Genomic DNA, 143,055 nt, shown 5'->3' with positions numbered 1-143,055 from the left:
TTGTTGTTTTTGGGCTCGTCGCAAGTTTTTGACGTTGCCCGTTTGACCTGCCAACTAAAAGTCCGGACAGACTGCAGTTCTTGTTTTTATAATTCTTTTCTCTTCTTTTTTTCTTATTTTTTTTTTTTTGGTTTTGTAGGCGCAACTCGTAAAAGTCTAGACGTGATTGTATCACGATTTCTATCGCCATTTTTGTTGTATTTTTCCCCATCTTCTGCCAGTTCGCAGTTTGCTTCGATTCTTGGCCGGATTTTTTGGCCATTTTCGCAAAAGACCTGCGCGCCTCTACACAGAAAGATTCCTGGGAATTCTGCTTTCGAGCGAGCCGAACACAAAATATATATATATAAATTTCTCATTAGCCAAACTTTAATCCAATGCGTGGGTCTTGTCGGCCAAGAAAGAAGCGAAGGAGCTCCAGATCTTAATGAGTTTGTATAAAATATTAGTATGCCAGGGAGCACAAGAAATTCGAACGGTAAAAATATTGGACTTTGGGAAAGCAAAAAAAATATATAAACGAATGATTAAAAGAGTCCAAGAAATTATGCTTTCAAAATATTGTTTTTTTAAAAAGTAATTTAATTAAATAAAATTTAATTGAATTTAATAATAAAGGTCCGCGATATATGTTACAGCAAATAAACCCTTATGCTTACTCTTATATAGAAATGGAATAGTAAAAACGAATATCTGATTATAGAATTCAAAGTTGAGTTTTTAATATTTATATAAAAATTATAAAATTAAATACAATGCATATTAAATTGCTTGATTAAATATTTACATTTTTAAGCTAATGTAAAAAATATTAAATTTAAAAAAGTTCCTATTTGATTTGAATGCATTTTATTTAAGTTTCAAATGCTTTAAGTTTGAATTTAATTTTTAATTATTTAAATCAATGCTCAAAATGGTGAAACACAAAATGATAATCAAAAAAAAAAACGGCAATGAAAAATGTTCAAATTAAGTACAAAATATTTGTTTTTTACAGTATATTAAAAAATGTTGTAAATTTTCCTTTATATTTATTTTCAAAAGGACTTTTAAAAGAAATTACTATTTTTTCGGTCACTACTATAATTGTAAGTATTGAAAGAAAAACTATGTTTCAATTAAATTTCCATAATAATAGTCACCCCACAGTAATCAAAGCAATCAAATGACATTTTCATTGCTGCAATCAAAATTGTGTATGGACTAAAAGGGGTCACCTTTTAAAACGTTTTTGATTTTCCATTTCATTAATTATTTATCCCAGAAAATACCCTCTTGAGAATGTATATAGAATATAGAACAAATTTAATTTACCCAGACTTTTTTTGGACTATTATTAAGCATACGCCAAGGGGGCCCAATTAGAGCAAAACCCTTTCGGAAAATATATATACAAGCAAGTTTCCCATAATTAAAGGCTTCGATAAAATGTAAATTTAGTGAAATCGACGAACCATTTTTGATTGAGTTGTCACGCCAATGGGAAGGTGTTTTTTTTATTTTTTTGAGGGGTTGCTAGGGGCCACAATATACCAAAATCATTAATCAATAAGCCGGCTGAACTTAACCCCTTGGCGGCCATCGCGGTAAAGCAAGGTGCTCGTACTATATACTTTAATTTATACAAATGACAATATAATTAAAATTACCTAGCTGTCCGTCTCGAGCGTCAACTAGGCCATATATCATTAGCTTAACAACAATTGTCCACACAGTTCATACAGAAATGAGGCACGAGCACGAAAACCCCCGCACCTGGAAAATATACATATACGAGTATGTCCCAACCCCTGGTGACAATTTCCATTATTGACAAATTAATTGTCACCTTTTAACAAAATGCAGCCAAAGTGGCCTCCTTCGAGGATCAACTTCAGTTTTCCGCCCTTGGGGGCTCGTTTCATTTCAATAAAAATTACACCACACAAAAAGAACACTTTCTTGGCCATTGTGGCCATGGAGTGGTAAAGAAATCACATAATTATGATTAGATCTGCCAGATAGAAGTTCGTAGGTCGTCTGGAAAGAAAAACGAAGCAAAGGAAACGAACTTTAGATACCTTTGGCTATGCTATTTTATATGATATACTATAGAAATAAATAAAAGATCACTTTAACAATTATGGTTACTTAATTCAATAATTTCATCAAGATCTAGGTATTATGATAATTTTTTTGATAGATTATTTCACCAAACAGGGTGAATTTATTGTCCTTTTAAAAATTAAACTAATAAAAAAAGCTTGTATATTTTTGAATGATATACAAATTTACTTCAATAGGAAATTTAAATAATTTTGTTTTGATAAATATGATTTCTAAATTTAACATTTTAACAAGCTCTATGGTTTTTCTTTAATTTCTAACTTACTACAGTTATTTTAGGTTTTAAAAGTACTTTTTTTAAGTTAAACGTTTTAAATTTAAAAATAAATTTTCAGATATTAAAGTAAATTGCAAAAATGGTTAATTAAATTTATAAAAATTTTGAATATTTTCATATTTAAAATAAATAAGATAAAATCAAAACAAAATCAAATCAAAATATTTTAATTAAGTATAAATTGCTTGGACTTACTACATTTTTTTTTCAGGCTACAATTTTAAACATATTTTTTGATGCGATTTTGAAAAAATAATAATGGGTATATTTGTAATTTATAGGTAATTTTTTTGGTTGAAAAAAACCCTAAATTACTTCCCAAGCCAAAACTCCCCTTTGAGATACCCTGCATTTGTCTTCCGCCTATTTTGTGGGCACAAAAAGCGTAAACGCCGAACACGTAAAACTTAGATTAGCGCCTTTTGTGGGCCCACAAGTGTCATTAGTTAGCGCAGGATACGCTACATGTATATATATATATAGATATATATATATATATATATATATATATATATATATGAGCAAAAGGCAGCCGGACTCGAGTTCTAATTAAATAGACACGACAATGGCACGAACCACAAAGTTAATCATATTTTAATGTTCCAAGCAACCCCAAAGACCTGCCTTTGTCTAATTACAATAACAAGGCCGTGGAACTACCGCCTACGAAGGATAGCATTGTCATTAGGAAAGGACTCCTTTCCGATAGCCATCGATGGCAATGGCTCCTTGCCGTTCCAATTTTCAACTCTGACCCCAAAGCGTTTTGCTCAGCGCCGTGTCACTCAATAATTGAACAGCAAACTGAAAACAGAAACGAAGCGCAACCGGAATGTATAGTAATCTATCTAATGCAGTCATTAATTTCGTATTAACAAGGTGTGGATGGTAAATTAAACTGGCAAAGGTATCTAATCTACATATAAGTAGAAAGAATAATGGAGTGGTGAAATGAAATGAGCGAAATGTTGGGGGCTAAGAAAAATTTACTTAGACAATTTCAGAATTTTATCATTAACTTAAACAGTTATCTTATTTTATAATTTTTTTTTTTAATAAAATAGGCGTTAAGTATAAACAGTAAAATCTGTTTACCTGTCTTTAGTTGTTTTATATTACATATTTTACATGATATATATATATATAAGTAAATTTATTTTATAATATAAGTAAATTTATTTTAAGTATAAACATTAAAACCCGATTTCTCGTGACTTTTTATAAATATAATTTCAGCAAGGAAAATGTTTGGAATTTTGACTTACTTAAATGGACAAAAAAACATTTTTTGGCATTTTATTTATTATATTTTCATAAATGAAAACCTTTTCTTCAAACCATACTTTATGTTCATCAAAAGTAATTTCTAAGGAACATATGGGAAAATTAGCTCATTAAAGGATAGGATTTTGGAGAGAGCTCATTTGGAACCCCCATTGAAAGGTCGGATTACTCGGTCTTTTATTCTTGGACTCTCTACTCTGCTTACAATCATTAAGGCCGAGCTGCTCTGGGTTTCAAGTTCAATTGTCCTTGGGTTGCACTGGCTGCGACCACACCCCCCAGTACCGCCCATTCACCACCCACATGACCACCCATCCAACCACCCATCTAACCACCCATCTAACCACCCATCTAACCATCCACCCACACATACACACTCCATACCCATCCATACCCATACCCATTTCACACACTTTCGATGAGAGTGCTGAGCTGAAAGATAAATCTACAAATGTCGCAAACGAATGCCACGTGACCTTTGACACATTAGTGTCAGTTGTGTGGGTGGGTGGCCATGGCTGTGGCTGTGGGCATGGGTGTGGGTGGATGGATTTTAAAAACAGAAAATCCAAGTCAAAGGACAAACAGCATGACGAGGCAATTTACACAATTGTTGTCAAATTAAAGTGCATCCGCTTCGTTGGTCATTTAAAGTTAAAGGCAAAGCCAAAGCCAAAGCCAAAGCCCAAGACAACCCCCGATCTAATGAGCCCGCCACTCTGCCATTATCATCATCATGTACGCTTCTCAAAAACAGTTTCAGCCTGATTTGGCCACCAAAAAAAAGCAAAAATAAATAAAGGGAGCCCCCGAGCAACAACAATGTTGACGTTAATAAATTATAAAATGAAACTAATGACAAAACACAATACATAAGTAAGAAAGAAGGGGCGGTGGGTGGTTTTGGGTTGTTGGTTTTTGCTTGGGGGGATTTTAAAATACATACTATAATATATCTTTTTGGGGTGGTTGAAATTTAGAGCAATTTCAACCGCGTAACGAGCGCAAATTGTTTGCCTCCTGGGAGGCTGTAAAGCTATCTGCGAAGGACACGTGCCCGGGCTGGAAAAACATATTCAATGCACAAAACCAGCTCCCCCCCACCCCCCTTCTCAGCACTATTTTTGAACCTTTTTCCGATTATTGTTTTTGAACTTTTCATTTAAACTAGCATTTTCTAGTGATTTTCAACAGAAAATGTCACAATAGCATTTATTTGTGGCATTAATGTGTATTTTGGGATTCATTGAATTATTTTATAAATTTAAACACCAGAGAAAGGTTTTTCAACTTCGGATATATATACCTAAAAAACATAAATCCTATAATCTTGTGGAAACTTGTAGTCCAAAAAAGTTGAAATGTAACAAGGATAAAAATTCCACATTTTCTGCAAACATGGTGCTATCATTCAGCCTTTTAATCTATAAAGCAACATGTATCCTGCTTCGTTTTGAGCACTGCACTTTTCCCATTGCCCCTCGCTTTTTTTCTCTCTTCTTTTTGTGGCCTGGTAAGCAATGATTTAATATTACTCATACGCCATGTAAGTTAATTAAAAATTCTTTCGAACATGAAATTAATTTTGTGGCGGCGCGTAGCGCATTGGCTCACCTGGCTGAAGCCAGTTGATCTTTCTAGTTGGCTGGCACACCTGCAAGTGTCAGGGCTGCAATGGAGCCCCAGTCTTTCGGTTTTTTTCAGTTTTTTACCAGTCTTTCGAAGAAGACGTCGCAACGTCGTCGAGATCCACACAATTCGATAGTGCAAAGTGTGCCGCCAACACACACACAACACTCGCAAAATCAAGAAATCAAGCAAAAATATTTTACAACGCAGCCAAGCTCAGGAACCAAAAGAAAAATTATTAAAAAATAATTTCCAGAAACTGCTTGTGTGCCTTCCCTCTCTTTCTCTCTCTCTCTCTCTCTCTCTCTTTCTTTTGGTTCTTCCGTCTTTCTCTGTTGCCGGCGCACTTTATTAGATTTTTATCGGGCCCATGTTTAAAATGACTTGAGGTCTTTGGTATGTGCCCAGCGCCTGTGAGGAGCCTGAAACACAACAAAAAACCGATAAAAAAAAAATAAAAAACTGAAAACAGAAACTTGCAAGCAAGTTGCAACTGCAGCGGAAAACATGGCCACAGCTTTGCCGAGGTGTGGCCAAAAAGTTATCACACAAAAATGCAACAATTTGGGGTCAGGAAATGTTAACACTTTCCACTAAACTTAATTCCTATACTTTAATAAAACACTTTAGAGAAATTTATCACTTGTGTTTTGAAGCTCAATGGCTTCGTTAATTATCCATGTTCAAGATAAAACGGTCAAAATATTTTCGGTTTTTAGACGTGTATATTTTAATAATTATTTTATGGTGTTTACTACTTTTACAAACGTTATCGAGCTTTAGCATCTATATTAGTAAACCTATCCTTATACCATGTATTAGAAAGTTGAACTCATATAGTTATATTTGTATTAAGTAAAACAAGCCTTCGATAACCCAAATCGGTTTAGCAGAACTGAAGATAAAAAATAAATGGTAATGAAAACAGGGAAAACACTTAAAAAAAAAATGGTGCCAAATCAAAAATTTTGAATGTCATTTTCTGAACAAAAACTGCATTTTACTACTTAATAATGTGCCATAAAACACAATTATAAATTCAATTATATGATAGGCACTGCTCCATTTTCCTCCGTTCTACAAGAACTTCTCTGAGGGATCAACCCCTTACTCCCACTCTCCGATCCGCTATTATCATCTGGTCAAAGTGCATTTATATACCATAAGGCAGCGCGAACGCTCGACAAATTGCATTTAAAATGCGAAGAAGCCCAGCGGCCTCATCGACTCGTCGTAATCTACGACTCATCCAATTTGCTGACACCCATCAATCAAAGCATCAAGCTCAAATCGCTGAGTGCTCGATGGGGGGAATGGGGGAGGAGGAAGGGGGCGAGGGGGCGGTCCTGGGGGAGGGCGCTGTACAAAATGATCGCCGGTTCATGCGCTCAATTGAGCATTCAATCAATGCGCACGCCCCAACGCCCAGAGAGAGTTTTTTTTCTTTGTATTTTTCTCGGTTGTTCGACTCTGTGGCTTTGGTTTTGTTTTTTTGGGCTATCCAGCAGCTGGCACAGTAGTCGAACATAGAGATGTGCACGTGACAGGCTTAGTTTTATTGAAATTAACCTTAAATATTTAATACACTACAAAAAGTATAGATAATGATATGCTGGAAATCATTTGGGTCTTAAGAAGAAATAATATAAGGTCCGACTATTCGACATCCTAACTAGCTTTCAGGTGTATTGATATTAAATTCCTATCCCCTTTTTAAAACGAAAGTTTGGCGCCCAACGTGGGGCCATGACAGAACTTGAAACCAACAATAGGCGCCCAACGTAAGGCCAATATAGAACTAAAGGAGCTTTCAGTTCTTCACCCACCCTTCGTGTCACGCGTGCACTGCCAACTGGTGGTTTGCTATGGTGGCACCACCGTCTGACATTCAATTAAGCCGCACGAAGAAAGCGACGGCTGCCTGCAATCTGAGAGATCTCCGGTGGGTGTTGCACTCCAGTGGTTCGATGGTGCGCCGCTTCGGTGGCTCAATGGATCGTTGGATCGGCGTTTTGTTCGATCGCCGACTGCTGCTGCACCGCACTGCACCTGTACGTAATTTGCCTATTCACGTATCGACGGCGTCGGCGGCTTTTGAAATCAAATTAACAGCCGCAATAACAACGGATTTTGTGGAGAAATCCCACCGTTTTCTGTCGGGTCATCTTTACATCAGCAGTTTCTGCTGCGCGAAACTTAAAAGCATTTTGAGTGCGTCTTTAACAGAAGCCCGGTTGCCGTTGCCCCGCACTGTTGTTGATTGATGTCAAGTTAAAAGTAGCAAAAGCTGTGTCCAGGCGGCACCTTATCATCGTCATCGTTCGGGATTTCTTCCCAAGCCATCTTCTTCATCTCTCCTGAGCTCCCGTCAAGGTCGCCAAGTATATACATATGGCTATGGTGAAGAACAGAGGAGCACTTAAGGGCTAGAGACTTATTTGTGATTTTTTTTAATAAGCATCAATCGGCTAGATCAAGAGTTACAAGGCAAAAGGGATTATTTTGGAATTTAAAGCGCACGACTTTTCATTAATAGCAATACCAACCAAAAAGAGAAGAACCATACTATATTTATCTACCCAATGTTTCATGTTCTCTATATGCTCAAATATGTATTAACCACATTTTTTAAAAAGTTTTTCAGCATATAGGCTTAAACAAATATAAGTTACACATTCTTTATATATGTTTGAATATGTATTTAATATTTATTTTATATATTTATGTTTATTATTATACCCTTGCAGAGGGTATTATAATTTCAGTCAGAAGTTTGCAACGCAGTGAAGGAGACGTTTCCGACCCTATAAAGTATATATATTCTTGATCAGCATCACTAGTAGAGTCGATCTAGCCATGTCCGTCTGTCCGTCCGTCTGTCCGTCTGTCCGTCTGTCCGTCCGTCTGTCCGTCTGTCCGTCTGTCCGTCTGTCCGTCCGTTTATATGCAAACTAGTCTCTCAGTTTTAAAGCTATCTGCATGAAACTTTCCCAAAAGTTGTCTTTCTATTGCAGGTAGTATATAAGTCGGAACGAGCCGGATCGGACGACTATAGCATATAGCTCCCATAGGAACAATCGGAAAAATGATTGAAAAAAAATTATAACTTTGCTGTTTTTTAATTTTTTGTTTAGTTCTTCGACATATAGCAATGGTTAAATAATTCAGAATTATGGTTTAAATTTCATCAAAATCGGACGACTATAGCATATAGCTCCCATAGGAACAATCGGAAAAATAATTGAAAAAAAATTATAACTTTGCTGTTTTTTAATTTTTTGTTTTGTTCTTCGACATAAAGCAATGGTTAAATATTTCAGAATTATGGTTAAAATTTCATCAAAATCGGACGACTATAGCATACAGCTCCCATAGGAACAATCGGAAAAATAATTGAAAAAAAAATATAACTTTGCTGTTTTTTAATTTTTTGTTTAGTTCTTCGACATATAGCAATGGTTAAATATTTCAGAATTATGGTTAAAATTTCATCAAAATCGGACGACTATAGCATATAGCTCCCATAGGAACAATCGGAAAAATAATTGAAAAAAATTATGACTTTGCTGTTTTTTAATTTTTTTTTTAGTTCTTCGACATATAGCAATGGTTAAATATTTCAGAGTTATGGTTTAAATTTCATCAAAATCAGACGACTATATCATATAGCTCCCATACAAATAATAAAAATATATAAAAGAACAATCAAATAATTATGCTGCAAATCGTCATAGCTTCAATGTTTTTAAACATATACGCAAGTAAATCATAATTTTAATGTTTTCAAAAATATTTAATTCTTGCGATAGCTGCAAGGGTATATGAACTTCGGCTTGCCGAAGTTTGCTTTCTTTCTTGTTTATTTTGTATTTACTTGTATATGCATTGTAGCTTTAAAATGTTGTACACATTGGTGTTCGTAGCTTGAACACTGGGACTTTCAATGAGAATATATTTTAGGACAGAATTTTAAGTAAATACTAAATATATTTTTTATAATTATATTTTTGTGTTATTAATTAAACAATGTATATCAATTACTTGTAAATAAGTATCCCAAAGCAAAAGCCTCACAGAATTGGCTTGATAATTCGCTTGTGGTCTACAGTGAACCCCTGCAAAGTGGCACAAAAACCCAAGTGGCTGGCTGACTGGCTGGCTGGCAAAGGAACAAGGGCCTCCTGTCCACCGCAGCTACTTATTTCTAAGAAATAAAAACCGCCTGGGCGTGTCGCCACCGCCTGAACCGCCAGAATCCAGAGTTCAGAATTCAGAATTCAGAATACAGAATTCAGAATCCAGCACGGGAATATTAAGGAATTGAGGAGTCGAGGGGTCTGAGTCAAGAAATCGGACCTGGACTCTCGGTTGGCTGGCATCGCTCAGCTCGGCTCAACTCAGCTCAGCTCAGCTCGTTTTGATAGGCCTTTTGTGGCCCTTTGGCACTCATGCGCGCCACTTTCAATAAAACACCCACTTTTCAGGGCCGTTCCCTCCCCCTTTATTTTCTTCGTTATTTTCTTTTTTTTTTGGCCCTCTCCAACGCCTCGTTTTTGGCAACTGCTCGCCAAAAATGTTCACCGCAAGTCATTGGGAAGAATACAACAACAAAAAAACATCCAAAATAAAATGGCACAGTGAGTGATCAACCCTTTTTAGATTAACTGTCTGCTTACGCACTTGGCCAAGATGTGGGCGTTGAGGCCTCAGCTTTCGCTTTCATTCCGCATCGAAAGCGAATCGGAAATACTCTGGTTAAAAAAAAGATGTTATTCAGAATTACAACTACACTTTTGTTACTTGAAACCTATATTTTGCAGTACCTAAAGGCTGAAATTATACTGCCACGAACTTAAATATTTATTTAATACCACATAAAACTATCAAGACTTGTGTTTTAAAATATACAATATTTCTTAGATTTAAAAAAGCATTTTTCGAACTGCTTTTGATTTGATTTTCTGTTGCTTAAAATCTCTATTTCGTATTACAGCGTTAAATAATACTGCCTGTGATGACAACGAACTTTAATATTTATTTTATGCCATACATAACTATTACGACTGTATTTCAAAATATAAAATATTTGAAAAAATTAGAAAACATTTTTTGTAACTGTTTTTAATGAGGATACTTAAACTTATATTTTGCGTTATCCGAATGCTTATGATGAACCTATATTTCGCCTTAAGGATACAATTTTACTGCCTAATGACCTTTTACTGCAATAAATATATTATTTTATTTATTTTTATTGTTATTTTTTTTATTTTAAATATTTATTTTATGTTATGTTTAACAAGGTGTTTTTTTGCTAAACATATTTATTTTAAAATTTTGTAAAAATTTGTAAATATGTTTTGCTGAATTGAAAAATGATGCTTTAAGTTTTCGAAGATATTTGGAAAAGATTTCGAAATTTCAAGATATTTCATAATTTGATTATGTATTAGCTAAAAATAAGTTTCTGGTTTATTATTATTTTTATCAATTTTGTTTGTATTGATTTTAGTTAAATGGAACAAAATGCGATTTTTGCAAGTACAACGAAGGCATTGTTATGTGTCAAACTTAAACTTAGGCCGCACTATTTCCGCCGCACGTTTCAAACTTTGTAGTGTCCATATTGGCTCGAGTCCCTTAGAAATTCAGGCGACCCTTTTGAGCTCCCACTTTTTTTTGGACCATATTACCAGTGTGTGAGGGATCCTTTTGAATTCACGATGTGAAGCGTGTGTGTGTGTGCCAAGCGAGTTGAAAAATGGGTGTCAACGCATGAAACGCAACAAACAGTCATTTTGTGTGCGGAGGCAGGATTAAAAAAAATGATGGAACGGGGGACTGAGGGGAGGTGGGATCAAGACTTCAAAGAGTTGGCAAACTCAAATAACCCATCGCAGGACCAAAAAAGGGTTCACGAAATTGCCGGGCGAACGGCGGCGTCCATTCATTTGAATGCACAGACGTTCGACTACTGATTTTGCGTTTTGTGTTCCAGGATGTGCGTGAGCAAAAAGGATTCAATGGATGGGGCCGGGCAAGGACTTTTTCTGCCAACCCCCTCTCTCTGCCTCTAATGCTAATGCGAGAATGCAGGCAATTGGAAAATTTATTCAATTGCTGGCAATTCAACTAAATCACTCATTGGCTTTATTATGTGCGCCTAATTTAAATACACGCGCTGTGCGCTTCGTGACTTTGTCGCAGTTGCCAGAAACCACCCAAAATTCAACCCAAATATGCCACCCAAATGCCACCCACACATTAGCATTGGGAACTTCAGCTTTTCAGCTTTGCTGGAAATAATTCGAAAATTGAAATTACTTTGTCTTCGGCGGCTTGATTAAAGGCATATTGCGCCATCGTCAGTCCAAAGGAGTCTTCTGAGTCTGCTGAGTCAGCCAAAAGCCATTCAGGCATATCACAAAATAACTTCGAGGACGGGGAGAAGCATTCAAATGGTTAATTTGGGCATAAAGAACTGAATGAAATCGTTTACTTCAGGTAGAAAAATATATATATGCAAATATGTAAAAATTGCCTCAAACTTTAATAAAGCCATTTACTTTAAGCAACATTATTTTAACAAATATTTCTAAAATTATTAGGCACTTTAAAAATAATGTTTCTTAAAAATTATAAACTTTTCTAAATGGTAGTTCCTATAAATAGGTCTCTTTAGAATTTGTTATTGTCTAATGGAATTTCTTTATTGACAAAACACTAATTTTGTTTCCTTATTTGTTAATTAAAAACCTGTCCTTAATAGTTAATTCTTTATACTGGTATATCCTTTAATAATTTCTTGTTGTCTAATGAAATTTTTACACTAACAAAAGTTAGCATTTACCAAGACTGGTTTAAGTGCTTGAAGCTTTATTTTGTCCTTTTTTTATGTTAAAAAACTGATTTTAATGGTAAATTCGTTAAGTTGGCAAGACCTTTTATAATTTGTTGTTGGCTAATGGTTAGAGTTAAAGTTAAAGTTAGCATTTGCGTACACTGTTTGCCAGGCTTGTTGCTTCACTTTGATCCTTTTCTTTTTTTTGCTTGGCCCTGCCCTGCTCACATTTCATTGTCCGAACGGCAGCCCAAGGAAGACACATGAGAACCCGAGAACCCGACTCCGAAAAAACGGAGTGGGAACCCTTTTCCACATGTCGGTTATAATTCTTGGGCTCTGACTAATGCTGGACACCGAAGTAAAGACGCTTACGAATGAGAGCAGGAGCAGGAGCAATGCTAAAAATATTTCAAATACGATAAATCAGTTGCCATTACACACGCGGCCGGTCAAGTAATCAGCCCAGGGGCATGAAATATTTCAACTTAATATTTTCTTTTCCTTGCCTACATTCTGTTGCTCCTCGATAATTATAGACTACAGTTAAGAGGCCAGCATAAAGCATAAAATGGCATTTGGCATTTGGCATTTCATATGGCAGACGTTCGGGCAGCTGGGCTGAAACTTCTTCTTTCCTTCGCCATGTCAATTGATATGAAATATATAGTGATAGAATAACAAAAAAAAATTAAGAAAGGTATGGTCCTGAGATTTGGGTTTTGGAGTACCTGTGAAAACCGAGAAGACTTCCCGTCAGGTGTCGTTGGATTTCGATTGAAATTCGATCGTTCGGCTGGATGGCTGGCTAATCAATGCCCAAAAACGATGCCAGATTGCAATCGCAATCGCATTTGCAATCGCATCAAATGTATCTCATTCCGCAAGTGCTCACAATGCGACATTGCGCACACAGGATGTGTCAAGGATATCCGCTGCCGCATAAGTCTCTCAAATTCCACGCTGTTTTTCTCTGTGTGTTGTGTGTTGTGTTTAATTTTTCCGCTCCGGCAAGATGATAAATGCGATCCGCCAAATCGCATACAATATTCATTGCAGAAGGGGGGAGGTGTCGCCGTACAGGAAGCCCAAGCTTGACACATGAAACGTCCTGTTCAATGAGGGGAAAAGGACGAAACAGAAACAATTTTTGCCAACGAAGTTTGTATGCCCTTCGAAAAACCCCTAAGTAAAAATATAGATGGGTTTTTTCTAAAGACTTTGTCAGTTGATCTTTTTGTTTTGTACACAAACTTAAGTAATACAATTAGCTTCTATAAAATACCAAGTTTGACAATAATAGCTCAGTTGTAACTCGAGTTCGCTGGGTTATTATTCTGTTTGCCATTATGGTTTAAGCCTTTTTTTCTCTCTATTACACATAAAATTGCCTAAAAACCCCACATACCAAATTTCATAACCCTTACTAGTTTCTATCCCAAGTTCTAGTTGGCTAGGACCAACTTCTCAAGTTTATACCATTTTAAATATATGTTTTAAACCTTTTTTTGTCTTGATTACACAAAATACGAACTAAAAACCCCACATACCAAATTTCATAACCCTAACTAAGTTTAGCCCAAGTTCTAGTAGGTTGGGACCAACTTTTCAAGATTATACCATTATGAATTTACTGTTAAAATCTTTATTTGAGCATTATATTATCGCATACCAATTTCGGTTAAGACATACCAAATCCTCGCTGAGTTCACTCAGTTAGATTTGCTTAATTTTGCTGCAAAAGTAGTCAGAAAATTGGCAAACTCTGCGGCAGCAACGAAGCGATGAAGCTCAATGATGTATACTGGTCCTTATCCGATTTCCCCCATTGTTTACCAATTGTTTGGCGCTGCGATTCTCATTTTTATGCATTTTTTATGTATATCGAGTACATGATTGTGTTGCTGTTCGACAAGTTCATAAAAAATGCAAACACGCTGCTTCAACTGGAATGTTTGTCCGTCCGTCTGTCCGTCCGTGATTTATGCCTTCGCGTAGTGGGCTTTTTTTACCCATTTTATCCATTTTATCCATTGTTGTTGTCCGGCGATTGGCGCCAAGTTCGGAGTTCAGGATGCCTGATTTCTGCTTCCCAGTTCCCGAGTTTATCGAACACTCTACTGACCGTGCGGCATCCATTTCCATTTCCATTTCCATTCCATTTCCGCTTCCGCTGGCCATGTTTTAACTGTCTTTTTTTTTTTGCAGCAAGCGCATATAAAAAAGTTTATGCAAATTTGTTTGTTGTTTACTCAGCCAGCTTTTTGTGGTCGTTGTTCAAGTGTCGATTTCAAGTGGCAAACAAATAACTGGAATGGGTAGCATAAGTACTTCGAGAGCCGCTTACGTATATTACACATATAAATCTATATGTCGGGGTGGGAAAACCAAAAATAGATTTTTGTTTTCAACCAAAAAAAGAGAAAAAGCTTTCCATGAGCTCATCATTGGGCTCATTAGTGTATTTAAAGAGCAATCAAAAGTTTCAAAGTGGAGAAAAATAACATTTTGCAAGCTAAGTCTTTAAAAAACCCATTGAAAATATTAATTTTTTTTATTTATTTATTATTACTTTGAAACTATTTACAAAACATGGTGTAAAATATTTTTCTGTAGAATTTATCAATTACAATGTGTTCAATTTTAGTGGTCAATAAAATAATATCTTAAAGCACTTTGAAGTGGAGAAAACTTACATTTTGCCAGATAAGCTTAACAAAAAAATTCTAAAAAAAACTCATTAATAATATAACTTATTTTTATTTTTTTATTTTATTTATTATTTTTATGAATCTACTTATAGTTATATTAAATAATATGATGAAGTACTTTCATGGAATTTAAAATTTGTTTAACTTTAGTGGTCAATATTATCAAATGATTTAGCAAACAACTAAAATACTAAAATGTGTCCAATTTTAAGGCATTGAAATAAATAATTTATAAGTAACAATTTCTACTTTACGACTTGAAATAAAAATGCTATAAATTATACAAAAATATTTAACTTTAAATTGCATATATAGAAAAATCTGACATTTCTAAATTTATTTAAAATTTAAGTTTGCAATTAGCTACAAAAATAGAACGATTGCGTTGCCTTATCTCGTAACTTAGTGAAATTGTAAGAAAAGTTTATTTATTGTGTGCTATAAATAATAGAAATTGCCCACTAGAAGTCCATTGTTTGGGATCGTCGTTTGGTTGTATTTTATTATATTTTCACACATTGTTGTTAGGTCGGTAGGAGAACTGAGAACTGAGAACTGGGAACTGAGAACTGAGGTTCCCGGACCTCTCAGAACCAAAACCAAAATACCAAAACCAAAAACCAAACCGGACTTCATGGGGCCACACACTTTGTAAGTGTTTTGCGGTCGTAAATAACCTCGAATAGTTCGCAGTCGTTGCTGAAGTTTGTTACATGGCATAAATCAAATTCTTGATTTATAATAATTGCAAAAACGCTCACTCAAAACCTGGGGGACTTGGAGCTTGAAGCTTTGCAGCCCGGAGCTGTCCGACACATGTCAACCGAGTTGATTTCCAGGAGGTGTTTTTCGGGGTATGCGATATATAAGCGTAATTGTTGGCACACACGTCAGCGCCAGACGCCGACAGTCCACAAAACAAACGGCATCAGAAATGGAATGTTATAAGCCAGCTAAAAAGTTGTAACCCTGAAAAATCCGGACACGAATTGTAACAATTCAAATGAGTCCTTAGATAAACATTGTAAGCTTATACTACATGTATATAAATATTTTTAACATATATTATAAAACATTTTTAATGGTTTCTATATTTGAATATATAAAATTATAATTCTTATAATAATTATTATTAGGTAGGTAACTACTACTTTTTTTTATTGTCTAATTGTCAATAGTTTTCAAAAAATTGTTTGACAATTTTCTATAGATTGTATTGTATATAAATGGTTTTATGAATATTTGTTTAAAAAAAGTATTATAATGAAGTTCAATAAACTTATATGTTTTATTGAATTTATATTTTAATTTTTAAAATATTTGAATTGTATGGTTTTTTACAGAGCTTATTACATATTATTAACTTTATAAGTTAATAGGGAAATTCGAATAAAATTTGTTGTATTGAGAGCACACTTTTAAAAACCGAATAAAATGCAACCAAAACAAAAAGAGTAAGTAAAGTGAATATAAAACCAGTGGAAGAGATATCCAGCTAATAACGCCCACATTTCCCCTGCGGAAATCACACTGAAAAGCAGGCGCAGCAAATCGATTTATACCCCACTCCAAAAAGGGGGAAAATTCGGTAAAGAGGGAAAATGGGAAAAAGGGAAAAAGGGAAAACCTAATCAATTCGCAACGCTTTTTCGTGGTCATAATGCGGCATTCATATATATAGTGCACACTATATACTCCATATTACTGCCTTCTTTTTGCGGCCAAGAGTGGGCGTGACAGGTTGGTGGTTGGGGGGCGCTACACGGTGCAGACATTTAAATGCATTTTAATAGATTTTCCACTTATTCTTTTTATGTGTGCTCTAATATTCAGCAGGAAACGGCAAACAAAACACACACGCGTGTGTGTGTGTTTTTGTGTGGTTGGAAATAAGTGGGCGGTGTGTCGGGAGTGGGCGCTGCCCATATATCGATAAACCGCAGCAAATCGAAAGAAACAGCCTTTGACACAAAACAAATAAGCGAAGCGCGAACAATAAAATCAAATTAAATGCAGCAGAAAAGCAGCAATTTACTCGAGTCCTTTATATTTTTTTTTTTTTTTTTTTGTGGGTCCTTGCGCCTGTGAATTAAATGCGCCTGGTCATTGTGGAGCCATTAGCGGCCCTGTATTTTTTTTTCTGTGCTGTCAGCATGAAAAGTGGAAAATTTATTGACTGCACATATGTCGCACTTTTTCCACATTGGCTCCTGCCACAGCCACAATTTTGTGTTGTGTGTCCTTAATGCACACATAAATATTTTAATTTGTATGCCACAGATGCCGCCTCGATTGAGTTGTCCGGCTGTCCAGGCCTCACTGTACACATATCCTTTATCCTTCTGGCCACTTTACTGGTCGATTCGTAGCCTCAATCCTTCATATCCTTAACGATTGTCACGGTTTGATGTGCTCGACAGTGATTGGGTCACGTGCCGCAATCGACAATGGGTTTCGGGCTTACATCGATATTCGGCAGGTTCTCGATGGGGTAATTACTTAATATTCAAATGAGTGGAGAACACTAAAATTCACTAAGATTTGCATTATATTCTATTCAAATCAGCCATTTATTTGGGTATTTTAATGTTCTTCCCTGTTGTTTTATAGACTATATGTTTAATTAAAAATTTCCTACGACCTGTGATATTTTCGTATTTTATATATTAAATGTATTTGTATTGTATTCAAATTAGGTATTTACTTTATTATTTTAATGCATTTCCACTTGTTGTTCTGGAGAATATATGATTCAAAAGTTTCCAAATAGTTTGTATTTTTTTCATACAATTTTAAATATTTACTTGGATATTTAAATGCCAAATACTTATATACAAAAATATATAAATTAAACCTTATATAAAAATGTAAAACAGTTTACTATTAGCTACCAAAATGTTTTACTGAATTATAAAATATTTAAAAATACTTCCGCTCGATTAGGACTCTTAATAGGTGGCATAAATTAAGATATTACATTCTGGGGCTCACAATTCATAAACATTTTTTAATCCTCTGGGCCAAGTCAAGCCATCGTTGAGCTGTTTATCTCGGTCGTATTGCCAATCGAGATTGCGATCTTGTTGTTGCGCGATTATCCTTTAAACACATGTCATCTTAACTATTTCTTTTTTCCTTTTTACTTTTTGTTTTTCACCCGCATCGAGCTAAAATACAGGCCATATGCTGCAATGATCGGTGGCCAAAGGACAATAGAGAATAAGCAAAAAGAACCCACACAGGACTCGCAGTTCGACCGCAGGACACGACCGAAATTTATAATCACCGATGACCATGTCAAACACGCCCATCGCCAACGCCCCCCGAAAAAAAATGTGAAAAAGTGAAAAGTAAAAACTAATAAATACCAAGTGCCGATGAAACATAAAACATTTTCCATTTCTAGTTAAGTCATGTTCGATCATTTCGGCCGCAGGACCTTTTTTAGACACGCTTGCTTAGCGTAGGTAATCTCAACTCAATTTGCTGTCCTCTCTCTCGAAGACCGAAAACCGGGGTTCCTAAGGATCTTAAGAACACCGAGCGCCGAACATCAAAACATCGATTCTGTGGAAAATGTCAAACGAAAGAGAGAAAGTCAAGTGCGCCAGCAGCCCGATTATTTATAGCCCCGATCAAAATTAGAGCGATATCTGGTTACCCCAAGGAAAGGACCAAGGATCAAGGATCCGAAGCGTGCCCAGAAGTCGAAGTTACTCGAGTCTCGAATCTCGCATCTCGAGTATGTGTTATGTGCCACTTGGATTTTAGCTCGGCCTGCGGAATTTTTCGAGTGGCCATAGGTGTGGTGTCAGTTAGCCACAAATTCTGGGAACTTCACTCCACGGCTGCTGATCTAATTTTCCAAGTGGTTACTTGTGTCCTGGCAATTGTCGCAACTTCATTTTGTGATGTGATTTCATAATTTGTTTAATTTGTGTTTTCTAACAGGTCGCAGGGCAAGTACTTTACATAAAACACAAAAAAAGGGGGCCCCTAAGGGAAACATTTATTTAAGCAAATCTATTAAATCTCACACGATTGATATGAAACTTTATATAAAGTTGTATTATAATGAAATACATCATTGTAGAGAAGAATATCCCCATATTCCTTGGGTATTTCATATTATTTCAGTTTTATTGAGTGTAAATTTAGTTTTTGATTTTAGAACTTTTATGAGAGGCAATAATTCCGCAATAAAAATTTAAATTAAATTAAAATAAAATAATGAAAACCTACTAAATCTAACACGATTGATCAGAAACAGTATTTATGGTTGTATTTGTATTGTTGTATTGTTATATTTTCATATTGTTTTAACTTGAATTTTTAGAACTTTATTTCTTTTTAAAGAATTCCCCTTAAAAACTTTAATCCGTATAACAATTTACTTTAATATTAATATAAATACAAATATTTTTAATATATAACCATGTTTTACAACAAAAATTCTATAAAGTCTTTATAAAATATATGTTAAATAACTAGATCATTATTAAATAAAGCATTGTGAGGAAGAACACTTGTATATTCCTAGCAAAACTCACATTTCATTTTCGTTAATAATTTTTTAGGCGTTTGGGGAAAATCTATAAACAAAAACTATTTAAAAAGGCACCGGCCAACTAACATTGCCATTGATTCTGCAACCCATACTTAAAATTACACTTTCGCCCGAACAAGACTTGATGGAGAGCACTTTTCGAGCCATTAAACCGACCAAAACAAAAAAAGACGAATCCCTCATGTTCGGGTTAACTCCTCTACGCAATAAAAAAAATACAAAAAATTACAAAAAAAAAAAAACACAAAAACAAAACAGACGAAGAGACGCAAAGAAAAATTAACAAATCATAACATCATCATTTATCATCATTAAGCTGCAAGATTTTATTTTGTATTTCTTGTTGAACATACATTTTTTTTGTTTTTCTTATTTCGGACTTTTCCCTTTTGGTTATGTTTTATTTTCCTTTGCTGACCGCAGACTTCAGTTATAAATCAATCAGATTTTGTTTGCCATTTAGTGGAGCGCCCCAAAAAAAGGTGGAGGTTTGGAAGGCTTAAGCGGCCAACGCGGCGTATGATTAACGTGCGTGTGAAGTTGTTGGGCTGCCCATGCATCACACCCTCTTCTTTACACCCAAAAAAAAATAGTCATCGAAACTGAACTATTGTTACCAGAGTTTTTAAACAATTGTGTATGAAAAAATTTCCCAATAAGATGAATTTTAAATACCAAAATAAAACTAATTATATAAATAAATATCAGATAATACAATCGATTCCAAAAATAGTCAAAAGAAAGAATTTTGTTACAATGTTATATTTGACGATAATACAACTATATATAAGGTTTCATACCAATCGCTTGAGATTCAATAGATTTGCATAACAAAATGTTTTGTTTTTTTTTTGGGTGTAGAAACTCTTCAGTTTTCTTCGGATCTCCATGGCTAACCAATCCAAAAGCGGGGTTGTCAACCCAACCGCTTGCACAACAGGCAAATCCCACAGGCAAATGTGCATTGGGTGATGCCCCAGTGGGCGTGGCACTTTCGGGGGCTTGGCGCTCACTCAACTTGAAAATTGATTGATGCCCGGCCAGGGCAGCATAAATCAATATTTTATATTGGCCGCCGCAATCGATCTGAGCCTATGCGGCCACATCGGATTCGGATTTTGGATCTTGTATCTGCGGCCAGATTGGCAATCTTCACGCCATCATCTTTTTCTGCCAGGACAAAATCACCCGTTTAATTATAAACCCTGTTGGGGCAATTCATTTCGGGCTGCCAGCGAAAAAAGCGAAAAGTGGGATAGTCGGGCCATCTAAATGGACTCTTATTGGTTGATTGCCTCAGATTGAATATACTATGTATGCCCAAGTTCTGAGTTACGATCGACTAGCTGAGATTAAATTAAATGCAAAGCTGGAAAGGTGGAAAGAATCTTGTGGCTCGTATCTTGTTCTATAGATCTATACCACATTTTGGTTGAAGAAAAAACTAGACTTGGTTGGGGTTATTATGAAAACATTTAACAAAAATTTGTGCTTTGAAACAATTCCATATAATTGCCAAAATGCAATTAATTAGAAATTATATTATATATTTACTATATAATATAATTTAATATTAATAAGCAAGCCTAAGGCGATGTAAATTTTCTTTCTGATTTTTGCCACTCAAAAAAACATATTTCTGGATATATGGAATATTTCAATAAAATATATTTGTGGCTCTTCAAAAGGCTTAATAAATTTACTTAAGTTATTTCCAAATAAGAAATATAACTGATCAATTAATGGAAGCAATTATTCCTAAGGAAAATCTGGAATTTAAACAATTAATTTTTATTACGTAGACATTAGAAACGATATTGAAAAGATTTAATCATCAAGAGTTTTTATATCAACAAAATGAATTCAATAATGATATTCTATAATGAAGACCTCTTCGAGTTAACCATGTTATTACACTTTTTTAAGTGATGGCAGACATTGATGAAAATAAATCTGTGAATGGTTCATTAGGTAAACCTTCTGAGTGTCTTAGAAAAAGTTTCCATTATCCATTATCCAAGTGCCGCCAAAGATCAGCACCCAAAGCAGATCAAGTTCGCCGGAAGTTGGGAAGCTTCCTGGGTTCTGGATTCCCTCTTTATGTGTATTATAATAAACCACCCTTTCTTGAGATCAAACAACCCTAAAACACAAAAATAAAACCCATCATAAGGGTGCGTCGGGATCGTATAATAATAAAAACTGGATTCGCTTTGTTTTCCGATATAATTTTGTTCGTTTTTTATTGTTAGGATTTTCTGTGTGGGGATTTTGTCGCCTTGTTATTTTTTTCGCTTTTTGCTGTTGTATATAATTTATCTTAAAGACAATTAACAATTATTATGGTACACAACTAGATGGTTTCTCTCATTCTATATGTTATGGCTTAAAAGTCGCTTTATATATATATTGTATATGTACAGACATGCAAAAAAAAATGCCTTAACCTTAAGGTTGGAAAAAAAATGTGGGGAAAAAAATTCAAGTTCTAGAGCTAGCTATATGTTTAGTTAATATACTCTATATATAATAATATCTTATGTTTTAGTTTTTTTTATTTTTTGCTTTAATTTTCACATACATTTTTATGTCAACAATAAACACTGAAAAAAAAACACACACACACACACTATGTTATATTTATGTTCTACACTTGCTTTGTTATGGGGACTTTATGGCATTTGTCTTATCAACGTTTTAGCTATAACAATTTGGGAATTATTAGGCAGTGGCATGTGGATGATAGGCCGCTGCCCAGGCATTGTGATGATGATGCGGATGCGCATGTGGATGCGGATGCGGATAGCCATAGCTGGCCGTGCCCGTTCCAAAGTCAGCTGGATAGCTGGCCGCATATTCCGATTTCATGTGACAACTGGAGCTGGAATCCTGGCTAGCTCCGCTGGCCAATCCGCTCATGGTCAGGCCATATTCCGCCGCCAATTGCGACTCACTTTGCATGGCCAGTGCGGCATAGTGATGTTGGGCCAGGGCTGTGGCGGAAGCGGTGGCGGTGGCAGAAGCAGCCGGCGAGGATGCCGCTGCGGAGGCAGTTGCTCCACCAGTCGTCGATGCCAGTGCCACGGGTGAACTGCCGCTGGAGGATGAGGCCGAGGACGATGAACTCGCTGAGGTAGTGGCTGGTTGTGTTTGACTGCGACTGCTCCAGGGCTCCACGGAGTAGCTGGTGGCCCCCATTTGCTGCCCGTTCTGCGTCTGCTGCTGGAAGAGTGGCGGCGGTGGTGCTGGCAGGGCACTGCTACCCTGGTAGATGCTAGCATAGGGTGCATAGTTCACCAACGGAGTCTCCAACTGCTCCTGCTTAAACTCCACGGGTGGGGTCAAGGGTTTGCCCTGAGACTTCTTCTCACGCTTCTCCTGCTTTATCGCCGACGCAGCCTGCTCCTTGGCCTCCGCGGCCAGTGCCTTCTTGCTCTTCTTGTCCTTGAAATGCGTCTTCTTGTGCTTGCTCAGATGATCGCTGCGCGAGAATTTCTTGGAGCAGATGGGGCAGGCATAGGGTCGATAGTTGGTGTGCGTCCTGCCGTGGCGCTGCAGCTCATCGGATCGCGAGAACCGCTTGCCACAGGTGAGGCACAGAAACGGACGCTCGCCCGTGTGCCAACGCAGGTGGGTCTTCAGATGTGAGGCCTTACCGTACAGGCGCTCGCAGCCGGGAATGTGGCAAATGTGCTGCTTGCGTCCGCGCTCATCCGGACCCACAATCGGCGGCAGGCCGCTCATCTCGTTTGTGCAATTGGGGCACGTGCAGCGCACGGATCGCCGCTGCAGTTGCGTCTGGAAGGCAATGTCGTCGAAGTTGAAGCCCGGATAGCTCTGCGAGCTCCACGGCTGGTACAGACGCTCCTGGTGCGAAAACCAGGCGGCGGATGAGGACATGCCCACCGGATTGCCGTAGTAATCGGAGGCGTACTGTGCATACGGGAACTGACTTCTGGAAGGAGCAAAATAAAGCGGGGGAAAAACATGATTAGTTAACTATTCTGATATATGTATATGGTATAGTATATAGACAATATCCCATTTACAAAAAAATAAAAATATAAACTAACACGGAATGTTTTAAATTAAGAATATAATACTTTGAATATTGTATTCGATATGTAATAGTATATATAATACAATATTTTGAATATATCCATCAACACTCTATTTATAGAACAATGTAAATATTGCATTGAATAAAATAAATAAATTAAAGCTCGAATATAAACCATTTTAAATGTTTTTTTCTTCTGTGTACGCAAAGATTTTAATCCAACTATCATTAGCAGTTTAAAATGTTTTAATTAATTGCTTTAATCACCGCGTTTTCCCTATCATTAGAAGCTGAAACCTTTCGTTTGATTAGAAAGTAATAACAAAGTTTGCAATAAACGTTATACTATTTAAATCAACCCGGGTATTAATGCCATAAATTGTACTGTATTCAAATTAATCTATAATTTAATTAACAGCCTGAATGTGGGATCTATATTTATGATGAAGTACTTAATCTTTAATCAATCTTCAATCTACGTCTAATCCTATAGATGATCCTATAATCCCGTCTTTATCTTTGTATATTATGAATAATTCTATTTAACGATTTTAGCTGTGACCCTTTGTTTAATGATTTTATATATTTGATATACTATTCCCGCCTTAATATTTGTTTTCTATGGCCGATTTCATCTTAAAGTTTGAACTGTAACCGATTTTGATATACGTTTGTGATCCGATCTTCATAGTATTCATATTTTGACTTTTAATTTGATAATTTTAATAAATACTTTTTATTTATGATCCTTTGATTCGTTCTTTAAGTTTATATTCTTTGGATGATCCTTATTTAGTTTGATTTTAAATATTTTAGATTATATTCACATCTTAATGTTGGATGGTTTGAATCTTGAAGTTTGAACTATGACCTGTAGTTTGAATGATCCTAAGATCCCCTCCTAAAGTCTGAAGACTATTATATGGATATGGATATTTACCTTGGTGGCCCCAAACCGGAGTAGGCGGTATTCCAGCCGTAGGCGGCACTGGCGACCGCTGCGGCTCCAAGGTCCGCTGCTGCCGCTGCCGCTGCTGCCGCCGCTGCTGCCGCCGATGCGGCCGTGGAAGTGGGCGATGAGGCGGATGAGGATGTGGATCCCGATAGCGATCCCGCTGCTCCTGCTCCCGTGCCTGCCGCCGCCGCCGCCGCCAAGGTCGTCGAGGTGGGCGTGGAGGGACTGGCCGAAATGGAGGCAAAGGATTGGGCGGGCGAGGGGAAGATGCTGGGCGAAACGGAGGCGGATGAGGGCGCCGACTGGATGCTGGAGTTGGGCGAGGCGGTGCCCGTGGAGGAGGGATGCGGATATGGCAGTTCCAGCTTCATGGCCGGCTTGCCGGAACCGGAACCGGATCCGTACATGGGCGAACTGCCGGAGCTGGAGCCGGAACTGGAGCCGGAGAGGGAGTGGGCGTGGGCGTGGGAAAGGGCGGCGGCACTGAGAAAATCATGGTGTTGCTGCTGCGATTGCTGCTGCTGCTGTTGCTGCTGCGGCAAGTGTTGCTGCATGTGTTGCTGCTGTTGCGTCTGTTGCTGCGGCATGTGGAGGTGATGTTGCGCCTGCTGCATGTGCAGATGATGTTGCTGATGCTGCTGCTGTTGCGCCTGCTGCGTCTGCTGCGCCTGATGCTGTTGCGCATAGGGATTCAAGTAATTGCAGGCCGCATCGATCATGTTGAAAGGCTCGTCGTAAATGTGCTGTGGTTTAATTTTTTGGCTGCTGCTGCTGCTGCTGCTTTTGCTGCTTCTTGTTGCTACTGCTACTGCGTTCGTTAGCAATTTTCGCACATTGCTCTCGCACTTATTATGGCACGCTTTTCACTTTAGTTTTATAATTATAGTCTTTTGTGGCCGGCACACACACGTAATTGCATATGCACGCGGTGAACACGGAAAAAACACAAACAAATTAAAGGCCACCGAAAATTCGCCAATGTATATTCCCTATATATATTTATATCAATATATATACATAGATGTGCGTATATATGGAATTGAAAAACGAGCGGGCTTCTCTGCTGCGTCTTTTCGGTCTGCTGCTGCTGCTTCTGCTGCTGCTGCTGCGCGGGATGTGATACAACCACCGGTAATTATCGTCGACGATTGCCGACTGAATTCCAAAACGCGGCGAGAGAGTCTAACAACGTACAAAACGAATCACTGGCTGCGGGCAGCGGCGCGGGCAGAGGGCAGCGGCAGAGCAGCAGAAATGCTGCTATCTCGCCCTCACGCCTGTGTAGCCAGCTTGGAGTGCGTGTGCCGCTGCTTACTCGCTCTCGCTCTCTCTCTCTCTCTCCCACTCTCTTTTGCTCTCGGGCAGACATGGTGGTTGTTTTGGGCCACAAAACGGTGCCTTCGGGGCAACTAGCTTGATCTTACTCGCACTCTATGGCCGGCAATGGGAGCTCCTCTGTTCCACCACCATCCTGCTCTCCCGCTCTCTCCTGAGAGTTATGCTCTCTTTACCTATTGTTGCTTTTGCTTCTGCTGCCGCAGGCGTTTTGTTTTAATTTCTATGTGTGGGTTTGTGTGTCAAAGCAATTGGGTGAGCATGCCTTTAGTGTTTGTTGTTGTTGTTGTTATCCTTTGGTGTTTTTCTTCTAAGCTGTTGTTGTTGGAGCTCATATTGCTCCATGTCGCTGTTTTTGTACTTGTTGTTGTACCTGTGGTCAAACTTAAACTTTAATTCAAAAATCTGGTTTACCTTTAACCAACATTTATTCAGCATGAAATCCTCAAGATCATTTGTCTTAAAGTAACTATTATTTCCAGTTTTTTTTCCATTTTAATGCCAAAAATTATAAATTTTCAATTCTTAAAATTAAAAAAAAAATGTTAATACCAGGAAAAAAAATGTTTTTAACAGTTATTGAAAATTTAATTTCCCAAAATTGGCAACCTTAAAATCTTCGGGCATTACCATTTATTTAAGATTGTTTAATTACGTAATGGACTATCTTATTCAATCAGTCTTTATACACAATTCACATTTTCACATATTACAATTTACTTTCCCATTTTTGCCCCCTCAATTCTGGATGGCCAAAAATTACTCCACTTCTTACACATTTCTAGTACCTACCTTCATTATAAAGAGGAATATCTGCTTAAATTCCCATTATCCATTATCCCTTAACCCATTTCGGCCCCCACCATTGCACGTACTTCAATTGGTTTCGACAAAAGTAAGCAGACAGAAAAAAGCATGGCTCATCATTTTAATTAAATTAAAATTTCTGTTTAATGGCATTTAATTTTTCATTATACTCCCGGGAACCCAGAAGAAGAAGAAAACGAAGAAGAAGAAGGGGAGCGGGCATAATTCAAATATCAATACAATAACAATAAAAACTAATAAATTTGTGGTCGCGGCCCAATGAAATAACTGTATTTAAAGGGGCGTTGACCAAACACCACCACAAAAGAGGGAGACAGCAGCTCTCTCTCTCTCTTTCGCTCTCTCGCTCGCACAAGATAGCGTGTGTGTGTGTGTATGATTGTGTGCCGCATATTAATCACAATTGTTGTTGTTGTTGTCGCTCCCTTTTTATTATGCGGCGTCTTTTTTATTACGCATACGCAACGTGGGCCCGGGCCACAAATTTTACGATTTGCTGCTGCTGTGAAAAGATAATGATGACTCCCAAAACGAATCGAGCCCTTTAAAAAGGCATATCGACCTTCTAGTTACCCTCTGAAATTTCAAGTGGACTTCAATTGAGGTGTTCTTTAGATAATACCCACTGAAAAGCTTATGTTTTTACTATGAAAGTTGGTACGCCAATAGGCAATGTTAAGATCCTCTTATAAACTAATATAAAATGCCTTAACATCATTTTATTTACTTTTGAATATTTCTTTAAAACAGAACAACAGCGAAAAATGGCATTGTACAAAAGAAATATAGCATAATCAGTAGAATTATCATGGATTCTCTAGATAACACCAGTTTTTTACAAATTGATACCAATTTTGGTAAACTATAAAATAATGATTAGATGGTATTGTTTGGTTTTATAGGTTTTTCAGGCATTGCTTTCTTCTCTTAACTATCAAAAGTCCTCTAAAAATGATTCGATTTTTATAAAAATCTCTTTTAAAATAAATATCAAGGAAATAAGGGGTTTTACAAGATAAAGATGTGCTATATTCAGTAAAATTTGAGTGGGCTCTCAAGGTAATAATAATTATTATTATTAGTAAGTATAAGTTTATTAATCGCTACTTTTTTGCTTTAGAAAAAAACCAAATATGTTCGAACCTTATATACCCGAACTTGGGATGTTCTGTGTAGGCGACTGGGACTTCTGGGCAACATGTAATGAAACGGAAGATACAATTATATTGAGGCAAACCGGAGCAACAACAAGGAGCCAGCAGTCTCCTTCTTACCCCGCCATTCTTCCTGCCCGCCGAAGATTTATGACAATGCTGAAGTCAACTAGACTTGAAGAGACCGTATGCCCAGCCCCTCCACCCTTTTCCACCCCCGGCCCACCTCCTTTCGGGAATTATATTCATATACTCCCCTCTGCCCTTTTCTCTGAGTCCTTGTCCTTGCTTTTGTTCTTATTCTTGTTCTTGTTTCTGTTCTTGTCCTTGGGCCACAACGTCGCCGCATAATCAATTAGCAAAAAGTCGGCAGCAAACCGGGCATGGAAAGTTCCTACTGTCCCTATCTACTTGCCGCCGCCCACCAGCCAGCACGCCCACTTTTTTGTACCACTAGGTCAAGTGAGGTAGGAAAATCGCTTTGGGAGGAATGGCGAGCTGTGAAAAGGCGTTATGATTTGGGTGGAGAATAAATAATTACAGACTTTCAGAACTTTGGGCATACTTTAAAGATGTGTATTGTATTTTTGATAAATTATTTAAAATAACACTAGTACTCTACAAAAAAGAACACATTTCATGGGATCTCAAGTCAAGCGTACTTGAAAAACTTCTAAAAAAGAATCGTTTTTAATGAAATTATTGTCAATAATATACTCACTTAATCAGATTTAAGATTGCTATTTGTATCTGTTAATCTGTCTTATATTGTACAATATACTTATACCATTATGATCTCAAATATATTTAAAAAAAAAAACTTTTTAATGAACAATATATAAAAGCACTTAAACAAATTTAACATTGCTACGAAATTAAAAGAAGTGATCTAAAAATCTTCTCAAAATACTGTGCAAAATGAATAGTTTTATATTTTCCATTATGATCTCAATCCTAGTGAAATATAAAAAATTTATTTCTAAAAAAAAAACACTTTCTAATGAAGTGATTTTCAAGATATATTAAAAATCACATTTAAGATTGCTTTGAAATGGGAAAAAGTGATCTGTAAATCTCCTGGATATCTGTAAATCTGTCAAAATATTGTGCAAAATGGATAATAATCTATTTTCGGGAAGTGACTTCAGATAGCACTTCAATCCTGCTTTCAAGCCTTCAGTCCCCAAAAATAGATCGAAATAGATCCGATCCGTTTAGATCCGTTGAGATAATCAATTGATTAGCCGCGACGAGCCCACCAAACAAGGCGGATTTCAGGTAGAAAAATGGAAATCGCAGGATGGCTAAGCTGGGGTTAAGCTGGAAAAGTTTTGACTTCGTCGCATCAAAGCTCCTCATCCGCGGGATTTCTCGCTGGATCGACTCTAATCCTGGATGTGGACGAACCCAAAGTGTGGATTACCCCGTTTTGTTTTGCTACCTAGCCCCCGACTTGGTTACGCCTGAATCGTAATTATTGATTCTTAATCCTGATCGCTTTCCCCCTGGCAGATTAATGCGACATCTTCTGGACTTCTACACTCAGCAAAAAAACAATGTTGATATATAGAAAATATAAACTAACAAGCTAAATCTAATATTATAGACTAATTTGTATGGCCACAACCTTTTTTTTTGGGATTCCATAAACCGAATTAAGATAATCGAAGTTGACTTATAAAACTAAGAAGCTAAATGCTATGTTATAGACTTATTTGTAAAGCCATAACTTAAAGGCACTCCCAGCGTTGCTTTCCATACAATTTTGACACTATAATTCTCAACCTTTTTTTTTAGGATTCCATAATTTAAATTTTTATGCCTGATGAAACTAACAAGCTAAATGCAATATTCTAAAACCAATATGTCTGTTCATAATTAAAAAGTAGATTTGAGAAAATGCTCCTATTTTTTCGAGTGCATCTATATGGCTCTCCCATAGGTTTTTGGTGGTCTCGGATTAAACCGCACCCTTTTGGTTGAGAAGGCGAGTGGGTGGCTGCGCGGGGTGCCATAAATGCATAATCCACGTTTTACGATCGCTTAGCAGGAAAAGTCAAGGGATCGTCTGCGGTAATCCGAGCGAGAGGCCAGATATCGGTGTATATATGTTATAGGCTATATATCCAGGTAGTGCCAAAGAAACTTCAATTGAAATTTTCGGGTGCGCAGTGGACCCATAATCCTTTAACCCTAGAGCCCTGGCCTGGCAACCTTAACCCGTTATGCAGATTTGTGTTAATTGGATTTATGGGGATTTTCGCATCTAAATCCTTTCACTGTCTGCAAATATTTTGGCCTTTCTAGCCTCTTCGCTTCGTTCTACGCCGGAGATTAGATTAATCTCCGGGGTTTTCTCGCCAATTGACTTTGTATATCTTTGCTTGTTGCTGAACATCTACCCATCAACCCATCTAACATACCTATCGCTAACTATCTTTGACTTTTGAACAATCTCTGACTTTCGCAAAAGTCGTTTTTCTTTTGATGCTGTTGCTATTGTTACTAAGTTTTGTAATTTCTTTTTGTACTTCTTTAGTAAGAGATTGACTAAATGCCTTCCTAAGGTTTTTTTAAAACAAACAAACAAAAAACTCAACTTTATTTGCATTTATACACCTTTTTTTAAGGAACTACACATTTAAACTTTATTTTTATTTGAGTACCCAAAACCGTTTGGCAATTGTGCTTATATATATATATATATTACTTTAGATCTTTTAATTAGGTACATGTTTTATATTATTTATATTTTTTTTATAACGCAAGTGCATTTTCTTACTCCTGTTTTTCTATTTTCGTTTTAAGATATGTCATTGCCAAAAGTTTTAAAACAATATTAAGTGGAATTTATGGAGTTAAGACTGCTGCTGCTGGTTTTTGCTGCTTATTATCCACGAGATGCAACAGCTGGCAAAGGAATTCATCTCAGTAGATCCAGATAACGCCCCCCCATTTTTCTTCACCCTTCTTGCTAGGCATACAGTTGCGGTCAAAATAATAGTAGCTATTCAGCTTACGGAAATAGCGATCACATATAGTTTTGACGCTACTTTTGCAAATGTTGTTATATTTTCATTAGGCTAATACTGTAAACTAAAGGTTTAAATAAAAAGTTCCACTTTTTTTTTTGTAAAAATAAAAAAAAATGTTTAAATTTGTATTGAAGAAAAAACATTTTTGCACCAATACAAAATATAAGAGAACATTATTGGTTTAAAAACAATATTTTGTTAATTGGTAAGTAAACATTATGAAAAATTAAAAGAATATTTTTTCTATGCCTTAGATATATGTTTTTTTTAGCACGTTATATTGTAATACTACTATTTTTTTAACCGCAGGTGTATAATCATATAAAGTACATACGCATTTCAACTCGATTTAGCCAACTTGCTCGGCTGTTTGACGACAGATTGCGCAATCCGCAGGCCGCATCGCAAGGTCATGCCACACCCCCTTTGACCTTTTCGTGGGCGCACTTGTGGCCATCTCTCGAGATCGAGATCGGAATCGAATCGGAATCGGGATCTTTGGACTTCCAGGGAATTCTCTAATCAAGCGGCAACGATGCAAAAAAAAAACACACACACAGCAAAACAATAGCATAAAACAATAAATTTTAATTTCAATAATAAATACTACCCTTCCATATGTGTGTGTGTTATTTTCTTTTTTTTTTTTGTGTGTTTCTTTGGTTTTTTTCTTTTCCTTTATGACGAAGCGTGTGTCGAAGTTGGATGGGGGAACCGCGAACAAGATATTAGAGATCTCCTCGGGGACCGTTTTGCACTAAAAATGTCAACAGCATCAATTTACAGCCCCTAAATAGGGGTAGAAAGAGAAGGAGCGAAGCAGCGAGGGAGCGAGGGAGCGTAGAAAGAGTGCCGAAACAAGGGGATTCTAACACTTCCCGGGAATTCACTTGGCCCCGAGCACAACAAAAATCTCTGGATGTCCGAGCTCGAGGCACTTGTTTGCTACACTCATCAAAAAAATGGCTACCGAAAAGTTAATTTAAAAAATTAATGTGTTTTTAGATATGCAAAAGAATTGTCGATAATGTACATCAAAGATACCTTCTAAAATAAGATTAATGATAAGATAATCAGATAAGATTTGAAATGAAATCTAACATTATTTTTATAATATAATATAATAACACAACCAAAAAAATAATTCAAAATAAAGGGTTCTTTTACTATTTGAATTGTTTAAATAATATTTAATGGCCCAAAATAAATAGTAAACTTTCAATACTATGATGTTGGTTTAACATTTCATTTTTTTTAAGTGTATTTTGTTTAATTGAAAATAATGTATTGTATTAAAGTTTAATTTGTATTCTTTGCTTTAGTTTCGATTGAAAATACGCTCTATAGTTTCTCAAACATTTCTCGCAGTGCATTGAGAACAAGAGCTGGCTGAAGAGTGGAGAGGAGAGAAGAGGAGAAGAGAAGAGAAGAAACCGCCGGGCAGCCGCTCAAATGGGGTGTCGAAATGATCATCAGTTGAGGGCGCCCCGCGGCGGTCCGCTCCTCTGATCTTCGCACCGCACGCCCCGCTGCGCTCCTTCCCTGGCCCACAAAAAAAAAAAAAACGAAAAAAAGTAAAACAAGAAAGGATCCTCGACCCCGAAACAGGACTCCTTGGCCCCTGAAACAGTGGCAATAACTGAGCAAAGGCCATGGGTTATGGGTTATGGGCCATGGGAAAAATCGATGTGATTTCGCTGTGTGTTTGCGAAATGCAGGCGACAAAGGTGCCAGGACAAAGGACAACTAATTGGTCCGCTTCCAAATTGCGAGTCGCTGTTCTTTTGAGTCCTTAGAACCTGCCGCTGCTCCTTTGTCCTTTTGCTCCTTCGGCTTTTTGTTTCAGTCGGTGACACAACAGGTTCAAAGGGAAAAATGAAGACGACCCGTGCAAGTGGAAATCAAAAATGTTCATTTATTCTCCAATAAAACGGAGTCTTAATATGAATGTTAAAAAATAAAAGTTAACATATGTACAACGAAAACACAAAGGAGATTTAAAGCAAAAAAGTGAGCCAATAAAACGCAGTCGGTAACAATTCAATTTATATTGTATTTGATATTAATATTATGAAATAATGGTATACATATTTAAAACGAAAAAAAATATGAGATTTGAAAGGATTTCAAATCAAAAATATTTATTTAGTCTTCAATAAGCGGAGTCTTTAGCCGGAAATTTGATTTTCTTTAATATTTATGTCACGAAATAATAGTAAGCATATTTAAAATGAAAATAAACTGAGAGGATTTAAACGGAACATACGACCTGTGCAGGTGAAAATTAAAAATCAAAATAAAATTCGACAATTTAAGTCTATATTTATTAAAAAAAATAGTGTCATGAAATTTTGCAATAATTTGAGTTTTTTCCCATGAAGATTTGAAATATTTTAACAAATTTATTTATAATTTTTTATTTAAAGTAAAGCACAATATTATTTAAGCGAATTGGGTTTTTAAAATTTATCAAACCCTATTGATGAACAATTTTGGTTCTCTTTTATTTTTCAGTTTAGAAATATATAAGTGCAACAATAAATTTGTATTAAAATGTAATTTTGAGTATTTCTTTATAAATACAGTTTAAAATTGAATAAAAAGCAAATGGAGAATTCTTTAATTTCTTTCAATTTAATTAAATAAGTAAGTCTACATTTTTCATAATTATATATTTTCATATAATATATGTTTATACTTAATAAACAACTTTACCTTTTTAAAATTTTTAAAAGCGACATCTAGCCACTAATTTTGGTCATACTATTTTCATAAAAAGCCAAAAGGAGGCGCCACTTTTCAACTTTTACATGAATTTTACATACACTGTAAAAGCGCCATTGTGGTTAAAAACGTTGCTAGATCGTTAGTTGAATTCCAAACCATTGTGTCTTTAGTTATTCGGTTAAAATCGATTTTCAGAAATGAATTATTATTTATTTTGTTTCAACTAAAAACAGGTATAGTTTTTTAACGAGGCTTACTGCATTCCTTGCTTAACAAAATCTTCATTTGATTTATCTCATAAACTAAACAACTTTTGTTGGTTAACGGCCCAAAAATCTGTCTTGTATAGTTAACAGAAAGTTTTCGTAGAACTTGAAAATAAATTTAAAATTAGTAACAATTTGTTTTAGAAACAAAATATAAACATATTTAATTCTTCGGCCTTATTCTCACGATAAAATTAAAAACTTTTATGTTGTATTAAAAATTTTAGTTTATTTATTGATAAATTGACTTTAAATTATACAAATTGTTTCCTTATGAAGGAAACTTTCTTAACCTATGGTCAGTTTCAACCGCAATTATTGGAACATTTTGAAACATTTCATTACGATAGCAAAACTTGGAATATCGTAACTTTATATAGCACTGCAATATGGGATATTTCTAACTAAATAATTGAGCTTACAATAAAAACAAAAATTATAGCTATATTAATGCCTCACTCCGCCATCTAGCTAACAATTAGTTAGAGCGGCAGCGCTGCGTCGCAGACGAATGCTTGGAAGAAGAAGAGGAAGAGAGGGCTGGAAAAAAAGAGAGAAAAGGGGGGAAATTGGCGCAAATTGTACACGCGAGGCGCAGAAGTGACATCGTCGGATCAATCGGTTTGTATGGCGTGTTTTGAGGCAAACTAAATGCAGTCGATTGCCAATGTCCCGGAAAAAATAGCATAATTAAATAATAACCAGCACATCTAGTGTAAAAAGTCGAGCATTTATTCCCAATCGCAAAAGAGGCACTCGCTGACCCGTCTCGTTCGAGTCCCAGTCGTGCCATCCTACTTGCACCCACGCTTCGATCGCTGTATAACCAAACTGCCATCTCGCTCGTTTCGGTGACAACGTGTCGGTGTGAGTTCGTCAGTGTGCCAGAGTTCAAGCGTTTGTGTGTGTGCTGTGTATGTGCAACAAACAACGGCGGCTGCTAACAAAAAAAAAAATTGTAAATAAATACGCTCCAATGGACAGCGCGCGAAAATCGAAAAAGTGCTCTAAAGTTTACGGAAGGGCAACCACAAAACAACGAAATTCTGGGGAAAAATAGGCAGCTAGTGGGGCATTTATTGAACAATTTGAAAATTAATTTGTTCTGTGCGTTGTTTGCATGGCCACCGGTTCGTCGGACAAGGACGACGATAGTGTTATCCTGCGGCGGTTGATTTTTCGGCTTTCTCTCTCTCGCTCTCATTGTCTCTCGCGGCGACACGCTCACACTGAACCCACCAGATATGCGCAAGTCCAGTGACTCGATTATTTGCCTCCTTTGAATGTCGTTACTTTATTTTATCTTTTGAGAATATAAAACTAGAAAAGAATGGACATAAATCTTGCTTTCTTGGAGGATGTATAGATATATTTTTGGAAAAGAAAATGTTTTGCTCACTTCATGTTCACATCACTGATTGTGGGTGTCTGTATTGCATATGATTTGGTTTGTAAATTGGAATTTATTGTTTAAGTTAATCGTTTAAAAACATCAATAGGAATTAAAAATCACAAATAAACAATACATTTACCAATATAGAAAATTTTTAACTATCCATATACGACAATATACATAGGTGGCCCCAATCCACAATTTTACTAGAGGTAGGGGAAATTATTTTTTTTTGAAATTTAAAATTTAGTTTCTGAAAGACATTGCGGAAAATAAATCAACACCACTTAATTAAAAAACATATATATTTTGAAAAACATTTAATTTATGTCAGTTAAAATTGGAAAAAAGCAAGAACATAAAACACATTCTTTCCATTTTACGAACATATTAATTTTGGAAAGTAAAGGAGAATTGTAAAATCCATTCTCCAAAAACTTGAGTTTTTAGCCTTTTTTTTGTAACTTGTGCAACTTTTTGTTTGTTTTCTCCTTTGTCTTGTGTCCAATATTTTCGTGACCCAATCTGTGATTGCCGCCACATAAAAATATCTGCGAGCTTGTCACCGGTGAGTAGTGCTCATCTCTGGACTCGCTGCTTCGTTATCTGGCGCGCCATATGTGTGCCTGTGTGTGCGAGTCGGCTCTCACAAGGGCGCGTGGCGTGAGCGGCTAACAGCTGTTACGGCGACAACAGCTCGGTAACAGCGGCATTTGTATGGCATTTTCAGCCGTAACAGCGGGCTAACAGGTCGCGAGAGCAACGAGAGCGACAAATGAACGAACGAACTAAACAAAACGACAAACGGCGATTTGAGGCCTTTGCCGTTTGTTCGACGGTTTCAAAACGGTCACACTGAAGCAAAAACATTTGGGCTCGGAGAACGATTAACACAAGCGGACTGAAATTTTTTTGTTTTAGTGTTGCGAAAAAGTTTGTGGGATTTTTCTAAAATCGCCGGAAAATGTGAAAAATATTTGGTACGAAATCAAAAATCGGTAAAATTGCAAAGAATATTTAGAAATTTAGTGCGTGGCAATCGGAGGTGTTGTGAAAATTCGAAACCGGGCCGAAATTGGGCCGGAAATTTTTTCAAATTTTCTTCAGCATTTTCTCGAATTTCGGATTTGCATCATTGAATTTTGCGATTTTTGTGCGGGCCGGGAAAAATGAAAAACGCTGCGGCGGAGACAACACAAAAAATTTCTGCAATAGAAACTTTGAAACGACGTGAAGAAGAAAACGAAACGAAAACGACGAGCGAACACAGAAAAAAAATGGAATATATTTCTGTCGTCTGTTTTTCTTTCTTTTTCCAATGCTCCTCGCACTCGCTGCCGCTTACCCGTCGTGTGTGTATGCACACCAATGCGTTGCGCCGCTCGTCACCAATACCAACGCACGCTTTCTCTCTCTCTCTCGTGGTCGTGTGTTCGCTCTTCCACGGTCTCGTTGGTCTGCGTGCGTGTGTGTAACTGTGTGGTGAAAACGTTGGCGTCGCTGTGAGAATCTCTGTACGCGCGCCCCAAACTCTAAATGTGTGTGTGTGTGTGAAAGCTTTTGTGTCAGCCAACAGCCCCACTACTAGTGTCGTCCCGCTCGCTCCCCACTCGCCACTCGCCAGCCCCAACAAATTTAATTTCATATGATGGCCGCTCGAATGCGGAAGCAAAACCAAAATACGGCCACTTTTTCGGCCATTTAAATGTAAATTGAACGCTAAGCAATAGGCTTAACCGGCTGGCATTTCTGCATATTTTTTAAGGGCTCTTGCATTGTTTTGAGGTTCTTAAGGGACATTATCCCCCCTTTTAAGTTTCAGTGAGCTCCACGGCTCCCATCTTTTTTTTACCATAATTTAACCAGCAACGGCACTTGTTTCGGGGACAGGCGGCAAAATAAATTATTTTATTTTCATTTTCGTGGTGTGCGCCAAAAGAGCGAGAGACCAACACACACGTCCACACGTCGGCAGCGAGTACAGCGCGTAGAATTTGCCGAATAAAATTGCGAGACAAGAGCTGAGAGAGAGAAAAGTACATTCTCGTTTCCTTTTCGCCCCTTTCGTCTCGTTTCGTTTAGTTTAGTTTCCCGTTTCCCTTTTCCCCTTCGTTTTCGCTGGACACTCGCGCGCGACTCAAAAAATAAATAAATATTGGTTTCGATTCCTCCGTGTGTTCAATAAATCTAATAGGCAAGCATTTTATTTTGTGCGTTACAGTTTATGTGCAATGTTAGAGCGGCAAACGGCGGCAGTAGCAGCGGCAGCATCAACATCGACATCAGCAACAACAACAACAGCAGCAGCAGAGCCAGCAACAAAAACAACCGTAACACAACAAACCCAACAACAACAACAACAGCCAACAATGTGAATTGCTTTTTTTTTTAATTGTAATTGAAAACCGTATCAAGTGCATAAGAATAATAAATATTAATAACAAATAATATATAATAAAATATATATAGAAAAGAAAAGTGGAGCCGAAAAAAAGCCGCCAAAAAAAAAACAAATCACTGAAAAGATGTAAGATAGCGGAAAAAGGCGGATAGTAAAAGAGGAGAGAAGAAGAAGAAGAGAGTGCGAGAGGCGAAAAACAACCGTTAATTTTCGCTCAGTGGAGGCAGGCAGGCAACAACAAACAAACAAGCAAACAACAAACAGCAACAAACACAGCCCCCCGCCCAGCCAAGGTCAACTTTTGGTGTTTTTTGGGGCCCAACAACACAAAATGCACGCGTGTGTCTGCTGCTGTTCGACAAACAACAATTGCAACAACAACAACAAGAACAACGACGGCAGCAGCAGCAACAACAGCAGCAGCAGCAACAACAACAAAAGCAGCAGCAACAACAAATTGCAGCTAAAGAAGCACAAGGAAGAGGAAGCATTCGAACCGGAAGCGGTACAAGTCAAGGAGCAGGAGGAGGAGCAGCAGCAGCAGCAGCTGAGGAAGCGGGAGCGGGAGGAGTTGTCTGCTGGCCAAAGCGCCAGTGGCGGCGACAACGACAACGATCTCAACGGCGCCGCAACGAGGAGGCGGTGGTGGCTGCGCGGTCCTCCAGGATCAGCGGAAGCGGAAGGAGGAGAAGAAGGGGGTGCAGCAGGAGCAGGAGAAGAAGCAGGAGGATCCAAAGCCGGAGCGACAACGACGACGACGTGGTGTCCACCAGGCGTCGTTGCGGTGACGATAGCGCCGCCGACGTTGTTGCTGTCGTTGCAGCGGCAACCACTACTGATCAGTAACAGCAGCACCAGCAGCAGCAACAGCAGTAGCAACAGCACCAGCACAAGCAGAACAACAAAATCCTTAGTAACAACGACCACCTCAGCAACAACTGCAACAGCAACAGCCTCCATCAATATCCTTAACCAACACCAATACCAATACCAATACCAAATCCCAATCCTCGCCAGTCACGCCTTTTGAGTGCCTCATTTTTGTGTGTAGTGTTGTATGTGCGTGCGTGTGTTGCAAAAGTGTCCAAAACTGAAAAAGTATCGTAACTAAAAAACACTACCAAAAACTAAAACTGAAATCTTTTGGCAATCTGTGCAACAACTGTCAAAGAACAAATCAAGAAGCACAGCTCCGCTCCCTTGACAAAAATCAGAACTCTACCGAACTTCAACGTTGTCGGAGCTCCAACAAAAAAAAAAAAAAAAAAAAAAAAGAACACTGAAGACAGAAGAAAACTCTTACAAATAAAAAGAAAACGTGAAAAAAAACCAAAAAAACAGGAAGAACTACTGGCGAAGGGAGGAGCAAGCAACGCTTTTCCTCCAATTTCCTCTCGGTTTCCAAACAACGTTCTTTTCGTTTTCGTTTGCGTTTTCGTCTTTGAACGACGAACAATCCAACTAACTCTATATGATGGCCGATCACTTAGACGAACCGCCCCAGAAGCGGGTCAAAATGGATCCAAGTGAGTAGCCCCAGAATTTTCCATTTTCCGATGTCCATTTTTTTTTTTTTGCCATTCTGACAGATGGATTTATAAGCCAGCATGAATTGATGTTTTTTTTTTGGCAAGCCAGCCGACATTTTGTTTTTTTTTTCTTTTTTCGCTAAGGTGTCTAGGGCAACTCTTATTTTAATATACATAGGTATGTCATTAGAGACTATTAAGGAATGAATTCAATAAATATGTAAACCAAACCCAAGGACAATACAATTAAATAATATAATGTCCAGAAATTGATTTTATATTTAAATTATTTGCAAAACCCTATGCTAGGGTTTTAAGGCAGCTCTAATTATAATATGTCATTAGAAACATTTCTTGGGGGTAATTTAATAAATAAACAGGAAACTTAAAGGACTTGCAGGAATGTCCTTCAGAATGTCCAGCAATTGTTTATATATTTAAATGATTGGGCAAAACCCCAAAAAATGCTTAGTATAAAGAAAATTTCAATTAAAGCAGGTAAGTTTTATATTTCACCATTTTGTGTTTTAAATTTGTTTTTCTTTAAACGCAAGAGTTTAGGAAAAGGTTTTTAAATACTATAAATATTAATATACATTTTATTTGTATTATTTACAGACTATAAGTTTAAAGTTATAATTTTTTTAATTTTAATATTTAATAGGACTTAATAGGATTTTTTTTTAAATAAATCCATACTACTTTTGAGGTGTCCTTAGCTTTTCCAATTTTTAATTTAAATATTTAACCCCATGGGGTTAATAGTGCTTTGAATTGTTGACTTTATGCCATAATGTGTTTGAGATGTCCTAGCTTTTCCAATGTGGGGATTCCTTAAATCCCCTGCTACATATTTTTAAATTACTTGCTAATCGAACTTTCGTTGATCTCCCAGCAGCGGACATGTCCTACTTTCTGGAGGAGAATCTGCCCGATGAGCTGGTGTCCTCGAACAGCGGCTGGTCGGACCAGTTGACCGGTGGAGCAGGCGGCGGCGGCAATGGAGGCGGTGGCGCCTCCGGCGTGACCACAAACTCGACAAATTCCGGACCAAATCCTGGCGGCGGCGGACCCAACAAACCGGCTGCCCAAGGACCAGGACCTGGCGGAGTTGGCGTTGGCGTTGGCGTTGGAGTGAACGTTAACGTGGGCGTTGTCGGCGTTGTGCCTTCCCAGATGAACGGAGCCGGCGGCGGCGGCGGCGGTAACGGCGGCAACGGCGGCAACGGATCCGGCACAGGCGGCGACGATGGCAGTGGCAATGGCTCCGGCACGGGCAACGCCAACCGCATCCCCCAGATGCCGCATCCCCACCAGCTGCAGCATCTGCTCCAGCAGCAACAGCAGCAGGGCCAGAAGGGCGCCATGGTGGTGCCCGGAATGCAGCAGCTGGGCAGCAAGTCGCCCAACCTGCAATCGCCCAATCAGGGCGGCATGCAGCAGGTGGTGGGCACTCAGATGGGCATGGTCAACACGATGCCAATGTCTATATCGAATAATGGCAACAATGGCATGAACGCCATACCAGGTGAGACTTACATCTAAAGTGATGATCTTGATGCAGAGAGCTCTAGCAATTGCAATCAGTGTTGGAGCACCTTTCCTAGTTATAAACCAATAGGAATTTTTTTTAATTAAATATTTCTGATGCTACAGAGATTTCCTTATAAATTAGTGCGAAATATTTTGATTTACTTTATTTATTGCAATTATCCTTGAAAGTTGTGTACTTGTACTTGCCCAACACTGTTTGCAATTAAACTATAAATTTCCTAAAACATCACTGCAGGGGTAAATCTTAAAGAGCTTTTCTAAATATCCTCTTTTGCTTCAATCTCTCGCAGGCATGAACACCATTGCTCAGGGCAATCTGGGCAACATGGTGCTGACCAACAGCGTTGGCGGCGGCATGGGCGGCATGGTCAATCAGCTGAAACAGCAGCAGCAGCAGCCAGGCGGCGGCGGCGGCGGTGGTGGCATGATCAATGCCGTTTCCGTGCCAGGAGGACCAGGCGGCGGCGGCGGTCCAGGAGGAGCAGTTGGACCCGGCGGAGTGGGCGCTGGCGGCGGCGGAGGTGCCGCGACTCCGAACCAAGGCATGCACATGCAAAATGGTCCCATGATGGGACGCATGGTGGGGCAACAGCATATGCTACGTGGTCCGCATCTAATGGGCGCCGCTGGAGGAGCTGGTGGACCGGGCAATGGACCCGGGGGCGGAGGACCACGCATGCAGAATCCCAACATGCAAATGGGTGAGTCTCTGTTTGGTTTGGTTTGGTCTTTTTCAAAAATCCCTTGCTAACTATTGTAAATCCCTCAAATAGGCCAACTCAATAGTCTGCCCTATGGTGTGGGTCAGTATGGTGGTCCTGGCGGCGGCAACAATCCCCAGCAGCAACAGCAGCAGCAGCAGCAACAGCAACTCCTGGCCCAGCAGATGGCCCAAAGAGGCGGCGTTGTGCCGGGCATGCCGCAGGGCAATCGACCTGTGGGCACTGTGGTGCCCATGTCCACGCTCGGCGGCGATGGTTCCGTGCCTCTGGTCGGCGGCAATCCTCAACAGATGCTGGGCCAGCAGCAACAAACGGTGGCAATGGGTCCTCGACCACCGCAACCAAACCAGCTACTCGGTCATCCGGGTCAGCCGCAGCAGCAGCAACAGCAACAACCGGGAACCTCTCAACAGCAGCAGCAGCAGCAGCAGCAGCAGGGAGTCGGACTCGGCGGAGCAGGAGTAGTGGCCAATGCCGGCACCGTTGCTGTGCCCACTGTGGCTGGCGGTGCGGGCGCCGGGCAGGTGATCGGTCCTGGTGGCGGCGCCAATCGCGATGTGCCCGACGATCGCAAGCGACAGATCCAACAGCAATTGATGCTGCTGCTGCATGCGCACAAATGCAATCGAAGGGAGAACCTCAATCCCAACAGGGAGGTGTGCAACGTCAACTATTGCAAGGCCATGAAGACGGTGCTCGCCCATATGGGCACTTGCAAGCAGAGCAAGGACTGCACCATGCAGCACTGCGCCTCCTCGCGCCAGATACTCTTGCACTACAAGACGTGCATCAACAGTGGCTGCATCATTTGCTATCCCTTTCGGCAGAATCATTCGGTTTTTCAAAATGCCAATGTGCCACCTGGTGGCGGACCGTCGGGAAATGCAGGACCAGCGGCCATCACAGGCGGTTCGGCTGGCGTACCAGTTGGCGGAGCAGGCGGTAATCTGCAGCAGCAGCAGCAGCAACAGCAGCAGCAGCCCAATCTCACTGGCCTGGTGGGTGATGGCAGCAAGCAGGTGGCACCGGGCGGTGGTCAGAACACGGCCATAGTGCTGCCGCAACAGCAGGGAGCTGGCGGCACACCGGGTGCCCCCAAGACGCCAGCGGACATGGTGCAGCAGTTGACGCAACAGCAGCAACAGCAGCAGCAGGTGCACCAGCAGCAGGTGCAACAGCAGCAGGAGCTGCGACGCTTCGATGGCATGGGCCAGGTGGGACTTTCGCCCGTTCCAGCCGGCAACATGCAGCAGGGTTTGCCACCCGTGATCCGAATGCAGGGAGCACAGCAGCCGGCTGTTAGGGTGCTAGGACCCGGCGGTCCCGGCAGTGGGCCCAATGTCCTGCCCAACGATGTGAACAGCCTGCAGCAGCAACAACAACAGCAACAGCAGCAGCAGCAGCAGATGCTGCAGCAGCAGCAGCAGAACCGACGACGCGGTGGCCTGGCCAACATGGTGGAGCAACAGCAGCAACAACAGCAACCCAATCCCGCCCAGCTAGTTGGCAACATTCCGGCACCACTCTCCGTCAACGTTGGTGGCTTTGGCAATGCCAATTTCGGTAATGCCGCGGCCAGCGGAGGAGGAGGCGGCGGCGGCGGAAGCGGAGGCGTGCCCAATGACAAGCAGCAGTTGAAGGTGGCCCAAGTGCATCCACAGAGCCATGTGGTGGGCGGCGGTGCAGCGCCGGGCGGAGGAGCAGGAGCAGCAGGCGCCGGCGGAGCCAGTGGCCAGGTGGCAGCCGGATCCAGTGTCCTCATGCCAGCCGACACAACGGGTGGCGGTGGCGGTAGCGTTGGCGGCACCACTAACAATCCCAATCAGAATGCAGGCGCTGGAACGGTAACTGGCGGAGGCGCTGGTGGCGGCGCCGGTGGCGGTGGCAACTCTGGCACACCCGGCGACAATGAGAAGGACTGGCGGGAATCGGTGACCAGCGATCTGCGCAACCATCTCGTCCACAAGCTCGTGCAGGCCATCTTCCCCACCTCCGATCCCACCACCATGCAGGACAAGCGCATGCACAACCTGGTCTCGTATGCGGAAAAGGTCGAGAAGGATATGTACGAGATGGCCAAGTCCAGGTCGGAGTACTATCACCTGCTGGCCGAGAAGATCTACAAGATACAGAAGGAGCTGGAGGAGAAGCGGCTGAAGCGCAAGGAGCAGCACCAGCAGATGTTGCTGCATCAGCAGGGAGCTGCTGGCGGTGGAGGTGCAGGTGGTGGTGGTGGTGTAGCAGCTGGCGGAGCAGTCAGTGCAGCAGCAGGCGGAGTAGTCCTTCCCCAGCAGCAGCAGCAGCAGGGTCAGCAACCTCCACAGAGCTGCATCCATCCCAGCATCTCACCCATGGGCGGTGGAGTGATGCCGCCCCAGCAATTGCGTCCACAGGGTCCCGGATCCGGTCTGCTGGGTCAGCCAACGGCAGCAGCTCTGGGTGTGGGCGTGGGCGTTGGCGTTGGCGTCACCAACAACATGGTGGCCATGCGCAGTCACTCGCCCGGCGGCAATATGCTCACCCTGCAGCAGCAGCAACGCATGCAATTCCCCCAGCAGCAGCAGCAACAGCAGCAGCAGCAGCAGCCACCAAACTCGGGAGCTGGCAAAATGCTGGTTGGACCACCGGGACCCAGTCCCGGCGGCATGGTGGTCAACCCGGCACTCTCACCCTACCAGACAAGCAATGTGCTCACCAGTCCGGTGCCGGGACAACAGCAGCAGCAGCAGTTCATCAATGCAAATGGTGGCTCTGGAGCTAATCCCCAGCTGAGTGAGATCATGAAGCAGCGACATATACACCAGCAGCAACAGCAGCAGGCGCAACAACAGCAGCAGCAGCAGCAACAACAGCAACAGCAGCAACAACAACAGCAACAACAGGGCATGCTGTTGCCGCAATCGCCTTTCAGCAATGCAGCGCCCCTACAGCAACAGGCTACCAGCAACAGCTTTAGCTCGCCCATGCAGCAAGGGCAACAGCAACAGCAGCAGCAGCAGCAGCAGCAACAGCAACAGCAACAACAGAAGCCCGGCAGTGTGCTGAACAACATGCCGCCCACGCCCACAAGTTTGGAGGCTTTGAGTGCCGGAGCAAGTGCCTCCAATGTGACGGTGGCAGCGCCCAGTCCATCGCCTGGCTTCCTCTCCAATGGACCCTCCATAGGCACGCCCTCCAACAACAATAACAACAACAACAACAGCAGTAGCAGTGCCAACAACAACCCGCCCTCGGTGAGCAGTTTGATGCAACAGCCGTTAAGCAATCGTCCGGGTACACCGCCCTACATACCCGCCTCACCAGTACCAGCAACCAGTGCCTCGGCCTCCGGTCTGGCGGCCAGCAGTACGCCCGCCTCGGCCGCAGCCACATGTGCAAGTAGTGGCAGCGGTGGCAGTGGCAGCGGCAGCGGCAGCAATAGCAGCAACAGTGGAGGAGCTACTGCAGCGGGAGCCAGTTCCACATCCTCAACTTCCTCTGGAGGTTCGGGAACGCCACTGAGTTCAGTGTCCACGCCCACTTCAGCCACCATGGCCACGAGTAGTGGAGGAGGACCAGGAGCTGGAGGAGGAGCAGGAGGAGGATCATCTACAACGCCCGCCAGCAATCCATTGCTACTGATGTCAGGAGGAGGCGGAGGAGGAGCGGCGACCACCACCACCACCACCACATCCAGCTCCTCGAGCAGTCGCATGATGAGCAGCTCCAGCAGTCTCTCCTCGCAGATGGCCGCCCTGGAGGCTGCGGCGCGGGACAACGACGATGAGACGCCCTCGCCGTCGGGCGAGAATACCAATGGCAGTGGGGGCAGCGGCAACGCCGGCGGCATGGCCTCCAAGGGCAAGCTGGACTCCATCAAGCAGGATGACGACATCAAGAAGGAGTTCATGGACGACAGCTGTGGCGGCAACAACGATAGCTCGCAAATGGACTGCTCCACGGGCGGTGGCAAGGGCAAGAATGTGAACAACGATGGCACCAGCATGATCAAAATGGAGATCAAGACGGAGGATGGTCTGGATGGCGAGGTGAAGATCAAAACGGAGGCCATGGATGTGGACGAGGCTGGCGGTTCGACGGCGGGCGAGCATCATGCTGATGGTGGTCTCGGCGGTGGCAAGGATAACATCAACGGAGCGCATGATGGCGGAGCAGCTGGCAGTGCTGTGGACATCAAGCCCAAGACGGAAACGAAACCGCTCGTACCAGAGCCATTGGCACCCAATGCGGGTGATAAAAAGAAGAAATGCCGTAAGTGAAAGTCAACACTAAAGATTTTAAATGTATTTTGTTTAAATGTTTATATACCGTAAAAATAGACACATATGTGTACAAATTTTTAGATCAATACCTCATTTTCTCATCACAATAAACATGTCCTTCTTATAGAATTCAATCCCGAAGAGCTGCGCACCGCTTTGCTGCCCACGCTGGAGAAACTGTACCGGCAGGAGCCCGAATCGGTGCCCTTTCGCTATCCCGTCGATCCGCAGGCACTGGGCATTCCCGACTACTTTGAGATCGTGAAGAAGCCCATGGACCTGGGCACCATACGCACCAACATTCAGAACGGCAAGTACAGTGATCCCTGGGAGTATGTGGACGATGTGTGGCTGATGTTCGACAATGCCTGGCTCTATAATCGCAAGACATCGCGGGTGTATCGTTATTGCACCAAGGTACGATAAATCAGATTTGGTCCTTCGAGAATTGCATGCTAATGATCTTGACCTTTTAGCTTTCGGAAGTTTTTGAGGCAGAGATTGATCCTGTGATGCAGGCCTTGGGCTACTGCTGCGGCAGGAAGTACACATTCAATCCACAGGTGCTCTGCTGCTATGGCAAGCAGCTGTGCACGATTCCGCGGGATGCCAAGTACTACAGCTACCAGAACAGGTATGTTTCACACTGAAACCGATCGATTACGATCGATTACGATCCCCTACATATACTCCCAATCGCCCAAAAACACTTTGGCTCCGTTTCGTTTCTGTTTCTCTGTTTGATGTGAAATGTAATTTAGAGATTTCTTGAAAATGTTTGTGATCCAGAGCAGAGGCCTGTTTCGGTTTTCCAATACATATCTATACACACTTTTGATCAAAATGTGATAAATTCTGAAAAACAAAACGATAAAGCCAGAACAGGTCCTGTGTTTTAGTTATAAAAACCGCTTGCTCTCCTTATTACCAATACCAAATCAATGTTCAACGGCTGTTCAAAGCATCTTTAACATTTAAAATGTCCGTTTTGTGCACTAATTTGATGGCTTCTGCTCCCTTTGCTCCTTTCTGTGTTTTTTTGTGTGTGTGTGTTTTATCCCTAATGTTGCTGTGTAAATAAAATCATTAATGCATTGCACATTGCACAATGAAAGTAATATATAGGCCTATATATTTAACCAACAACTACGACACACACACAATCAAACATAAACAAACACACGCCTTCCTAGAAATGCTCCCTTCATAACCGCTTTTGCTGTTGCTACTGCTTGATGCATCCCCTGATCCATCATGGCCATTAACTATTTGTGGATTCAATCCAACACGATCCCAATCCAAGTCCAAGTCGAGGTTTTGAAACATTCCACATTTTTCGAGTAGTCAGAACCGAGCAAAACGAACCAAAATCAAATCCGTGGCTAATTACAAATGATCTGTATATAAAATTGAATTTAAAGGATAAACAGATCTTTTATAAGTGGTTAAATATCCCAGTTTATCTATCTTATAAGTATGGTGACATAGTATCAGATCTTAAAATAAAACTGAATTTGAAAGAGCAATAGATCTTGTAATGTTAAAAAAAATATATATCAAAAAAAATACTTGTACAATATATGCGCTTAAGTATGGTAATACTTCTGGGATATTTAATGATATTATGATTAACCCCTTAATTGTTGTATTTATGTGATACAAATTCTAATGCAAAACAAATCACTCTTTTTGTTTCTCTTCCTTTCTTTCTTTCTTTTTTTTTTTGTTTATTTTGATTCTTTTCTCCCCCGCAACTAAAAAAAAAAAAAAAAACCAATAATATGTGTCGCCTCATAACTGTATTATTGTGTGTCTTTATTAATATTTGTATCTGTGTGTGCCGTCTCTCTCTCGGTGTGTGTGTATGTGTGTGAAAATTGACAAAAACAAAAATCGAAAAACAAAAAACCAAAAACAACTATAATATAAAACACACTCACACACTTGCAACTGACCAAATGCATATAACCATCTCGCTTGCACGCACACCTGTACATCCGAACACCTGTACACCCATACACCTGTCTGTACACACGCCTGTGTTGTTGTGTTCCCCTTTTTTTGGCTGCCATCTTCAAATTTCGTCCATCAATCAACTAAAATCGAATAAAACAAAAAAACAAAATAAAAACAAAACGCATTGAAAACGAACTACCAAAAAAAAACCAACAAACAAAACATCAGTCTAAAGGAATACGGTGTCGCCTCAAATAGATACACCTACTGCCAAAAGTGCTTTAACGACATCCAGGGCGATACGGTCACACTGGGCGATGATCCACTGCAGTCGCAAACGTGAGTATCCAAACAAAAAAAAACATTTTAAATATTCAACTTTTAGTTAAGGAATGGTTTTTATCTTCAAAAAGAGATTTGAGAATTAGCAACAACATGCAGCTATCAGTTATCTGATGATCATATCTAAAATGTAGCGATCATAAGTTCATTTTGAGCATTGGTTTTGAAAACGAAAACAGCTAGTTTAATAGATCACAATATAATACATATCAAATCCTTAAACAATAATACTTTATTACCAGACCATATTAATCTTTGAAAAAGTTATCTAGTGATCGTTTCAGAGAAGTAGCTATACTTACGATCATTATAATTTTTGTTTCCTGATTTCTAAGCAGTTGGCGATTAATTGTATCAAATCCTTAATAATAGGACAGATTTAGTAAGAACTTAAAATGTTAAAACGATTCAATGGGACTTTTTAAAGCAATTCTTCATAATATAGACATTTTTGAACACATCCATATTAGTAGGTTACTTATGTACGTTAAAAACCATTCCATGAGCTTTTGTTTTTATATGGAAATTTGTGTAAATCTTGAAAACAAAAGACTTCCTTTAAGCTAGGGCTATCCAATTGTGTTTTTTTTCAAACTTTCAAAGAATCGCCTCGAAATCAGGCAAATCCAAAACCAAAACCAAATCCAAACCCATCATGTGTTCCCCTTTATCCAGCCAAATCAAAAAGGACCAGTTCAAGGAGATGAAGAACGATCATTTGGAGCTGGAGCCGTTCGTCGATTGCCAGGAATGTGGACGCAAGCAGCACCAGATCTGTGTGCTCTGGCTGGATTCGATTTGGCCCGGCGGCTTTGTGTGCGACAACTGTTTGAAAAAGAAGAACTCGAAGCGGAAGGAGAATAAGTTCAATGCGAAGCGTCTGCCATCCACCAAACTGGGCGTGTACATTGAGACGCGTGTGAACAACTTCCTCAAGAAGAAGGAGGCGGGCGCCGGTGAGGTGCACATCCGTGTGGTCAGCTCCTCCGACAAGTGCGTCGAGGTGAAACCCGGAATGCGTCGACGTTTCGTGGAGCAGGGCGAGATGATGAACGAGTTTCCGTACCGCGCCAAAGCTCTGTTCGCCTTCGAGGAGGTGGACGGCATCGACGTCTGCTTCTTTGGCATGCACGTGCAGGAGTACGGATCGGAGTGCCCGGCGCCGAATACGCGGCGTGTGTACATTGCCTATCTGGATTCAGTTCATTTCTTCCGGCCACGACAATACCGCACTGCGGTATACCACGAAATCCTGCTCGGCTACATGGACTATGTGAAGCAGCTGGGCTACACGATGGCCCACATCTGGGCATGTCCGCCCTCCGAGGGCGATGACTACATCTTCCACTGCCATCCCACGGACCAGAAGATACCCAAGCCCAAGCGGCTGCAGGAGTGGTACAAGAAGATGCTCGACAAGGGCATGATCGAGCGCATCATCCAGGACTACAAGGACATCCTCAAGCAGGCCATGGAGGACAAGCTGGGCTCCGCCGCCGAGCTGCCCTACTTCGAGGGCGACTTCTGGCCCAACGTCCTGGAGGAGAGCATCAAGGAGCTCGACCAGGAGGAGGAGGAGAAGCGCAAGCAGGCCGAGGCCGCCGAAGCAGCGGCTGCAGCGAATGTAAGTGTTTGAAGAGCAGTTGTTGCCTATTATTCTCTGTTTACTTGTTATATATTTTAAATGATTTCCTTTTTTGGTTATAGACAATGAATGATTTATTTTACATTGTCATACCCCCTTAGTGATGTATTTTAAACCTCTTAATTAAATCTCTTCCGAAATCTTGCAGCTTTTCTCCATCGAGGAGAACGAGGTGAGCGGCGATGGCAAGAAGAAGGGCCAGAAGAAGGCCAAGAAGTCGAACAAATCGAAGGCGGCGCAGCGGAAGAACAGCAAAAAGTCCAATGAGCATCAGTCGGGCAACGATCTCTCCGCCAAGATTTATGCGACCATGGAGAAGCACAAGGAGGTCTTCTTCGTTATCCGTTTGCATTCGGCGCAATCGGCAGCGAGTTTGGCGGTAAGTTAAGCAGAGCTTTCTTCAATGAAAAAACTCTATTTAATATGTGATTCTTTGTTGCCCATCTAACAGCCCATCCAGGATCCCGATCCGCTGCTCACCTGCGATCTGATGGACGGACGTGACGCCTTCCTCACCCTCGCCCGCGACAAGCACTTTGAGTTCTCATCGCTGCGGCGCGCCCAGTTCTCCACGCTGTCCATGCTGTACGAGCTACATAACCAGGGCCAGGACAAGTTCGTCTACACCTGCAACCACTGCAAGACGGCGGTGGAGACGCGCTACCATTGCACCGTCTGTGATGTGAGTACTGCCATGCTAATTGCTACCTTATCATTACGAAATTTCACTGAAAACCAATGTATAGCTTTTATATATGTGTAAAGTATACAAAAATGTAGATTAAGTGGAGCAATTTGGCTTGGGTTTTACTGACTCACTTAGTTTGAAGGTGAATTCTTTGGCAGACTGAAATGTATTTAAAGTCCATATATATAAACCAAGATTGAGAAATTTTGCTTAAGCTTGAGCTCCTTCAGTACTAGAATACTCTTTACTAACAAAGTACATCCTGATTTTTAAAGAAACTACAAGTGTTGAAGAAGTTTAGAAATAGAATTGTGAAGTTAGCAGTTCATTGTTAACTATAAATCAATAAATATTATTACATATGAGGTTAAATGTTGTGTGAATATTAAGTTCAGTAAGAGACAATTACATTATTTTTTCATCGCTAATCCAAAGACACTAAGAAAGTAAAATTCTTTGGTTTATCTGAAGGTTATAAATAATAAATAAATTATAAATATTTGCGTAATAAGTTGAAGTCATTGCTAATCCAAATGAAATTGGTCTTTGTCATATACTCAAGCCCACCTATGCTGACATTCTTTACATGTGTTCGTGTTTATTGATATTAATTGTGTCTGATTTATGTTTTGCCATGAGTCAGTTGTGATCTTAAGTATATGATTTAACTTGTATAAATTGTATAATTTTCTAAAATATGTATATTTGTGCCTTACTTCATTCGCAGGACTTTGATCTGTGCATCGTGTGCAAGGAGAAGGTCGGCCATCCGCACAAGATGGAGAAGCTCGGCTTCGACATCGACGACGGCTCGGCGCCGGCGGACCACAAGCAGGCCAATCCGCAGGAGGCCCGCAAACAGTCCATCCAGCGGTGCATCCAGTCGCTGGTGCACGCCTGTCAGTGCCGCGACGCCAACTGCCGCCTGCCCTCGTGCCAGAAGATGAAGCGCGTCGTCCAGCACACGAAGAACTGCAAGCGGAAGACGAACGGCGGCTGCCCCATCTGCAAGCAGCTCATCGCCCTCTGCTGCTACCACGCCAAGCACTGTCAGGAGCAGAAGTGCCCCGTGCCCTTCTGTCCCAACATCAAGCACAAGCTCAAGCAGCAGCAGCTCCAGCAAAAGTGAGTTTTACTCCAATCTATCAGTATGAATTTATTGAAATTAAAATAAATTATGTTACTAGAGGTTCATCTAAGCATATCTGCATACTTAGTTTCGTTCTATAAAGCGCTTTTATGTAAGATATCATTGGAAGTGGAGAACCATTTCATTGTGAGGCATAACATAAATTAGCTTATATGACATTCTCAAGATTAGTATTTATAGATTTCGAAAAAGACTTGTTCACACCTACATTCCCATTCGCAATATAACAAATACCACGGTTAAAGTTTTATTAAAATTGAACGACTTAAACATATAGCTCTCATGGGAGCAATCGGAATATAAAAAAAAAAGAAAAAAAAAGTAACTTTTCTATTTTTAATTATTTTTTTTAATTCTTTTGGACATTTATTACTGGTTTATTAATATAGAATTACGCTTTGAATTTTATTAAAATCGGAAAATAATATCACATAGCTGCCTTAGGAACGATCAAATAACTGAGCTGAAAATCATCATAGCATCAATGTTTTAAAACATAAACGATTACAAATAGAAATTTAAATGTTTCAAAGAAGGGTATAAGAACTTCGGCTTGCTTTCTTTCTTGTTATACGGATAAGACAGCTCCCTTTACAAAATCCCCTTTTTTATTGACTCTTTGTATCCTCTGTATTAAACACTTGCCTTACTCTTCTCACTCTTTTTTTTTGCAGACTCCAACAGCAGCAGTTGCTGCGTCGTCGTGTGGCGCTCATGTCCCGCACAGCGGCTCCAGCGGCTCTGCCCGGTCCGGCGGCAGTCAGTGGTCCGGCGTCGGCGGTGGTCGCCGCACCCGGCGGCGTGGTGGGCATGTCCGGCGGCGTGGCTCTGGGCCAACAGGTGATGCCGGGCCAGCCGGGCATAATGGCACCGGGAGCTGGTGGCATGTCGCCATCGACGGTGGCAGTGCCCTCGCCCGTTTCGGGCGGTGCCGGCGTCATGGGCGGGATGACCTCGCCGCACCCGCACCAGCCGGGCATCGGGATGAAGCCCGGCGGCGGCCACTCGCCGTCGCCCAGTGTGCTGCAGGTGGTCAAGCAGGTGCAGGAGGAGGCCGCTCGCCAGCAGGTCTCGCATGGCGGTGGCTTCGGCAAGGGCGGACCGGCCATGGCCCCGCCGCCCCAGATGAATCGAGCGATGGGCGTGGCAGGACCGAATCCGAATGTGGTCAATCAGCTGGGCGGCATGGTTGGCGTAGGAGTTGGAGGTGTGGGAGTGGGCGGTGTCGGCGGCGTTAACCAACTGAGCGGTGGCAATCCCGCTGGCGGTGCCGGTGGTCCCGCCCTGCCCGGCTCTGGCAACTGCTCACTGAACGTCTTGAATGCCAACCACCTGCTGCCCATGGATCAGTGGGGTGGCAATAGCGGTGGAGCCGGCGGCAATCCGGGCGGTGTAAATCCCCAGGCACGTTATGCCAACAATGCCACCGGCATGCGTCAACCCGGCCAGCTGATGCAGCCCAATCTGATACAGCAGCAGCAGCAGCAACAGCAGCAGCAGCAGCAACAGCAGCAGCAACAGCAGCAGATGATGGGCTTAGGCGGACCCAATCAACTGGGTGGAGGCCAGATGCCCGTCGGTGGACAGCACGGCGTTATGGGTATGGGCATGGGAGCACCGCCCATGGCCGGAACTGTGGGCGGCGTCCGTCCTCCGCCGGGAGCGGGAGGAGGAGGAGGAGGTGGCGGCGTCGGCGGCGGCGGTGGTGGTGCCACTGGCAGCCAACTGAATACCCAGCAACTGGCACAGATCATGCAGAAGATCAAGAACAATCCCACCAACGAGAGCAACCAGCACATACTCACCATCCTCAAGCAGAATCCGCAGATAATGGCGGCCATCATCAAGCAGCGCCAGCAGAGCCACCAGTCGCAGATCAATGCGGCGGCGGGTGGCGGAGGAGGAGCACCTGGTGGCGGCGCCCTGCAGCAGCAGCAGGCGGGCAATGGTCCGCAGAATCCCCAGCAGCAGCAGCAGCAACAGCAGCAGCAGCAACAGGTGATGCAGCAACAGCAAATGCAGCATATGATGAACCAGCAGCAGCAGCAGCAAGGTGGTGGTCCGCAGCAGATGAATCCCAACCAGCAGCAGCAGCAGGTGAATCTAATGCAACAGCAGCAGCAGGGCGGACCCGGAACTGTGCCCCATCGCATGCCCAACATGCAGAACACAGCCATGATGCTGCAGAACCTGCCGCCCAACATGTCGCCAGGCGTCTCCGCCCAAGGAGGAATGGTAAGTGACCTGCAATAAGCGACTACTTAACTACCAGAGTTCGATTAAAAGCCAGCAAAGGAATTTCTTTTACTCTATATGTATAATGTCCCTTGCTTGTTGTTGTTTGCATAAAATGGCAGAGGGTTTTTTGTTTAAGAAAAGCCTTTGATGTATAATATCCATTTGTGCATATGCGCTAATAACTAGGCTTTACTTAACCTTTGATCCCTAAAAAACCAAAGCTAACCCCACTAAATGCGACTGTTATATTGTTATATTGTTAGTACAGAGGACCAAAATCTTAATATAGTAAAAAGTCTTTTATTTTATATAATGCTCGTTTATGATTCTGGCTTTTACACTTGCAAATTTTTTGTTTAAATTGGCAGAGCTGGATTTACTTTTAAAGAAAAGGTTTTTTTTAATATTATGTATATTTATATGCTCTAATGATTAGGCTTGACTCAACCATTGACCCCTAATAACAAAGTTTACCCAACAAAATGCCACTGTTATACTGTAAGTACAGAGAGGCAAAAGAGGCAAAAGCTTTAGGATTATAATCTTAAAATAGTAAAAAGTTTTTAGTTAATATAATTTCCCTTAATGATTCAGACTTTTTTTTAAGAAGTGTTTTTCTATAATATATAATATTTATTTAACCTTTTGCCGCTAATAACAAAATTTACCCCACAAAATGCGACTGTTATCTGTTATACTTAGTAAACCTTCCTCCAACACAGGTGCCCAACCAGAACTGGAACAAGATGCGCTACATGCAGATGAACCAGTACCCGCCACCATATCCGCAGCGCCAGCGTGGTCCGCACATGGGCGGCGCTGGACCCGGTCCCGGCCAGCAGCAGCAGCAGCAGTTCCCCGGCGGCGGCGGTGGCGGCGTCGGACCCGGCAACTTCAATGCGGGCGGTGCTGGCGGCACGGGAGTGGGCGTCGGCGTGGGAGTGGGCGTGCCCGGAGGAGGAGGAGCTGGTGCCGGAGTGCCCGGTGGCGATCAGTATTCGATGGCCAATGCGGCGGCTGCCTCCAATATGCTGCAACAGGGCGTTGGAGTGGGCGTGAAGCCAGGTCCCGGACAGCAGCAGCAGATGGGCGTGGGCATGCCACCCGGAATGCAGCAGCAGCAACAGCAACAGCAGCAGCAACAGCCCCTGCAGCAGCAGCAGCAGCAGATGATGCAGGTGGCCATGCCGAATGCCCAGAATCCGCAGCAGAATCCATCGTCCGTTGTGGGCGGACCCAATGCCCAGGTGATGGGACCCCCGACGCCGCACTCGCTGCAGCAGCAGCTGATGCAATCGGCCCGCGCCTCGCCGCCCATCCGCTCGCCCCAGCCAACGCCATCACCGCGCTCGGCGCCATCGCCACGTGCCGCTCCATCCGCCTCGCCCCGCGCCCAGCCCTCGCCGCACCACGTGATGAGCCATTCGCCGGCGCCGCAGGGACCGCCGCAGCACGATGGCATGCACAACCATGGCATGCACCATCAGTCGCCGCTGCCAGGTGTGCCGCAGGATGTGGGCGTAGGCGTGGGCGTCGGCGTGGGCGTGGGCGTCAACGTTGGCAACGTGGGCGTGGGCGTGGGCAATGCCGGTGGACCACTGCCCGACGCCTCCGACCAGCTGACCAAGTTTGTGGAGCGGCTCTAGTGCAGCAACAGCAACAGTAGCGGCAACAGCTACAATGGATGGTAACCACAAGCCAAAGGCCAGATGAAGATTCATAAACTGACTATGACTAAACTAAACTAAACTAAACTAAACTAATACTACAACTAAAACTAAAACTAAAACTAAACTAACATTGCACCCCAAATGTATAGCGTTATCATGATTAAACCAACACCAGCTATCACATTTAATTTGTAAACTAGGTTAAGACCCACCCACCACCACCACTGCTATAAAGCCTTTAGTTTAAGTCTAGGACAAAATTTGAACAAAGCATCTTGATTCGATTTCCATTATGTAAGATCGCGCGATGTAGCAAATATATATAACATATATTTCATATGCCCCTAAAACACCCAACACACCATGTATTAATGAATGCAATTCCTTTTGTTCCCACGCAAAACAGAAAAAACAGAAAAACAGAGCAAGAGCAGAGCAAAACACCTCGATGTAACAACGTTTCAAACGTTGAGCGAAAGCTAAAGCTAAAAAACCTTTCCTTAGTGACTTAAATTTTAAGCAAGAAGCAGCAGCGAAAGTAATATTATTTATTATTTTGTGACAAACGAATGAATCGCCGCAGCGCAGCACTCAAGTCTAAAGTATGTAAAGAGAACAGAGTGCAGAGGAAGTGTTGTAAAGTTGAATTAAATATTTTGTACCCTTGTTGTGTTGTAAGCCAGTTGGACGACAGATAACGACCCGACGACCATCCGCATCCGCATCCACATCCACATCCGCACAAGAAATATATAGCCTATAGTGACAATGTGCCTGTTCGGCGATCGGCAGTTGATGATTAAGTGCTCCTTATAGGAGCTTCAAATTGGGAACACGCATAGAGTAAATACATATTTTTATACACAAATGAGATCAAACGGAATAGGAATCTAAATCGAAATCGGAATCGGGAATCGGCATTGGCATCGGAAACCTCATCCTTTTGGAAACCCCACACCCTACACCCAAATACTACATTCGAAAAAAAAAACAAACAAAAAAATCGCTTCTAAATGACAGACAACAATAAATTACAAAGGATGAGGGAGGAAGGTGACGGGTTCGACGACGATTAGAAAACGCAATTATTAGGAGAATCAAGAATCAGGACAGTCGCAACAAAAAACACCAAACAAATAAGCAAAGGAGTAGGATGACCGGGGAAGGGATACGAAAGGAGTATGATTAACAAAAGCAACAAAATAGCAATAGCCAAAATGCTTTGAATACAGATTTTAGGGTACTTGAACTATTTAAGGAACTAACATTTACAAAACATATATGCATACGTAGGACAACAAATTAGTGTTGTAATTTCTAACAAATTGTTCACGATTGATTGTTTATATTGTTTAAGAATTTTAGTCTTAAGGACCAATGTGTGTGTGTGTGTGTGTGTGCAAGTGTGTGAGTGTGTGTGTGCGCGTTCCTAATTCCTCGATTTATATCCATTTTAATTTCGACCTTACCTGTACATACTATATATAACTTGACGTTTTACTTAGTATTTGATTTTGTGATAGCCAAAAGAAAAAAAAAAGAATTAGAGGAGCGCCAACAAACCCCCATTTGTCTCAAAAGCAGGAAGTAGGAATTTTACGGGGGACGCAGGTTCGATTGCTATTTATTAACGCTAAAACAAAACAAAAAACACATCTAGGCTATATAGACTTTAAGGCTAAAACGACTCGATTTAGGTTTATCACTATTAGACTAAATCTGTAGTTTTCAAACTGGGTTCTCTTTCAATTTGGGTTTTCCCTAAACGACTGAATCTCTGAAATATACAGCAAAATTTTGCTAAACTGCTGAATTTTCAGCAAGTTGAATTTGTATGGAACAACTGATAAACAGCTGACCGAATTTCAGCAATTTAGTCTTTAGAGAATACCCAAACTAATCGGATATATCATGTCTAACTACAATTTTTTTTTTATTTTTTTTTTGTTTTACCTAAAATGGTATGTGTGTTCTATTGTTTTCGTTTTCTAACTGTTTTCTTTTTCTACCAGTTGCCGCCGCCCAAGAATCAGACAGAGACGGGAGACAGCGAGAGAGCGAGACAGTAGATGAGGGAAATTGTAAATTTTAGATACTAGGATACTTATTCACTGCGCATAAAAATGCCTTCAATTGCGACTTCAGCAAGTAACTAATTGTAAATACCCAACACACACACGCATACGAATACAAATACAAATACACACAATATATATATATACAAATATATATATTTACCGATTACTGATTAACGATTACTGATTACCGATTACTGATAGGTGTAGTAGGTCACACGTACGCGACAGTTTGTAAAATCCAATGCCCTAGTTTGTAAGCCGCGCATACATATATCGAAACAATCGGTTATATCGTTTATGTTTAGACCTACACCGCCACACACACATATGGCAAATATATATACATTATGTGTCGGGATATATACTTTTAGTTAGTGTGTTTTTAAACGAAACGCGCATAGTTTCCTTAGCTAAGCGAAAGACAACAAAAGAAAAAATTGAAAAAACCAACAAAAAAAGCTGCGCCTGCCACCGATAAAACCGATAAAAAAAAATGGACTAGATGAGTTCGATACCCACGCTGCGCTGCACACAATCAAAAAACAGACACCAAAAAACAAAAACGAAAAACAAAGCAAGTTAAAGTAAATATTATATATAAACGAAATCATACTCAAGTCACTGGGCTCTGCCGCCGAATGCCTTTGTACTTTTAACGTATGGAACAATGATCGGTAATTGATTATCGACAATCGTTGATCGGTAATAGTTGCGATAACAAGACGCTGCCTTCGAAACGCAGACGCTGCGTGCTGGTGCAAACAAAAAAAAAAAAAAAAACAAAAAAGTTCGGTTTAGCGGGCGCAGCGTTTAATTATTAATTAAACACACGATAGTAACCAAAAAAAAGAAAAGGAGAAAGATGAGAGAGGGAGAAAGAGAGCTGCTTGCCGTCTTTTTTCTACGCATATTGTTTTTGTTTTTATACCACACACAGTCACAGCAATGAACAAAGTTATGGGTGTGAAAGAGAGCGAGAGAGAACGAGTGGCTGAGTGAAAGTGCGAGTGGCAAAGACGCATCAATTATCGTTTTTAACCGTTTTGTGTGAGAGGAGAGAGCGGCGGAAAGAGCGAAAAAGAGAGAGCATATTCCAAAACTATTTGTGATTACAATTATATATGATGAAAAAGATGATGATGATGATGTAGAAGATGAACGAAGGGGAGAAGAGGAAGTAAAGCCGGAAGCCAGAAAACCAGAGAACATAGAAGAAACACAAAACGCATTAACCGGATGATACTTAGAGTTTAAGTCTTAGTCTAAAACCAGCGCTATATACACATTTATATATAGGTACGATCGATCACACGAAAGAGCGGGGGAATATACATATATAAATATATATATATATTATATACTTGATTAAGCCAACACATGTAAATTATAAATGAACATTTATTCTAAATGCAGTAGCAGCGGAAAAGAAAGAAAACAAAAAAAAAACGTTAACCGAAGACGAAGCACTTTGCTAAACGCGTTTATTATTATGCATACAAAATGTAATTTCTTATAACAAAAACCCAGAAAAACCCACAAAAAAAAAGAACTCGAGAAAAGGGGAAAACAAAAACAAAAAAGGATGCGAAGGTTAGATAAGTCAAGTGTAAAGTAAACCAAGCCTTAGTAAAAACTAGTTCTAACACAACAACCACAACCACAACAAGAAAAACAAAAACAAGAGAGAAAACAAATGGGAAAAACAAAAACGAAAGAACGATTGATACTAATAACTAATATTAATAATGAGTACGATAATGTTTATGCTAATGATTACGATAACGATAAACAATAATGATAAATGATAAAGATAAACCGTTATGAAATAATACCTACTTGTAAAATAGTGCGACAGTTAAGCTGATAAGATGACTTTGACTTTTCTATCAGATTTCATTAATTTAATGACACCCAAAAACACCCAAAACACCCCCCACCCTCACACACTCCCCCCCAAACACACATGCATACACATCCATTGCATGTGTGTATGAATAAACATAAATATATAAATATTTTTTTTACTATTATTACGATGATTATAATTATTAATATTATTATTGTTTCTACCAATCTATCTCCTACTTTATTTCCCTTCTTTTTTTTGTCGTATTGATCCAAAATCACAGCAAACCAAGCGAAACAAAACAAAGCAAACAAAAACAACAAAATAAAAAAACCAACAACACTGTAATTAACTAAATACTTTGCTTGAAAGTGTAAAATAAATTAATTTAAATAAAAATTATGAAATTAAAATGAATGTCCATATTGGTTGCTTTTCTTCGGGGGTATTAAGGGAGATTCTAGAAATCTCTGTAATATAAATATATGTAATTTATATTTTAAAAATTTGAAATCACCTTTAATTATTGAAGTGCACATCAATCAATCTAGAGAATGTTTAATGATTATGTAAACGGCTGACATACCCGATAGCTGGCCAAAAATAATGGTCGATTAAATCAGACCAAGAATATTTGCCCAAATTTAAATATAACTCAAAAGCGAAACGTAGTTTTTGATAACATACGAGGTGCGTCTGGGTTCGGGAAATCAGAATCGAGTGTTACGAGTCGAAAGCCCTCGAATTATTGGGTCGATTTACTTAGATGATTCACTTTCTTGGGGCTAGGATTTATGGCTCCTAAATGGGTCCACTTTCACTGGTCTTTGGTAGCAACCTACATTGACGTTATATCGCCAGGCGGAAATCGGGAGAACTTCGGCTGTTTGGGTTCGAAGTCCGTACCGCTCTTCTTATATTATATAGAGCGGTTTATAGAGCGTTCGTTGCTGGGAATTATCCGTTACTATCAACCCGTGCCATCGTCAAAAACATCTAAAACATCTATAAATAATGTGTCGAAAACAGTTTCAAGTGCCGGCCAATTGACGTTCTAGCTTCGAGGGATTTGTGTGCTTCGGGCCGACTCGTTTGTGGATTCGAATCGAAATCGATCTCTGATAGCCGCAAGGGTGGACCTTCACAGTCTTAGAGACTGAGCAATAGCTCTTTTCGTACAAGACGGTATTCAACGATTATTGCCCAATATGTATTAAACGACTTTTTTAACGAGTAAAGAGTAAAGGAATTTTATTTGAATGAGGTAGGTGTTAGTTTGGTTTGACTAAGGTCCACCCCAGTGGAATGAATAGTACGAAAGACCTTCAGCGGGGGGTCGTAAAGTCCAAACGGACCTTGCAATGATATCACTGTAATGAAAAGTAAAACCTACGGAGCACTGGAATTTATTTTGTATATTTTTTTATCATAATCATATATAACGTAATCGTTGAAGGGGAGTGGGGCTTCTAAAAGATAATTACTCCTTTGGACTTATTGGTTTTTTTTTACAAATTTAAAATCGCAGTATTAATACAGTTCTTATGCAATAAATAAATATATCAAAATTCCATTTCGCACTGTAGCATAATTTGCTATTCAAAGTAAAGAAATAAATACATAACCTTCATATTTTTCTTTACAATAAAAAATGGTAAATAAAAATCCAAAATTCCATAGTATACTTTTTAAAGCAAACTATTTTTTTTAAGATTTTTGATATTTGCGTGAAGAATTTTATTAATAATATTTGTAATATTTACTTAAGAAATTGATAAGAGCATTACAAATGTTATTACTTTATATTTTTTGTTTGAATCTGAATTTTGTAATTGATCTGTGATTCACTTTTTCATAATCTGTATTGAACCTGTACTTTACCTCCGAAAGTTTTGCCACCCAGCCAAGCTAATCTTATCCTGCTGAGATTCCCTCGATGTGGAAAAGTTTTGCTTCAGTTAGTTTACAATGCTTTCCTGAGCTTGTAAATCTGCGGAACAAACTCAGCCAGCTGGTCTCGATCAGTAACCGGGGAAATCTGTTCTTGGCAGATAAGATTTGGGGACAACAAGTGGACAAGTACCCAGAATCGGGCATTATATACTCTGTTCCCACGCCATAAAAAAATTTTTGCGAAATTACGGATACGGATCGTTTCCCTATCAATTGTTTCCGCACTCCATCTCAAGTGAGTGTCATCCAAACGACGAACAAACGAATGCCAACCCACCACCACTCGATCTGAATAGACATGGGGCAAGTGGCCTCTCGGATCGGAGATACGATTGCCTGATACAGTAAATGAAATAAGGCTGATTATGCTCCTCACCGGGTTTATCGACTGCTTTTGTTTACCTCCTTGAAATGATTTCGTTTTCGTGGGGCGCCAATAAGATTATTTAAATTCTGGGAAGTGTTAAACCAAATTTTTGGGTGTGGTTTCGGGGAAGCTCTTTTCGATTAGTGAAGCAGGAAAACCTTGAAGTTATATGGTGCTGTATATTAAACAACCGAACCGTCCTAACCCAACATAAATATTGTTTTTCTGTAACTCATTTTTATTTTTTTCCTTCTACCGAAATTGTTGTTTATTTTATTTTCGTCTTATCATATCATATATATCATATTTTAATAATTATAAATATAAAAATGGCTGAAATAATAAATAACCCCTGACTTTATCGTAACCATTGTACTATACTATATTATATCATCACAATCTATCGTTTTGTTTCCTATCTTATTTCATTCTCAATCATTTCATCATAATACCATTTTAATATAAGCTATATTAACGCTTTATTTTAATGATCCTAATTCCCTTCTTTGCATACTTTGCTTTACACAATTCCCTTATTAAATATGTATTATCTACTCCAAAGTGTCATTGGCAATTGATTTATATGTATATATTTATATGTATTATACGTCGTCTTATCATATTTAATTTTTAATCATTTCACCATAATACCATTTTAATCTATCCTAAATATAAATGTAGTTTAAAAAAATAAATAACCCGTGACTTTATCATAGTCCAATTCACCATACTCTAACCATATTATATCATCTCAAGCTATCGTTTTGTTCCTTATCTTATTTCATTTCAATCATTTCATCATAATACCATAATAATCTAAGCTAAATATAAGCTACTTCGCCTTATATAAATCCCATATTTATTCTTAAAAGTGCCATAGTCATTCGGTTTATCTTTTTTTCAGGGACACCTTCCTCAAATTGGCCTTGACTTTCTATACCAAACCGAAATGATCGGATAATTGTCTGTTTAGGTGGGCGACTCGTGGGTGCAAAGTCCTTGGCAGCGGGTAATTTAATTAAACCGAATCTAAATGGTGGATCGTCTTTTCGATATAGGCCGGTCTATGAGTCGCACGATGAAATGTCTGCAATCTACTATTTTTTTGTCTTTGACATGGATTTATGCACGTCGGGCACTTGGCCCACAAATCCGAATCCAAACCCCAAAACCAGTGAATCCAGTCGTAGTTATACTGGGGTAATGGCGATCTTGGAGGTGGTGATTAGGGGTTCGGGTAGAACGAGAGCTAGATAAGACACTTTAACGGGGCGATAAAGTGGGCACTGCAAGCCAATTGATTAGCAGACGCTGGAGGAGAGGCTTTACCCTTATCGGAGGAGGGCAGGCACCAAGACCAGTAGCAATATTTATAGACTTCAGGGGCGGCCGTTGCTTGGTCATCGCTGCCCTCAAGTGCCCACTCCAATCGCTCGGTTCTATTCGGTGAAAATCCAATTGAAAATCACAAAAAAAAAAAAAAAAAAAAAAAACAAAAAACTCGCCTATAAAAGCCGCACGATCTCTGGACGATTGCCCACTAAGTCACACACTCCACACTCAGGTGGTCGCGACGCGTTCTCTAGAGATCACTGTACCTAAACCAAGGATCCATCGCACAGGATTATGAAGGACCATTTCGGTGTCCTGGCAGTCGCGCTGCTGATCGCGACTGTCGGCGCTCAGGATGCCTCATCCAGCTACCTCCTCTCCGGTCACTCAACCCCGATGAGCAGTAGTCTGGCCCACCAGTTCTTCAATTTGGCCTCCCAGCATGCCCAACTGGCCAATCAGACCGGCACCCAGGTGAGCCGAATCTCGAGGGAAGGACCCTACGATGACGACCAGTGCGACCGGGATATTAACCGCATACGGGATGCCATCGACAATTTGGAGGAATGGGCTCTGGAATGTAAGCATTACGTGAAGGTGGATTTTTTTTTAAGATCAGTGATCGCTAGTAATAATGGTTCAATAAGACTTTTTTTAATAGCTTGGTTATTTTCTAAAGATCAGTGATCGCTATAACCAAATAGTTCCATAAAACTTTTTGTATAGCTTAGAGTCTATCTAAGGATCAGTGCTCGTTATTACCAAATACCTCGGTAGGACTTTTTGTTTAGAATGGTTTTTTCCAGATAGATCCATATAGCTCAGTTTTATCCAATCCATGAGTACCAAAACTAAGGTGATTAAAACTCTTGGTAATCATTTGATGGTAGTCGCTTTATTCTAAAGATTAGTGATCGTTATTACCAAATGGTTCCAAAAGACTATTTGTATAGCTCAGTTTTATACAATTCATCAATACCCTTGTTGAAGTGAATTAGATCTTTTTCTTTTGGTATCAATTTCCTTCGTATATATACGTCTTAGATCTCTTTTTTAAGTTTTTTTATGTTTAATTGATCCACCCTAAAAATTTCATTTTGATCCTTATCATCACAAATGTAAATCATATAAAATTATAAAGTAATCTTTCCAATGAATTATTTTGATCCCTACTCGAATTTCAATTCAGTATTTACATTTTGATATTCTTCGTCCAATGAATCCACTTTTGTACCCATAAATTCCACTTTTGTAATATAAACCCTTTCTTGTATTACCATTAATACACTTTACTTATTGCATTACCCGTTATCTTCACTGTATGATTCCCAATTAGTCATTCATAAATTCAATTTCGCCTTGATTTCACTTTTATGAGTGCCATAATTTCAATTGCAAATCCATTCAGTCACTAAATTGCCAGCGATAAGATCTGGCTATAGTGGCAGCGAAATTTCCAACATGATTTCATGGCCACAATGAGAAGTGGTTTTACATGGGAATTTGCGTTAAAATTTATAGAAGAGATTAGTAGATTAAGAAAACGAGACTTATAATTCCACTTGATTTTCTGATCCCTGGGTTTTATGATTGGGAAAACCCTTGAAATTTGATTGCGTCTTTACTACCTGATTTCACAATTTCATTCATAATTTTCACGATGAAGTAACTTGCAACGTATGGACCCTACTATATAAGTCCGTATCAGCGGATGGTGACGGTTTAAAGTAGAATGCAATTTACGAGATCCATAAATCAGGCACGAATAGTAAAGTGCACAAGCAACCGCACCACTAATCGTATCTATATCATTCAATCTGACAGCTTATCGCTACTGAAAATCCCTAGCATGGAGCCTGCAGGTGCAAAATAAAAAGGTCTTATCTGAAATTAAAAACGTACTTCGGAACTTCTTCAAATTAATACATGCTTTAAAATTAAAAGTGGCTTTTGGATTATGATGGATTATTACCAGACTAATATTTAGAACTTAAAATCAAAAGTGGGCTTTCGATCAGGAGGTTGAAATAAACGTTTCTTTCCGTTTTAAACATAAAAATCTTTAAATGGACAAAGTACCCTAAGCCAAAAGTGGTTCTTCGAGCAGGATGGAATATTAAATCTTTTTCTCCAATTGTTTAAGATTCTTTTTTAAATTGATACCAAACGGAATCCCAAAAGTGGTCCTTCGAGCCGGATGATTAATGAAACTCCATCTTTTCCGATTCCTTACAGTTCCGGACACATGGGGTCGTATGCCCATGGGTCTCTTCTGGGGTCACACGATCAGCATGGGTCAGTACGAGGAGTGCGTAGCGGCGTCCACTACCTACGGCGATGAGATCCGTGGACAGTACTGCTTGGCGCGCCTGAACATCACCACGTTCTATGATTCGGTGAAGAAACGCGGGCAAGAGTTCGGTCGTATTAGCTATAAACAAACGGATCCGGAGTTTTTCGAGCTGGGCATCTGCATTCCCTCGACATGCAGTCCACAGAAGAGCGATAAATTGCTCAAGTACGTTGTCTCCCACTTTTATGGTCAGGATGTGACCCAGTCGACGTTTGAAATGGTCACGGAAACGCGCTGTAAATACGATGCACCCATCGAGCTACGCGGCATTGACATCTTTGCCATGTAAGTATTATAAATATTTATATAAAATAGATAATATAACTAATGTTTTTATTTCCTTATAGAATCTTTTTCTCGACGATCGTCTTCTTTATGGTGGCCAGCAGTGTCTACGATTACATTCAGACTCGCAACAAAGGTAGGTTGAGGATGCCCACATTGTGCGGATTATATATTCTAATACATTTTCCTTTGATTAGCCCCCAAGCAACCACTGCTGGTGGCCTTTTCCGTGCTGACCAACGCACCCAAGATCTTCACCGTGAAAAAGGTGAACAATCCGAATGTGATTCACTGCCTTAACGGACTGCGTTGCTTTAGTATGATGTGGGTGGTCTTCGGCCATGGCTACATGACCATCTACGATCTGCCGCACATCAACAGGAACGCCTTCTACACCTGGTTGGAGACCCCCTATTCAATGTTGGTCCAGAACGGCTCCCTTTGCGTGGACACGTTCTTCTTTATGTCCGGATTGCTGATGTGCTGGGGTGCCTTCCGCGAATTGGAGCGCACCAAGGGCAAACTGAACATCCCCATGATGTACTTCCATCGGTATATCCGACTCACTCCAGTGGTGGCCGTCGTCGTCCTGTACATTATGTCACTCTACAAGTACTCAGGCGCCGGACCCATGTGGTTCAAGCTGGGCACCCAGGACAAAAGGTGCGAAGACACCTGGTGGGCCACGCTCATCTACATTCAGAACTACGCCTTCCCCTACAGCATTGTGAGTCTTCTTTCGTTATTCTTACTTGTATATCATCACCTCTTGAGGTTTTCTTACAAATCATTTCTTTTTTTGTACCTTTTTACCTTAAATATCTCAGCTAAGTGATCACTGTTCTCTATAATGGGTGAGCTTATCTCATTAATTAAGAAAACTAAAACCTGAGAACTGTCTTGATTCTTAAGTACTAGAATAAGTACATGGGAATAAACTTATTTCATCATCATTGGAAACCGATGAAACCAAAACCCTATATTAATAGATCTTGAATTGTCGATTTCTCATTCCTAGTGCATCTCCCAATCGTGGTACTTGGCCGTGGATACCCAGCTCTACTTCCTTTCACCGCTGTTCCTGATTCCGCTGTGGAAATGGGGCAAGAAGGCCTTGGTGCCCATCGTGATCTTCCTGATTATTTGCCTGGGCGGCACGTTCGCCACCTTCATGCTAAATGACTTTACGCTATTCCGAGTGCAGGACGATCATGTGGATCTGCGTCAGCGGTTGACCTACTATCCCACCCATACGCGTATTCCCACCTGGCTGATTGGCGTGATCTTTGGCTACTTCCTGTTCACCAGGAACCGCGGACGTCAGATTCCGATGACCAAGCCCCTGGTGCTGACCGGTTGGTTTGTGGCCTGTGGAACGATGCTGGCCTGCATGTGGGGACCCTACTGGCGCATTCTGCCGAGCACTCCCGACTCCCCGCTCATTGAGGGCGCCTTCTTCGAGCCACTGAGCAGGACGTCGTGGGCCTTGTCCATCGGCTGGATCGTCTGGGCCTGCTACAATGGGCACGGTGGCCTGGTCAATGACTTCCTCTCCTGGAGCTTCTTCACCGGCTTCAGTCGACTCACCTACTGCATGTATGTGATCCATCGCATTGTTCAGCTGGTCAATGCCGCTCGTCTCCAGACGGACACCCACTTCTCCAACTACGATGCGGTGAGTATAGATTGGTAATTTCTTTACCGTTGAGGTTAACTTGTCCTAAAAATTATTTAAGATTAGGTACTCTTAACTAATCCTAAAAAATTAATTTTACAAAAAATATTACAACAATTATTACAATTATTAAGTTCCTAAGCACTAACTTAAACCTAAAAACTTTTTATCTTAAATCGCATTTATAGATCCTCCGCTGGTGGCATGACTTCGGCATCACCCTGACCGCCTCGATCTTTGCCACTCTGGCCTTCGAGGCACCCATTTTGGGCATCGAGAAGGCCATTTTCGGCAAGCCTGCGCCCAAGAAGCCCACTCCTGGCGAGCTGGCCAAAAGTGCCCCGGTGGCAGATGCTCCAGCTCCAGCTCCAGCTCCAGCACCTACTTCTGCCACTGATCCTGCTCCTGTTGAAACCAAGGCGGAAATAACACCAGCTTCCAACAGCGAAGAGAATCCATCCAAGGCCTAGGCTCCAAAGCCTCGAAACGATTTTTTTTTGTCCCCATACGAAACCATTTTTTTGTGTGTAGTTAGTTTTATTTATTAAAAATTTTTAACAATCAATCGGAAAACTTTTTGTTTTGTAATAGATTTAAAGCCTCGTTTGTGCTAATAATAAGGTGACCCTTAACAGTTCATTGATTGAATGGGATTTTAAAGTAATACAGTCCTTAAAGAACGCGGTTTTATAAAAATTATAGTTATTAAGCAAATAGCTTATAGGGTACAACTTTGCGTGGATTAACAAGTTTAACAATGATATAGGAATTTAGGTTTTGGTGACCTCAAATCACTTTTTATCATCTTAGCAAAAAAGTAATATTTGAAAATAAGTTGAGGTTTTATTTATGCATTTAATTTGGAATCTAAGGCTTACAAATAAGAAGATTAACATGTGAAACTAAAATAGAGTTTTTTTAAACTTTAATAAATAACAATGTGAGTACCCTTATTTCTATATTATTTAAGACCAGCCGTGACACAAACCTGCTGTCAAGTGTTGATGGATTTTTTAGGGCATTTTATACTGCTGGTCGCTGGTTATATTCGGGCGGCTGGGACATGGTCACATTCTTATTTACTCGGTAAAAAATGGCGTCGGAGGCAGAAGAACAACAATTCGTAAGTGTTCCGTTCCAAACAAATAAATATTGTTTATGCGCGTTGGCGCGGGAGGCGGGGTCTCTGTGCCAGCTTTGCCGCCCACTGACACGCCCACCCAGGGGCGAACGTTAGGTGGCAGTAGCCGTTGGCAGCGGGAAAAAGGACTTGCAACGCGCAAAACCCTTAAATACCGAAAGGCTTAACGAAACGTTTACCGAAATTTTGCGTGCGTGTTTTCAACCTGTATTCCGTGTTTGTGTATGTGTGTCGCTATGCGGGTTGACCTGTGTGTGCGTGTGTTGGGCAAACTTTTTGCGCAAGGGTATGTGTGTGCATGTTCCGCAATTGCAATATTTATTGCAAATGTGTGGGTGAGTGTGCGTGTTTATGTCGGTTAACACGTGCCGCCCCCGCCCCTCCTTTCCACTCGCATTCCATGGCAGCCTTCTTATCACTGCAACAGCAACAACAACAATAACAACGATGCGTGTGTGTGTGGGTTCACTTCATTAGGGAAAGTGATTTCCGGAGTGAAGTTGTTGTTGTTATTGTTTGCTGCAAAAGGGTCAAAAACCGGTTTAGTTGCAGAGGGAAAAACTAAAAAACGAATCAAGAAAAAACGCTTTCCCTTCGCCAAATGGCAGTAGCTGTGTGTGTTTCTCTTAAGCCGGTCAATTCAGCATTGCACAAATCTTTGTTTCCAATCCCACTGTCAAACACACACACTCACACAATTGCACTGCCATTGTTTGCTTAATCACTTAACGAGTGTGAAAGAGAGAGACAGAGTGATGGGGGGAGCGGAGGGAGATAGAGCGAGTATATTACTTTAATTGGGATTTCGAAATTTCCTTCTTTTCTTTGTTCAAATCGTTTGTTTTTTCTTTTTTTTTTAAATTAAATAAATTTTTTAAATTATTTTTCAAAATTCGCCAAATGATTGCTTGCTTAGAGCAGATAAACAATTTTAGCAAGTTATTATTCATTTCTTTAAGCGCTTAGTAATAATTGCAAAAAAATATCACCAAAGCTTTAAAGTTTTTTAATTGTTTATAAATATTTTATGAAAATACATATAGTGTATTTGTTTTTTAATAATTTAATTTATGACTTTAAATAAGTCAAGTCATAAATTATTTACCTTAGTTTTTATTTTTCGCAATACATATTTGGTATTAAAATTTCAAATTCTGTACGCAATTTTACACATTTCTCTCTTATTTAATTTCATTACTTCTTGCTCATAAGCTGCGCCTTTTAAAAAATGTTTTAAAATTGGTATTTGTAACTGTAAAAGCTGTACCACAAATTACTCATTGTTGTGGAAAAAAGAGTATTCTAATATTTCAAAACCTCTTCTTTTTAATTCTCTTTACTCTTTAAATTCAAAGAAAATAATTCCTGGAAATTTATTTGTCGTTCTGCAAAGGGTTCATTATTTGTATACCCCGAAATTCTTTTGTAGTCGTCAGTTTTTCCCCATTGGAAAATTTTCATTGGCATTTTCGCTACGCCAATCGGAAGTGGCGTTGTTTATGTTCTTTCCTGATAATTTATTTATTTTCTTCTTGAGATTCCCCCCCTCCACCCACCTCGTAAATTTGAATTTCCTTGGAAATCTTTTTTTGGGTCTTCAAATTGGTTTAAAGCGAAATTTTCATTCATGCAAATTTATAGTTGGTTATTATTACACGTGTAAAGATGAGAAAAGGTCAAAATTGAGGTATATTTTCTAATTCGCAATTAAGATTGTAATTCACTTTTTTTGTTTTTTTTTCTAAACGTTAAATAAGTAATGTGTGTGTAATCAAGTTCTTATCATTAAGCTCGTGTCTAAAATGGTTTTAACACGTTTATTAATATTTAATAAGTTTAACGATTGAGTAATCTTATTAGTTAGCAAATTAATAAGAAAACTTCATAGCTTTATATAACATTGTTTATATTGTTTTGTTATTGCTATAATTAAAATGTCTGCATATTTGAAAAAGAAAGACAAAGTGTAAATCCACATTTCGCTTGATGAAAAGTCCTGGAAATGACAACTCCCACTGGCATCCTTTGATGGCTTTCCCCCAACTTTCCCCGCAATTCACGCCAATTTGTTGTGCGCACAATTGATTTCACTTGAATTGACATTACTAACTACAAATTGTTGCGTTTTCATTGTTGCATATTTGCCAACTTTTGTGGATGCCACCACCACCCTCATCTGTCTGTCTTTCTGGCTGTCTGTCTGTCTGCTCGATGCATAAATCAAATTGCTCATAAAAAGGGCAGACAGTCGGGCAACAACAATGACAACACTTCACCCAGCTCTCTGGTCTTCAGCTCGCTCCTCCGTTTGGTTCCATGTGCACAAATAAATTTATTTGTGCAGTAAATACGCCAGTGGCGGAGAACCTCTTTTTTGGGAAGGGGCCTCAACTCGCCTTTAAAGTCTATTTTTTTACAGATTTCCCTCAGAAAAGAGTAATAGTTTGTCCTGAAAATAAAAATTTTACTGTAAAGGGTTTGACTCGCATAAACAACTAGTTAAAAGTTAATCTAAAGAATTGCATTCAAAACATTTTCTGTGCTATATTAATAAATTAATTAAAAATCCAGCTTAGCCATAATGTGTTTTTCTTATTTTATGACTTCCTTCACGTTTTAAAAAATGATCAAAAATATAATGATAATGGGCTTAACTCAAGTTTTTCTACATAAAAAATTGTAGTTTCCTCTACATTTTTGAACCTTTCTAAAAAAGATTACCATTTGCTTAACAATTTTCATCATAATTTAATAATTAATAATAAATTAATTATTATCATTACTTTTTTTTTAATGACAGTGAAATATATTTTATCAATGTTAATGGAATTTCACGTTATACGCCTCCAGTTTTATAATAATAATGTAATATTAAATTTTATTTTACTAAATAGTAGCTGATTAAGCTGTTTAGTTTCTACTACATTTTTGAACCCTTCTCCGAGAATCCTCTGCTGAAAACCCCCTGCTGGCATTTCCTGCAACGTCACCTCTGCGCTGCGAGCGCGCTTCCAAAAGTTATGAAATATTTGTGTCCCATTGCAGTCGACTGCTCGTCCCGACGTCCTCCGACTTGGCTTCCTTCCCACCATCATTGCCCTTTTCGGTTGCCCTGGATTTATTATGGCATCCTTGTGCAGGGATTTTGAACCCAGCCAAAGTACAATAACCCAGGGCAGATGGGGGATTGCAGATGTGAGGATGTTAGGATGTGAGCTTCTGAGGATATGAGGATAAGAGAATGAGGTGCGGCAGCAGCCTGTTGCTATGCCTGTTCTTGATTTCGTTTGCTCAGCCAGCCAGCCAGCCGGCTGTTTGGCTGGCATGTGGCTTCCTCATTTGCGTTGATTAAGCCGCGTTGATTAAGCTGTGGCTGTGCCACAGATAGCAGCCACAATAACTTTCATTAAAAACGAAAAACGGAGAATGAAAATAAAATGGAAAATAAACAAAACGTCGCTTGTGCAACTGGGCCCATGTGTGTACGCTCGTGGAAATGGGTCAGCCCAGTCCCAGTCCCAATGCTCTCTTATCATAGTCCACAAACAAAAAAAAAGCCCATAGCCCACAGCCCACAAACCCCACAAATCCCACAGCCCACTGCCCAAAGTGGAACAGACGCCCCGTCCGGACCGAAATCAAACTGGAACGGGGGGCTGCTCCTCCATTTCTCCACCACCACCCCCTCCGATTCTCTTTGGGGAGCCCCGAGCGCCTAGCAATAATAATATTCCGAAAATAAACAGGCATGCAAAAAAAAAGTAGAAGATATAGGGGAGAGCAAAGACAAGCCCAGGTCGACGAATGCGCAAAAAAGTACAAAACTTCAAAAGGTGTAGACTGACTCCCGGACCACAGAATGTTTTTATACCTTTTGCAGAGCGTGCTACAAACCCTATAAAGTATATATATTCTTGTCCGTCTGTCTGTCTGTTTGTCCGTATGAACATACAGATCTCAGAAACAATAATAGCCAGAGATTTGGGATTTAACATGCAGATTCTATTACTGCCTACACAGCCAAAGTTTATTTCAAAATTTTGTCATGTCACTCTGAGATATGGTAAAGGCCAATTGTTAATCTATATAAGTTTATTTGGTCAATATCTATGGACTCACACAAAATTGTCCAAATCAAACTATTGTTTCAAAAGTTATGTGCATAATTCTAATTTAATGTGTTTTTGAAAATACAAGGTAGATGGCGCCACCCAAAACTAGATTATTTTCTGGGGCACATTCATTTTGAAATTGATAAGCTTTGTAATGGGTATCTTATAGTCGATGCACTCTTGTTTTTTCTTACCTTTGGGAGTTGAAATATATAGTACTCAAAGGTAGCTTTTAATGTCTGACAGACTCTAGCCCACTTACTCGCAATCAACATGAACTAAATATCTTGTAAGTACCCGCACAACAATCTAGGGAAACTAAAAAAGATATGGCCAAGAGTTGCAAGATTAATCTGAAACGTAATTTTCTAAGGGAAACTACTTCGTGGCACTTCAAACATTCCACTTTTTGTTGAGCTTAGTGTGATGGAAAGCTTTTGCATCTGGAAAATTCAATTGCGCAATTTGCGCCCCGATTACTACAGTATTTATGGCATATATAAAGGCACGAGTCTGATTGCCAGCGAAATATTTCATTGATACACAAGTGGAAATTGCTTTGAATAGTTCTTTGTTCTTGTTTATATATATTATGCCTAATGGTATAAAGATGTGTTTATTTATTTATTTTTTTTTTGTCTAAATATACTTTCCTATACGGATTGCAGGTTGTAGAATGTTTACAAGACTATGGACCAGGTATAATGTCGATATTGATTTTTAAAGTAGCCTTATCAGGATTTCTGCTTTTTTCCTTGAAATATATATTAGACACAATATTTTTGAGATTTTATACATAAATTTTAGACAAGAAAATAGAACAACATTTTTTTTAACCTCTACGTCATTTTAAATATTCTTAAAAAGGAGGAGACTGAACATCTCCTCATAATGTTAACCTATTGGTTCGAAACCAAAAGAATTTTGTATTTTTCGAAACAGATGTTTCTTCATCAAGCAATAGTTTAAGTTTATCTAGGATCAGCCACCTTTTTAACCCCCCGGAATCTCGGCAATTGGTCATTAATCTCCGTGCTTCCTGCATTGTTACCCCTTTTGAGTGTTTGCCAACCCAATCGCTTATTTGCCAGCGAAGTGGGTCAATGGATGCCGTCTGGCTATCATCTGACTCCGGCCATTTAATCGTGGCCAGAAGATCCCTGGTCCGCCGTTTATTACGATTTTCCATTTACTTGTGCATAATTGGAACTATTGCGATTGTAGGAGCTACAGGCGATGGGTGGTGATGATGATGATGAGGAGTATGAGGAGTAGTGTAGTGTGCAGCTAGCGCATTGTGTTTCGTTTTTGTTGTTTGCCTCCATGTCTCCGTGCCAATCATGCAGGTTGTTGAACTCCCTACACTCGCACACTCGTACACTCGCCGACCGGGTGAGTGGCTCTCAGAGATTCAGCAGCTCTCCTCCGTCGCCAGTTTGTTCAGATTCTGATTCTGATTCTGTTTCTGATTCCGAATCCCAATCTGCCGCTGATGCTCCGCCTCTAGAGCTTCAGATGCTGGCGTGGATTCGACTTGACGTTGGCCTGCTCTCTGCTTCCGCAATGCTTTCTTCGCGAGTACAGTAAATACCAGATAAGGTCATAAGCTAATATTTGAGCAGCCTAAAAAGTTAACCATCAAAGACAAATTCCCCTGTGGAAGTTCATTATTTTTTTTTGCCGATTAAATTTTAGGTACGAAATGTTCAAAAAGTTTTCACAATGTATTGGTTATTGTAAAATTAGATTAATATGGACTTTTAACATAAGGGCGTAAATCACCAATTTTTACATCAAAATTGAAATAATGATCCCATATTAAAATGTAATAATAATCAAACCAAAAACTTAGTTTTTTTAATGTAGCTCCTTTTAGAAAACAAAAAACAAAAATAAATCATTGGTAAAAAAAAATTAATATTGAAGAGAGTAATTTTTTTTTTCCGCCAAAAGTAAAAGAGAACCCGATTTTTTGCCCAAAAAAAAACATTATTTTTGGGATAACAACAAAACTTATTCTTTAAAATTTGATGATTTCGTTTTTATATTTCCAATTAATTGGCATTCTCAGCTGAAATATTTTGTTTTAAATATTTCCCACTTTTAAACATAAAACGAATGGAAAAAATGTTGCTAAGTCTCCACGCTATGTTCTCTCTTATTGAGTACCTACCGCGCTGTATCTAACTTTTTCGACTTTTTCTTTGGCTCTGCCCAGTTCTTTGGCTTTCTTTCAAACTATTACCACTAAAATTGTTGACTTTGCTTTGCTTTACTTTTGCTGCTGTTGGTTCTTATACAAATATAGTTTCTAATGGGGAGAGGTCCCATTGTCTGAGTTTTCATTTCCGCCGTTCTTGTACTCCATCTTCTCCAGCTCCAGCTCTCAACTCATTGTGTCGTGCTCAAGTCTTCATTGCGATATTTTCTCAATTGCATTTGGACCACGGCCTGACAATGACATGTGTGTCCCCATCTCATCTGTATCTTTCATCTTTCATCTCTCAACTCTCGACTCCCAACTTGTCTTGATCCCATCCTCAACACTTTCGAATGCCGCAGGCTTTTAATCATTTTTAACAAAAATCACAACTATGGTACACGGAGAAAAAAGATTGTTTTGGGATTGGAAAAAATACAAAATTATTGATGATTATATATGAGTAACCATATGGTATTAAATTCCAGAAGATTTTTGTTGAATCAGCCGATAAATTTAAAAATATAAAATATTTGAAGTATTTGATTTTGTTTAAATATTATTATTACATGTTAATTTACGTAACTTGTTTGAATATTACTTCATAAGCAGATATTTAATATGTTTTGGAGAGGAGGAGAATAATTTATTAACTAATAATTCATATAACTAAGATTTTTTCCATGTGTAAAACTAGAGGAACACGTAAAAACCAAGTTGAAAGAACTCTTAGGGGGCATTGTTGCTTTTTTTCGCTTTTGATTGGTTTGACCGATTTACATTGTGCAAAAGAAATGAGTTTTGGGGGAGGTATATAGAGGTAGCGCTAGCTTTTTTTCATTTCTTTGGCCCACATAGGGCCCGAAAACATGTTGCTCTTAGTTTCTCCCACATTTGGCTCTCCTGTTTAGCAGTTTTTTAGCCATTTCTGATAATTAAAAAGACAACATTTCATTTGTTTTGTTGTCGTTTTCTAAAGCTGTGTTATGCTCCCTTGGCAGTTTGCCATTGCCTGTCCCAGAAGCATAAAATAGAGTGGACAGGAAAGGGGGTAATGGATATATGGCCGACTTAATTGAGTCTATGGTGGAGTGGAGGGAGTAATAATATGGAATCTCAAACTGCTGCCAAGAACGCTTCGATTCTAGATGGTTATTGCCTTAGACTTGCAGACATCATTATGAGTCTGAAAATTTTAGTTACAAACAAATTGTTTCGAAAATATATTCACATCAATAAAATTTTTTTAGGCAGTATCAGTATATCAGTAGCATATTTTCACAAAATAATCGGCATTTTTAAATCAAAATTGTATTGATATGTGTTTTTAATTCAATGTTATGATTTTATAAAATATTTTCACATCAAAAAAATTTTGACTTTGAATTTATCTGGATCACATAAATGCACTGTGATATTAAATCTTAACTATTTCAAAAAGAAATAAGCACTTATCGTATTACATAATTCGCAAATGGGCAAAAAGTACCATTTTCTTTGCAAATTATTATTTAAATTTGTTTGTGCGTCAAGAATTAAAATTACACAGCTTCGTAGAAAACCACTTCAAAGTTGGCGGCACTTATGTCAGAAGTCTTTAGCTAGAGAAATGGAGAATGAGATGAATGAAATGAAATGCTTTCAATTGCTCAGCTTAGTCACGTTCCATTGCCAACTGGAGAAATGTGTCGCATCATCTAAAGGCAATAGCAGGTTTTTCGGGTGGTTCCGAAACTCGCTTCATTGCGTAATCGACTAGATACAAGGGACGGGGGAATACTAATGCCCCTAATCCCATTTGTGATCACTTTCTTTGAGGAATGGGGCCAATTTGTGGATCAAACTCGTTTTGAGGGCGCCAAATACAGTCGCACTTCTCTAAACTAGAACCACTTTAAAAGATTAATGGTAACAACTTTTAAGAGATTATTATCAATTTAAAACTTTCTAAAGTGTTAAAGATTTAAATCTCGAGTTAACAGAAAGGGTTTTTAAAATTATCAAGATATTATATGTACATAACATATATAAAGATATGAAATCCTAATAAAAAGTTTCTTTTTTTAAGGTAAACAAAAACATTTGTAATAACAAACTTGATAAAAATAGTAATACAACACCATTTAGACAGCCAGTTTTCAGTACTATGCGTTAAAAGAATACCACATTAGTCGTTGAACAGGTTAACAAATCATAGGAGTTAGTTAAATTAGTTATAGGTTTCCCTTACTGAAGTTGGACTGTAGCAATCAGATCGATTCATCGGTATTAACATATGTGTGTTTAAGCTGCGGTGATTTCTTTTCGATGCGGATTTGTTTATAAAAACGCATCGAAAAGAAAGTTTTTCAGCTTGATGTGTGCGCGCGACGGCGGCAACAACAAAAGTAGTAATAATAATTATAATATTATAACAAAAACAACAACAACAACAACAACAACAACAGAAGCATCAAAAGCGTGATGCTTGAGGCTTTTGTCTTGTCTCAATGTCACGCCTCCCAGTAAAAAAAAATAAGGGGGGAAGGCGGGTCAAGGGGGAGGAAACGGCTACGACGGAGTTAAGCGAGCGTTTTGTTTAAATAATCGCGAGACAGGCGCGCGCACCACAAGAAAGCGTAATAATAATGAAAAATAATAACAATAATCATGCGCAAATGGTAGAAAACAAAAAGCACTCGCATATCTATACAATATGTGTGACGGTACGCGAAGCAAGTGAAATTTTTCCACAACGACACTCGAAACTGCGGCGAAATTTCTTAACACTTTCATAAGAAGTCATGAGCAGTGCAAAGAAAATAAATTAAATTAAGCCAAAAGCCGCTCAGCGAGCCGTGCCTTTAGACATTAAGACTTAAGCTTGATTTAGTTAGTTTTCTCTGTTTTTATTTTTTAATTTTTACCATTTTCATTGGCGGCTTCCAACTGCTCCCGCTGCGCACTTCTGTTAGAATACAGTGGGGCATCCGTCTGGAAAATAGCAAAATAACATTATATTGTAGTCACTCTCATTGAATACATTAATACGTTTAATATTAAATAAATAGGAAAAATAGAAGAATGATAAAAAAAAGCCTTTTTAAGTACCCAATTATTTCAAGTTATACTAATGTTGACTTAGATAGGTACCACTGTACTTGCTGGCGATTAACAGATCATGATCACTGTTAATGGGCATCCTTTTAATTTTTACATGGGCTCCCGTCTTTCCCTCTTTCTTTCTTTATCTCTTTCTCGCTCTTTCTCTTTCTCTCTCTCTCTCTCTCTCTCTCTTTCCGGCTGACATTGAATTGTGTCAGTGGCAGCAGCGGCAACAACAACGCCTTGTAATGGGGCGGACTGCGCTGCTTCAGCTCAGCCCCACTGACTCAGCCTCTCTCCGCTCCACAGTGGGGTATCTGGATTCAAAACATTTGTTAAACATTCAATTTTGCTTTACTAAATCATACTAAATAAATAATATGCAGTTCATATTAACATATAGTTAAGAACAATAATTGGATTAAGTAACAGTCATCAAATATATATTTCCTCTAGTTTTACAAAGATAATGGCAAACAGATAAACTGTTTTTAACATTTTTTTTTGTATATGAATAAGAAATTAGAATTTTCAAGGTTTGAGCTTTGTATCCACTCCTTCATATAGGGAATAGTCATAATTTAAATTCACAACCTATATTTCTCTTAAGTTAAATTTCTTTTTCGCCCACTGTGCGCTCCTCTTTTATTCTGCGCGTGCGCAGCCGCGCTGTCGACGCAAGCAGAGGCTGCTGGCTGCGTTTCTCGCTGTTTTCGCTGTTCGTGCTCGCCGTGTTCATTGTTTGTTGTCAGTCGACGCGTGTTCATCTCGTTTCATCCGCCCCGTGCGTTCGTATCTGTTTTTTTGTGATGTGGATTTAAATTATACATTATTTATTTGTTTTTGTGTGTGCAATAGTGTGTTCGTTCTAGTTGTGTATTTGCCTAAAATGCCTAAAAATGCAGCAAACGCAATGGAATAAAGACAAGCCGGAGGATAAGAAAAACAACAGCAGCAGGAGTAACCAGGACAACGGCTGTCATCAGCGTCTCTTTTTGTGCATTGCCAAGGTGTACATCCATCTCCTTTCCACATATGGCTTTGATTTTTACTTTCTAAGCTTTTCTCTCAACTCAGGATACTCTCTCTTTTGTGTGGCTCTCTCATTTGTAGTACACACAAATAAATTTATGAGATGTTCAAAATTACAGAAAAAAATCAGATAAGTTTTGTACAAAATTAGACTCATATTTGTTAGTCCGATGGTGGGATATATCTATGAAGCTTTTTATACCAGTTTAGATATACAAATGTAGTATTGATGTTAAATTATTCACAAATCAAAATAGATTTTAAACTGTTTAAATTGACCCCTTTTTTTGTTTAGATGCAAAGGGGTTTTTGTTTCTGTGTAGTCACTCTTCTTCACTTGCATTTTTTTTAGCTTTTGCTTGGCTATTTATAGTAGGTTTTTTTGCTCCTTCTTTTCCTTTTCAACTTGTTGCTCTCTGTCTTCATATTCCTCTCTCCTGTAAGCTTCGAGATGTGGTTTCTTCTGTTGTTCTTTTTCCGCGTCTTCTTTTGCTCTTGGCTTAGCTCTTCTCTAGTTCATTAGCATGGAACAAAGAGTTCTCTGAAGTTGTCTTAGCACCTGAGAATTACCGGGAAAGCCAAAAGAACACACGCTTATCGCTGATGCTGGATTTGTTAGTATGGCGGGAGAAAGAATGGACCTCGACTTACTTATACCAAGTAGATATGTTATCAGATCGGGCATTAAAAAAAAGCCCTAGAAATTTATTTTGGGCCAGAACAAAGAGAGTTCCCCAAAACTCGTACTAAATTGCCTAACACCGGGAAATAAGAGTGTTAGATCTACACAGCAACTTAAGATATTGCTAATTGTGAATTTGTTGTCTGCTCTGCAAATCTTAATGACTTACAGAATAAATCTGAGTAATGTCAGTTCTTTGAAAATGGTCCAAACAATAATTTCAAATTCATTATATTTTATTTTGATTATTCGTAAAGTCATTATAAAATTAAAAAAAAATAAAATAAAATAATGTTTTAAAATTTACCTTTAACAATAAAAGCTTTCTATTAAATTTAAAGAATGTCTCTGTTTAATTAAAAAATAACTAAATTTGGGCTCTCCCTATATTGTACACATACTTCATAATTGTTCACCTATCCTTCCAATGAAATATGCTAACAGATAAATCCGAAAATTCATAGCAGCTGTTTGGAAGTATGAAATCATGTTCCATTTCCCTTTCCCCTCCGATTGGATTCAACAGATGGTTTCTTTTGTTTTTCGCCTCGCATTTCTTTTGCTATTGGCCAAGTTCCGTTTGGGACTCGGTTTCGGACCATATGTAACACATCTCATCGCACAAGAAACACAAGCCGAACAGTAGACCCGACATCAATTCGCATGCAAATGGAATTTCGCTGATGCTTCTTTGCATTTCTCTCTAAAAGCGTTTGTTCATATGCAAATGGGCGTGCCAGAAGGGGGACTACAAAAATGAGGAGGGCTATTTGGGTAGACAACGAAGAAATACCGTTTGAACAGCATAGGGGATATTCTTAAACAAAGTCTAAATGAACAGACTTTACCATACTTTGAATACTAGCTGGAACTTCATGCGTATATCTTATGTCATTATGACATTTTATACATAAAAGAATTTTTAAAGACATAATTAGGTATATTTATATAAATTTTCTTGGGGTTCGTGGAATTTTAATTTGGCACTTAGGATGTATTAGAAATCATATTATTTATCATAAAATGAACAAGAATTTATTTGTACCTTCCCCATTACCTTATGTCATAACCAATTTACAAATACAAGTATAATTTTTAAAGACCTAATTGTATAAATTAATATAATAATTTTATGGTATTTTTAGTTGACACTTAAGATGTATAACAAATCATATTAATTCCATAAAAAATCCATTTTTAAGTCAACGTTTTGTACTGCATACGGTTGGTTTGGGCTTAGCGTGGTGAACTGTAGCGGCAAAATCCGAACTAAGCACTCTTTTGTCACGCTGCAAGTTGCCACAATTGCAATCCGCTTTGGGGTCAGCATTTCTCTGCTACTCATCATTCCAAACACTCTACGTAAACCAATTTGCGACTGCGCATTAAGCGGAAGCATAATGAATGCGCTTTAGCAGAGCATTTCGAATCAATTGCGAAAGTGTGAAAGGAAGTAACCCCGCCTGGAAACCCCTTCGCTGTGCGTTTCCTGCTGGGAGACTGTGCAATGTTCTCAGACAACAATCTGTCAGCAATATCCTGCATCCTGTGAAAGGAAATCGTCGAAAGGAGCTGGGATGGAGCCGTAAATAATGACAAAAGGCCATCCTCGTTGAGAATCTTGGGGGAGGGTGTCTGGTGGAAAGTTTATAGGACGAGGGTCATTTTCAAACCCACTGAATGGTTTCAGTGCGGAAAAAGGGAAATCAAGACAGATGTCATGGGTGTGGATGCGACTTTTAAAGGTTTTCATTTAGGTTATGATTTTGAAATGACTATTAAGTCTTAAGAATTATATATTTTGCCAAAAACAAAACAATCATGAAATACCATTTAACAATTTTTAAATATATAAATTTTTAGATTAACTTTTCCTAGAGAAATTCTAGACATACCTAAAAAATCATGAAAAAGATTGTATCGCTGTGTTTCACAGCTTTTAACTTTTAACTGACCTAACTTCCAAACTGCTGCCAACTCATTGATCGAGTGCAATTCAGCGTAAATATATTCTGATTTAATGCTCCATTTACACATTAATTGTTCACGACCGACCAGAGATTAGTCAGCAATGAAATCATAAATGGATGAGTGATCTGTGCGCGATAACTATGCTGATCTGTCAGATATGGCTGGTCAATAAACTATAGTATTTCCCCCCGTGGAACTTCAACAGTAGCTCCCTCGTTTTGCTTTCTACGCCCAATCTGCATGTGTGTTTGGGTTTTAGTCTTTCCCCAAGCGAATCTAACTGTCTGCCTAGGAGTTTTCCAATCGCTGATCGCTGGCTATTTTTCTTTTTTTTTTTTTGTTTTGTTTCAAGAACCATCGGCTTTCATGCTCAAAGTCCGTTAAGCAAAGACTCCAAGTCGCACTAGCAGTCGAAGACTCTTCTCCAGCGATCGGAGACACCGATTTAGCCATGGCCCCCAGCGGTTTTACAGTTTCCAAGATAGAACCAAACCGAACTGAACGGAACGGATTGGAACAGTTTGCAAAGTCTGTCGCTTTTGCTTTGCATGCAAACACAGTTAGTAGTTGGAAGGCTTGGGGGAAATGTGTGTGAAGCTTGTTGCTCTATTAACTGGCTATGGCTATGGCCAAGAGATTTACGTTGACTGTAATCATAGCCATAACCATAACCAGAACTTAAACTCGAAACCGGAAGTGAGTGAACCAACCAGGCCTTCCGCCTTCTGCCTCTCACTCCTTTTCTCTATCTGCTTTCTATATTTCTTTAGCATAGCTAATTGACAAACAATCTTTTGTTTATGCTGCCTAATTCTCCAGGCATTATTTTCAGATGCCTGCCTGAATCTACATTTTAAGTGCTGGCTATAAGAAGCTGGAGTTTAAACAGCTATTCTAAATTGAGAGTTGGCAGATAGGGTTCAAAAGAACCAAATATACCAGCTTATTGTACAACATTACCATTTAGTTAATAAAAAAGAAATCTTAATTGAATTCATTAGAGCCTTGAGTGTGTGTTCTCTTAACACCGAAGATTAATCATCTATGTTAAAAACCTCTACAGAACAAAACAAACTAATGATCTCTTGTAAACATTAAGCATGTGATTGATTAAGATATTTTCTTGAAATTGATACATCAGAGCATCACCACCGTATACTGTTTTTTTGGACTGCCCAACCATTGCTGACCCATTCCACTGAACTTAGTCACAATCCGGGGCATTCGAGCGACTCTCTCCGATAAAACTTTTTTTTTTTTTTTTTGATTCCGAGACCATACTCGTGCCGTCGCCGCCCCGCCCCCTTTTTACCCCCGGTAATCCCCGCCCTGGAAAAGTGAAAGTAGCGCCCGCGGGGCCATTAGCGTGTGTCTAAAATTAGACAAGACTTGGTGACCTGTTGGCCTAGGCCAGCTAACAACTAACAAAAAAATAAACAAACAAAAAACCCACAACCGACGGATGACAAATCATAAACAAACACACACTTCCACTTAACATGTGTGTTTTGAGAACGGCTTTTTCCAATCAAGTAGTCTTATTACGGAATAAAGGATTCCTATTTCGACTCCTGACAGGATCTTATTAGTTTTTTTCGAAACGAGCGAAGCGAATTGAATATCTTATGTCATGATCATTAAAGCCATTAAGCCCCTGTGTCCCAGACTCCGATGCGATAATGTATTCGTAGAAAGACGCGAGATAAACAAACCCGATTTGAGGGAAAGAGGTGAGGATCATAAATGCGATGACGCATAGCATCGCTCACCTCTCTTTTGGGCCTCACATCATCCGAATTCGCTTCAAAGGAATCCCTGGACCCGCACACTGGTTCAAAGTGCTTTATAAAAGCGATCAAATCTTTCTAGTAGTTTCTAAAAAGTAGTTTCTCGAATTTGTTTGTATTGAAAGCAATCATTTCTTCAGAAGACGCATTTCAAAGGAAATGTAAACTATCTGTATTTGGTTCCCCCATAAACAATGCCAACAATAAAGCGAAAAATACAAATTAATTTATCAGAATTCGCACAGGAACGTGAGCTTCTAGACAAAATTCATGCTGATAGGCTATGGTTCATTGAATGGGAACTTCTGCGAACTTTGCCAGATGAAAGCTCGTTTCTCACGAACACAATTTACTTGATAAGTTATCGCTTGTCGCAGCACTAATCAAACATCGCCGTTATCGACCGATCTGGCCCACTGTGCACCGGTCGAAGGGTGACATATGGTGCCTCCGTCTCCGCCGGCGACTCCCGCATGACTCAAATTGCTGGTATGCCTCCGCTGGCGCCGCCCGCGTCTCCGCTTCCGAGAAAACGCTCAACGTGTTCTCTGCCCCTGCAGTTCGTTAACCGCAGCGCAGCGGCGGTACACTGAGCTAAAAAATACATGATTAACCCAAAGATATAGCTTATGAATTCTCGATATAATATTACTAAAATAAGGCTCTAGAACAAAAAAGCTTAAACCAAGATTGAAATCATTAGGGGTTAAAATTTTAATCTTAAAAGAAATAACAAAAAAAAATTTTTTGTTTTCTAATATAATGTTAAAGTTTATTAACTAAATATTCTATAAAAGAACCTTTGAACATTACCATACATGATTTACATAAAGATGTATAGCTTAGGGGTTCTACCTAAACCTCTTAACTTTTAATTACTCTAAGATCTTTGTTAGCTTGGGTTGCTTAGAAATAAAAGAAATAAAAACAATCCGAAAACCTCTGGATTGTGCTGAATTTGTATATTTAAAAGGTCTCTCTGGAACCCAGTTAGTTTTCTCGCAGTGTAACTGCTATCAGTCGATGACGATGATTGCGACGTCGACGGCGCTGCCTTCCGCTCTGCTCGGCGATCGAAGCCAAGTGGTCGCGAGTGTGCAGTTTTCAGTACATAAGAAACTTCGGACGCGGCGTGTCGCGAAAAGGGAAGAGAAGACTCAAAGAGCCTCCAAATCTACAGATCAACAAATCTACAAAGCAGGATATATAGGATTTTGTTCAGGTGTCACATATAGTACGAATGATCGGCAAGTGATTTGAACTTTAGTTCACTAAAAGGAACATGGTGCATCTGTATCAGCGACGTCGCAACCGCGAACAGGTGGGTTTTATTCGGTTTTTATTCGATTCCAATCGGTTCCAATCAGTTCCGTTCTGGGCCGCATGTATGTACATACATACATACTTCACACACATGTTTGTATACCTGTGCTCCTCGTGCCTGGCATTTGGATTGTCTAATTAGTTGGCGCAGAAAATCGCTTGAATGAAGAAGCCCCAAAGCCATGAATGAAGCAATTGGAAATTGCTCATGGAATTTGCACCTGGTTGGAAACCAATCCAAACCCAAATCCAAAGAAGAAACGGGTGAATATATGTAGTATATATACAGTGAAAATCCCATCACCATCAGAAAGCGAGATAAAGAAAAAGGCCTCAATTGGTTGGCCAATAATGACGAATTGCTTTAATTGAGCAATTCCCACAAGCTTATAATGCTTTAATTTCGTTGATCCGACACTTTGGCGGATGGCTCGCATTGCATTAACCTTGATGGGAACGAGGTCAACACACCCCGGACAATGATGACTGACTGACTGACATACTGACTGACTGACTGACTGACTGACTGACTGACTGACTGACTGACTGACTGACTGACTGACTGACTGACTGACTGACCCATTAAGGAATGAATGAAACTTGCACTTTTCACCAGAAACTCGCAAAAGAGTGCATGTATTACATATCTCTCAAGAGAGATAATAACGAATGTTATATTTGGACAGCAGTAATGAAACTCATTCGCGGAAATTGCTAGATAAAGATTATTCGATTGAAAGCGGAAAAGCGAAAAGGTGTCACATTTGTTGATATTTCCCCATTTGCCCACTTAATCGCGTACCATTTCGAGGAAGATAGGGTAGATTGCACCATGTGCATGCCTGATTATTGGTTTACTACTACAAAAGTAAGCAGCGGTGATGTGATCATGGGCGTCAGCCATTAATTCAAAACTGAAAGATGATCACCGTGCCTAATTGTAAAGCATCACGGAATCGTGAGAACACAGAGCAGAGTTTGCATCACTCCGTAAAGTGCACAAATTAACGATCCGTCAGCGCTGAACTAGTTCCGCCGACCATAAAGACTTTGGGTTTATTGATTTGCAACCCGTTTCTCAGTAATATCGAATGCCCATGAATCAAATGGGCAATGACAGAGCGGAAAGCGGAAACCAGTTGACCACTTTATGTGGGTCAGAGTGGCAGAACTAGTTCCGTAATTTAAACAATTGTCGTAAATTCACTTGGTTATGATGGAGGTCTCATTGCAGCCTAACCCGTTCTCTCACTGCAAATGCCTTTTAATGAGGATATATTTTAAGATCTCGAACATATTGCAAGAGATACTGAACTTAAGCGATTAACTTCGACTGTCAGAATCATATTTTTCATTAGCTCGTAAAGCAATCTGTTTAAGCTGCACTTAAAATGGAATCCAGTCGCTAAAGATCTTATGAATATATGTATATTCTAAATATAGCGTTAAAACATGAATACCTTAATATATTTGCCATAAACTTAAAAAAAAAAGTAAGAAATATAGTCTTGTTTGCTGAAAACAATCCTGTCAAATATTATATTACCCATACTAAGTTTTGTCATAGGCCTGAAATCAAAAATATAAATAAGAACATTAAATGAAATTCTCTTCTTACACAATACAAGTAATTTAGTTCCTTTTGTTTTTTTTGTAATAAGATAATCATATTTGGGGATTTGTCTATTTAAATTTATGCTGAATTCCTTCCGACTTCATTTTAAAATAAAACAATTATACTTTATGGATATCTGTGAAAATAAATAAACACTATACCAAGTATCTCATACTCTTCATGTTTTCCTCTATTTTGCAGGCTGTGAAACAATTCATTGATCTCTGCAACAATCTGGGTGCCAACTGCAGCACGACGACAGCCACATCCCCGTCAGCTTCCACCTCCACAGCCAGCAGCACTCAGAACTTAATAGCAGCTGTGCCGCCGCCGCCACAGCCGCAGGTGCAGGTGCAATTAGCGGCGCCTGTGAGGCGCCACATCTCACATACGACGGCCGTCAAGTTTCTGTACGCCCGCAAGTTCGACATACCGCGAGCGGTCTCACTGTACGAGCAGCATGAGCAGATACGACAGAAGGAGTATCTCTATAACATCGATCCGGATGTGGAACCCCTGCGCTCCGAGCTGCAGACCGGCAAGTTCACAATCCTGGTGAGTGTGCATGCCCTAAGATGCTCTTCATTTACCTCCTTAACAATTATTTCCCTTCCAAATTTGTAGCCCGCACGCACCTCCAGTGGAGCGGCCATCGCCCTGTTCACCGCCAATCGACACAGTCCGCTGAGCGTTTCGCACACGACCACGCTGCAGGGCATCGTCTACCAGCTGGACAGTGCGCTCCAGGATTCGGAGACGCAGCGCGCCGGCCTCGTCTTCATCTACGACATGAGCGGCTCCAAGTATTCCAACTTTGACTACGACCTCTCCCAGAAGATTCTCACGCTGCTCAAGGTGAGTTTCCGTTTCCGATGGTGCGATTGTGCGATTGTGGCATACTTTTCGGCAGCCTTGGGGAAATAGCTAGAGGAATTAAGAAACTGAGCAGGGAAGTGGACTTGGTTGAAGGTTTGGTCACACAAAGACCGAAAGACAATTGTTAAGCATTCCGATTTAATGGTACATTTTATTGTAATCCTTTCTTGGCTTGAATTAAAGCAAGAGAAAGGTATAATTATATCACTAAAGGTATAAAAACAATTATATTTGAATTAATCTTAAAAGCTGTTTAGTTAAAACGTTTGATTTCAACTTTGAAAACTTGTATTTGCTAACAGATAAATATTTTGCATTGCATAGTTCCATTTATGTTAAATTTGATCAATGGTTGTTAAAATTCATTTATTATTTACTTTTTGTGTATTTTTTTTTTTAATTACATTTTTTGGTCAGAATTCTCTTAAACAAATTGTAGTATTTTTTGTGTAAGCTAAATTCGAAGAGTTCTGCCATAAAGTTTACCATTTTGACTACAAACGACATTTAAATTCTTTAATTATAATGTAACTTTTGCATTTATTATTTAGCACTTTTGCTCAGAATCCTCAAAAACATAACTTATATTCGTAGAGTGTGCTATTTTGACTGCAAAAGAGCTTCAAATAAATGCACTTACCTTGCAAAGTTTTGGCAGAATTCGAAGTAGACTCCGTCAGATTTCCAGGTGGGCTGTCATCAGAGCAAAAGCCCCCCCTGCAGTTTGCCCCATTGTCGCACTTCCGGCTCTTGGCAAGCCAAAAGTCAACGCAACACAATCCCAGCTTGCCCCACAAAAGCACAAAGCGTGGCACAACGGCGGCCCCTGAAATTAAAATATTAAACAACATGCCTGCCTCTATTAATACAAAAGATATTGCTCATTTGGTGTGTGTGCTGTACTGTGCTGTGCGTTTCTCACATTTGCCCATATGTGCGCAGTTTTGGTCGTACCTCTGTGAATCAGTGTATCATCGGCGCATCCGAACTATCCGAGTTTTGTGTGCCAAGTGGCCTGTGGATTCTCTATCGGCGGAAAATGTCTTCAAGTTGAAAATTTCTGTCTCGTCTCGTTGCCTTTTCATGTCATGCGTCAAATTTTTCATATTTACTTTGTGCTTCATGTTGATTGAAAGGAAGTGGGTGGGATCGGGTAGTTTTATATGGCTGCTATTTAATGTTATTTTATGTCGATTGTATTGTTACAAAAAGCAGATGGCAACTCCAGTTTTTCTTAGTTTTTTAAATCTTTTTTTTATTGCCATTCAGCTTTAATATCTGTATAATAATCTACTTGACACTTAAACGAAATAATTTGCAATTAGTAAAATAGTTTTTTTGTTTAAGAAAGTATTAATCTTATTTGGACACATGTTTTTATGCATAATAATATTTGTTGTTTTTTTTTTTTAAGCTTAAACATAATAGTTTTGCAATCAGCTAAATAGTTTTCGGATACGCATAAAATTATTTATTTTCTATTATTTGAAACTTAAACAAAATAAAGTATTTAACTTAAATTGGACATATAAATTACTTGCACAATAATGTTTATTGTATCTAAAGTATGTTAATTACAAAAAAAATATGAATAAGTTTACTTTAATAAGGATTGTTTGTTAACTTATTTTGTTCGGCTTTTAACTTGGTTTGAAAAGTGTGGTTTTGTAGGCCTCTTTTGAGCACTGTTGTGGATTTCTCTATTATTCAGCTGTATTCCGCCCATAAAAGTTAGTTATGCGCTTTGTTTTTACCATGAACTCCCATAAATTATTACTGTCGTACCTGACTCGGAAATCCTTGTTGTAGGAAGTAGTTGAGTGCACACAATCAGCGCCTGCATAAAAAAAAGGAAATAAAGTAATAGAAACCCCCACTTAGTGCACACACCCACGCACAAGGGGTTGTATGTATGTTTGGTGGGTGGTAGGCGGTGGGCGGTTATCTGTGGGTGGGAGTGGCAATCGCAGCATGCGGTGCGTGGGCGGTGGTTTTCGTCAGCCCACGCGAAAGATGAAAACAACGGATTCGAGCACTATACTCCCTTCTTCCGTTTTTAGCCACACTGAAGTAAGACGTAATTTTGATTGGGGACAACCCACTGACACCACCCACCATCCCCTTTCTGCGTCCTATTTGCATACGCAACAACAACAAAAAAACACAGCAAAAACAACAACAGGTAGCAGCTATCATCATCCCAGTTTGTTGCTGTACTGTTGCGCCTTGTTTTCCATTTCATTTGCGTTTCGTTTGCTCGAGTCCCACATTTTTTTGCTCTTCGCTGTTTGCTTTTTGTCTTGGAATTGCGTTCTACTTGTCGTCCTACTATATATACTATACACTGTACAGTGTACAGTTACCGGAGATCGTACCGGGAACGAAAATATATATAAAAATAGTAATTTGAGGGAGTTTGTATGGGGACCCAGAGAAATCGCCGGCCGACATTGAAAGTCCGACACATTTCGCTCAATTTGCTAAAAAGCCTCTTCAGGTACAAAAATATACATATATGAATAAACATATACATGTTGTTTATCTACCTTCCTATATTTGTATACATAATCTGCCCACTCAGTTGTACAGACGGGGTTAGACAAATATCAATTATTATCTATCATTATCTCATACTATTTAGATTATAAAATAATTAATTTCAGCTTTTTGTTACGTACATTTAATAATTTTGTCCATGTGTAGCATACAATTAATCTGAGCTAGATATGCCATTTTAATAAATTAAAAACAGATTTTTAATTTTTTTGCGGATAATAACACTTTCTATTATTCGAATATAAGTTATGATATCTTAGATTCAAGGTTTGGTGACCTTTTAAAGCTTTGTATATAGTGTTATTGCAGTGCTATTTTTCCGAGCACGACTGTAAGAATACATAATCATTAAATTATTAGTTTTTAAACTAAGCTAATATATTACTAGTGCTATTTTTCTGATCACGACTGTTTCAATACATCTCCATCCATATATATTAATTCCATTCTTCCACGAAAATCAAAACGCACAAAATAAAGTTAACAATGAAAACGATTCGGCGTAGGCGCGCGCTCTTTCCCCGCAAATGAAACGCCCAGTGGTCAGAGGGAGATAGATGGAGGTGAAAAGAGAGACGTGGAGAGGAAGTGCTGGAGAATGAGAGAGTGCCCAATAAGCATTCTCTTTGGCGCGTGTCTCTGCCTTTTCTTTTTGTTTTTATTCTTTTTTTTTTAATTTTATGGAGCGCACCAAAGAAAAGCTGTGTCTGTGACGTCATGGGGCTAAAAAGAAATGAGGAAAAACACGGCAACTCTGGCTTGTACCAAGCCGCGTATGCGCAATATATTGGGCCCATCACGCATACGCAGCGTTGTCGCAACCTGAAGACAGGAGATCATAACGCACACACCCACACACACACACACATGCAGAGAGTGGAATGTGCCCACGCTATTTTACTCTCACTTTTACACAGAGAGTAGGGAAGAAAAAGAGAGAGACTATGTTTATGCGAAAAAAATTTAAGGAAAATAGTCATTAGCATTTAAAGCTGTCATTGTAAATTTGATATTAGTAATATTAATAAGATATTTTTTATATATGAAGTGTTATTAATGTCATCTTAAGTGATCAAATGTAACATTTATGCTTAATACCTTTTATAAATAAGATAAAAAGGGCTATTTTAATTTCACGTATTCGATAGTTCATAATTTGAAAACCATAAACACGTTCACAGAGAGAGGAAGAGCGCGGAAGAGAGCAAAGCTTCGAGACGCGCTCTTTTTCGCTCGATCGCTTGTGGCTATCTTACGCCTTTGCTTGATTAACTAATTCATTTGACGTGTTCTAGTCGAACGTTATAGATTGTAACCGAAAGCCAAAGCAAAGCCGCCTTGCTAAGAAATATACGAGCGCGAAAGAGCGGTAAAAATGTGCGTCCATATGGAAAAGGCATTTCTCATTTACGATGAGCGCGTGTGAAAGTAGTTTTCTATTTTTCCCCATTTTTATTTTGTTGCCCTCGTTGTGTTTTTTTTTTGGCTGCTGCACTTGGCCCACAAACACTTGATCTAACAGTGATTGACGGCGCGATAATTTGATCGTATTTATAGATCGTTCGGAAAAGCGGCGCGAAGTTCATTCATTGGCTCAGTTGGCTTAAATACACGATTAATACCCGATGACGCCGTCGATATGTTAACGCTTTTGTTATTGTTGTCGATACGTTGGCCGTCGCCGCCGCCGCTGTTTTGTGTTATTTTTACAACGTGCTTTTTGTTGCCGCAGCCGTTCGACATTGACGCAAATGTTTAGACCAGACCAGAGTCAGAGTCTCAAAATGCAAATATATACTTTATACAGCTCAGAAAAAAGAGAATTGTACGTGGACTACTCCGCTTCCGTATTACAAGAGTGGTTCCGGAAAATCCAATGCACAAAAATTAATGTTCCAAAATATAGAAAGGAATATTTGGCAATTTGCAGTGTACAAAGTGTACAATATTTCATTTTAATGACTAGCTCAACAAGTAGTGGCGTGTTATTCATATGTATTTTTTAAATACTTTAGTAAACAGTTTTATGACTAAGAACAGGGGACATTTCGTTTTACTCTCCTGTCGAATATATAGAAATGACAAAATCTTTATTATTGACGTAGTTGCGTAAAATAAATGTTCGATTTTGAGCGCCTTAGAACAGCTCTATAAAAATATCGTCAAGTTTGGGTTAACTAAAAATAAATTATCTTATCAAAGCAATTGGAATTTTTCGTTTATTTATGGTAGTCACTTCCTTCTAGTTGGCCGGGAAATGCCTGAAATTAAATAGCAAAAGCACAGTCATCGGTTCAGAGGTCACATTTGAATGTGGTTTTTTGGTCATTTGAAGTAGCTCTCCATATAAAGTGATGGGTTTCGTTTAATCTTCTTTACTCAGTAAGTAAGTAATGGAATATTCTTAGGATTTTTAAATGTAGGTATTACTGCTTTCAAGATAGTGCTTATGGCGCTCAGAAATTAAGGCTTAAAATATCCTGCTTTCTACAAAAGAATTGGAAAACCTGTTGGCAGTTTAAATAATTTCTTTATTCTTTCATGGATATTAACTCATTTTGTTTTGACTAGTGCCATAAAAAAAAGTTCGCACTAGGATAGTTAATAAAAAAAAATAGCTCAAGCCATAGTAATAGTTCCTGCTTCCTAAATGAAGCTGGCAACCCTGTCGGTAACTTCAACCACTTGAGCCACCCACTCGCGGGCAATCGGCAGCTGCATCGCATGCAACCTTGCACTCGCCACAAGCAACCCTTAGCACTCCGGCTGCCGCTCTTTCGGATAAAGGGAGCGCTTTCGCCGTCCCTCGCTCTCCTGAACCACCCCCAGTGGTTTCCAACCAGGGTTGCCAGAGAGCGCGGACGAGAGCAACCCGCTGACCCGCTCTTTTCCGGCGATTTCGGTGGTGGCAAATTAAAGAGAGCGCGTGCGCCGAGAACGCAGCCGCAAAATAGCAAAAAAAAAAAGTGGCAGAAAAAAAGCAAAGCGAAACGAAAAAAATAAAATAAAGCAGCCGCAGCAGTCAGACGTAGTTCAGCTTTCCACGACGACGCGCAACAAACAAACTACCTAAAGAAAAGCGAGAAAACCCAATGAAACGCAGCGGCCAAGAAGAGACACAACTCAGAAGGCGTAGGAAAATCGAAACATTGAAAATTGAACAAAAAAAAAGCCAGCGAAATGCTTTCAAAATTGTTGCTCAACCGAAAATAATACTCCTGCTGAAACAGTTTAAACATTCTTTTTTTTTTCAAGTGCAAAGAAAAGTGGAAAACACTCTGTGTGTGTGTGTATGTGTGTGTATCTGAAATTCACTTTAGTTTGTTGAATGTTTCACACGCATTTTGCAGCAACAAATCCACGGATCGCAGCCGGGGAAAAACCATATAGAAAAGTATCTGCAAGTGCAAACGGATAATATATAGGGCCAAGACTAGAAAACGTAACTAAAGTCGAAACCGAATAATCTAATCTCAAATGCATATTTTTGTTTTGTTTTTTCCCTGTTAAACCCCCCAACAATCCAATCCAATCCAACCCAACCCCCGTGTGTCTGCCGTTTACCCAAAAAAAAAAAGAAGATAAAGAGAGGATGTGCATCCATGCCATTGTGTAATGTGACAAATCAACAAAAAAAAAATATATATATAACAAAATAAAAAGTTATGTAAAATTGTTCAATTGGAAGTGCACGCAATTAGCATTTAATTGTGCGAACCAAACTATATATTACAATAAAAATCTGAATAATTAGACAGCGGCGGTGGCGGCAACAACAGCAATACAATAGCAACAACGCGGCATTCAACAACAATCCATAACAACGCCAACGCGCGACTCAGGTACATGATTATACAGATACAGATACAGCTACAGCTATATACACTCGAATATGGGTAGATATACAATGATTTATATATAAGATATATATGGACAGAGAGTCGCCCCCTGACTGATTTGTAAAGACCTCGCCAAAAACATTTCTATTAGTTGTTTTCGCTGTCTTTTGTTTTCAAGGAAATATCATTTTTTGCTTTTTTTTTGGCTATTTGTAGACAACAAACATTTAATTTTAATTTGAATTTTGTTTATGATTCATTAGCCGGGCTTTCGCAGTGAATCACGTTTTTAGTTGATCGCAGTGCTTAAGTAAATCGCAGCCACTCCATGGTTATTAATCAATAAGCGGCGGAAATCTTGCGGATTGAGCCCTTGTATTGTCCAATTAGCTAATGTCAAAGTAGGTCACCTAATTGGGTTAGCCCGGCTGGATGCGAATCTATTGTTGGTAGGTAGGTTGCATTAGGTTGCAGGGGATTCCTTCTTTCAAAGCTGAGCCCACAAACATAAAAAAGGGGAACCCAGTATTTATAGATTAAATTTTATATAAAAGAAGCTGGCAATTGGACCAGGTCATTAAAATAAACAAGGCTTCAACTGGTTATACGTACCAAAAATAGATTTTAAGCAATGATTCTCAATAGAGAAGGCAATAATAGAAGTATAGGAACACATAAGCCGTATGTAATCCTCAGTGCCAAATTTAAAGGGAAAAAACGTAATCCACTTAAATCAGTGTATTGATACAGTTATCAAATTAATTTAGATTTAGTCATCAATAATCGGAATTATCGATAGTAATTAGTAATCGATTTCAACCGTCTTAAATATTTCAAAGAAAATTAGTTACTTTATTTAATAAAAAACGAAAAACTAATTAAGATTTTATTATTAATAACCAGAATTATCGACACTAATTAATAAGCGATAGTTATTTCAAAGAAAATAAGTAACTTTGTTTAAAACTGTTTCCATTGCCAAAAAATCTCAAGATAATGCTCGCACACCACCTTTATAATCTCCGGCTTGACGGAGCGAGCTGCCTTATGCAGATATCGTGGTTCTTGGGTTCTCAGTCGACCATCAATGGCAAGTGATATGCGACTTTTGTGTCTTAGCGCTGTTTTCTTTGGCGCAACAAAAGCTGCTGCGGCTGTCATTCACAGAGCTTGACAAAAATCAACAACAATGGGAACAACAGCCAATATGCCAATATGCCAATAATACCGGGTGGTGGAAGTGGTTGGTAGGTATACCAACCATACGCACATAGGTAGAACTAGGAGCAGTACGAAGATTGAGGAGGAACAAGTGGAGGCAATCAAACACAGCTGTTGGCGTTGCTTCAATGGCGCGTACACATAATTTTTTTTGCTGCCACTTTTTACTTCTTACCTTTTGATTTATATCCCCCAATGTCTGTGTTTGTGTGTGCGTTCATGCCATTTTTCTATATGCCAGAGAAATGAGACCTAGTTACAGTGCGTATCAGAACTTTAAGACAGTTGGTGGTCACTCAATGGGCAAAAAAGGCTTTCAATCGGCAAGTGTCGGAAATGCGGTCATGTCTGAATCAGGTTTTAAATTTGTGTGGGTATTTATCGAAATTTTTGATGTTATTTGTTAAAAAATCATAAAATTAAGCTTGAATTGTGAAAAAATGTTAAATTTCGATAATTAGAATCCGAAAATACTGTTATAAGTTATCAATTCAATTATCAGCAATCGACTGGCATCAGTTGTTACAGACCTGACTTGTGAATATTACCAATTCATTTGAGACCCTTTTTTTATCAACCTTGATAAGCTACAAACTAGAGTGGTTTGCATACTTTATGATAAATATTAAATTTATCGATTCGCAGCCCTTTGAGCTGACCTTTCTATGACAAATGTTTTTAAGTATTTGCCCGTGTCTCCGAGGGATTTTCAATTGATTGGCTTGCGGCCTTATAGTATAGCATTCCGGGCAAGTAAGCCTCGATTCGGTTGGGATCTCCCACATGTGTGTGTATGTGTCAGTCAGTCAATCAGCGTGAAGAGCTCTCCAATTAGCATGGCTTAGCCTGAGCCTGAGCCATCAAATATTGATTCCCCCCACGGCATATATCTATCTTCTTGTCTTCTCGGCCTGTGTGACTGACTGTTCCACCTGAAGCCGAATAATATTTATTATTTATTTTGTGTGTTTTCGGCTTAAACTTTTTTTCTTTTGCCCCTGACATATTGTCATTTTTTGGCTTTCTACTTGAACCTCTTTTCATTGTAAAAATTTTTTTGCTCCGCCGGTTTTATTTTTGTTATGTTGTTTGGCTGTACTTGAAGATGGAAAGAAAATGATCTATATATAGAGACACACTTTAAGATATTTAAAGTTGATGTTCTGTTTTGAGTCGTATTTTTGGTTTAACATACAAAAAGTGTATTCCTGGCCTGACTTCAATTAGATAATTGAATAATGCTGATTAATCATAACTTATCGCTGTCCATTTCCCATGATCTTTTGGCCCCACGTTCGCTTATTCATTTGTCTTTTGGCCTCGTCTTCCGCCCTTTGCTTCGCTCTTTGCCTCCTGGTTTATCGGTTTGTTTGCTGTGCGTGCCACTTTCGCCTTTTTTGGCCAACGCCGACGACAAATTCGTTTCATGCCCAAAGACGGCGACAAGCTTAAAACGCATTACCAATTTTGGCCATGGCTAATTTCACATATTTACTTATTGTTTCGCCTCGCCCCCTTTGAAAATATATACATATATGTGTGGAATATGACTGAGAAATGGACAGAGGGAATAGCTAAAACTATTCACTGTTTCAACAGATGTCTTGAGCCGCATGGCGTATACTTGATTCCGCAGAAGTTCCTAGCTAATTGGCTTCCTTGTGAATCCCCCTCCCCAATTGACATTTATAGATTGCACTTGAACTGCATTTCATGAATTTCTAGGAATAAGGGGCTTACGAAATTCTATAATTCTAGTTAAGTAAGGGTTTGATTTCAGCGACTTATTGGAAATATATAATCAAATCAAGCAAGGGTTGTGCCCTTATTAGCTGTTATTCGTAGAAGTGGTCGAAATTGATTGCTTAACACCCACACAGTGTGATTTGTGTTTTGATTGGATTTCACTTAGACCATGATTATAATTAAGCTAAAAATGGATGCTTGCATAAGATTCCTGGAAGTCCTTCAATTAAGCAAGAATGAAATATGAAGATATTTCTCAGTCTTTTCTAAAATTTAATTGTGGCAATTGAGCTCAGTCATTGTACACTTGGAAGAGTTTACCGAAATTTAATAATATTGCATATCAGCACTAGAATTATGGCATTAAGAAAGTATTTTTTTAAAACTATTTCTCAGCAAGGAAACATTTTATTGAAATAGATTACTAGACTGGTAAAAATATTTTTCGCTTTATTTATTTTGACAAGTACATTTTTTATCAGTGTAAAATTCAGTGCTTTAGATTTTCGCTTGTAAGTTATTTTATTATAGTGTTGCCATTTTCTCTCAGTGCATAATTGAGTATTAAGGAGCTTTTGTGTTGTACCACCTAAGTTGCTAATTTTAGCCTTAGCCCGGAATAAACTTTATATAACAATATCTCCAATTTCTCCAGCTTCCCACACACACACACACACACACAGACACACGTTTCCTGGCATTCAAGTAACCAGGATTCATTTAAGGAAGTGGGGGGGGGATGAAGTCGGAATTGAAACGCATGCCAAGGCACGTTAAGTTGCCCACTCGAGCCTCATCAAGGAAATTCCACCTCCAACGTCGTCGTCTTCAGTGGCTCTTCTCGTTTTTCCTCGGGGGGGCGTGGCATGTCGGCGGGGGCGGGAACGGTTACGGTTACGGAAAGGGTGAAATCCGGAGACGACGGAGGTGGACGCTTGAAGTTTGGCCCAAGTTTCATTCAACTTTTGTGCGCAGACTTCTTTGGCCCTCAAGGCAAATAATCTGGCCAAGAGCACAGCAGTTTGTGTTGCCACGGTGCCACCTGCCATTGTGGTTTTTTCTTTTCTTGGTTTTGTTGTATTTTTATATTATATTTTTTTTTGTTTGAGCAAGTGTGTGTTTGTCAATTAAATGTGTGCTTTGGGGTGGCTGACTGAACATTGTGATTGTTATTATTGGATTGCCTGCTATCTCAGCGCCGCCAGCCCCTCCAATTCGATTCTAATTGGATGTGAGAATAACCAGAGAGTGGGGAACAGCTGAGTATATGACCCTGAAATGCCGGGTTCGATTTTTGTGTTTTTTTTTTGCCTTTTTGTTTCGCTTTCAATACACACAGTACAATATACGAAACAAAAAAGAATCTCTACAATTATGACTCATAAGCACCCCTAAAAAGTTCACATGCCAAAAAAAAAAAGTTGTACAACATTTCATTTTTACTTGTTGTCAACCATTCGAATTTCTTTAAGGCACGCACCTTGGATTATTTATTGGCCGAGTAAAGGAAACGAAAAAAGTAACAAGAGAAAGCAGTTTATTTATTGCTTTTATTGAGTATTGCTGATATGCAAATTGGACGTTTGAAGGACATTGCTTTTACCTTCACTTGTTTTTGGAAGGCCAAAAATTAAAGTAAAAGTTAAACTAAAATAATGAAAAGTAATATGGACACATTCCCACTGTTGTTGCAACACCTTAAACTAAGTGCGATCAATTGGATAATTATTTATTTATTGTTACAAAGTGTTTCTCATGTGCAAATTAGTCACTAAAGCAACTTTCCGCAAGGACAATCCAATAATTAACTGAAATTATGGAATATTTCCAATATGCAATTTGTAGAACTGAAGGACCTGGGATAATTTGATTAATTTTCAACTGTTCTTTGAAGACAAATATTAAATAATGTTAAATAACACTAAGAAACACAAATCTTAACAAGAACAATAAGGTCATAAACTAGTTTTAATAAGCAATTTAGTAAATTAAAAAGCAGTAGTGTTTTTTAATCAGAAAATTTTGTCAACAATTTTTAACTGGCCCTTGAAGAAGATTAATAGATATTATCCTTCCACAAGAGTTAAATAAACGACTCTGAAACCTAATGTCGAACTTTCAAATCCTTAAATAGCAAGAATATAAATAACATTGCCTACTTTGCAGCATCCGCAGATATTGTGCAACACTGCGGGCAACGGTACTTTAAGGTGAATTCATCTGTGTGTGTGTGTGATGGGATCAAAGTGAAAGTGCATATGAAAACAAACTGGAAGGCAATACAAAAGCATGAACAAAATGGAGGCGAAAGAAGCTACAGGAGAAGGAGGAGAAAATGAAGAAGAAGGAGCAGTAGATGAAAGGAAGTTGTTTATAGAGTAATACTGTATTTGTGTATGTGTATGTTGAAGCCTGCATTTCTGCTCCTTCATCTTTGTGTGTGTGTGCGTGTGTGTGTATGATGATGCAATCTTTGGCAGAAGAAGAAGAAGAAAAAAAGGGGGCGGCAAAGTTCATCACCCAACTGAATTGAAAATGTTGCCAATTAGAGCTTTAACAGGAATTTATTGAGGCAACACAGGGCAACAATGGCGTAAAAGGCAGAAAAGAGGAGAAACGACAATATTTTTTAGGTAAACTGCGAAAAGAACTTTTAATTAAATTTTCCACAAACGTGGTGGTCTCTCTCTTTGTATGTGTGTGTGTGTGTGTGTGCCTATATTGGTTGTGATTGTGCGTTTAATTAAAGTGCATTTGTTGTTGTTTTTAGCGCACTTTCTGTTGGTTTTGTTTTTGCCCACTGCTTGCTGACCTTAATCTGCTTGCTGCACTGCTTTTTGGGGCCAATAAACTAAATAATGATGGCATGGATGATATGTACCCCAAAAGCAAATATAGTGAGACAGAGCGAGAAGCCAAAACCAACAAGCACCTAACCATTCACCGACCCACTCCCTTTCTCTCTTTCCCTCTGCCTCGCTCTCTTCTTTTATCTCTCGATACAGTTGCGGTTAAAATAATAGCAGTTTTTTGGCTTATGGAAATAGATATCAAATATATTCTTTTTTTTTCGTGGAGTTAATACAAAAATCTAAATGAAGCTCTTTGAATCTTTTTTAAAAGATTATTAAAAAAAAATTTTTTGTTAATTTGTAAATTGATAAATAGTTCGGATATTCAGAACATTTTTATTCCAACGCAAAATGCATGCCAATGGTTTGTAGTTAATTTCTTAAACTGTTATAAAATCATTTACAACACTGTATATTGAAAAGTACATTTTAAGAAGCTTAAAAGTTTTGATTTTTCTTGAAACACTAAAATATTATTTTGTTTACTGGTAATTAAGCATTATGTTACATTAAATGAAAAGTTGTCCTATTTTTATTTTGACCGCAGCTGTATTACCATTTATATACCGTAACTATCTCTCCCTTTCTCTCTCTCTGGGAAATCGCATTTTACCTTTGAGTGCAGCCAAGTTTTCCACTTGTTGTTTTTGCTGTATCTCAATGTGCCATCGACGAAAAATGCCGCAATGAAATTTGCTCAACATTTGCTCAACTGGGTGAAGGTTGTCGGGGTATTTTCCCAACCCCAACCCCAACCCCACAGCCACTTTTCCTCCTGCTCAAGCGCCCCAGTTTGAATGTTGTCGCATTTTTCTTTTAGCTGCTTTACCCGGTGGCTTTGCAACTTAATCAGTACTGTTTGGTCAGCCAACAAAATAAATGGGCAACATATACCCTTTTAGAAACCACAATTTATTAAACCTTTTATTTACTACCTTTGTTTCAAAATGTTTGTATCGTTTGAAGTTAAAAGCAAGCAACAAATCAACTTAAAATCATCTAAACATTTCGTTAGTTAGTTGCCTAAAAAAAAACTTTTTCTTTTTAAGTCAACAGTAGTTTTAAAGGGGTCTTAAGTTTTTTTGTGTTTTGTTAATTTGGTAAAGTTTTGATTGCAAAACAGATTGCTGAGATTAAAAGTATAAAGTTTCGACATTTTCCTAGAGTTATAATAGTTTTGTTCTTTTAAATCCCCTTTTGACCCCATATTTTGCAACGCAATTGGCAATCAGGGAACAGAAACCAGAGCAATTCATTGCGTTGCGTGTTAATTAGTAAATGCAAAGCCTTTTAGCCGGAACTCGTGCCATGTGCAGGCCAAATTAGTTTATGCCAGAAGGTTTCCCTGGAAACTGACTGGTGGCCCCCTCACTTCTGTCCCCTGCACAGAAAGTGCAATATTCCGGGAAAAAACTACAGGTAGTGTATGGAGCTGCATAGATTAAAGTGTGTTTTATCAACTGGGAGAAAGGGGAAATGTCACTTCAATTAGTCGAACGCAGCTTGGAAATCGAAATCAAAACTGCCGAGTTCTGGGAAAACTAGCTTCGGTGAAAACTGAATGTTAAACTAAAATGACAAGTGCTGCAAATTGGTGCTCAGTAAAATAAAATACCAAGTATATCATTAAAAACTTTTAGGAAAACGTAATTTTATTCGCTAATTAGTTTAGTACAATAGATAATAATAAATGGAGAAGCTAATAATAAAATATGGTTAGATATGTATACCCAGAATAATAGCTCTTTAAACTATTTTCACTTCTTATCTAGGAAAAAAAGCCTTTATTAACTAAATATATACATAGCAGTATAAATCAAATATTGTAATAAATTAAGAAAGAAAATCTCTTGAGGACTTAAGAAATTTTTGTTTTAATTTACTTTGGCAATACTTATACACAAGCTTTGATCTGAAAATTTATTAAGTTTTGTACTGGAAACAATTAAACAATTTCCTTAAACAATTTTTGCAGGGCGGCTATCCGGCGCGTCTGAAGAAGGTGCTGATCGTGACGGCGCCGCTGTGGTTCAAGGCACCCTTTAAGATCCTGCGTCTGTTTGTGCGCGAGAAGCTGCGCGAGCGAGTGTTCACTGTATCGGTGCCGCAGTTGGCGCTGCACGTGCCGCGCAAGGCGCTGCCCATTCATCTGGGTGGCACGCTGGAGGTCGATCACGCCACATGGTTGCTCACCTGCCGCCAATCGATGACGAATCGTGAGGACGAGCTGCTGGCCAATATTGTGGTTGGTGGTGCTTCCGTTGGCACTGCAGCCACCAGCACCACCAATGGCACGGAACTAGAGGCCGCCGCCACAGCAACGGGTGCCACGATAATCAGTGCCGTCCACCAACTGGGCGACAACAATACCACCGTGGTGACGGTCAGCAATGGCGTGGGTCCAGCTGGATCAGCTGGATCAGCAGGATCAGCTGGAGTGGGAGGAGTAGGAGGAGGAGCAGCAACTGCCGCAGTTGAACCCAACGAAAACATCACAATCAATGGACTGAGTCCTAGCCACCGCAGCAGTAGCAGTACCGCCACCTCGGCCACAGCCACAGCCACATCCAATCCTCTCAAGCTCAACACAAGTGGTGCGGCGGATAGCAACAGTAGTAGCAACACCACCAACACCACTAGCACCACCACCACAGTTGCAGGCGCAGCTGGAGCAGCAGCTGGTGCCAGCACCACCACAACCAACGGCGAATTCTGGTCGGAGAATCCACCGAGCAGCGCCTCGTCCGGCTTCAGTGACGACGACAGCCTGGCCGGACAGGAGGGCGATCCCAAGCCCATCGATCAGATTGTCCAGATGGTGAAGGCGCGCGGACGCCATGGGCTGATCAAGGAGTACGCGGACATACGGAATAGGGCGCCAGAGGGCACCTTTCTGCATGCGAGGTGGGTTTAATGAGATCAGGGTGTAGGAAATGCATGCAACAACTCCTTATAGAAGTACATTTCCAAAAGTGCAATAACGCCAAGCTGACATTATTCAACCTTTTCTTTGAATATAACAAAACAAATATTTTGCATGCTTAACAACTTGTTATGCATTTCGAAAAGTGACTTAAGTGCATTTAATATTGAAAAAAAAAAAAAATAAAACTAATAAATCAGGGACTATTATTTCCAAACTACAATGAGCTTACGATATATTTTTAAAATATTTTCTAGTTAAAACTTTTAGCTTATTAAAACTATTTGGCAATTCAAATTATGAATAGAAAAGCCAAAGAATGTCATTGTTGAATTTAGTTTATTTTCTATATAGAAAATGTAACGATAGTCATTTTTGTCGGGTTTTTAAATTTGAGTCGTTGATTGATTTTCATTTTTTAGTGCTAACAAAATGGAACTCATTTAAAATTCAGCAATGAAGAAGTTGTCTTATAGTTTTATTTAAATTTTTCCCTAATTTATTTGAATAACCCTTGATATCTAACAATCACATGGCCTTAATCCTTTGCAGGATGCGCGTCAACCTGACCAAGAATCGCTACACAGACGTCCTCTGCTACGATCACAGTCGAGTGGTGCTGGCACACGAAGACGGCGACGAGCCGTCCGATTACATAAATGCGAATTTCGTCGATGGCTACAAACAAAAGAATGCCTATATTTCAACTCAAGGTGAGGCAGAGTTAAACTCTCTAGATCTATATATATATATATATGGAATATAAACTAATAAAGATATTGTTGCACAGGTCCATTACCAAAGACATCCCAGGACTTTTGGCGCATGATCTGGGAGCAACATTGTTTAGTTATAGTAATGACGACGCGCGTGATGGAGCGCGGACGCGTGAAATGCGGCCAGTACTGGGAGCCGACTGAAGAAAGTTCCTTAGAGTTTGGCGACTACCATGTGCGAACAATTAGCGTTGAGTGCAACGAGGACTATATGGTTGCCTCGTTGGAATTGAGAAACATAAAGGTAGGCTAATTGAATTGCCAGATGACTATGTTATTAGATTAGTTAGACTCGTTGAATAAATAATTATGCCCAGAGAAAATATTCGTTTTTTAGGTGGCGCCATCTACCTTGTATTTTCAAAAAGTTAGATTTATGCTAATAACTTCTAAAATAATAATTCGATTTGGAAAGTTTTTGTTTGAGTTGATAGATATCAACCGAATAAACATATACAACCTAATTAGTGAGCTCTAACATATCTCAGAGTTACATACAGCTGCGGTCATGAAAATTGTAGTTTTTTAGCTTATTAAAAATAGATTTTAGACAACTTTTGAAATTTGTTCTTATATTTTTATGAAGCTAATAGAATATACTATAATCTTAATGGAACCACTTTTATCATATATGTATAATATTTTTAAAAATATATATCATCGGAAACACTTTCTTCTACCTGTTGCATACTTTTCCTACTAAAGAGTTATTAACAACGATTTGTTCTTGTGTGTTTTCTTTACAAACAGACTGACGAAACACGCAATGTCTCACATTGGCAGTTTACCAGCTGGCCGGACTATGGCGTGCCCAGCTCGGCCATGGCCATGCTAAACTTTCTGCAGAAGGTGCGTGAGAAGCAGGCGCAGCTGGTGAACGCACTGGGCGACACCTGGGCGGGCCATGCCCGCGGACCGCCCATTGTGGTGCACTGTAGTGCAGGCATTGGACGCACAGGTCAGTGACTAACCATCCAATCCAATCTCCCAAGATCTCCCAAGTAACTCAAAATCTACTTGATCCACAGGCACATTCATCACGCTGGACATTTGCATATCGCGACTGGAGGATGTGGGCACGGCGGATATACGCGGCACCGTGGAGAAGATCCGATCGCAGCGTGCCTACTCCATCCAGATGCCCGATCAGTATGTGTTCTGCCACCTGGCCCTCATCGAGTACGCCTATTCGCGCGGCATGCTGCAGACCGTCGATCTGGCTGGCTTCGATGAGCGTGAACAGGACTCGGAGTAGGAGCTAGGCAGTCTGAATGGAAGAGAGCAAACAAACAACACTTGTATACAGAATAATTTTATGTTTTACCTTTGCTAAAATTGAAGTTGTGTAACTTTTCGACTAGATGTTCGTCCTGTAATGATGTGTTATATGGATATATTTATATATATATATATGATGCGATACGATACGAGATGGAGAGCAACTATACGGAGCACGAGCAGGAGAGTTGAGAAAGTGTGTAGAGAGTAGAGTAACCAATTTACGTTAATCTATTATTTTTTTTTTAAATATTTAAACATACCATGCTATAGTTGTGTAGCAAAAACGTTTATAAATAAACATTATTTAAATTAAATTTAAACTAAATGAAAAACAAATAGCTAAAAATAAAGAAGAAACAAAAACAGAAAACAAAACACAAAATACAAAAAACCAGCAGCATTAGCAAAAAAAAAAACAAGAAGCAAAACAAAAGTAAATTAACAGCGAAGAGTGTTTAACCATGACAAAGTTAACTAGAGTCCGATGAAGTACGGAGTACAACGAAGGCAAAGGATCAGAACGACGATGAGGATCAGGATGAGGACGAGCTGGACTGGAGGCCAAACCAAACGAACCGTCCGGCGGAGGGTCAGAATCAAAGGAGCGGACAATTCTTGTGCATTTTTCCCATCTCAACACCCACATCTTCCCCCCAAAAAAGAGTAATCAAGGAGCAGCGAGCTGCGAATTTCCTACAAGCAACTAAGCAGCTAGTTTACTTAACTTATATAGCATATGCCTAGATCTACGTACCGCATATAGGAATATATATATAGATTTATATATATATATATAAATACCAAAAGAAATCAGATTTAAGCACTGTTCAATGTTGTTGCATACGAAAATAGCCCAAAGAAACCGAAACTGAAGCCCGAAAACCCAAACCCCCCCCCCCCCCCCCAAAAAAAAAAAAAAAAAAAAAAAAAACAAAGTATTCTTCGCCTCCAAGCTGTTAAATGTGTAATTTTTGTTGTTACCTTTTTTGTGCCCTTTTTTTCTAATTCTTTAAAAATATTTATATATAGAGCGAAATTAAATGTATCATGCAGAGAGAAAAAAAGAGAGACAGAGAGTCAAGTAGTAAATTTTACTAAAAATTATTTTACCAACTAAACACAAAATAGTTGAAAGCGCAGAAAACGAGTATTAAAAAGCAAAAAACACAAAAATAATAAGAAACATATATATCTAACATGCCTTCTTTCCTACATTTTTCATATGCCAAGCGAATCCAAAAAAATGGTATAATAATCGTAATGAAAATAAATGAAGGAAAAAACCAAAACATATTTTGTATTACTTTTTTAAATAACAAGATGATCTATATGAAATTATGAATCAAGTCAAAAGAATGGCAGCTTTCTCGAACCAGAAGTAAACTGAAAACGAAATATTAAGTGTAATTATGTGTATGTAATGTCGGACAGAATGCATTTTCTTCGTGCATCTTTGCGAAAGTATTATAAATATTTACATATATATATACATAAAGAAATTAAGTGCATATACTGCGACACACATCTGCAAGAAAGATAAATACGTTTTTTTTTTGTAATTGTCATGTATGTATGCATGTAAATATCTACGAAATATATATATATATATATATATAGTATTTTTGGTGCGAATTTAAAAGTTGGCCGCGCACACCCACACACACACACTCCATACACACTCTACCACTCACATGAATATCATTAGAATTGTAAAAGCTGTGATCAAACCCGAATGAAAGATGCAAGTCGAAATTGGAGCCACAGATTCTCCTCACACACACACACACACAGCAAGTTGTCATGTCACACTACACTCTACATTAATATTTAATCACAGATGCAGAAGCAGAAACAGAAACAGAACCATTTTCAATTCTTTCAAAGGCCTTTTCCGAGAGAAACAAAGAACAAGAAACCTAACCAGATTGCATAATGAAAACTGAATACTCACCACCCAGAGATCGATGGAATGCTCTATTTTTGTAATGCTTGACACAGAGATCATACTGCATTTAATCCGAAACAAAAGAAATCAAATGATAAACTATAAATATTTTTTGTGGGCTCCTTGGCTTGGAGTGGAGTAAAGAATTTATTTAAAATATATATAGTATATATCTATGTATTAACACATGTATGAAAACTAGCAAAATTTCTTCAAGTGTAATGTGTAAAACTTAGCTAGAGTCACAAGCCTTTGTTTTCCGTTCAAACGATGTGTAAAGAAAATTACTTAGTACGAGTACTCAAAATGTTGCATGTGTAACGATGCTTTCAGAAAGCTTTGCTGCGCACAAAAATGCACCGGAAAAACCAGTCACCAAATCGATCGATCGATCGATCGATCCAGCCCACCCTTAACCAACCAAACACACAACTCTTGACTTGACTAGATCTAACATCTAGCAACTAGCAACCGATAGCCGCTAATTCCCCCGCATATTGAATACTCGCATGCATTTGTCGCACTTGGATAAGATGATACCACTTAGCAGGGAGACACCTCCACTTATCCAGTTAACCATTTAGCTACTAATCCAGCTCCAAATCCCGGCGAGACACTGTACATAAGCGGCAAAACCAGTCCAAGATCCAGTACACACCCAAAAACATGGAAATCTTAGCATAATATTTAAGGACATATATAGTACTATATGTGTTATCATTTCACGAAGACAAACGAGAAACCAAAATACAACTTGATGTAAAAGCAAATTGCATTTTGCAGTTTAAACAACAAAAAATAAAAGTAACAACAGAAAATTGTGGATGAAATATATAGAAAACGGAAAAACTTTGATTTAATTAAAGAAATAATGATTGGGGGGATCTTTCTTTTCAGGATGGCCAATTTCCGCATTTTTGATAAGGGGGTACATCATCATTTTTTGCGAATTTTCGAAAATCTGAAAAATTTTTAACTGAGAATGCCATTTGATTGGCAATTTAATGACGAATTCGCCGATGTATGACATTCCATCTAGTGACCATTTTTTCCCAAGGTTTTGAGACAAAAACCGATATTTTAGGTGTTTTTTTTGGGTTTTTGGAGATTTGACAAATACAAAAATTCCTAAAGCGTCCTTTTTTTATAACTTGGCCAAAGTGAGAGGTAGAGCCAGAAGAGTGACTGTTTTGGACAGCTAGCAACCTATACTACGCATCTAAAATCGGCTTAGAGCCATTTATTTGGTTTTAATATGAAAAATCGATTTTTCAAAATAGACTTTTGAAAAATTAACGTTATGGCCAATTTTCGCATTTTTGATAAGGGGGTATATCATCATTTTTTGCGAATTTTCGAAAATCTGAAAAATTTGTAACTGAGAATGCCATTTGATTGGCAATTTAATGACGAATTCGCCGATGTATGACATTCCATCTAGTGACCATTTTTTCCCAAGGTTTTGAGACAAAAACCGATATTTTAGGTGTTTTTTTTGGGTTTTTGGAGATTTGACAAATACAAAAATTCCTAAAGCGTCCTTTTTTTATAACTTGGCCAAAGTGAGAGGTAGAGCCAGAAGAGTGACTGTTTTGGACAGCTAGCAACCTATACTACGCATCTAAAATCGGTTTAGAGCCATTTATTTGGTTTTAATATGAAAAATCGATTTTTCAAAATAGACTTTTGAAAAATTAACGTTATGGCCAATTTCCGCATTTTTGATAAGGGGGTACATCATCATTCTTTGCGAATTTTTGAAAATCTGAAAACTGTTTAATTAAAAATGCCATTTGATTGGCAATTTAATGACGAATTCGCCGATGTATGACATTCCATCTGGTGACCATTTTTTCCCAAGGATTTAATACAAAAACCGTCTTTAAAGGTGTTTTTTTTGGTTGTTGGAGATTTGACCAATAAAAAATTCCTAAAGCGTTCATTTGTTGTAACTTGGGCAAAATTAAAGATATAGCCATAAAAGTGACTGTCTTGGACAGCTGGCAACCTATACTACCCATATAAAATCGGTTTAGAGCCAATTTTTTGGTTTTAATATGAAAAATCGATTTTTCAAAATGCTGCTTGTGTTACATTATTATTTTTATAGTAAAAATAACCCATTTTAGTCCCTTACAAAAAAGTCAGAAATTTGGACATAAATAAATTTTTCAAAAAACGTTTTTCAAAATTCGGTTTTTTTGTCAAAACTAAATTAATTGTTTTCGATCGATCAAGGATGGATGACATAGGTTGCCAACTGTTCAAAATAGCAATTCTTTTGACTTTGGGTCTTATTTTGGCAAAGTTACAACAAAAAGACTCTTCAGAAATAATTTTGTTTGAAAAATCGCCAAAAATTACAAAAAACACATAAAAAACTTGGTTTTTGTGTCAAAACCCTGGGAAATAATGGTCAAATGTTGGAATGTCATACACCGTTGAATTCGTAATAAAATTTCCAATCAAGTGGCAATTTTTTCAGATTGTTAAATTTCTGCAAAAAATGATGATGTACCCTCTTTTCAAATATGCGAAAATTGGCCATAAAACCAAACTTTTAAAAATCGATTTTCGCATTAAAACCAAATTAGTTTCTATAAACATATTGTGGATGGGTAGAATAGGTTGCCAGCCAAGATCGAATTTTAAAAACTAATTTTGTTACCAATATTTTCATTTTAAGTGTTCGAATTTATGCCATTGAAATGAAAATATATCCAAAATTACCATAAAGACCACAGATTTGCTTTTGAAGTAAAAGGCTCACATTTATTTGTTTATAATTATAGTTAATTTGTTCATAAATACACGCACATTAATAATTCATTAAAACAATCTTCATTTATCAATAAGTAGTTCAAAAAGCGTTTTTATATCTCTATCTCTATCCTATCTCTGTCTCATTCACTGACTCCGTCTCTGTCTATCGCTCTATCTCTCTCCAACTCTGGTTGTCCGTCTCTCTCGCTTTCCGTATTAACTAATGCCAAAAATACATGTAAACAAATCACCATTTAGTTATCTTTTCGTTTTCGCTTTCTCTTTCGATCAATACTAATCTTAAAAATGTAATTTTTGTTTGCTTTTTCGTTTAGCTATGTTTTGAATTTGTTTGTTTATGTTTTAATTAAATATATATATATATATATATATATTATCGTTAATTGTATGCGCCGAAAGAACCAATAAAGCCGAAGCAACGCACTGGACCAATTTGTAATCATTGTTGGCATAACAGCAGCCATTTTGTTGTATATATAATATATACTATATAATATACCATAAAGACCCGATCGGAGCTGTCATATGCAGCCCAATCCTGGCCAGAGATTTGGTCAATTGGCGGAGGAGGATGCACATGGCAACTTCGATGGAAATAATTAAAGCGTTTGTAAATTCAAAAACAATTTACATACTTTTTTGTTCTGGATTTTAAGGAGAGAGGTTAGGGTAATATAGGCTATAATAACTGACATCCACAATACGCTTTTTTGGAATGCATACATCTAGGGGTTTTGGAATTCGAGTTAAGGCTAAGACGACAACATTATAAGCTAGTTAAGTATTGGCTTAGAGTGGCTCTGCTCTCTCAATCTCTCCATTCTTTGGGGCCTGCTAATTGGATTAGGCATTGAAAATTTCTCTACAGGCAGTTGGCATCGTTTCATTTCATTACATTTCGTTTTTCGATTCGTTTCGATTGTGTTTAGTAAATCAGGCAGAGAGTCAAGCGAAGGATTTTTAGCCTTAGAAGTTATCCTTTTTTCGGGGGTGTGCAGTTAAGGTTTCTTTTTGCTTGTTTCTTAGGTCTTACAACTAATGACTGGCGGCGCTGGCAAGCCGTTTTGCTCTTGAGGTAACACTTCCATTCAGTGAACGGCAAAAACGAAGGCGAAGGCAAATTGTCTACGAACTAATGGAATGCCATGCCTAAAGTAGCAAGTCTGTCTATGGCTAGGCATTTTTTCTTTTTCTTTTTTTTTTTAAGGGGACGGTTAACCTACGTATATAAATAACTACAGTACAATCCTCAGTGTTGCAGAAATACCAGAAGACTTTTAGAAATAGCTAAAAAATATAAAATATCAACTAACTTTTCATAAAAAAATAATTATGAATTAAAGAACTAAACTCCAGCTATAATTTGTGTTTAAGATTTGCATGGAAAACAGATAACAAATCGTATTAAAAAACAGGCACCGTAAATAAATGTAATTTGAGACTTTTACTTTAAAAAATCCTACATTTTGTTTGGTTTTTATAAAACTCGCATTGGAAAGCAAATAATAGTTTATATTTAAAATCAAGAATTTATTTTTATTTTACGAAACTTGAAAACAAGAATAAATAGTTTTATATATTTGCCAAGTTCGCTGAATATTTTAAAACCTTGTGGACAAGAGTTCTTAGTTTAGCTATTTTATTGTTATTAGTGTTACTTCTGACGATTAAGTAGTTTAGTAGTCTTTTTCAAATTAAAATCCTCAATAAACTCTTATTTACAGTCCCAGTTTTAAGTTATATATTGTAAAGTATTTAGTTCCTTATTTGGATTTTGTGGGTAAACAAATGTTGAAACCAACTAAAGACATTTTCATCCACTTTCCTGGACACCAAATGTTAAGTTATAATTTGAACAAGCTTTTCAAACTACCTGAATACTTTTTCAATCACTGGCAGGGACAACAACTGGTATTTCTGCAACACCCCAATGGAATTCCTAGACTTAGGCAAGTTATAAAAAACTTCTAAAATCGAAATAAAGCGTTTTCGGGTTGTGTGTTTAGTGTTTAGTGTTTGGTTGTTTTGGTTGTTTGGGGGCTGCAACAAGGCGAGGCTGGCCGAATATCACATGCCTACTCAATGCCGAACGTATTCGTTTCCTCGACGGCCAGCAGCAGCTTCTCGTAGAGCAGCTCGGGCGTGGGATACGGCGGCAGGTCCAGCCGATTGAAGCAGGTGTGGGCCCGTGGCAAGGCATTCGGCTTGCCCCACTTCTCGATGCAGAAGCGTCGTGGTCCCGTCGAGCCTCGCAGCGCGGAGAATCCCTCGTAGGGAATGCTCGATGTGCCGGTGACAAACTGAAGCAGTCGCAGTCTTTGCTCATTGCTAAACCGCTCGATGACCTGCCAGAACCACACGATAACCTGGTGGTTGTCATGATAGCCCGAGCGATACTCCGTGTTCAGGCGCCAATCGTTGGTGTCTATCTCCGCGGTGCCGGCTATCACCAGCTCCAGTTCGCGGGCATCGAAGACGGAGACCAGACGCGAGTCAACCACCTCGTAGAAGCCGCGCACCAGCGACTCCGTCTGCTCCTGAACGCCACGCTCCAGCCGCCACTTGATCATGCGCTCCAGATACTCCTTTTTGTTCTTCTCGTTCACGATGATGTTCTTGCCGCCCGGCTTCAGCTCGCGCTCCACCACTCGACCCAGCAGCTCCTCCGTGACGCAGAAGGTGAGGCCCAGATCCACGCCCGTGCCGATGTCATTGTCGCGTATCCACTGCAACGACTGATGGAACTCGTTGTCCAGCGACTCCAAATCACTCAACGCCACCGGCAGGCGCAGCAGTGCCTTGTAGAAGGGTCGCGTGAAGAAGGCGTCCAGCAGGTACTGATGCACCAGGGCCAGTCCCAGCACCCGCCCACTGAACCGGAACCAGTCGTGGCAGTTGTCCACGAACGCCGACAGCGGCGACACCTGCACCGTGTACGTATCGTTGGCCGAGTACTCGAACAGTCCGTAGTACGGATTGAACAGCTCGCGCGACAGCAGGAAGAAGAACTCCCGGGAGGGTCCTCCGTAGTCCAGGCCCTCCTCCGTGTCCCACAGCACGGCCAGGCGGCCGCGCTGCAGGTCCTTCTTGTTCGCCGACATGATGCGCCGGAAGGCGTCCTCCAGCAAATGGCTGCGGCGGATGTGGAGTCTGGGGAATGCATCAACAGATTAGTTTTGCTACTTTCAAACATTGTTTTTTATATATTTTTAAGTAGTTAAATAATAGATTTGTAATATTTATGTATATATTCTAGTTTTGCTACTTTCAAGTCTTGCAAACATTGTTTTTTATATATTTTTAAATAGTTAAATAATATATTTGTATAATACTTATATATATTTTTTTATTTTTGTTACTTTACAATTTTACAGAAATTTTTTTATATTTTTTTTAAATAGTTAAATAATTTATTTTTAATATTTGTTAATCAATAAGTAGTTAAGAAATACATTTTTCACACTTTTATAGAAATAAATAGTTTAATAATACACTTTTAAAATTTGTTAATCATTTAAAAGGTAAATGATGCATTTTTAATATTTGTTAAGTATTAAATTGTTAATTATTAAATAGTTAAAAAAGACATTTTTAATATTTGTTAGCATTAAATAGTTAATTGATTTTTTTAAATACTTTCGATTTATAGTAATGCCATTTTAGAATAGGGGTTTTAATTTGATTTAAATTGGACAATGATATCATATAGCTGCCATTGAAACGATCGGAAAAAACGACATAGCTTGATTGCTTGGAAACATACACGCACACACACCGAAATATATTCGTTTTAAAGAGTCTTTGATTTTAGTAATAGCTGTAAAGGTTTATAAACTTTAGTTTTCTTTCTTGTTTTGCCTGGAAACCCCCAAAGAAAATAGCTTTGATACTCACTTAAGCTTGTGCGGTCCCTGGCCGTAGCCCTTGGACTCCAGTTTGCGGTAGAAGCTGCGCAGCTTGGCCTCGAAGTCGCGCCGGAAGGGCGGCGGTGCCCGCTGTGGCATCCGCGAACTGAGCACCGGCGATCCCTGCGGACTGCGCTCTTCAATAGGAACATAGCTCATGATCTCCTGCTCGAACAGGCTGAAGGTAGATAGTAGATAGATAAATAGTCAGTTGTTTGTTGCACTCGATAAAAGCGATTAGCTACGGGTTGGTTGCTTGGTTGCTTGCTCGTACATCGTAAATCTACAGTTCAGATGCCGTCATTTTCGCGCTTATGGCAATTGCTCATGGAGTTTCTAATCCGCCAATTGATTGCCCACACAAACACATCCGACAGACCGGAAAGGACGCCCATCCGAATATGGACTGTGCTGTGCGTTGATAAAGGAGATAAATGCGCTGCGGACTTTGGATGGAACTGCTGAGCTGCACTGGCAGAAAATCTAAGTAAATTGGGTCCCAACAAATGCTCTAAAAAGGTCACTCATTTGTTCGTTGTTGGTAACAAAATATTCTTTTGCCCTGCATATTCAAAAATATACAATATTTTCTTATATTTATAGGTTTAAAAATCAGTTTGAATCAATTGTGTTGAATTTGAATTAAATTATTAATAAAAGCCATTTAAATCTTTTATTGATATTATTAACTTATATTATTAAATAACATGTTGTATTTCCAATATATATAAATCTCATAATTTTGTTTAATTTATTGTGTTGAATCTTAAGTCAATCCTTAATAAGAGCGATGGAAATCTTTGATTAATAAATTATCAAATATTATTATGTTATGTTATTAACAAATTTAGTTTTGCCCTAAGTCTTAGAAAATATTTCTTGTTTTTTAATATTTAGATTTTTGTTATTAATGGTTCTGAATCTTAATTTAATCTTTAATAACAGTGAACGAGGAAATATAAAAAAGAAAACTCAATTGTAATTAATTAAAATACAAAAACGAATTGGTTTTTATTTTAAGTAAAAAAAAATTTAAATTAGACTGAAAAACAATATTTTTTTTTCATTATTAACAAATATGTATTTTCCCTAAATCTTGGAAAACCGATTTTATTCTTTAATCTGCTAATTATTTCTAATTAATTGTGTGGTAGCCATCAAAATCGTTGATAAATAAGTAGAGAAACCATAAAATAGCTAGAAAATGGAATAGTTATCAATTAAAATACGAGAACTAATTGATCTTAATGGTAAGCAGAAAATTAAAATTATAAACACTTGTTCACAGTGAAAATCATACGATTTGCAGCTGGCTGATATGTCACTTTACTATACTATACTATATAGAACCGATTCTGAGATGTCGACCCATTTTGCATCGATTTTGTGCGATGATGAAATCAGACTTGAGATGACCAGCGCAAAAGGTCAGGGGTCAGGAGGCCAAGTGATTTGTCATGGGCATTAATATGCATTTGGAATACATTTCAGAAGAGCCTATCTATCTTCCGCCCCTTTCCCAGCTGGCCACGCCCCTTTCTAAGGCCATCAAACGTTTTCCCACCATCAAATATGAGGCGGAAGAATCGATCGATTTCCAATCAAATGCAATCGATTAGGTCAAAAGGCGACCTTCGCTAAAAAAAAAAAACAAACCCAGAACAGTCAGACTTTTCCTTCCAGCTTTTTGTTGTTGCTTTTTTTTAGACCAATCCATCGACTAACTATTCCGATTCTAAGTAGTTAATCCATAATTTAAATTGCCATTTGGCAGCGCCTTTTGCTTTTGCTTTTGCTTTGGTCTGCGACCTTCAACTTGAAATTGAAAATTGGCCAATTAATAACGCAAATTATGGCGGTCAACCGCAGTAGTAGGTGCTATATATATATATATTTATTTATTTATTTTTTTTTTTTGGGAGGGGTATAGATCGTATCGAATCGAATGGATAGTGACAACAGTTATGGCTGCAATTATCGCCCGCTCGGAAGTGACTAATTTCCCAATTCTGGGCTCATTAGCAATACTTTTTGGCTGTTGGCTGTTGGCTATGAAAATGGAAATGGATAAATTAATGGCTGTTACTACGCATTTATGTTTAGTATAGTATAGTATCGTATGCCTATGCCGTGTCAAATTACTTTCAAATTGAATGAAAAATTCTTGCAAATAATTGGAACAACAGGAAGCTGCAATTAATGGCGATTTAAATGGCAAAAAGAATACACAAAAATCGCAAAATGGTTTGTGGCTTGTGGTTGACACCCACTTATCCAACAAAGAAACACACACACTTATTGTGAAATGTGGGGAATATTTATAAACACTCGATGCAATCGTTCTAGACAGCCGACAGCCGGTCACTGACTTTGCAGCGCAAGAAAGTCCACAAAAGTGCGGAAATGCTGAGCGATTGGTTGTGATAAAGAGGCACTGGCACTCCCTCGCATTATTTTCTAGAATTACATTTTCTCTAGACCTGATCTTTATTTAAAGAAATATTATACATAAAAGAACGAGTTTATTCCGTTTTAATTGCTTTCCCTTTCATACAACATAAACATTTCTATAATAATTATATTACTACTAATACAGCAATTTTCGAAACAGTTTTAATTAATAACATATAGATGTTTTATTAAAGGATACTTTTCTTTAAGGAAATAAATAGATCAACAAGCTAGAAAGTAGAGCACTTAAAGATTTTATATTTTTGTTATCAAAACAAAGGTGGATTATTCAAAACCCATTTGAACAGATTACTAAGTAAAGTATATATACATATAGATGTTTAGTGAAGAGTTTCTATCACTAAAGGAATTTTGTGTGTCATTTATTTATTCGCGAATCATTTCATTTTTAAATTAATTTACAAAATTAATAACAAAAATGGATTATTCAAAACTCATTTGGACAAATTATTAAATTTATTATATAACTTTACTGAAGGATCTTAATCTTCATCCGTTTCTAAAGGAATTTTCTAGGTCAATTAGTTTAAAAAGAAGAGCACCCAAAGATAATACAACGCATGAAATTATAATAAAAATGGTTTACTTTAAACTCGTTTGGCCAAATCGTTTAATATAGCAGCTATAAGATATGATTCTCTGACTTTAATTAAACTAAATTATGCCTTTAAACAAAAATAAGCTTGATATCCTCAAAATTAAGCTTCTTTCTACAAGAGACAATCTGCATAAAATAAGTGCCTTGATGCGGGAACGAAAAAGCTCTTGACGAAGAGATCTCATATTATTTATATTTTACTATAGTTGCCACTCCAGTTGCCATTCTATCATCAAGCACTATACTTCCCCCACAACACTATAGTATTCTTCTGCATATTTAATCCACAATTTATGAATGCACCACCGCGACAACGTATTTACCCACATTTATTTGCCCTCGTCGTCAACTTCAGAAATTATTCGCTAAATATTTTGAATGGCCGCCAGCACTCATGAAATATATGTTATGATATGAAAGGGAAGCGCTCGCCATTGCTTTTATGCTGGTCGGTTTGTTGGTTGGTTTGTAAAAAAAAACAGTAAAAAAAAACAGTAAAAAAAAACATTTAAATATAGCATAGTATGAACATAAGTATTAAGAATCTGTGGCGACTCACGACTCACGTACTTCTCCCACATGTGGAAGGTGTAGACGAACTTGGAAAAGAGACCCATTTGATGGGTTGTAAATCCCAAATGGATTCTCAATTAGCAGTACACTAAAAAGACACACCGAAAAAATCGAAAAAAAATATATAAAAATTGATACTATATAACTGAAATCACAACGGAGAAAACTTTTGGGTTAAATATCGATTCCCAATCCAACTGAAGCAGGCAAACGACTGATTTGGGTTTCAACTCCAAGCTGCACCACCAAAACAGATGGATTGCATTGGGGGGGGAGGGCACAAAAAGAGGGCTTATCACGATAAACTGATATGCTGATAAGGAAGGCGGCGATAAGGAAGCCTTAACCCATTAAGGTGAGGTATTCGGTGGCCCATTCGATGGTTTCCATTTGGTTTCCATAAGGCGTAAAAAACAAGCAGCAGTTCCAGACTGATTGAATGCTTAATTTGGGTTATTCAAACTCTCACTGAAATATTTCAATGCTTTGTGATTATTTATGCTTCACACGCATATTATTTCTTATATAATAAAATATATGAAATAAGTTAACTTCTTTAAAGGATATTATTTTGAAATCAAAGAAAGTAAATGAAAACAAAGTAGTCACACTTATGAAAAAAAAAAAACAAAAATATAAACTGTACACCCTTTAAAGCATACCCCTTAATACATGCTTTTGGTGCCCACTTAAAACTCATATAAAACTTTAAGTGAAACGAAATCTAATCCAAAATCGTTAAAACAGTTGCAACACTCTGTCATAACACGATTGGCCAAGCAATAAATTGGAAAAACGAAAATCTATTCCTGATAAGCTATAAAATATAGTGTGTCTGCAGTCCAACGAAGTAATTGTGTAATATAAACAAACCACTTGAACCAAAAGAACGTATATCCTTGGGGTTATTTGGTGCGGCCACAACATGGATCCCTTTTGCAATTGGACACTAGAAATAATGGACTGACTTAAATATGTAGATGGGTTCCCATTCCCGTTCCCACACAACCCTGAACAGAAATTGCTCATAATTTGTGCAAACTGTTTACTCGGCATTCCACACAGCATTCCTGCAACTGGAGTTTCAGCCATGGGAATAAAATGGGATCCGAATCTGGAACCCGATCTCCACGGATAGGAAAGCATAAAAAGTGCATTGCCGGCGGAATGGTAAACAAAATCGGATGCAACTAGGGGAGCACAGGATGTGATCTCGTTATTTCTGCCTGCGCTGCATTTGTGCAATGCAATGCAATGCAATGCAATGCGATGTGACTTTTTGTGGGAAGTGATTTTCAAACACCAAGCAAAATTTGAGTAAACACTTATTGAATTGAGTCATTAAACAGAATATAGAATGTTGTGAAATAACAAATACTAGTTTGTTTTGACAACAATCAAAGTCGTATAACAAAATAAAGTTATTCAAAGTATAAACCCAACAAGTGATTTAATAGCAAATTGACAAAAAATTAAATGGCCGTAAAGATGTGTCTTATAATAAATAAGAATTAAATTCAAAACGAACAAAACTTTTTTTAAATGACTTAAAAACTTGAAAAATAACAAATACTAGTTCTTTTGACATTAATTAAATTCTAAAATCAACTAAGTTTATTAAAAAAAAAAACAAACTCTCCATTTAACCAATGGTTATAGATATTTTAAGAAAAAGATTATTATCCAAAAATAAGATCAGTTAAAAGAAAAGTAAATAAATACAATAAAATTCAAAACACATTGCAATTCTTTCAGGGAAATAATATTAATAACTTATTTAAAATTCGTGATTTAAAATTAAAATTTTTCGGATTTAATTTAATTTATTTATTATACTATATAATATTCCCAGAATATATTAATTAAATATTTGAATATTAATACGCTTTTTAAAATAAGCAAAACAAAAAAGTTCCCAAAGCCGATTGCTCGGTAATCTAAGGGTACTTCACATCGATATCGATGACTAAACTTAACGAGGGGGGATTTTCTAGATGGTATTTAGGGGTTGATTACTGATGACCAAATGATCTACTTACACGGCCCACACAATGTAGGCAGCCTTCGATAGAAAGCCCATTTTGGTAGTGCGCCAAAAGCCTTTCGAATCAAATGGTTAACCATCACTGAGATCACCGGCGATTGCTTCTTTTCGGATAGCGGTATTTCGCGCGAAACGGTTATGTATCGGTTATGTATCGGTTCGTAAGCGGTTAAAAAACGGGACGATTATGTGTGTGCTCACGCGGCGGCCGTTGAAACGCTTCTGTTTTGATAGAGGCGAACGAAAAAACAACGAAGTCGCAACGAACGGAACGGAACGAAACCGGCGGAGTCACAGATAAACAAAAAGTAAAGAAAAATATATGTCACAAACAAAAATAAAGCAAAAACAGAGCTCCAAACTCCCGGGGTTGGCTTATACTCCCTTCCAAGCATATGCTTTATGCTTTAGTGCTATGCCATATGCTTTAGTGCTACCCCAATGACCGACGATTGCAGAATGCTGGCGTTTGTCTAGCCGCCGAACCGATAAATATGAAATTCAATTCAATTTAAGCGCGCAAAGAAAATTATTTAATTATTCGCTGGTTTTGTTTTCGGTCGGCGTTTCGTTTCGTATCGCATCGTTTCGTATCGTTTAGTTCTGTTTTGGTTTTGGTTTGGGTTTGGGTTGTGTTTTTATTTGTTGTTTTTATTGTTGTGCAAGGCGGTGCAGCGCTGCCCCAATGAAACGCCACCGAAGAGCCAGCAGAATCCGCCGAACTTCAAGTCACATCGATCGCACAGTGGTCAAGAAAGTGGGTCAAGATTGGTTTACAGATGGGTGGGCTATTCAAAGCGCGACTTAAGGGAATGAAGTCTTTAAAAATACATTTTTGAAACATTTGTTTCACAAAATAAATTAAAATCTCAGCTGGCCTTTTAAAATATAAGTCTTAATTAGGTGCATGGTAAAAAGCTAAATCTCAGCAGGCCTTTTAAAACATATGTCTTCAATGTCTTGTAATATAGTTAAAAAGTTAAAAATTCTTTTAAAAAAATATCGTTGTTTTGTAAGTAAACAAACAATAAATTAATATCTTAGCAGGTTCTTTAATATAAAAGTCTTTAATAACTCTTGTTTACTAAATAAATAAAATATGTTTTAAAATGTTTTAAAAATACTTTGGAACTTTTGGCTCAAAGGCTAATTTTCATCTTAATATCTTTAATCTTAAGATTCTCTTTAGAGGTTCGAAAACCATAAGACCTGGCTCCACTGTACCGCCTGCCAGCTGTTCCCGGCATGACTTCGGGTTGGGATTCGGATTCGGATTCGGTTTCGACTTCGCTTACAAACCGATTGGAATTGAGTCACCCCCACGAGGAGTGCACTTCAAACGATCGACGACAGCCACAGCAACAGCCACAGCCCCATCCCATGGCATTTGGGTGGGTGATTGTGTGGCGTTGGTCATGGTTATAATTGTCCGCTCATCACTCCGCCACGAGAACCACTCCCACTCCCACTCCCTCGCCCTTTTCTACATATAACTGAAGCCACGCCCCGCATTTAGCACGCCCCAAAACGGAAGCCCCAGACACAACAAAACATTCGAATAGGCCACAAACAAACGCCGGCCACTGTTTCCAAAAGTCTCCATGTCGCCAAGTCTGCCTGCCCTAATGTTTCAATGCTCCAAAGCTACACTGGAAAAATAAAAAAGTACTCCAAAAAAAACTGAAAGTTTAATTTTTATAAGTGTGTCTTGAAAATTAACTACCGACAGTATACAAGTATAAGTATTTATTCAATACTAAATAATATAACCCCTTTAGTTTTTAGTTTCAGTTTTATAACTGTAGTCAAGGGTCTATTCGTAAACCACATTAATTTTATTTATACTTTTGTGATATTAATCATCCTAATTAGCAATTGTTCATACCCAATAGTTTAAAATTCATGTAACAATAGTTTAGTTTTTATGACAATTATTCTTTTGAGGTGTAGTAAATCCAAGTATTTTATACTTAATTTAGATATTTCTCACTTTAATTTTCAGTCATTGCGGTTTTTAATTATTTAACTGTAACTGATTTTATTATCTGAAAATGTTATTGAAGTTTAAACAATATTATACTTTAGTTTAAAGCAGTTATTTAATTTAAATATAAAATATATTTGAAATATAAAATTTTCAGTTTTACCTCCCATTTTTTTATCAGTGTACAATGCTGCCATGTCCCAATCGAAACTGCACGCATGCGCAGCCGCCCAAAAACCCAATGAACTGTAAACAAGCAGCAAAACAACGGCAATAACTAAAAAAAAGCGAACGTTCCCTTCTACGGGTCAAATTTAAACGGCAAACAGCAGTTAACCCAACTCCACAAAGTAACTTCCTGCTCCAAAAAGAATCAAATGAACATTGCAATACCCTTATTATTTTATTATTTTCTTAATATTTTTGACCCAAGTATTTACTTCAATACAGAAACATTATTTCTTAGTAAAATTCTCTGTGGAGACTGAAACCTTTTTCTTTGAATCAGGTAAAAATATCGCCTAAATGTTTTTTTTTTAATTAGCAGGAAACTTCATAAATTTATAAATTTTAGAATTCAATTACTATTGTAAAAATGTTGGTATATTGTAAGAAATATTTAATAATTATGCAGAAATAAGAAACTAAATTCTGTAAACTTTACAGGTTAACTCCCAATAATTTTCATTTTTATAGTTTATTTATAGTAGTTATTTTATAAACACACCCAATTGATTATTTGATTTTTTGAGCTTTCTTTAAGGAAAGCTAGCTTAGAAATTAGATGTACCCCATTGGAAGATCATTAAAAAGATCAACTGAAAACTTGTCAATGCCTCGACGACGGCGACGAAGTTCAATGGTGACGATTGCTGATGATAATGATACTTGATAATACTTGCTAAAGCGATAGTGAAGATTATGACGATGACGACACTGCCGCACCCCCTAAAATGCCTAAAACGAAAGAGGACTTGGACTTGGAGATAAAGCTAAAGTTGCTATTGTCGCTATTTTATAGTCCCCAGTTGTTTGGCCGATAAATTATGCTACATTTGGAATTGGGTTAAATTGTGTGACTGGGTGATGAGGGGAATTTTTAGCGGATTAGTGGCGAGTGTGTGGCGAGTATTTATGGGGCAGCTGCTGCGGCTTTAGGGCGTTGCCCTGCTCACAAAAGGGGGCGTGGCTCCAACCGAAGCAGCTAAAAAAAAAACTAAAAAAAAAACAAAAAAAAAAACCCAAGATCGCTCTGCTATTAATACCCTCTGTCCACTTTGACTATCGTATCGCATGCAGTTATTTTTATATTCTCAGGTAATATTCATCGACAAACATTTAACAAACTGGCGAAATGCTGCTTATATTTGCCTACTCTTAGTCGGCATTTGAATTTCTCATTGAGGCGCAACAGCTTTTGGAATCAGGAAATAAGGGGTTTGCGGTGGTGGGTTTGGGGTTAGCTCATCCAAACGAATGACTAACGACCAAGTGCAGATTGCCTCGGGTTTATGGATTCTAAGACTCTGAGATTCTGATCTAAGCGGAGTTGTGCAATTGCAAGTCGCTCTGGAAGACGTCATATGTGCTGCCCCAATGCGATCGTTGATTATACTTTTTCCAAAACAAGCTTGTTAACCAATATTCTTAACGTTGCAATATTCAACAGACGACAATTGGGCCTTCTTATGATTTATTTCGAATCTGCAAGAAAAAATGTATACCTAGTTTTTTATCCTAGATATTACTACATTATACGAGATAGTTAAAATGACACAAAGCTATGAATTTATTAAATACCATATATTATTAAAATACCATATTAAATGGTTCGTTTTGAAAAAGAATTTCTAAAGTCAACATTTTATTCATAGTTTTTAGTCCTAGACAAAAGCACTAAATACTGAGATACGAATATTTAACATTCCGTCAGAAAAATGTTGTAGTAACGGTTTTATTTCCGGGCTTTGGACCTTAAATAAAGTATTAAATAAGTGAACATTTTATATATAGGTTGTTATTCTAGATAACAATATTTTAGGGCAAAATTATGACACTTCTAGTAAAGGGTTCGGTAAAATAAGGTGACTCTTATAACCTTTGACCTTTTGAAATGCGATTGTAAAAGAAATGTAATGTAATTGTATTGGCATTGATCTACAGGAATGTCACATCTACCAGATGTAGTCACTAATCGCTGCCAATTGATATTTCCTCTCAAAACCAGCTTCGAACCATAGCGATAACTCCCACGGCTCATTTGCTGAGTGCTGCCGAGTATTGCTGTGTATTTCATTGTGTTGAGGGGAGCCAGCCAATGAAGCGCAACAATTTGGCTAATTGAAATGCAATTAAATGGCTCAATCGGAACCAGAATCGGAATCGGAATCTCTGGTGGCCGCAGAGTTGCAGACTAATCGACAATTTGAGAGGTTAATCTGTCGACGTCATTTTCCACTTTGTTGCCGCCGAGAGATTGGGATTAGGATTAAGGTCACCACCACCACCACCACCATCACCATCACACTGCTGCATGTTAGTGCAGTTCCTTAAACTTTTGTGGTCGACGCGCCGAGCGATAAATGTATTTTGGAAGAAACACGGCCAATTAGACAATAAGCAATGAGATTAGAAGCCAAGTGCCAGCCTTGCCAAGTTAGTTAGTGTTTGGCGTTTTGGAAAATTAGCCAACAACCTTCGACACGGTTTTCAAAAGCAATTAAGCCCACTGGCACACTCATATGCGATACGCTATATATGCTATATGCTAGATGCGATATGCGATATGCGGAGCACTCAAGCAGGACCGCCGCCAAAATCGATCGAAGTTGGCTTCACACAGCACTGGCTTAAAACCAAAGCCAAAAGCTTAGCCCAAACCAAACTGAACTGTTTGGAGGCAAGTAAATGACGCAGCAATGCAATTTCAGGCCAGGTGGATTCGGCCTGGGCACTTGGAGCATTGGGACCTTCGTCAAGTGCAGGTGGAGCTACCAACTGGCGGCCACCGGTGCGTCATGTGAGTGTGGAACTATTTCGAGGGGTTCAATAGCACCAAAGCACCATAGCACCATCGCACCATCGCCATGGCAGTTCCGAGGGTTTCCAGCTGTCTGGCCGGTGCAACAATCAGTGTATCACGCTTTGCACGCAAGCAAAAGGTTGAATTCAAGGAAATAATTTAATTTTGAATATTAAAAACATATGATTTACTTGTAGACAATCCAGAAACTTGATCGCATTTAAATTGGTATTTGTTTAATACATCTCAAAAAAGTTTTTAATGATCCTAAGTATATTTTGAATATTAAAACATACTACTTTGTTTAAATGTCTTTAAGGGCAACTTTGAAACTCGGTTGTCACCAACTCCACCGCATATATTTATTTATTTATTTATACAATGCTAACTAATAGTTAAAACTAGGAGCTAACAAAAATTGTGGTTAGAGCTATAGCTGCAAGAGGCCTTCAGCTCTGAGGGACTCCACCGCAAATAACATGTGTATATTATATATAAATTAATTAATTGGCAAATGTATTAAAGGACAACCCAGAAACTTGGGATTTCCCCACTCTATCGCATTAAATATATATTTATTAAATATCAAAAGAGATCTAATGATTCCAAATTGAATTTTAAACATAAAAAACATTATTTTGGGTAAGTGTATTTAAGAACAGTCCAGTAACTTGCGTGTTCCTAACTCTATCGCTCTATGTTTTAATATATACCAAAATGTAATACAACATTTGTAAAGACTTTAGAAACAAACTTTAAGCCATCTTATAAGCAGTCAAACATCGGTTCATATAAGATTGAAATAATTCTAGGCAAGTAAAGAAAGAAAATTAGGACACTCACCTAAGCAAAATGGTCAGTTGTAGGTCATGGCCCAATCTCTCGAGGGCGGGAACGCCCTCCACCCGCAGGATATTGATTTTCTCACGAAGCGGGCGGGACATGGTGTGCTGGCCTTGGCGCTCTCGCAGGATCTCCAGGATATTCGGCTGGCGAAGGAAGGCGATGACCTTAAATATATGACAGAGATTCAATTGAATGACACAAACAGTTAATGATTTCAAATAAATAAAGCCATAAAATAATGATAAAACCATTATTAAAACAAAATGGCAACAACATTTTAAAACAGCAAAAGCATTAGCTCTCAAAAAGTTGAATCGTTTTAGTTTGGCAGAGTGCTGGCAGAGTTGAAATTCAGTAACATCCATAAACTTACCTTTTCGTTGTAGGCAATGGGCACATCTTCGTATCCGGCTGCTGTGGCCCCCACTCCAGCCATTCCCGCCATTCCTGACATTCCGGCGGCCCCGCCCGCTGCTCCGCCCAAGCTAAAAGCACAGGCGATGGCCGCCGCCGTGGTGCAGTTGTGGCCATGGCCATGTCCATGTCCATGGCTCCCTCTGGACGTGGAAGAAGTGGCCGACGATGAGGGCCTGGGTGGCGGCAAAGGCGGCACTCCGGACACCGAGGATCCGGGACTGGCATTTATGTGCCCACTGGTGGCCGACAGGCAGTTGCCATCCACCAGATCGGGGTAGTAGTAGCCCACACCTGGCTGCTGCTGCTGTTGCTGTTGCTGCTGCTGCTGGCGATGGCGCACCACACGCGGACACTCCACGGGCAGGCGGGGATCCATGAAGGAGGTGCGCCGGTGCTGGTGGTCGATGAAGAACTGCTTGCCGGACTGGTCCAGCTTCGTCTCCCAGCAGGAGGGCAGTTCGCGGGCCATCTGGGCGAAGGTGTTGACCAGAGCCACCAGGTCCTTGTTGTACTGGTACCGCTGAAAGCACTGCGGATCGCGTCGGATGCGCATCACCATGTGCTTGAGGGCGGCATTCCGGTTGTAGATGGCCAGCGCTGCCTCGTTGGTGTGCAGCAGGGAGTAGAAATCGGGGCGGCAGAGCATCAGGATGGCCGGATGGATGGCCTGGGCGGGATTGGGCGGTGGCGGAGGAGCAACAGCAGCAGCCACAGCCGGAGCAGCATTACTAGTGTTATTCGCAGCCGAGGCTGGCAGATTATAAAGCTGCGCTGCCCTGCTCTCATTGGTAATGGTGCGACGGATGCTCTGGTAGCGCCTGTCCAGCTGCTGGCGATGATGCTGCTCCCTGCCCGCCGGTCCGCCGCTGGGCGCCGCACCACCCGGTCGCTGCCACGAGGTCGTGCGCGTGGTGTGGTCAATGTAGAAGATGCGCCCGTGGCTGTCCATGCGCGCCTCCCAAGCGGGCGGCAGTGGCGGCTCTGCCGCGGCTCCGCCACTGCTTCCGGAAACGGTGCCCGGTTCGATTAGAGCTGCTCCAGAGCTAGCTGCTGCTGCTGCCGCCGCCGCAGCCGCCGCTGCTGCTGCACTGCGTTCGGGTATGGAAGGCAAACGGGTGCTGCTTATGTGCACTACCTCGTCGGGAGGCTCCAGCACCTGATGGGCAGCCTGCTCCTGGCTGCTTCCACCATCCTGCAGGTAAATGTAATCCAATTGACTAGAGGCGGCTGCTGCTGCTGCTGGGACATCCATGGCCAGGCTGGAGTTGGCAGTGACGGCCTGGAGGCGGGCATGCCGACGGGCATGGTGAGTGGGCGTGGGCGGACATACTAAGGGTGCACCAGCTCCAGCTCCAGCTCCGGCTCCTCCGCCCACGCGCTTGAGCAGCCGCTGCTGAGGTCGCTGGCCATGGAATGTTGGAGTTCCGGGCGCCGCTGGCATGGCCACATCCTGAAGTGCTGCCCCTCCGCCCACTCCCCTGCCCCTGGTGGGCGAATGCTGCTCGGGACTCAGGCTGAGATCCAGCGGCGAGGCACTGCGCGTGGAGCAGCCCGAGGGCGGACTGCGCTGCCTTTTCGGGGAGAGCAGGAGACGTGGTGAGGCTGCGGCTGCGGCTGCCTGCTCCTCCGATGATGTGGCCTTGCCATTGGAAAGGGCACGGGTGAGTGGACGGTGCTGGCGTAGATACGGAAACTGCAGACTGTTGGGCGAGGAGGAGGCCACCGCCGAGGAGCTGCTGGGAAAGGTGGGGAACTCATAGCTCTGGTTAACCGGCACCGGAACCGGCACCTTTTGCGTGCTAATGGTATTGATATAGCTATCCGGCCCGATCTTCTTCTTGAGCAGCGGCTTGAAGCGCACGGGTGGCGTGTTTAGGGGTGAGTTGTTGGAACTGTTGCCACTGCCCGGCTGGGCCAACTCCAGCTCGGCCAGGCCACGCTCGTCCGTGTCCAGGATGTCGAACTGGAAGACATCGCCCTGAAGCTTGAGCTCCCGATTGATTGCGCGCGGCGGCCAAGAGCGTTCCAGCGGTCGATGCTGTGGCGGCGAAGGCTGTCGCAGATGGTGATGCTGCTTCTGCTGCTGACGGCGCTGCACATGGGCACTGGCCTGGAGGGCAGCGGCCGCCCCCAGCAGACTCTCCACGGCAGCCGCCTCCTCGTCCTCGTCCTCCTCCTCCTCCTGCTGCTCATGGAGCTCTTCATCCACCTCGGCCATGCTGAGTGTGTCCACCATCTCGGCGGGCACCGTTTCAAAGCATTCACGTGCCACCCACAGATTAAAGCCGTCGCCATTTGTAGTGGTGTTGATTGTTATGGCTGCCTTTGTCTTCTTTTTGGCGCCGCTGAGGGGCGTGGAGCCGCCACTTTGCGGCGAGAGTGTCCAGGACTTGCGGCGGGCGCCGCCGCCCACGCTGCTGCCGCCATCGCTGCCGATGCTGCCATTGTAGGAATTGGTGGGCGAGAGCGTGGCATTCTGGGCTGGCGTCTCGCAGGATTTGGTGGAGAGCAGGGTCTGGTGGCGGGGTTCCTTGCGTTCCGGCGGTGGCTCCTCTTTGGGCGCTGTAAGTGGGGGTTGATTAGGTGATGAAGTTTTATGGGTCTTCGGCTTAACTTACATGCCAAAGCGCAGGCACCTAACTGCTGATCCTGCTCCTGCTGCTCCTGCTGCTCCTCCGCCACGCTGACACTCACCTGCACATCGTTGGCCAGTTGCAGGGCACTCTGGAAGGCCTGCTCCAGTTCGTCGCTTTCGTTGCCATTGCGCGAGTCGTAGAAGGCCTCCTCCTCTTTAGGATCATCATCCTCCTCCTCCTCTTCCTCCTCGTCGTCGTCCTCCGCCTCCTGCGACCTGACTGCTATGGGATCCACTTGATTCCTGTCCGTTGCCACAGGCTTTAGGGCCACTAGTGGAGCAGCTCCAGCATTGGATGACTCCATTTCGTCGTTTGTCCCAGGAATGTCCCAAGATGTGCTCTTCTTCTTCCTCCTCCGTTTTGGCGTCCCCACCTCTCTTCCTCTTCCACTGCCACTGCTGCCACTGCCACCCTGCCTCCCCGCGCCCTGCCCAGGGTTAACAGTTACAGTTACAGCTGCAGTTGCTCTACTTTGGCTTTGCGACTGATTTTGCTGCCTTGTTTGGCCCTTTGGCGCATTTGGCGGCCGCCTGTTGCCATTAGTGCTGCTCTACTCACTGCCAGCCACTGCCGGGGCGCTCGCTTTAGTTTATAAATTGTCAATTAAAAAATTTGTTGCTAAAAATATTTCGGGGGGGGGCCAGCCAGTGTGACCGCTTAGCGTATGTTGTAATTCGCCTGCCTGCCTGCCTGCCTGCCAGAGCTGCCACCCCGTGTCGTTGCACTGCCAACCATCTGGCCAACCTGGCTGTAAACTTTTTACTTTTTTGTGGCGCTTTACGGCACATTTGTATTTTGGGTTTGGTTTGCCGCCGTCGCCGCTGCTTGTTATAAACCCCAAAGATAATTAGCAAGCTACGTAAACTGCAACAGCATGGCCGCTGCAAGTGGAGAACTGTCCAAGAAGTAAGTGATTATACGTAAACACACAACCAGCAGCCAACGAAGCAGCAGCCCCTTTGAGGTTAAGGCGAAGCGGCAACGTTCCAGTTCTATTTTTTGCATTTGGCTGCTGATGAAATACAAAGCCTAAAATATATACAAAAAATGCTAGCCCGCTGCGCCCTGCGGACATGGTGCACATCGAGATCGAGCAGGCTGTGGTCACAGCAGGCCCGCGCTTTCCACGTGAGCCCCTGCCAATGGGAACCCAGCAAGCAGACCAAACTGTGCGTTGTGTTACTCATACGCCTCGTTGGCCAGGCTTTTATAATCACATCGTATCATATTGAATTTAACCCTTATCCTTGCCTTCCAGTGAGCTGAAACGCCGCCTGAAGGCCGAGCAAAAGGCCAAGGAGAAGGCCGAAAAGGCAGCCGCTGCTGCTCCGGCGGAGGGAGCACCCAAAAAGAAGGCCGAGAAGGAGGAGGAGGAGATCTCGCCCAACGAGTACTTCAAACTCAGATCCGCTGCTGTCCAGGAGCTGAAGCGTTCGCCCAGCACCGATCCCTATCCACACAAGTTCCATGTGAGCAGCTCGCTGGAGGACTTCATTGCCAAGTACGAGGGCAGCTTAAAAGAGGGCGAAACGCTGGAGAATGTCAGCCTGAGCGTGGCCGGGCGTGTCCATGCCATCCGCGAGTCGGGGGCCAAGCTCATCTTCTACGATCTGCGCGGCGAGGGCGTCAAGGTGCAGGTGATGGCCAGCGCCAGGTCCTACAAGTCGGAGGCCGCATTCGAGACGGACACGGCCAAGCTTCGGCGCGGCGATATCATCGGCGTCGTCGGACATCCCGGCAAGACCAAGAAGGGCGAGCTGTCCGTGATGCCCACCGAGATCCAGCTGCTCTCGCCGTGCCTGCACATGCTGCCCCATCTGCATTTCGGGCTGAAGGACAAGGAGACGCGTTATCGCCAGCGCTACCTGGATCTCATACTCAACAACAAAGTGCGCGAGAACTTCCAAATTCGTGCCAAGGTGAGCTGAATGATTCCAGAGTATAAAACAATCACTCATCCAACTTCAACTTTCCCCAACCCCAGATCATCTCGTATGTACGCCAGTTCTTGGATCGCCTGGGCTTCCTCGAGATCGAGACGCCCATGATGAACATGATTGCGGGCGGGGCCACGGCCAAGCCCTTTGTGACGCATCACAACGACCTGAAGATGGACCTGTTCATGCGCATCGCTCCGGAGCTGTACCACAAGATGCTGGTGGTGGGCGGCCTCGATCGCGTCTACGAAATAGGACGGCAGTTCCGCAACGAGGGCATCGACCTCACGCACAATCCGGAGTTTACCACGTGCGAGTTTTACATGGCCTATGCGGACTATGCCGACGTGATGGACATCACAGAGCAAATGGTCTCGGGCATGGTGAAGGCCATTCGTGGCTCCTACAAGGTCATCTATCACCCGGAGGGTCCGGAGGGACCGGAGCAGGAACTTGACTTTACGCCACCCTTCAAGCGAGTGTCCATGATCAAAACGCTGGAGGAGAAGCTGCAGGTGAAGTTCCCGGCTGCGGACACATTCAGCACGCCCGAAACGAATCAGTTCCTGTCGCAGCTGTGCACCAAGCACCAGGTGGAGTGCCCCGCCCCGCGCACCACTGCCCGCCTGCTGGACAAACTGGTGGGCGAGTTCATCGAGGAGTTCTGCGTGAACCCCACGTTCATCTGCGAGCATCCGCAGATCATGTCCCCGCTGGCCAAGTACCATCGCAGCACGCCCGGACTGACGGAGCGCTTCGAGCTGTTCGTGGCCAAGAAGGAGATCTGCAACGCCTACACCGAGCTGAACGATCCCGTGGTGCAGCGCGAGCGCTTCGAGCAGCAGGCCAGCGACAAGGCGGCCGGCGACGATGAGGCCCAAATGGTCGACGAGAACTTCTGCACGGCGTTGGAGTACGGATTGCCGCCCACCGGTGGCTTCGGCATGGGCATCGATCGTCTGGCCATGTTCCTCACCGACTCCAATAACATCAAGGTGCGTCTTTGCTTTATCATTCTTTTTTTTCTTTAGAATCTTTACATATACTCTCGTTCCTCTTCTTTTATAGGAGGTTCTTCTGTTCCCCGCCATGAAACCGGAGGAGGCCAATCGCACGGCAGCCGAAACTGCCACTGCCACTGCCACACAGCAGTAGAACTCCAATTCACCCAACCCCCATCCTTGTATGTTACGCTGGTCCCGGGCTGGTAGTCCCAGTTGCTAATTTATTCAACGAATAAACCTTTTCTTTTCCAATATCCAACGCGTGTTTTGTTCATTCCCGAAATTTCTAAGTTACATGGCTTGTCACTTTTAAAACCAATATCTAAGTGGAGTACATAAAAATGTTTGGGATTTAATTTTATAATCATTTGCATACGAATTTTAATAGCCTGCAAAAAGTTTACTCGGAAACTGCTTTCCATTAGTGGCTTTTTTTCTAATAATAAACAGCACAGTTTTTCTTTTGATGATGATCCACTTTTTGATCCATTTTAATGTGAAATATTTCAAAGCTTACAATGACTTGCAGTAAGGTGTTCCAAAACTTTACTTTTATAGCCCATAACTTGGTTAATTTAATCTGCTTTATATATTTCATATTAATGATAGTCAGTTTCTAGTCAACTATCTTGTTCAGTTGAATCCCGATTTTGAAGTGGCATACATTTAAATATTTTTAGCTAGATTTAGATTTTTTGGCACCCTTTAAAATCCAAAAATGTTAACATCAAGTTAAATAAATATTAAGAGCCAAGTTCGCCACCTTGGATCGAGTCGCCGCTATGTGATAGACATTTTTCAGTTGTCATGCCTTGGTCACACTGGCAGGAAAAGCGGATTCTTGCCAAATGAAAACATTGCTGGCCAAATCGCGCAAATTGTCAATTAATCGGTAATAAAAACAATGGGGGACCAACAGCAGCTGATCCTGGCCACCGGAGGCTACGATCACACGATAAAGGTGTGGCAGGCGCACACGGGGAACTGCATCAAAACGATGAGATTCGTTGAGACCTCGGTGAGAATAGTGCGATTGCGGCATACAGCTGCGGTCAAAATAATAGCAGTGGCACAATATAAAGTGCTCAACAAACATACCTCTTAGGCAGAGGTCAATTTTTATTTTTATTTCTCACAATGTTTACTCAACAAGAAATACAACGAGGTTAAAAGAAACTTTTAGTTTGTTACGGAAAAATTCACATTTCAATATACCGAAGTATACAACAATTCAAGAAATCGTTCAACTGAATTTTATATTGAAATGATTTTAATATTTTATCTATATTTTAAATTAAAAAAAAAAGTATTTGTTTCATAAAACTATTTTAAAAATATTATACATAATATAGAAATTTGCTTATGAAGTTCATAGTATAAGCTTCACGAAAATCTAAATAAAAAATTTTAGAAGTTTCTTTCAAACCATTTTTGATAGCTATTTGCATAAGCTAAAAAACTGCTATTACTTTGAACGCAACTGTATGTTAGCCATATGGAAGTCACGTACCTGGATAACCATGATTCCTCTTACATCCCAACATATAGCAAGTGAATGCGCTGGACAGGACGCCGGACAAGACGCGTCTGGCGGCATGTGGCTACCAGTGCATCCGGCTGTATGACCTGGAGTCCAACTGCACCGCACCGGTGATCAATTTCGATGGCGTGCAGAAGAATGTGACGCGACTGGGCTTCCAGGAGGATGGCAACTGGATGTTCACCGCCGGCGAGGATCACCATGTGCGCATCTGGGACATGATCTCCGCACCGCCGCACTGCTCGCGAGTGTTCGACTGCGAGGCGCCGGTGAATGCCGCCTGTTTGCATCCCAATCAGGTGGAGATTGCCATGGGCTCACAGAACGGCAGCGTCTTCCTGTGGGACGTCAAGTCGGAGCGGCACGAGCGGATTGTGCCCGAGGTGGACGCCTCCATACAGGATGTGGCCATATCGCCGGACGGCCGCTACCTGGCGGCGGTCAACAACAAGGGCAACTGCTACATCTGGTCGCTGACCAGCCAGGACCAGAAGATGAGCACGCTGCGGCCCTCGAAGAAGATCCAAGCGCACAGCCGCTACATCCTGCGCTGCAAGTTCAGTCCGGACTCGAGGCTGCTGCTCACCACCTCGGGCGACGGAACGGTGGGCATTTGGAAGACCGATGACTTCACCAAATGGCGCGAACTCTGCATCGAGAACTACTGGGTCTGGGATGCCGCCTTCAGCGCTGACTCCAAGTGGCTCTTCACCGCCTCCTCCGACGGCATTGCGCGTCTCTGGAAGCTGGCCACAAAGAGCCCGATCAGGGAGTACACCGGCCACACCAAGGCCATCACTGCCCTGTCCTTCAAGGACGAGATTGTGGGCAAATAGTAATAGTGGTAGTTGTAGAGCTAGCCGCTAGAATCTAGCAACTAGGATCTAGGATCTAGGCAATTTGTAAGCTTTGTGAGAGTCCTGCCAAGTTGATTGTCTCCAGGTTGGGCCCTGATTTCCCTTTTCTCAGCAACGCTTGTTGAAGATTTGCCATTTAAGTTTAGTTTTGCTTTAAAAACTGTTTGAGCTCAATTCTAAATTCACTAATTTCATAATGGTTAAATACAACATAGCAAAAACTGTTAAAGATTTGCTATTTTTGTACCGAACTTCAATTTAGTTTCGGTTTAAAAAGAAGCTTGTAAACTAATTAAACTTGAAGATTTGACATTTGACTACCAAATTCCTATTAAATTTAAATTAACATTCACTATGCTCAAGTAAACATTACTAAAATGTGTACAATTTTTAATTTAAACAAGCTTTCTTTTGAAGAGCTTGGATTCATTTAAATAAGTAGGTACGCAATGTTATATTGTTCTTCTAATTCCTATTTCTTTAATCAAACTGCCAGCAATGCTCATAAAATCCCTGGTTTCCCTTTAAAAGAAACCCTTTAAATCAGGAAGTGACTCGGATATTCAGTCGTTAATGGATTATATATAAAACAATAACCAACCAAGCGAGACAATCATTGAAAGGCACTAGACTCTATGGCAAATAATTTGGCAATTTTCGGAGGCAGTTAAATTTAGGGACGAACGTAGTGATGAAGTGATGACGCCACATACGCAACACACACCAAAACCAGAACTGAAGCATCATCCAAACAACAACAACAACAGCAGAGAAACGAGAAAATACCTCTGAAAATGAGCGCTTGGCTTTTGTAGCGACTTTTTCATAATTTAAATATATAAACCTTTGATACATAATTATATTACGACTAAATCGTGTGTGTGTGTGTGTTTGTGTGTGTATGCAAAATGCAATTTGAATAAATACCTTAAGGGCCCATAAATATATTATACATACAATACGCAAAACAAGGAAATCAATACTATCTTTTAAATAAGGAAAACCAGAATGGAAAGGAACAACATTTACGATTTTGGGGAAATTGACTTTTTTCGTTTGGTTGTCTTTGTTTTCTTTTTTTTTTTTTGATGGGTTCAATCCACATAATCGATGCCCTGGGCCACAATGGATTCCTTGATGGGATCTGGATCGTCACCCAGCTTGTAGCCCACGATGCAGGTGACGTCCACGGCCTTGCCCGTGGGATTGAGGAGGAGCATCACCTGGTTGATGGGCGTGGCCGGGCGGAAGGGCTTGTGGGGCGGCATTTGGCTGTCCGTCGGCGGCAGCAGGCGCACCTTGCAGGGCTACAAAAAAACGAATTAAGTAGCTGATTGTGCTTATTATACGCTTGCAGAGTGTATTAAAGTATATATATTCTTGATCAGCATCAAATTAAATAATTCAGAATTAAGGTTTAAATTTCATCAAAAAATTTCTGCCATAAATAAAATAAAAAAATTAAAAAAAAATTTGTTTTTTAAATGTAACTTTTCTATTTTGTAATATTTTGTAAAAATTTTTTTTACTGTTTAATAATTTGACAGTTCAGAATAACGATTTTAATTCTTTTTAAATCGGAAAACGACATCATATAGCTGTCATAGGAACTATCGAATAATGGAGCTTTAATGCTTTTAAACATATACACAAGTCAATCATAATTTTAATTTCAAGAATATATAATTAATTTTCGCAATAGCTGCAAGGGTATATGAACTTCGGCTAGCCGAAGTTTGCCTCCTTACTTGTTACTTGTGTTAAGTTATTTTTGGTGAACCCACCTTTTTTACGCTGGCCTCGAACTGAAAGTCGTGCACTGGCTGGCGACTCTTGTTCTGGGCAGATATCACAATCACCGACACACGATGGCCGGGCCGCTCGCTGGTGAAGTTCAGACTTAGCTGCATGTCGTCGTCGTCGAGAACGATGCGCTGCTCGCCGGTGGCCTGGATGTTGTCCAGCTCCACGTGGATCTCGCTCAGTGGCTTTACAACTACTGGATTAGCGGGGGTAACAACTGGTACTACCGCCACCACGGGTGGTTCCTCCCTTTTTTCCACATCCTCACTGAGCAGCGAGCAGTCATCATCTAGGGCATCAGCGGGAGCAGCAGCAGGAGCACCCGTTTCCTCTTCCGGCACCCTCACCTGCATCCTTTCCCTGACCAAATCGTTAAGTGTTAGCTTCTCGGGATCACGCTTAAAGCTGGCCATCCGCTCCTGGCTGGGCAGAATCTGCTGGAAGAGCTCCTCGCTGAGCATATCGATCTGCGGCATCTTTCGGGCCGTTCCTGGTATTTTGCTGAAGTCGCTACCGTTGCCATTGCCATTGGCATTGCCATTGGCCAATTCCTCTGATGTGCTGATGCCTTGGTTCAGGACCTGCGGCTCTAGTAAAGTGATGGCATTCTGGAATGGTTGCTGTTGCTGCTGCTGCTGCTGGGCCGCCTCACTCTCGGCCAAAGCGCTGCTGAAGATGTCACTCAAATCGGCCAGGGGATCGGCAGTGTTTGTGGCTGTGGCTGAATTGGAATTACTGCTGGGCTTGGCTTTGGTTGCACTCTCACTGCTGCCGCCCCCGCTGATCAGCAAATCGCCAAGCAGCTCGTTTAGCAGCAGAGCATTTGTGGAGCTGGTCGTTGCTGTTGCCTTTCCCTTGGCAGCGCTGGATGTTGCGGATGCTGAAGTGCTGGTGGTCAAGGCAGGAGCAGTGCTCTTCGTGGGCGAGGGCACCAGAAGCTTGTAGCGCTGCATGGTGGTCAGCAGGGCACCATTCGCATCCAGGGTGTCGGCTGGGAATCGAGTTTGAAATGGATTAGTAAGAAGGATTATCCAAGAGTGACTCTCATAAATCATAGTCTAAATCTAATTAATCTTGTTTAAACAAGCAGGTTTAATTCACATGTTTTTAAAACCAGAGTTAATCCAAAGCTCAAAGTGTTTTCTGCATTATATATAAGTATCCGAAAGCTATTCTACCTATCTATTCTATCAATTGCAAAAAATGGTTTATTGATTAAAAAAAATTATATAAATAAAATAAATTCTATAACAAAACAAATTCGATAAAAATTAGTTTTCAAAGCCAGAGTTGATGTGAAGCTTAATTTGAACAGGGCGTTGATTTAAACAGATAATAAATTCTGTATAAAATAGTTTTCAAAGGATCAACTAGATCTTACTCAATAGCTTATACGCTGAGCCATGTGAAGTAAATTAATATATGACTTTATATCGAGCTAAACCTATTTCTAAAGGGCTTAATCGAATAAAATTGTAACCCTGCTGGTGCTGGGCATTGGTGTTATGTCATCAACATGTTAACCACTCGATGACAGCTGAACCCACCTACGAGCTGGGCATCGGAGTCGTCCAGCAGCTGCGGCAGGTGCTGGAAGATAGGCTTGTGCTTCTTGCAGCTCTTGTAGAGCTCGTGCAGCGTCTCGCTGACGTCCTGGTTGGAGGGGTCGTAGGTGTCCAGCATCTGGTTAAGCAGCTGCATCGTCTCCTGCACCTCGCTAAGGACCAGACGGTGCTGGGCCAGTAGATCGTTGCGGCGGGCTTCTTGGGCCATCCTGTACTGCAGCAGCAGGTTGGCCCGCTTGAAGTTTTCCGGATTGTTGCTCTTGATCAGCTTGGCGAACATGGCCTCGTCGATGGTGCCCAGGACACTCTCCCTCTTGGCCACCGCCGCCTCCGTTGTGCCGTGCTCAATGTCGCCCTCCTTGCGCAGCATATCGTAGGCATCGCGAATCTTCTGGCGCTGCGGAAACTCGGTGGTCCACAGCAGCAGGCACTCCATGATCCGCTGCTTCACCTCGTGCGGCGTCTCGGCGCCCTTGTACTTCTTGGACACCAGGCGTATCAGCTCGTTGAGGAACCGGAACTTGGCGGCCTCGTCCTGGAAGACATCGCCGCACTGCGTCATGCATTCCTCCAGCAGCTGAAAGCGATTAATAAATATAAATATTATTAAATTTCATATATGTTACCAACATTTTAAAGTAAATTTCATGTATATTTATATATTTCCTTGATTTAAACCTAATTTAAAGGTGATAGGTGATTTGGAAAACATTTTAAACAATTACTTATTATTGTCGTTAAGAATAATGTGAAAACTAGATAAATAATATTATTAAAACAGAGAAAATTCCTCCAGCAACTAAAAGAGTTTGATATCTATGATTAATTTAAATATATAACCAAAATTTGTAGGTATTTTTTATATATTTAAAGTTGAAGTTATTTTATGAGGCTTAGTACTTCATAATGTACGAATATTTTTAGTGTTTTAGTATCTGATAAATTATATATACATATTACTAATCTTAAATAGTAATAAGATATGTTATTTATTAAGTCGCTTATATACAAAAAACCAAACATAAATAGTAACAGATATATTTATAAGTTATGGACCTACTTGTTGATAAAGAAAAGCATAATTTAATAAATAAAGTAAGAGCTAGAGAAACTGACTTTTGAAAATAAAAGTGTATTATTACAAGTGATCAATTAAATGCATTTAATGCATTAATGGCATTTTTAATAAACGAGTAGCAACAAAGCAAGTAAAACGAACCTGACATGTGAAAATACCACTAACTGTTGCATATTATTTTAGCTGTATTTGTTCAATACATTTTGGCCACAATTGATAACAATTATTGTATTTGCGAATGGAAGGCAGCCACACAAGTGCGTGTGTGTGTTTGTTGCTGTTTGTGTTTGTGTTTGTGCTGTGAGCTTTTTGCCAACTTTACGGCCCACTGTGCGTCGGTGTGCCGGCAATGATTATATGTGTGTGTGTTGGGTTTTATTTTTTCCCCCACACAAACACACACACAATACACCCCTTTACCGTTAGTGGACAGTGGGTGGTGTGGGAGGGGAATCTATGGAATATGTGTGTGTAGCAAAATGTTGGTGAAAAAAAAAAGTATAACTCACCGAAATCGCTCGAGTTGCCTCCGTCACATTGGTAGATTGCACCTTGGCCACAATCATTTCCTGGGCCTTGTGGACCAATTGTGCATTACTTTTCACCACAATGCAGAACATTTGCACGCCCAATTCGTCGATTTTCTTTGCCGGATTTGTTGCTCTTTCTGCGAATGAGTAAGAGATCGAGATCCATGGGTTTTTGGAATGATTGAAGTACTTGGGGGAATTCTTACCCAGCATCTCCTCCATTATGCTCTCGTCGGTTGTCATTTTAGCGTTTATTACAATTAGTTACAATTATTAACTGGGGGATAAACAATATTTGCGGTGATTTCGAACAACAGACATGTTGTTGTTGTCGCCAGCCAGTGTGGACAGAGTGCGTGCTCTTAAAAATACCACAGGGGCGTTCTCTGTAGAAAAAATACCATTAATGGCGTTGCCACATTTGAGCAGCGCTGCCATCTTGACCCGCGAGACCAACCAACATTGCCACTTTTATTTCTTGGGTCGAGCGTTATATTTTGAAAGTCACCTTTTTTCCAACGCAATGAAACTTTGTTGAAATTCAACTGAAAAACCTTAAAAAATCAATGCTAATTATTTTTAAAACAAAAAAAATCATGGTCACAAAAACTTTAAGTTTATTTTTTAGGTTTAATTTTGGTTTTTACAATTTGTATTTAAAACTGGTGGGATAATAGTTGTCATTTGAGTTGCATATAAGTCTTAAATAATTTAATCTCTAAAAATAATGATTATTTTGTGAGTTCTATTTTTAGTTTTACAAACAACTCTTGACTTGGTCAACTTAATTATTTGTGGTACCATATCATCCTTTATAACTTTTTGGAAGCCCTTTTGTTTTCTGTATTTGGTATTTTATATTAGGAAAACTGTAGTAGGTCTCTGCTCTAAAAATAAATCCAGCCAGAATGTCAGAAATTAAGTGCCATAAGCAGTAAAAATGCAGTTAATAGTTATTACAAACACAAGCGCTGCTTGCATACATACATGGATACAAACACGTGCGGCGTCTTTGTGTGCGTGGGCAGCAACCTGTGGCCATTTCACCTTAAGTTAACCTTTCGGCAGGACACCGCGCAGGCGCCCAAAAACATTAGGCTATAATTAGAAGTACTTGCATCATCATCTCGACGGGTTTCGGAATCGGAATAAGAATTTGGTTGTTGCCCCAAACGGTTCACGTGGTGGTGGGGTCATGGTATTTTTAATACCCTATACTCGTTGGACCTAAAATCAAATCATTATATTTTGTTTAGAAATGTGATGTTATACTTGATATACATTTTTAAAGTACTTTAGGATAAACCCAAAATTATTTAGACAAAAAAAGTGATTGAAAGTATGCTACATTATATTATTATACCACAATTACAATGTTGAAAAACCCGAAAGATGGCGTTTTGTTTTTTACAGCATTAAAACTTATATAGATTATGTTTGTTTTTAAAACCTCAACATAGTTATTAAAATACTTTGAATATTATATAAATTCAATTAAAGTTCTTGAAATTTTTAGTTTTTTTATTAGAAGTACGCCCCAAAATAGGCTACAAAGTTTGCAGGAGATACATATATGATGGTCTTAACCCTCGAGTGTTACGTTTTCTTTCGTTTTTTTTTCTCGTATTTTCTGCGTTTGGCAACACGTGCAGCACTCACACACACTCGCGTAGGAGGCTCGTCACCGGCCTGCGCATGTGTGTTGGTATGTCGGTGTGGGCCGTAAATGAGAGCCCCGCTCTCTCTCTCCCTCTCTCTCTTATAAAACTGTTATACCAAAACCAGTTTATATGCGCCGCCGTGTATAACAAAAAGCCTCTGCCTGCGTCGCTGCTTTTGGTACTGCTCTGCTCAAAAAGGACAAACTCAAGGGCAAAACTCAATGGAAAGAAAAAACAACAAAACCAAAAGAAACAAAACTAGAAGAAGTAACAGCAACTACGGCATGTGTCTTACAGCAATTTCATACGCCTGACTTTGATAAGTTCGCGCTGATTACCATACTCGGGCATTCATGGGCTCTATAGCTAATACGTATTGGACCTTATTCAAATACTAATTCAAGATTACACAATCGTTCCCGGTTTTTGTATCAACTTTTTCCGTTGCCACTCCCACGTATTTTTTTGTTGGGAGAGGATTCGAAGAGTGGGTGTGTGTTTTTTTTTTGACACACATTTCTACTCCCGCCTCTCTCTCTCTCTCTCCAAATCGCCCCCCTCTCTTTCTAATGCGTGGGCGAGTGTTTTTGAGCCTGCCCTTTGAGGTTATGTCCATTGATTGCATATTTGAGTTACTTTCATTGATTAACCATCAACTAGCGACAATACAATACACAATACTCAATTGTGCGACTACATATTTATCTCCATCTGTCGCTGGCCCTTTGTTAAGTGTCGTTATTGATATTGATTGGCATCGGCGACGCTACCAAACTTTTCCACGCACGCAAACAGCTGGCTGTTTACCAGCAAACAAATACCCGTTACGATAAGTGGTACCGTTATAGTAAGCAAACAAATAACCGATACGATATAACTAAACAAATATCCCATACAAACTATTTTAAAGTTACGATAAAAGCCTAATTTGTTTAGACATAGAAATTTGTTAAGCTTTTCATCATCATAATGAATATTTTATATTTCAATAGACTCGAGTCGAAAAAGTCAATAGTAAACAGTAAAAAATACAAAATGAAAGCAATATTTAAAGCGAAAAAAGCTTATCAAATCTGAAATTTAATGCCAATACAATTTGGTCACCATCGTATGATTTAAGATCTCAAAGTGGTGATCAATAAACACAACAATCGAAAATGTGATCAGAATAACACAGAATATAACCCACTGCACCCCCGCTAAGGCACTTGAGATCTCAAGGCTACTGGCTTTTGGCATTATATCGGCATTATCGATCGGCGATCGCAGTCCGTATTGCATTCGATGGCCGTAAAATATTATGCCGCATCCGGAATCGGAGTCTGGAACATAGGGCTTATCGAATTCCTTCGATTGGGAAAGTTCTGGGCAATCGATTGCGTTGGTTTTCCTATGCCCCAGATTAGTGATTCCCACCCCCTTTTTTTTACCCCTGTTTTTATAATATTTCGAGTTGATAAGCGGTCCCAGGGGAGTAATGGTCGTTGGAGGTACTTGACAGAAAATAATGCCAATATTCGTTGGGGCCAATCGATCGCAGAAGGTTTTATCAATATCGGGCCCAAAATAGTAAATCCACTCAGTGCTGAAAAAAGGTGACAGATTTTGGTTAGATATAAAAGACTGGACAAATGGCTACAAAAAAACATTACAAAAAAACATGACAGGTAGCAAACTTCGGTTATCCGAAGTTTATATACCCTTGCAGTTATTAAAAATATAATAAAAAATTAATTCGTTTATGCTTAAAAACAATGAAGCTATGACGATTTGTATGCTTCCTTTAAAATAAGTATTATCAGATTTGAATAAAATTTAAAACGTAATTTTAAAAACAATGTAAGCTCATAAAATCTGAAGTTATAATATTTGCACTTATTTTTTCGATTGTTTCTATGGAAGCAATATATACGGACATGTCTAGATCGAATCTCCAGTGATACTGATCAAAAATATATACTCTATAGGGCTGGAAATGTCTATTTTACTGCTTTGGAAAGTTCTGACTGAAATTATAATGCCCCCTGCACGGGTATAAGAACTGAATTAATTACTGCCTGATAGCAGCGGCGATTTTACTACATGGAGTACGCGTATAAGCCCATGTCCGGGTACGTTTGGTGCTTATCAGGGGTTCGGTTCTGGAGGGGTACGGAATGGTATTATCGCCGGACTGGCTTTTGCACTTTCACTTTCATCTATCGGACTCGTTTGGGAATCGCGTCGATTGGGGTGAATTGACTTTATTGAATAGTCTGATCTCTGAGCACAACAAGAAATGTTTTTAGGAAGGGTAGATAAATACACATATGGTAAATCAGTTTTGGGCACGACTTATTACGTATACCTAGCATATAGAAGCTTGATATTGAAACGTAGTATCACTGTATCGCATATAATCTTGGCTAGCTATTTTTTTTAAGATCTACAATATGCTTATCAAAACGGATTAAAACCACATGCTCTATCCAAATTTAAAAAAAGATTATCTTGAGGTAGTGGGTCTTCATCAAGTTTTACTCAAGTTACCTGATGAATCAGCCACACAGTCAACTAACTCGTTTAGTAAGAAATCATTATGGTTAAGCCTTTAGTCGCACTACAAGTACATAGTAAATTTTCACTGTTAATCAAAGGTACCGATTTTCTAGCGCGCCAGTTAATAAAATAAACTACATATATAGCGGTCCATTCATTGGGGTCTAAACATTTGGCAAAAACTTAATTCGCTTATCAGTCAAGTGGGCTTATATGAACAGAACTAGTTTTAATGATCTTTCGTCGGGCAATCTTTATAAAATTTAGTTGGTGGACGTACGGACATAGGTAGTAAAAGATATGTATGCAAAGATTATTGCGTATTTATAACCTAGGAAGTGAGAATCTAAAACTGGAAATGTTTTTTTAGTTTAATCAGCTGACTGCCTCTCGGTTAAAGTTTAAGAAAGGTATCTCCTAGTGGTACAAGTATACCTATGGTGCACCTAGATACTTGTACCTAGGTACGCATATCGGTACCATTTTTGGTACCTCGCACTTTACTTAGTTAAAACAATAAAAGGCTACCTTTTTACCTTACCTAGGAAACGATTTCTATTTATCTTTGGCATATACCATGTTAGGTATAGGAAATATATTTATTTATTATAATTTAACTTAAAATTATTAATTAGAAAAAAATCGTTATAAAAAATGTGCTATTTTAAACTTTTTCATATAATTTACTTTTACCTTCCCTAAGTATTTTTGTTCTAAAATACCTAACTTACCTAGATCCAAAAAACTAGTCCGATTTCCAACACTGCTCCTAACTTTGATACCTTTGATACCTTGTTTGGTATAACTTACCCAGAGTTTTTACTTAGTAGTCATACCTTTCCAAAGATATGGACTTAGAGTATTTGCTTCTCCTCTTGGCTCCATTTCCATTTTGGCGTTTTATTTGATGTGTGTGGGCTTATCAACTGGAGGTTCGGCAACAATTCTAATTACACTCCAAAGGTGCTTGACATGGGGCCACCCAGTGGTTTACCCCCCAACATCCACTTCCATCTCATCCCGAGCAGTAGAACAAAATTCGCACACATTCCATTGTTGAGTTCTCGTGGCTTTCATTCTATATG

The 143,055-nt window shown here is 39.8% G+C and overlaps 9 protein-coding genes across 19 annotated transcripts; 6 read left to right on the top strand and 3 right to left on the bottom strand.

Moving 5' to 3' along the window:
* Positions 1–21,658: 21,658 nt before the first annotated feature.
* On the bottom strand, positions 21,659–25,577 carry LOC108137233 (transcription factor btd). The gene is made up of 2 exons (XM_017258812.2): positions 24,416–25,577; positions 21,659–23,370 (listed from the first exon to the last, which is right to left on the bottom strand). The coding sequence occupies exons 1-2, from the start codon at positions 25,147–25,149 to the stop codon at positions 22,137–22,139; spliced, it is 1,968 nt and encodes a 655-aa protein (XP_017114301.1). The 5' UTR covers positions 25,150–25,577; the 3' UTR covers positions 21,659–22,136.
* A 12,033-nt stretch (positions 25,578–37,610) lies between these two features.
* On the top strand, positions 37,611–38,599 carry LOC121467936 (probable serine/threonine-protein kinase ndrD). The gene has a single exon (XM_041710685.1). It carries the CDS (start codon positions 37,901–37,903, stop codon positions 38,597–38,599), a length of 699 nt encoding a protein of 232 aa, XP_041566619.1. The 5' UTR covers positions 37,611–37,900.
* Positions 38,600–38,981: 382 nt separating this feature from the next.
* On the top strand, positions 38,982–59,666 carry LOC108137278 (histone acetyltransferase p300). 4 transcript variants are annotated; one of them, XM_017258879.2, is made up of 13 exons: positions 38,982–39,095; positions 39,994–40,626; positions 40,943–41,353; positions 41,426–45,625; positions 45,764–46,053; positions 46,113–46,270; positions 47,851–47,931; positions 48,610–49,558; positions 49,728–49,958; positions 50,031–50,261; positions 50,995–51,392; positions 52,092–53,652; positions 54,378–59,666. In XM_017258879.2, exons 1-13 carry the CDS (start codon positions 39,041–39,043, stop codon positions 55,299–55,301), a joined length of 10,122 nt encoding a protein of 3,373 aa, XP_017114368.1. In that variant the 5' UTR covers positions 38,982–39,040; the 3' UTR covers positions 55,302–59,666. The 4 variants fall into 4 exon arrangements, with proteins under 4 accessions (XP_017114368.1, XP_017114366.1, XP_017114369.1 ...); XM_017258877.2 differs by having other exon boundaries at positions 47,821–47,931; XM_017258880.2 differs by having other exon boundaries at positions 39,003–39,095; positions 39,997–40,626.
* Positions 59,667–63,095: 3,429 nt separating this feature from the next.
* Positions 63,096–68,167, top strand: LOC108137328 (nose resistant to fluoxetine protein 6). Its single transcript, XM_017258958.2, has 6 exons — positions 63,096–63,481; positions 65,137–65,539; positions 65,602–65,675; positions 65,737–66,266; positions 66,558–67,214; positions 67,403–68,167. Exons 1-6 carry the CDS (start codon positions 63,196–63,198, stop codon positions 67,682–67,684), a joined length of 2,232 nt encoding a protein of 743 aa, XP_017114447.1. The 5' UTR covers positions 63,096–63,195; the 3' UTR covers positions 67,685–68,167.
* An 88-nt stretch (positions 68,168–68,255) lies between these two features.
* Positions 68,256–104,545, top strand: LOC108137279 (tyrosine-protein phosphatase non-receptor type 9). Of its 5 annotated transcripts, XM_017258882.2 has the most exons (9): positions 78,501–78,761; positions 86,363–86,716; positions 86,786–87,016; positions 101,227–102,155; positions 102,727–102,887; positions 102,965–103,194; positions 103,701–103,908; positions 103,979–104,248; positions 104,312–104,545. In XM_017258882.2, the coding sequence occupies exons 1-8, from the start codon at positions 78,651–78,653 to the stop codon at positions 104,203–104,205; spliced, it is 2,451 nt and encodes an 816-aa protein (XP_017114371.1). In that variant the 5' UTR covers positions 78,501–78,650; the 3' UTR covers positions 104,206–104,248; positions 104,312–104,545. The 5 variants fall into 5 exon arrangements, with proteins under 5 accessions (XP_017114374.1, XP_017114371.1, XP_017114370.1 ...); XM_017258885.2 differs by lacking the exon at positions 78,501–78,761 and adding an exon at positions 68,256–68,337 and having other exon boundaries at positions 103,979–104,545; XM_017258881.2 differs by having other exon boundaries at positions 103,979–104,545.
* Positions 104,546–108,921: 4,376 nt separating this feature from the next.
* On the bottom strand, positions 108,922–128,122 carry LOC108137273 (E3 ubiquitin-protein ligase HECW2). 3 transcript variants are annotated; one of them, XM_017258869.2, is made up of 5 exons: positions 127,440–128,122; positions 124,778–127,383; positions 124,402–124,568; positions 112,855–113,043; positions 108,922–112,110 (listed from the first exon to the last, which is right to left on the bottom strand). In XM_017258869.2, exons 1-5 carry the CDS (start codon positions 127,759–127,761, stop codon positions 111,036–111,038), a joined length of 4,359 nt encoding a protein of 1,452 aa, XP_017114358.1. In that variant the 5' UTR covers positions 127,762–128,122; the 3' UTR covers positions 108,922–111,035. The 3 variants fall into 3 exon arrangements, with proteins under 3 accessions (XP_017114358.1, XP_017114360.1, XP_017114359.1); XM_017258871.2 differs by lacking the exons at positions 124,402–124,568; positions 124,778–127,383; positions 127,440–128,122 and adding an exon at positions 118,548–118,819; XM_017258870.2 differs by lacking the exons at positions 124,402–124,568; positions 124,778–127,383; positions 127,440–128,122 and adding an exon at positions 116,506–116,732.
* Positions 128,123–128,213: 91 nt separating this feature from the next.
* Positions 128,214–130,652, top strand: LOC108137276 (lysine--tRNA ligase). 2 transcript variants are annotated; one of them, XM_017258875.2, is made up of 4 exons: positions 128,214–128,363; positions 128,716–129,376; positions 129,442–130,389; positions 130,463–130,652. In XM_017258875.2, the coding sequence occupies exons 1-4, from the start codon at positions 128,332–128,334 to the stop codon at positions 130,547–130,549; spliced, it is 1,728 nt and encodes a 575-aa protein (XP_017114364.1). In that variant the 5' UTR covers positions 128,214–128,331; the 3' UTR covers positions 130,550–130,652. The 2 variants fall into 2 exon arrangements, with proteins under 2 accessions (XP_017114364.1, XP_017114363.1); XM_017258874.2 differs by lacking the exon at positions 128,214–128,363 and adding an exon at positions 128,417–128,626.
* A 559-nt stretch (positions 130,653–131,211) lies between these two features.
* On the top strand, positions 131,212–133,771 carry LOC108137277 (protein LST8 homolog). Its single transcript, XM_017258876.2, has 2 exons — positions 131,212–131,416; positions 131,947–133,771. Exons 1-2 carry the CDS (start codon positions 131,303–131,305, stop codon positions 132,772–132,774), a joined length of 942 nt encoding a protein of 313 aa, XP_017114365.1. The 5' UTR covers positions 131,212–131,302; the 3' UTR covers positions 132,775–133,771.
* Positions 133,724–138,111, bottom strand: LOC108137275 (ADP-ribosylation factor-binding protein GGA2). Its single transcript, XM_017258872.2, has 5 exons — positions 137,978–138,111; positions 137,751–137,908; positions 136,146–136,740; positions 134,580–135,589; positions 133,724–134,102 (listed from the first exon to the last, which is right to left on the bottom strand). The coding sequence occupies exons 1-5, from the start codon at positions 138,012–138,014 to the stop codon at positions 133,890–133,892; spliced, it is 2,013 nt and encodes a 670-aa protein (XP_017114361.1). The 5' UTR covers positions 138,015–138,111; the 3' UTR covers positions 133,724–133,889.
* Positions 138,112–143,055: the final 4,944 nt, after the last annotated feature.

Source organism: Drosophila elegans, unplaced genomic scaffold (assembly GCF_018152505.1).
Source record: "Drosophila elegans isolate 14027-0461.03 unplaced genomic scaffold, ASM1815250v1 contig_149, whole genome shotgun sequence".
NCBI lineage: Eukaryota > Metazoa > Arthropoda > Insecta > Diptera > Drosophilidae > Drosophila > Drosophila elegans.
The sequence above is the reverse complement of the archived record's forward strand: the minus strand, read 5'-3'. Positions and strand labels throughout refer to the sequence as shown.

Bases quoted from the DNA above. Each gene is read 5' to 3' on its own strand.
- LOC121467936 (XM_041710685.1), top strand. From the start codon at position 37,901: ATGCACGCGTGTGTCTGCTGCTGTTCGACAAACAACAATTGCAACAAC.
- LOC108137328 (XM_017258958.2), top strand. From the start codon at position 63,196: ATGAAGGACCATTTCGGTGTCCTGGCAGTCGCGCTGCTGATCGCGACT. The intron at 65,540-65,601 runs GTAAGTATTATA...ATTTCCTTATAG, and splicing joins GGCATTGACATCTTTGCCAT to AATCTTTTTCTCGACGATCG. The intron at 67,215-67,402 runs GTGAGTATAGAT...TCGCATTTATAG, and splicing joins ACTTCTCCAACTACGATGCG to ATCCTCCGCTGGTGGCATGA.
- LOC108137278 (XM_017258877.2), top strand. From the start codon at position 39,041: ATGATGGCCGATCACTTAGACGAACCGCCCCAGAAGCGGGTCAAAATG. The intron at 45,626-45,763 runs GTAAGTGAAAGT...TCCTTCTTATAG, and splicing joins TGATAAAAAGAAGAAATGCC to AATTCAATCCCGAAGAGCTG. The intron at 53,653-54,377 runs GTAAGTGACCTG...CCTCCAACACAG, and splicing joins TCTCCGCCCAAGGAGGAATG to GTGCCCAACCAGAACTGGAA.
- LOC108137273 (XM_017258869.2), bottom strand. From the start codon at position 127,761: ATGGAGTCATCCAATGCTGGAGCTGCTCCACTAGTGGCCCTAAAGCCT. The intron at 113,044-124,401 runs GTGAGTGTCCTA...ATCTACCTTCAG, and splicing joins CAACTGACCATTTTGCTTAG to CCTGTTCGAGCAGGAGATCA. The intron at 112,111-112,854 runs GTGAGTATCAAA...TGCATTCCCCAG, and splicing joins CAGGGACCGCACAAGCTTAA to ACTCCACATCCGCCGCAGCC.
- LOC108137276 (XM_017258874.2), top strand. From the start codon at position 128,505: ATGCTAGCCCGCTGCGCCCTGCGGACATGGTGCACATCGAGATCGAGC. The intron at 128,627-128,715 runs GTGCGTTGTGTT...CTTGCCTTCCAG, and splicing joins CCCAGCAAGCAGACCAAACT to TGAGCTGAAACGCCGCCTGA. The intron at 130,390-130,462 runs GTGCGTCTTTGC...CTTCTTTTATAG, and splicing joins CCGACTCCAATAACATCAAG to GAGGTTCTTCTGTTCCCCGC.
- LOC108137233 (XM_017258812.2), bottom strand. From the start codon at position 25,149: ATGATCGATGCGGCCTGCAATTACTTGAATCCCTATGCGCAACAGCAT. The intron at 23,371-24,415 runs GTAAATATCCAT...TGCTCCTTCCAG, and splicing joins TCCGGTTTGGGGCCACCAAG to AAGTCAGTTCCCGTATGCAC.
- LOC108137277 (XM_017258876.2), top strand. From the start codon at position 131,303: ATGGGGGACCAACAGCAGCTGATCCTGGCCACCGGAGGCTACGATCAC. The intron at 131,417-131,946 runs GTGAGAATAGTG...CCCAACATATAG, and splicing joins TGAGATTCGTTGAGACCTCG to CAAGTGAATGCGCTGGACAG.
- LOC108137279 (XM_017258882.2), top strand. From the start codon at position 78,651: ATGCAGCAAACGCAATGGAATAAAGACAAGCCGGAGGATAAGAAAAAC. The intron at 86,717-86,785 runs GTGAGTGTGCAT...CCAAATTTGTAG, and splicing joins CCGGCAAGTTCACAATCCTG to CCCGCACGCACCTCCAGTGG. The intron at 103,195-103,700 runs GTAGGCTAATTG...CTTTACAAACAG, and splicing joins TGGAATTGAGAAACATAAAG to ACTGACGAAACACGCAATGT.
- LOC108137275 (XM_017258872.2), bottom strand. From the start codon at position 138,014: ATGACAACCGACGAGAGCATAATGGAGGAGATGCTGG. The intron at 137,909-137,977 runs GTAAGAATTCCC...ACTCATTCGCAG, and splicing joins CATAATGGAGGAGATGCTGG to AAAGAGCAACAAATCCGGCA. The intron at 135,590-136,145 runs GTGGGTTCAGCT...CTCGATTCCCAG, and splicing joins CTCCGATGCCCAGCTCGTAG to CCGACACCCTGGATGCGAAT.